At 47.2% G+C, this 144,179-nt stretch overlaps 1 long non-coding RNA gene across 1 annotated transcript; it reads left to right on the top strand.

Moving 5' to 3' along the window:
- The first annotated feature begins 52,837 nt into the window (after window positions 1–52,837).
- On the top strand, window positions 52,838–119,200 carry LOC146859381 (uncharacterized). The gene is made up of 3 exons (XR_014979767.1): window positions 52,838–53,034; window positions 118,728–118,831; window positions 119,133–119,200. It is a non-coding gene; the product is annotated as an uncharacterized LOC146859381 (long non-coding RNA).
- The last annotated feature ends 24,979 nt before the right edge of the window (window positions 119,201–144,179 follow it).

The following is a 144,179-nucleotide window of genomic DNA, read 5'->3' as shown; positions in this document are numbered from 1 at the left end:
ACTGAAGAATCTCCCTTGTGGCCAAGGAGTGGCTACCCTGTGCAAACACGCACCATCAAGAGACTACCCTTTGCTTTGCTAAAGTTCTACGAGGGACCGACTGCAGAGCCCGACCAGAGCCTTGACTTCCAGACTTCTCCGACCCTGATCCACATCCACAGCCGAGCTGAGATCCGTGGAGGCGACGAGAGACGTGGGACCGGCTACCTGGGAAAAGTGGCTAGTATCTTCAAGCGCAGCTTCTGAGGCACCCTCGAAGTTGTGCACCGGGGATTGAGAAGCCCCCACCCCAAGCACCATCTGCACCGAAGATCAGCCCCCCACACTCCACGAGTCCTGCGTGGGGCCCTTCTGCATTTTCCTGCTTGCCGCGTCTGTCCGGTTGCTTGCCCGCTGGCTAGTGGCCTTTGTGACGACGCATCCTGTAATCTTCACCACTGGTTTGGCTCCTCCAGACTGGCTCCTGCTTCTTTGAAAAAGAGAAGCACCCCAGACCTTCCTGGTCTGCACCAGAAGCAAGTCCTCCGTTCTTCGTGGGTTCCGCTTGCCAAGGCTTGGTGAGTCCTAGTCCAACTTCGACGCCGCCGACAGCAAGAGCCTTCGTGGGACAGCTCGCCTCCTGGTCCTGGTCGTCCTCGACGTTCCCTGGTCCTCGTGGCTGCAGTGACAAGCTTCACCTTCACCTGCAATCTTCACGACATTGCCTGGTTCCTTCCTGGTTCCACGTGGTCACTGGCTAGTGACCTTGACTCTGTCCCTTCTGCTTGCAGGTCTCCTCTCTTCTTGATCCCAGCCTTGGGATCCACCGGACACTCTTCACTGACTGCCTGTCAGCAACTTTCCTTCAGGCATCCATAGAAGTCCACGACGAAACCCGACGCAAGTTCACACCTATGCACCCGCAGCCCGTGGGCTAGGTAACTTGGGTACTTCGGTGCTCACAAGGGTAGTGACTATCCTAGGGTCTAGTTTCCGAGTCTCGACTTTCTAGCTATACCAGAAGTGTCCTTAAACTGTTTATTTCTAAACTGTACTATTTCTATCGACTATACGCATTACGCGTGATTGTTTCCACTCTGCACCTGAATCCCGTGGGCCCCCCACTTCCTAACTGTCGCTAGTGTAGTGTAGCCCCAGCGATTCCCTAGGCCTAGGCCTATTCTATTTCCGTGACAGTGGTCCTTATACCACTTACTTAGTATATGGTTTGCGTGGCCCCTAGGGCCTAACTGTATTACTTACCTGTGTGACTTAATGTATGCTTAAATAAGACCGTGTTGTACTTACCTCTAATCTCATAAAGAGTGCTGAGGGTTTGACTAGAATAAATACACTTTATTTTATATATGTATCTGTTGTGGTGTCCTTTCATTTGGTATTCAAGGGATTATATATGGTATCACAGCTGGCTTCACATGCCATTCAGAGTTTAGCCTAAGACTGCTCTTGTCCATGCTACCACTAGGATAGCTGGTCTATAAGGTTGACTTTACAACCAATCACCATAAGGGTATTTGGACTGATATAAGGTGTACACTAGAACTAGTGACATCATACATCAGGCCAACTTCTCACACCGGGTGGCATGGTCCACCAGGACCAAGATAAACCTGTTGCCCATGGCTGTCCTGGGGTCCAGTGGCCCCTCAATGTCAATCCCCACTCGCTGGAATGGGGTACCGACCACAGGGAATGGCTGGAGTGGAGCCTTCTGCTTCCTTCCACTCTTTCCACTTGCCTGGCAAGTCTGACAGGTCCTGCAGTGAGTGTCTGAACTCCTGCGAATTTGAGGCCAATAAAAGTGGGTGACAAGCCTTTCAAAGGTCTTGTCCTGCCCCAAATGTCCTGCCAATGGCACATCGTGAGCCAGCCCCAGTAGGAAGGCTCTGAAGTCCTGGGGTACCACCAGCGCACGGGCTGACCCAGGCTCAGCAACCTTAGGCTCGGTATATAGGAGGTCGTTCTCCCAGTAAATGAAATGTGACCAAGACTGATCACCTGCGGCCTGGTCTGCAGCCTGCTGCCGCATATCCACGAGAGAAGGGCATTCTTTCTGTGCCTTACAAAAGTCCTCCCTGGAGGGGCCTCCTTCCTGCTGCCAATGGGTCAGCTCAGGCAAGTCCCCCAGTTCAGCTATCTGTTCCCTGGTAGGCTCCAGGGCATCCCCCTCAAGGTCTGCTTCATCCTGGGCCGTGGGAACTTCAGGGGCTGGTTTCCCGCGCCCCCTGCCTCTTCTCTCTAAGGCCGATCCCTGGGCCTCCCTCTCAGGCTCCAGGACCTCTTGAGCACCTCTACTTGCTGCAATGGACTGTGTGGTGACACACGCCCAATCCGGCATACCCAACATCTCCAGGTGAGCACTCCGCTCCACCTTAGCCCAAGTTGAGCTCTCCAAGTCGTTCCCTAACAGACAGTCTACAGGCATGGCGGGCCTCACAGCTACCTGAAGAGTACCAGAGACCCCCCCCCCCCACTCAAAGGGAACCTTAGCCACCTTGCAGTGACTCTCTGTGTTGTCAGCGGCAACAACTGGATAGAATGCTCCTGGGACCACCTGCTCTTGAGACACCAGGTGACACTTGACAGCTGTCACACTGGCTCCTGTATCTCTGAGAGCTTCCACCCTACGGCCATTGATGGTCACCCACTGCCTGTATTTCTTAGTGTTATCAGGCAGCTGGGTTTGGGGAACCATCTCACAGTCTCCTAATGAGACGAGGGACATCTCTGTGGGACCCCACCCACCTTGGACAGCCATCTCCTCCCACAAGGCTACACTAGCCACCTGCCGGGGCGGAGCACCAGTGGGTGCTGGTTTACCATACAAAAGACACTTTAAATCAGAGGCAAAATGCCCCATGTTACCACACTTGTAACATTTTATGGGCCCCTTTTGAACAGGTGGACCTGTCGGGCCCCGGTCGGTTTCTGGGGTGGAGGAGGCTGAGAACCTTTCCCTTGGTTCCCTTGGGGATTACTTTGGGGCCTTCTTGGGAACTCCCTCTATTTACCTTTGTCCCCCCCACTCTTCTGCTGGGGACCCTGCCCACCTTTAGCGGAGTCTCCCACTGGACCCTTGTGGACCCTGGTATTGACCCAGCGGTCCGCCTCCTCAGCAAGCTTCCTAGGGTTAGTCAGCCTACTATCAATCAGGTGGTGGCGTAGCTCAGGAAAACAATTACCGGACAAGTGCTCCCATGCCATTAAATCAAGAAGCCCTTGAAAATCATTAACCTTGCTACCCTTCACCCAACCATCCAGTGCTCTGCAAAAAAAAGTCACATACTCCACATACGTACTGTTTGGAATCTTAGTGCAACCCTGAACCTTTGCCTATACAACTCAGGGGTCAACCCATATCTAGTCATCAAAGCTGCCTTCATATGGGGATAAGAATTATAATCATCTGAAGGCAAGTATAGCAGTGTGTCCTGCCCCTCACTCAGGAACCGTCCCCACAACCCCGCTCCCCAATCCTTCTCAGGGACCCAGTGGGAAGACATGGCTACTTCATAGGCTTTGAACCACTGCCCTATGTCATCATTTAAAAAAAATTCTTTTACCACATCTTTGGGTATGTACACCCTTGATTCTACCTGCACTGACGGTGTGCTGCCACCAGAGGGAGCAATTTCTAAACTCTGGGCCTTCAGCTCCAACTCCCTCAAAACCTTTTTATGTTCATACTGTAGCTTTTTTTCTTCTAGGGCTAATTTTCTACTTTGCATTTCAAATTCTAACCGCCCACTTAACTTGAGCTTGGTCAGCTCCAATTTGTGCATCCTACACTCTTTTCTATCTGCCAGCTCCTCTGGAGATAGACTTTTACTAGAAACACTGCTACCGGCAGGGGAAGGGGTTCTCCTTCCTCTTGGACCCACTGGCCCATCCAGCTGCTCCTCTGCATTATCATTATCAGTGGCATTCCTTGCTTCTACCCAGGCCCTCAGCGCCTTGTAGAACTCTGCCTTATGTTTGCATCCAGTTGTAGAAACATTAAATTTCTTGCAGAGGAATTTCAGATGCTTGGCAGTGTAGCTATCCAATTTCTCTTCTTCCCATTCAAATTCAGTATTCACAGAGACTATGGATGCTGCTTTCTCCACCATGGTTAAGCTTGGCAGTACTCAAAAATAGAAAGTCCCAAAAAGAATCTACCAACAAGTATTGGTTGCGTTAAGGTCTGCATTCACTAAGTAGTGTTCACCAATCACTGTACATGAGTCACAAATGCAAGTCCAGGATCCTCACCGCTGACCACCAATGTTAGAATCCGGGTTCTCTGGTTGGCACAGGTAGGTACTTGTGACAAACAGGGAATCTTTCCTCTAGTCAGGATAAGGGGGTACACTCCTAAAATAACCCCTGCTCACCCTCTAGGTAGCTTGGCGCGAGCAGACAAAGCTTATCTCAGAGCGTTATAGGTTAAGCATTTGTGAACACATACAGTAACCAAGTGACAACACTACAAATGGACACCACACAGGTTTTATATTAAAAATAAGGATTCTTTATATAGAGTTACCACAAGACCATTAAACGACAAAAATACACAATACTGTTACTTTAGATGGTAGGATTTTGCTTAGTTCTCTTAAGTTCTTAAATGCGACACTTTAAGTCAATGTACCTTTTAGATGCGACACGCAGGGCAACGAAAGTGTTGCAACGATGTTGATGCGATGAAGTTTTTGGTGCAAAGAAATAAAGACATGAAGATCTTCTAGATGCATTACGCTTCTCCGATGTTGCGAGAAGACTCGACTCGATGCGTCAGCTACAGCGGCGTTACCCTTTACGCAATGCGACGTTTGCAAGACGCTTCCGCTCGATGCGATGTTGCAGCGGTGACACCCCTTTACGCGATGCGACGACAGCAGCTCCGATGGCGGCACGCTTCTCCGTGGATGCGAGGCGCTTTTCTTGATGCGGTGCAATGAGACAGCTACGATGGCTGCGATGGCGACACTCTTCTTCGGCGTTGCGAGACACTTCTTGGATGATGCGAGACGCTTCCGCTCGATGCGATGCTGCAGCGGCGACACACTTTACGAGATGCTCCGACAGCAGCTCCGACGGCGGCACGCTTCTCCTTCTTGAGTCGCGCTTCCAGCTCCTTGCGACACGCAGTCCCTCAGAAGGCCCAACAACAGCAGCAGGCACTTCCAAAGAACTCTGGGGAGTAGGGGGGTGAAGTCTGTTGTTCCTGAGACTTCAGCAGGAGGCAAGCTCTAGTCCAAGCCCTTGGAGATCTTTTTAAGCACAAGTTGAAATAAAGTCTTTGTAGTCTTTCTCCTCTCCTTCATCAGCAAGGCAACCACTGCAGGCCAATCCCCCAGGTCAGGGACAGTACTCCTCCTTACAGCTTTCCCAGTTCCTTCTCCTCAGGCAGAGGTTCTTCTTGTCAAGCAGGATCTAATTTCTTAGGAGCAGGGTACCCCTAATTCCTTTGTTCCTCTGGGGTAGAGGGGCCTTTGCCTAGTCCAAACCAGTTCCTGAGCACTTTGTTGACATGACTCTGACTTTCTATTCAGGGTGCAGGGCAGAGACATCAGTTGCTCCACAGGAGGTGGAGCCAGCATTGTGGTGGCAGAGCACAGCCCTATTCAGAGTCCAGGTGTACTCCTCCCACCCATCTGGATGTCAATCTCTCTATTCACCACCAGGCTACCTAGCCCTGCCCCTCTGGGTTTCCCCAGCCCTGTCACTCACACAAACCAGACAGGCAGATACACATCATAGCAGAGGCGGGCTGAAATGGTCAGGCAAGCAAATACCAGCTTTCTAAAAGTGGTATTTGCAAACCCAGAATATTAAAATAAACTTTCCTAAAAGATGTATTTTATTATTCTGAGTAGAGGCATACTAAACTCGAATTTCTACCATGTTCCCTGGGTCTGTTAGGATCATAGGATGTAACAATTCTGACAGCCCATTCTGGCCTATGGGAACAAGTAGCCTTGCAATAGTGAAAAACGAAAATGGCTGTAATTCACTATTAGGACATGCCACACACATCAGGGCTTGTCCTACCTTATGCTTACAATGCACCCTGCCCTTGGGCCTACCATAGGGGTGACTAATATGAAGTTAAGGGAAGGTTTAGGGACTGGGAAATGGGTGCACTTGCCCAGTCAGCATGACAGTACCAGACTGCACGCAGGTTCTGCAATGGCAGACCTTAGACACATTTTACTAGGCCGCTTCTGTGGGAGGCACAACCAGTGCTGCAAGCCCACCAGCAGCATTTGTATTTACAAGCCCTGGGCACTCCTGGTGCACTTTACTGGGGTCTGACAGTAAATCAAATAGGCCAATCATGGAATCCAACCAACATATACATTTTAAATAGGGAGCACTTGCACTGTGGCACTGGTTGGCAATGGCACAGTGCTCTGAGCGGCCAACACCATAAAAACACATGAGGCACAGCGACAAAAAGTGGAAGGGAGACTCACGCCAAGGTGCCAGGTCTAATAACCTCCCAAGAAAAACCCAACAAATCTGGAATTGCACTTGTCTGTTTGTCCCTTATTGTCATTTGTTTAGTAGATCTTTGCTTATATTTCTTCTTCCCTCATAACTGTATTGTTATAACAACTTTTGTGCTGGAAGCCTATGTGATCAAACTGACAATCAACTCAACATTTAATAGAACAGTGTTGAGAAGCACTCAAGTTTTACTATTTCAAAAAGAGTATTTTATTGCATATTCTGCGCTTTGATTTTGCAATCACACTTTCCTAAATAACTGTCTCTAGCTAAGCAGATGAGGTCAAATCCTTTTTTTATTCACATATTAAAAATTATTTTTTAACTTGTATAATGCAGCTGTGAGGAAATGGAGTGTGATATATGGTGTGATTGTGAGACCCTAATATGTAATACACTACAAACCCCTTAAGGACCAGTCAAACCTTGGCTCCACCCTGGGTAGCTGTGGCTTTGAGCAGTCAGGGTTCAACAAAGGAACACGTGTAAAGCATTCAAACAACACATAAACAATTGAAGAAGAAAGAAACTTGACACTCAAGAAATCTGACACAATATACACCGGAGTGGGGCATATTGGAGTGGAGAAAGAAACAATATTTTTATAAATTTATGGACACCAACACACGATCCACTGGAGGGTCCAGAGATTTAGATTTGAAAAGAAACAATAAATGAAGACTATTCACTAACCACAAACATGCATTGTCAAATTCAAAGAATTTGACACATAAACCTCTTCAAGAAACTTTTGGTCAAAGTGGAATGTGGTTACTCAGAGTTACTTTAGGAGGCCAATTCTGTCAGGGAGCCATTCATGGGCTCCAGCAAGGTCCAAAGAAACAGTTGCCTCAACAATTAAAGCAGTTTTAAGTCAAGTTACAGCATGAGTGGCTCCTTGCTCTTGACTTCTATAGAGTGGTCCTGATACAGGGGATACAGGATGCTGCACATGCTCATGGATGCTGAAGATGCTGTACAGGCGATGGAGGTCTTCCTTGGGCGACTCCTCCATCCAAGGTCCTGGAGGGGTAACTTTACCCACAGAGGTCATTGTGTCTTGAAGTCCTCTTGGGTCCAGCAAAAGTCCAGTCACCACTGAACTACTGGTCACCGGGCGCAAGTAACTCAGCTGTTTCCTTCTCCAGGCAATAACTTTCCTTCTGGGTGACCAAGCTGCACTCCAACGACTCTTCTGGGCCCAGCAGACTCAGGTTCAACTTTTGGGCAGCAGGTCTTGGTTTCGCTGGCTGCACGGCGGCGAGCAGCAGTAATCCAGATATATCGCCTACTGAAAATAACCCCAGCAGTCTCCTTCAGCTTTTGTGTTTTGTGGCCTGTACTGCCAACAGAAAATCAGCTAAATGACTCTTGGAGTCTCTGCTTCTTGCTAGACTCGGTGGCCGACTTCTTCATGAGCAGGACACGGCAGGCACAGTCCTTTCCTTCGCTAGTTCAAGGAGCAGCAGGTCCAGTCAGGGGCGTAACACAGGCCCCCGCAGCCCCTGCGGTGCGGGGGGGCCCCCACGCTCCAGGGGCCCCCTCACACTGGGAGACGGCTGCAAGAGCAAGGCAAGCCTCTGCCTCATAATCGGGAATCCGAATCGGAAATAAATGGTCATGGTGCCGCAGGCACGGTCTGCCTCCTCCTCGGGGCCCCCACCACGCTCCAGGCGGGGCCCCCTCACTCTGGGAGACGGCCCGGGCAAAACTGCACGCACGGTCTGCCTCCTCGGGGCCCCCACGCTCCAGGGGCCCCCGACTCCTCACTCTCTCTGGGCTGGCAAGAGGCAGAGCAAGGCAAGCCTCAACTCAGCAGTGACAGTTCGGAATCGGAAATAAAATAATAAATCAGGTGCTCAAAACTGCGCGCACGCCCGCGCCGCCCACACGCACGGTCTGCCTTCTCCCCAAGTCCCCATAAATTAAACGTTGGTGGTTGCATGCCAACAATGTGTGACGGCCAGGCCTGCCCTCGCGCTTCATTATAATTATGGTGCTAATGTGCGTGCGCACGCCCTGCCTAAGCCTTTTACAATTAATTTAAACATTTTAAAACAATAGTTAGTTGGTGAGCAGTACGTACGCCCGGGCGGGGCCGGCTGTTCATGTTCATAATTAAAATGGTGCATGAATGGATTATGGGCGTGGCGGCGCGCACTCTGTGCAGAAGTTGTTGTCAATACATCTGCGCGGTGCCGCGATCTTCAGGGTGGGGGTGGGGCTTGTGACTACATCCTGCCATTGTTGTCATGCGCATTGTAATTTAAAAGTGCGCGTGACTTTCAGTAGTTGGGTGAGGCCGCCGACGTGCCAGGAGGATAATTAATTTATAGAAGTAGAGACAGACAGAGTACTACTAGCCCCTGCCTGGTGGCGCCCCTGCCTGGTGGCTAGTCTCGCCAAGTTGCCCTGTCTTCTGCTGCCCGCTCGCCTCCCCGAAGCTGCAGGCCAGCCAGGCCTAAGGTGAGAAAGAATATGTCCGAGGACGCAGGTCAGGATATAGTGGGTCGAATTAAAACGGCCTTCCACTGCCCTGGTGCCGCTCAGCCTCAGCTGAAGTCGGATTGAGTGGAGCGCCGCCTCTGCCTCAGAGAGGTGGGTGGTTGGGTGGTGGGGTGGTGGTTAATGGAATCCGGCCGCCGGCCGGGCATGGGGCCCTGCCACTTCACTGCAGATTTATTTTGTTTCTTCTGTTAGTTATACATTTGCGCCAGATTGCGCTTTCCTATGCTCAATTGATTTGAATCATGATTAATTGAAGCCCGTACAGCAGGCCCGGTTCTAGAGGGTGGGCCGGGTGGGCCAGGCTCATCACCCAAAATGAGCCTGGCCCACCCAAACATGAGCCTTGCCCCTCGCAGTGAATCTGCCAACTGTACGATGCACAACAACAATAAAACAAATTCAGATAACTTGTGATTTACGATCCTGCTGCAGAGCAACCATGTGTCTGTTGGTAGTTTTTAAATGCCGATAAACTGAATTTTATGAGAATAGCTCAGTGGATTACTGCCTTTGTCACAGAGATCCCTGTGTTACTCGCTGGTTCAGAAGTTGCAATCCTAAAATAGGACAGTGACCAATGAACTGTCATCAAAGAGCTGCATACAAACTTCGCTTTTTTGTGTTGTGATATAGTTAAAACTTCTCCATTCTTTCATTATTCTAATGTTACTAAAAGGAGTTTGTTTGGGCAGTTATACATTTTTATCAGTAAAGCCAACCCCCAACCACTGGAGTACTCTTTAAATCCTGAGTTTGTACCAAACCCTCGTAAAATATATTGCCCAGCAGTATGGATGACATGCGATTCCTACACCCTGTAATCCTCATTGGCTTATAAAACATTCCCCGTAGACTGATTTATTGTCTCTGTATACCGTGTGCTGTTATGTAAAGTACTGTGACACCCTACACTGATATGAGTAGCGCTATACAACAAATGAAATGGATATGAGAGAGGGGCAACGGAGAGATGAGGGGCACTGGTGGAGGGTGACAGTGAGGGAAGCCGAGGAGGATGTTATGGGGTGGGGGGAGCTATGGAGAGATGAGGGGTGCTGTTAGAAGGTGGCAGTGTGGGAATCTGGGGGAGGCCATGGGGTGGGGGGACTACAGAGAGATGAGGGGCACTGGTAGAGAATGGCAGTGAGGGAAGCCGAGGAGGAGGCCATGAGGGGGAGGGGCTACAGAGAGATGAAGGGCAATGTTGGAGGGTGGTAGTTAAGTTATCTACAGAGAAAGAGGTCATTGGTGGTGAGCCAAAAAAGAGCACTAAAGCCGGCCCTGTCATGGCCTTTATGTTTTCGTTTATTTAATTAACAGTCAGGTGATTAGGACAACTTTGGAGCATACTTTAACATGCGTGCTAATTTACATTCACTGCTATATTCATTTTTTTAAGTTTGAAGGTGATTTTACTATGAGTTTTTACTGGGAATAATGAAAGTGGAACTGGATGGGGCTGATATTGGGCTGGGGCCCGAGGTCAGCTGTGAGATAAGGTGCAATGGAGAGGGGTGGTAGAAAAGTGGATAATCAAGCCTGTAGGGGAGCGCGCTGCAGAATCGGGGGTCAGGTGGAGGTAGTAATGAAGAGGGTTTCTGCCTGAAGGCTCGCACAGAGGGAGCCCCAGTAGTGTCACTTGCCTGATACTCCCACCTTAGAAACCTCCTCTTCCCATCAAAGGGACATTACATGGAAAAAAAACACTTTTTGAGAGTGACAACATTTAGAAAGAGACTTGGAAAAGAGTGCGTTTTACTAGGCCTTGTAAGACTAAGTAGAGATAAAAGAGGGCTCAGAAGCAGGCCTGGCTAGATATATAAGCGATAAATCGGGCCAGCAGTGGCCCACCCGAATGCACCCTTGGCCCACCCAAATAAAAACTCCTGGAGCCGGGCCTGTCGTACAGAGAGATATATAATAACAATGTTAAACATGCAAAGTCAAACCCTAAGGCTATTTCTACTCTACTGAAGGCCAGGGCCCTACCACCACTTGTTGCTCATCAGAACCCATGCAAAGGAAACATGACCTCAGCATTTTACTGTAAGCAATGCTGCGCGCGATGAGCTGCCTGCCGCTGCGCTGCCAGTGAGTAGACAGATGCCTTCAAGTCAGCAACTAGAGCCAAATTTCGGGCGGCGGGGGGGGGGGCGCTAAGAAAAAACAATTGGGAGGGGGGGGGCCTGAATCTTTAAGCAATAGGCAGAGTGGAGGCTGTGGAGCGGATTTCGGGGGGGGTGGGCTGAATCTTTAAGCAATAGGCAGAGTGGAGCTGCAGGGGCTCTTAAAAGGGGTGAAACAACAGCAAGGCATCATTAACATAGAAACAGAAGGCAGCATGAACGGAGAACCAGGGTTCAAATCCCAACGTTCACACAGTTGACCACATTGTGTTATCCTGGGCATTGGGCAAGCAGTTAACCTCCACCTTTCATCACCTGTTGAAAATTGCTGGGAAAGTGACGCGCCAAGATGGCTGATTGCGCCGCCCTCACAGATCTGGGAATTCTCTTTGGCTCAGCTAATGGGATGTTAAATAGTAGAGACTAGTCGGTGAAGAGCTGCCCGCCCAATGCTTCGTTTTACATTGGCTAACAGGCTTGTCTATGGACACCCCCTGGGAAAGACGTCTTACTTACACACACTCACCCCTGACCCCTCATCTCATGTCAGATTTGCACCGAAAAGTGCGCGAAATCCTGCAATTGGTCAAGATGCAAAACTATGCTAAATAAATAAATTAAGTGTAAGGTAACATGGTTCCAAGGATTACAAAGCTGCTGTATTAGGTCCAGTCTACCCTGTTGTAGGACGGGACCATAAGGGCCGGGCCTCCTGCTAGATTTTTAGAATACATGTACAGTTAATATAGTCCGATTTAGACCCTGGCCCAGACAAGTTATGACCTTTCTCGTCCGGGTCAGGGCCCAGGAACCTCTGGCTTATAATGCAGACCTAACAGCAAGCAGCCCTTCAAGGAAAAGTTTGCCAAGAGCCTTTTTACCGTGCTGTTCATAGCCCAAGTGGGCATTCTTCGGAGAGGTCACTCAGCGCCTGCAGCACCCTGGCAGTGGGGGCAGCAAGGGGGCACCCTTCCAGGAAGGCAGGAAGCAGGCCTGCTTTGTGGTAATTGGGATAAGCACCAAATGTTGCGCAATGCTCCTCTCATTAGGAGGTTAATTATAATTTATTCCCCGTGTCCTGACCCACTCCCCTTTCCGAGTGTTTGAAGTACAGTTCCTGCCACAGACTTTCTTTCACATGGTATCGCAAACTTTGCTAAAGTTCACGAAGGTGCAGCGATGTGTGGTTTCTTATTTATGTGACTGTTGTGACTTTTTTTTGTTTTATAAAAGGTACATTTGTAAATGCCGCATAATTTTACAGTATTGGATTTGGCTAGATTAAAGTGCGGGAAAACATATTTTGCATTGGTATAATGTCACACGGGGCTTAAACTGAGAAACTTCGCTAGGTGCGAAAGTCTGAAGTTTGGGCTGCGCATCCCAGCCATTCCGGTTCAGTGTTCCCGTGTCTAGGGATAATTCAGTCTACAGTGTGCCATCCACAGAAAAACTCGTTCATTCTTTGTGGATGAGAAATACATAATTTAAATTAAAACCTGAGGTATTAGACTCTAATCATTAAATGATGCTCCTTGGAGACTTGTGTGGATGTCATTGTAGCTCATTGACATCATGCATTCATTAAGTAGCGCTGCCTTTTTGCCTGGCTGTGCATCAAGCAGTTTAGAGTCATATTTCTTTAAATTGCAGTTGATTTGTGTCAGGGATGTGTCTTACACCTGTCTTTACTTATTGTCTTAAATTCTCTTTGTTATAATTTGACATGAGCCCCATTGCCAGTCTGACAAGTGGCATCAATAAATGAGTTAACAAAGTTGTTAGGGTTTATAAAGCGAGTTAATATTAAAATATTCATTGAGCTGTTAATTACATTTGAGACCATAACAAAACATTGCTAAATGATTTATGAAAAACCCTTAGTTGGTGTCTGCTGCACTTCAGATGAAGCTTGGCCAGACGTACAGCTACGTAACGAGTGGGAGCGAAAATAGAGGGGCCGGAGGCGATTAAGACAGAAAGAGGGGAAAGGAGAGAGCGGAATGGAAGGAAGGAGAGGTGGGGATACAACAGGAAAGCGAGTAGAAGGGAGGGAGGAAGAAAGGAAAAGGGAGTGGTGGAGAGAAGAAAGGAGGGTGGAAGGTAAGTATGGGAGAAAAGCTAGAAGAAAGATGTGGTAAGGCAGAAATGAAGAAAGGAGAGAAGGAAGGAAGCTTGCAAGGAGATGGGGAGAGTGATGGGGTAAAGGAAGAAGAATGGAACAAAGAAAGAACAGAAGAATGGAGCTACAGAAAGGGTTGAGGGAGAAGGAAGAGGGGGGAAGAAATGGAAAGAGTAGAGAGTGAGAAGGGAAGGAAGGGAAGTAGGAAAGAAGAGAATAAAAAAGGAAATAATAAAAGAAAGGTTGGAAAGAATGAACAAAGGTCGGAGGGAGTGAATGTCGCCCATTTTCAGTTGCCCATTTTGTAGCCTTAGTGTGGTGGTAAGGGGTGATCTAAGGGCTCTGTGAGTGTACTTGCATTTTCTAATGCTGATAAAAGAAGATTGAGGGTCCTATAGCCACAATATATGGTGGTCAGCAGGAACCCCCCCCCAGTAGTCAGCAAGGATAGCCTCAGACACTTTAGCCACCCTTAATGTGGTGGAGGTAGTTAGTTTTTTCCTGGCTGGCAGGGCTCAGCATGGTTTCATCTCCTAAGGCTGATAAAGGCAGATAGCAGGTCCTGTCACCACAATGCCAGGGGTCAGCAGGATGGGGCCCACCCAGGAGTCAGCAAAGATAGCCGCAGACATTGTAGCCACCCTTAATGTGGTGGAGGTAGTTAGTTTTTTCCTGGCTGGCAGGGCTCAGCATGGTTTCATCTCCTAAGGCTGATAAAGGCAGATAGCAGGTCCTGTCACCACAATGCCAGGGGTCAGCAGGATGGGGCCCACCCAGGAGTCAGCAAAGATAGCCGCAGACATTGTAGCCACCCTTAATGTGGTGGAGGTAGTTAGATTTTTCTTGGCTGGTAGGCCTCAGAATGTTTTCATCTTCTAATGCTGATAAAGGCGGATACAATAGACTCCATCAACACACTCAGCTGGTGAAGCTGACATTCAGAGTGCTTAACAAACTGAGAACTACCAATTATGTGCCATGCTGCTGTCCTACCAAATCTGTGCCGTGCTGCCCAACTAAATCTGTGCCGTGCTGCCCTACCAAATCTGTGCCATGCTGCTGTCCTACCAAATCTGTGCCATGCTGCTGTCCTACCAGATCTGTGCCATGTCGCTGTCCAACCAAATCTGTGCCATGTTGCTGTCCTAACAAATCTGTGCCAAGCTGCTGGCCTAACCGAAACAGTCAATGCCGGGTAAGCCTCTTTCTTACCCTGAAATGTCATTTGTTACTAATAATGAAAGTGGGAGTTGTTCTGAGAGGAGATTCCAGAAGGCCAGGAAGATGCTAGAAAGAGCAGGGGTCTCGTCTCTGAGATCTATGAAACGTTTTGGGTGGCCTGGATGGAGCCGGGGTGAGGATTGAGGGTTGAGATGAGGCAAGCCGATTCGCTCGTGCGTTGTCAGGGCAGGAACCTACTAAGGCTTTGTCTCTCCCGCTGTCATGTGCAGGGTACCAGTCTGGGTCGGATCTGAGCGACTAGCTGGCCAGGGCTTGCTCTCATTTGAGAGCCATGGAGGTGGGCTTGCGGCATGAGCCGCTGCTCAAATTTAGGATTGCTTTGGCCTACCAAGAGTAGGTGAAATCTAATCCTTTTAAAGTTTATGCAGCTTCTGCCAAGCTCGCCTGCCTTGACTGCTTTCCACTTCTCTTCCTCCTTCATGGGGCATACTTGTTCAGCAGTAATCAGTGTCCCCATGCAAGACGCTCTGGCTTGCTGAAGAAGTGACTGTTTACATTTTTTGTTGTTGTTTCAACTGTTGTCCTGCCTGGCATTAAATCCTCTTGTTCCAGCCTGAACAGCCGCCTCAGTTCACGTCACAGAGCGCTCAGAAATGGAGGTAGACGTGTATTTACAGTCACTCAGGGCAGCTTGTAAAATTCCGAGCCCAGTTTGCTGCTGCTAGGGCGTGCTTGATGGACTCTGGCATTTGTGTCTGTTCCTTCAGGCTGCCGAGATTTCAGCAAGAGTTTGGCCACTTTCCCTTCCTATACACATTCTGCATAAGTCTGACAGGCCAGCCCTTGATGAATTGGGGCATTTAATGTGGTGAGAACAGGGGGCCTCTGCATGCAGACATTCAGGCCAGCGAGGAATCCAGAGTAAGATGGGGTAACACAGGCAAGGTGATACCATGATAGCAGAGAGAGAGGGGGGTGGCGAGAGAGAGAGAGAGAGAGAGATGGGGAGAGAGAGAGGAGGGGTGAGAGAGAGAGAGGGGGAAGAGAGAGAGAGAATAGACATGTTGATTTCTGGGACATATATAGGGTAATGGCGTGGACGAACATGAAAGATACAGTATCTGTACAACCAGGGTAGCCCCCAACAAGTGTAGGTAGGTGGGAATAGGACAGCATAGGCAAGGCATGACTAGAGAATGCAAGCAGCACAAACCATGGGCCTGAGGCAGGATGACACCCGAAAGCCTAGGCATGCTGTGACCAAAAAAAGAGGGCCCCCACTCTGCCTATTCCTTACATTTGAAACTTACATTTACTGCTGTAGAAGTGTGAAAATGCTTTTCATGAAAAGGAATATAAAGTAGGGTTCCCAAAGAAAAATGCCAGCCATGTGTTGTTTAAAGACACTGAAAGACCTCGTCTTGACAGTAAATATAGGGTTATAGATAAAAATGTATGTATTCATTTGAAATGGACTTTTCTGTATTTGTTCCCTTTAATTAGCAGTCATGGATCATTCAGGCAGCCCTAGAACACAATTAAAAGTGTTTTCTATTTTATATTTGCTGTTCGAAGTATGTCCAGATAAGTGCTGAAAATACAGCTTTAGGTGACTGCTTATTTTTGTCCTGTGTGGGGCATCAAAATAATGAACAGGCAACCCTAACCATAGGAGTAGACTGGAAGTTTGCTGCAGGATCAGCACATTATTTCCTTCACCCTCGATCCCTATCAGTGCCAGAATAACAATAGTTTAACTTGTACCTGAAACCTTACGCTGCCGTCAATAACATGCTGAGTTACTTCAAGTGTCCGGGAATGAACCCTGCATTCAGACAACTCACTCCTCATTTTCGCCCTTCATTTTTATGCTCACCTGCACTCACAGCAATCACAATGCACTCACACTGGCCACCATGCACTCGCACCATTCAGCCGCTCACCCTGCACTCGGTCATTACTCTGCACTCGCAATGCACTTGCGCTGTTCACCCTGTACCTCACCCTGCAGTCACACAAGCACACTACTTACCCTGCACTCATGTCACACTTCACTCCCCTGTCCCCCTCACTGCTCAATCAGTAATCTCACTCAAATAAGCCCATTACTAACAATGCATTCTTTCGTCCAAATCTGCACTTGCATATGGTCACCTCACTCACCCTGCAGTCACTCATATTACCCTACTCTCACACTGTTGCATCACTCACCGTGTACTCTTTAATCTATGCCTACTCAGGACCATTAACTTTAAACACTAGGCATAGTATTTTCAGAATGGACCACTCCGTGGAGTAATCACCAAGGTGGGATTATGAACAAAATATATACCAGAAAGGGACCTGCAGAGATGAAAAACAAAATAGTGTGCATATCTCTCACCTCTTAAGCCATTGCTAAGCCCTGCATCCTATTGCACAATAAGGTGCAGGCACCCCAGTCAGTGGTCCTCATGCACCACATGGAATGGGAACACTTCTAACATAGCATCAAATTCAAAACAAATACAACGCCCTTCCAACCACACACCCTACGCACATAGTAGATTGCTACTCATGTAGGCAAGCGCTTCAGTGCTCCTCATGGGGCTAGTAAGCCCTCTATAAATATAACAATACAATACATTCAAGACTGCTCCATCCCCTGTCTTCTTGGCTCTGTCCTTCAGCTCCTGCCTCCTTGCAGCTGTCCATTCAGTTCATGCCTTCTTGCATCTGCCTTCAACTCCTGCATTCTTCGCTCTCACCATCCTCATCCAACTGTTGAGTGATTACCTCCTCAATCCCATCCCTTCTGCTATTTCCTTCTTGGTTTTTGTTCTGTTTTTTTTACGGAGTTTTATATAGCACAAACTTGTTTGCTTATATATAGGCTACCTCAATATTCTGAACATACGTTTATAGAGGCAAGAAGAAATGTATTCAGTTTAACCTGACAAATATACACCCCCTTGAAACTTTCTTTTGCACAGACAAAAGGGCATTATTATTGTTTTGCGGGCCACTTAAATATTTGCGCCTTTATGCACAAACTAAAGGGGCATACTTTGTCGAAACTGGTTTAATGTTTATGCTCCTAAACTTATTGTTTTTATCACTCACGTTGAAATATTTGCACCTTTATGCACAAATAAAAGGGGCATTGTTTGACTGGACGGGTTTGATATTTATGCTGCTAAATTGTTATTACTTTACCAGGCACTTTGAAATATTTATGCCTTCATGCACAAACAAAAGGGGAATTAGTCTGACTAAATAGGTTTAATTTATGTATGCTGCTATCTGCTGTACTTGTTACTGTTTTGCTAGTCACTTTGAAATATTTGACCCTTCAAAAAGGGAATTGTTAGTTTAAACTGGTTTGATTATTGGATGGTGCTGTAGTTATCAGTCACTTTGAAATATGTGTGCCTTTATGCACACACCAAACAGGGAATTGTTTAACTAACCTGGCTTCATTTTTGCATACTGCTAGACTTGTTTTTACCATGCACTTTGAAAATATTTTCACCTTGATGCAAGAAGAAAGTTGAATTGTTTTACAAAACATGCTTGATTTTTGTATATTGTTGGACTGGTGATTGCTTTATTTTGCACTTTGAAAGTATTTGCACTTTTTCTTTTGCTTACCAACTACAGTTTGTATATAGATTGTCATTGGGTACTTGCTGATAGGGTTTGTTTTTATTCTACATGCAGTGTTATTTATGGTGTTGCTTGCACTTGTCTGTAATACGTCTACCTTAAATCTTGTATTTAGCATTGTTTACACTACAGAAATGATAAATCAAAACAGACAAACATCTGCATCAATGTTCTGAAGCATCCAAACAGTTTTCTTCCTCAGCATTGTGTGCCTGCCTGTTTAGCAGTGCTTACTAAAAAAGTCATTATGATTGAAATTGCTTCCTCAGTTCACGTTATTATCATGCACAACCCTTGACAGTCGCTAGTGTGTGGCATGCAGATAATTCACCAGTCTATTTCTCTTGACTTTCGCAGGATACTGAGTTATAGCTTGTGTACTTCTCATGTATAATGTCAGTCGAGTTTTTATGGAATTGCAGGTTTGGGTTGGTCTTTCAAAGTTTCAAGGTATTGTCAATTCTATTTCAGACCCTTCATAGTTGTTCTTTGTTCTTCAGCCATAGTCATTTCCTGAGATAATAGGATCGCTCCTTGGCATTGTTCTGATTGCTGCCTCAGTTAAATAATCTGCTTTTGACAGTATTGTTACAAATGGCGTAGCTTGTATGCAAAGAGTGTTTCCCACTTTCTCATTAGAACTTAGAGAAAGACAATATGGAGGCATTTCATTTAAATGTTGGAGGTTTCAAATCAAAAATGCCCGATTTCTGGGTGGTAGGGCAAAGTGGTAGATGGTGGGCCGCGCCGCGCCGCCGGAGGAGGGGGGGCCCCCTCCATGTGCTTTGCAGGGGGGCCCCCTCAAGTTTCGTTACGCCACTGGGTCCAGTCCAGCTTCAGTGCAGCCTCTACGTTGCATCCCCTGTTCCAAGCGCTTGGACACTGACTGCAGCGCCTAAATTAAGTTCTTCCTAGAAGAAGGCTAAAGAAAACGCGGGTTGTAATGAATTAACAAGAGATACTCTGTAATTGTTCATAAGCCGGACAGTATACTGAGGCAATCATTCATAGCACTGAGTGAGAAAAGATTATGAAACCTAAAATAAATAAGAGGGAATTCCAAAGTCGTGGCCAATTTAGGAACTGTCTCCAGGCCTCCACCTGCAGCGTCCAGGATGATTGCTGCTTGTCACGGGGCTTCCAGGCGCTGCAGGTATTAGGACTGACCCTGACTCACATGCCAGTACAGAGCTAGCCAGCCAGTGTGAGACGGGCCAAAGGCCAGCTGAGCTGCATGATTCATCCATCCTCCCAGCCCCTGCATTATAGATCTGTCGGTACCACCCACAGCTCAGCGCTTCCTGACAGGCTGGGCCTGTGGTCTCTGCGGAAGTGATTAATCCGACCCTCGCAGGCAGAAAACCTTACCTGCTTCACCCACCTTTACAATCTGCTCGCTTTTTCTGTCTTTGTTTCTTGCGTGGCTCTTTCTTTCAAGCCTTGTCCATTTAATTTGTTTTTTCCTTCTTCACACTTGTTTGATTTCTTTCTCTTATGCTTTGATCTTTTCTTTTGACAACCAATATATTTCTTTCTTTCTTTATTTCTTTCTTCTCTCTTATTGTTTCTTTGTTTGGTCACTATTTTACCCACCAATTTCCCTTCTTTAGTTCTTTGGCCCCAATTAAGAGTGGGCCAGTTGGAGGTGTGGTATAACCACACTCTGTAAACACCATTATCCCAGGGTGAAATAATTACTGAATGTGGTAATTATCTCCTTTTCCAAGTGTATCTCTTAGAAATGAGACACAGAGTATTGAATCGGAATGTAAAGCTTCAAATTCAGAATGTTTTACCATCTATTTCCCCCCAGTGAATATCACCAGGAGACCTGTTGATAGGTACCTAGAAAAATTGTAGGGGGGTGCGGACCTAATTGAACCCAGTAATTACGTGCAGCTGTTTACTTTGCACAACTTAGAATTCCTATCCCTGTTAAACAGGGATTGTGCAGCTGTTGGAATCACCCAGCCCACTGGTAATCAGGGCTTGAACGTGGACAAGGGGGAGGGGTATGATAATCATCACACATCATTGCACATCATTGCACATCATTGCACATTATTGCACATCAATGCACAGGGACCTGAATTCAACCCCGAGCTTGTTAACTGGGACATACTGCCATTGTTTATTTTCCTCTTACACATTTTTAGGCGGAGCCTAGACAGCGCTTGTGCTGTCAGGCGATCTGTTGTATGTACTTTGTGGGGTCTGACTCCACCTATCACTTTGGATTGGCTTTTGTCTGTGTCATTGAATAGTTAAATACAATTTTCCCTTTGGATCAATTGAAATATAGTTTTTAGAAGCTATTACAGCTCTTATGTGCCCAAGTCAATCATGCATCTTCATACCAGGACCTTAACTTACATCCACATACACAATAGAAGTGCTCTACTCAGGATGTGAGAACACTTATGCACAAGTTTAATAAATCGAATCATAGTGAGTTGCAATTAAAATACAATAACAGTTGCATAACATCATTAAAAAATATAAAAATCACTAAAACAGTGTCGATTAATACAATGAATACAAATTCATACAAAAACCAAAACCCCTTTAAAGGAAAGGAATAAACAAGACTGAGAGATTTTGTTTTTTAGATCGGTAATTTGAATATACACTTAGCAACAACAAGCCGGGTAAGGACTTCCCTGTCTTAATGGTTGTTGCTACACTTCAAATTTAACATGAAAACTCTGTGTCAACGCGTTTCGGTGGTAAAATATTAATTGGACCACCTTCTTGAGGACAGTTAATATTCTTTCCTCATCTGAATATATCGTGGAACAATTATTGCCTAACATAGAGACACGACAAAAGAATAAAAATGTATATGTCACTATATATATATATGTATATATATATATATATATATATAATACAAACCATCAAATATAACATTCCCGCAGCCTGCAGCTTTATAGCACTGTAAATAACAGTGATGATACTACACTGCAGTGTCTTACATGATTTCCCGTCTTCTATATTGATCTTACCACACGGCATGGTTGCAGGGCGCGAGGCACAGGACGGGCACCTCAGGGGTTAACTGGTCCACTACAGCTCACAGAAATGGTGACAGGAGATGCCTCTGCCTGGCTGCAGTTCCCTTAACATCTCCTTCTGCAGCAGCAGCATGCACAGTTGTGGGAGCACCGGATAATACAGGCAGAGAGCGCACGAGCAGCCTTTGCACAGGAGCAGCTCCTCTGCCGCTAAAATCTGCTCCTCCTTTTATCCTCCTCGTCACAGTAGCCCTCAAAGCTCACAGGAAAATGCTCAGCATCCTATTCGTACCTTCTTTTCTTCTGTCTCTCACAGGTAAGAGATATTTTTAATAACACGCCGTGTGGTCTTGGCATTTTACTGCTATGTGTTTTAGATGACGCTTAAAATCAGCACTCATCTTGGGTGCAGGTGAAACCCACATTTCTAGATAACTGTTGTAGGATAGCAAATGCGTGCTTCGCCCAGGATCACTCAAACTAGTGATGCCGTGATTAAAACTCAGATCATTCTTCTCTCGACTATACATCAAATGCTTGCATACCATGTACTTGTAAACCTGTAATAAATCGCTTTAAAGATTACAAAACACAGTCTGAAATACCATCTAAGAAAAACCCGAGTACTGACACCATGTTGACGGGCTTGAAAATCGATGTGTTGTAAATGTGTCAAAATAGATATAGATATCAAACACCCCATATTGTTGCCAACTTCACCTAATGCTAGCTTCTCAACCAACAATAAATTGCACCCTGGGACTTGTAGTTTTGATTTAACCCTTGTACGTAAAATCTCAATGTTTACAGAAGTTCTCTGCAGACCTGACAGTGCTGAAAAGCTACTGACCCATCTCTCTCCTTCCCTTCGCTGCCAAAGTCACTGAGAAGATCGCCAACGCCCAGCTGACAAACTTCATTGAAGAGAACTACATCCTCGACCCCTCCCAATCCGGATTCTGCAGGGACTACAGCACCGAGACTGCCCTCCTCACCGCCACAGACGACATCCGCATGCTCCTCAACCAAGGCCACACCTCAGTTCTCATCCTACTCGACCTCTCTGCAGCCTTCAACACCGCCTCCCACCGCACTCTTGCAGGAAGAATCCACAACACCAGGATACAGGGAACTGCCCTCGACTGGCTCCACTACTTCCTCATCAGCAGAACCCAAAGGATCAGACTCCTGCCTTTTCTCTCTGAACCCACAGAGATCAACTGCGGAGTACCACAAGGATCATTGTTCAGTCCCACGCTCTTCAACATCTACATGCCCCCCCTCGCCGCCATCGTCAGTCAGCATGGACTCAGCATTCTATCCTACACCAATGACATGCAGCTCATCCTCTCCCTCACGAAGGACCCCAAAACCACCAGACTCAGATTCCAAGAAGGAATGAAAGATGTTGCAGCTTGGATGAGCAGCACCTGTCTGAAACTCAACTCGTAGAAGACAAAAGTCCTCGTCCTTGGACCCATCCCCTCAGCGTGGGACAACTCCTGGTAGCCCCCCGCCATCGGTACCCTCTCACCCTCATGGACCACGCCCAGAACCTCAGCATCAAACTCGACTCCTCCCTCATCATAACCCGGCAGACCAACTCCGTGGCCTTCACTTGTTTCAACACCCTCTGCATCCTCCACAAGACAATCAAGTGGATCATCCCCGAAGCCATAAAGACCGTCACCCATGCACTCATAACATGTAGACTGGACTATGGAAACGCCCTCTATGCTGGAATCAACAAATCCCTGCTACGCAAACTACATACCGTCCAGAACATCGCGGCCAGACTCGTCCTTGGCATCCCTGACATGAGCACATCACCCAACCCCTGCGAGACCTCCACTGGCTCCCCGTAAAGAAGAGAGTAAAGTTCAAGCTACTCACCCACACCTACAAATCCACCCACAACATCGGGCCCAAATACCTCAACGACAGAGTCTCATTCCACGTACCCAAAAGAAACCTACCCTCCACCGACTTCGCCCTAGCAGAAACCCCGCGCATCCACAGAACCAGAGTGGGTAGAAAAGCCTAATCCTACATCAAGGCCAAAGCCTGGAACAAACTCCCAGTCAACATCAGGCGCTGTCCTAAGCTGCATACCTTCAGGAAGAGCCTTAAGACCTGGATCTTTGGCTGAACTGGAGCTGCCCCCCGCCAGCGCCTTGAGACCCTCAGGGGTGAGTAGAGCGCTTTAAACCCCCCGATTGATTGATTGATTGTTTGATTGATGTTCAATGTAATGATTTGTGTACTTGTTCATGGACACCAGCAGTGGACGTGTGACACATTCAGCCAGTCCTTGCAGTTGATTGCATGTTGTGGTTTTTTTTGCGCATTCTAAAAGTAAAACAGCATTCACAAGAGTGCAACTTATTATCAGCTGTTGAACACTCATCTTTACTCCTAAAACATATTCACTGATGGCTGGGTACTTGTTTATATTATTGTGTTAGGTGTTTTCCTCTGTGATGCAGTGGGCTCTCATTCATTTTGGGGCATGTGTCAATTATTTTAAGGTTTTGAGAAGCTCATCGACATTCAGAAATACTATAGCCATGAGCAAAAAGGATTTTCTTTTTAATAACCGAAGAGAAAAGCAGCAAAGCTCACTGACATCTGGCAGATCTCCTGGCAAAACCAGGAGGGCATGCTCACAGCTCGCCTCCTCTTTCCAGCACCGAAGTATCAGTCAGCACCACCTCCGCACCACTCAGCACCACCTCAGCATCACTCAGCACCACCTCCGCACCACTCAGCACCATCTCAGTATCACTCAGCACCACACAAACACCACCTCAGCATCACTCAGCACCACCTCAGCATCACTCAGCACCACCTCAGTATCACTCAGCACCACACAAACACCATCTCAGCATCACTCAGCACCAGCTGATCATCACTCAGCACCACCTGAGCACCACCTCTATCTGGAGTGTATTCCCCACTTCCTGCACAAAATACCTATCCCTCTCTATGTTCCTTTCCATGTATTCTGTGCAGCTCATACCCCTATCTATTCACCATGTCCATAATTCCACTACACAAATAAACTACACACCACACAATTCCAACCCACATGATTTCACAAATGACAATTCCAATTCGACCAACATAATTCCACTCCAAATCACATACATCCACTCAACTCAAAACCAAAATGCATAGATTAGAGACATTGTCATTTATGATGCCAATAACTTTAACTAAAAAACTAAAAAAATGTGAGACTTATTGCATTGCAAATATTTATTTGTTTACATAGTTCCTCCCTCCCTTTTTTTTCCCTCCTTTTTCTCTAGACCACCCACCCTCCCAATTGGACTATTGCAGTGGCAGACCGTTCCTGATTGTCTGGTTTAAAAGTAACCTGACTTTTTAATCATTATTTTAAACGTTTCAGCACTGTAGTATTTTTAATTGCGCGGCACCATAGACAAAACCTGTGATTGAATTTGATGTGTCTGTTACCTGAATCCTCCCCGCTCTCTCGCCGTGTAGCCACAGAGTAACTGCCCGTATTGCTATTGGGCAGAGGAATCTTAGCCAACCAGGTGGGGAGAGGGGGCTGAGTCAGTTCCACTCCAAAGGCTCGAAATGTATGCCCGCAGCGCGGATGCTCTGTCTGGAGACACCGTTCCTGACAGTCTGGTTTAAAAGTAACATTTCTTTTTAATCATTATTTTAAACGTTTCAGCACTGTAGTATTTTTCATAGAGCCGCACCATAGACAAACACTGTGATTGAATTTGATGTGTCTGTTACCTGTATCCTCTCCGCTCTCTCGCCGTGTAGCCAAAGAGTAACAGCCCATATTGCTATTGGGCAGAGGAATCTTCACCAATCAGGTAGGGAGGGGGGCAGAGTCAGTAGCACTCCGAAGGCTTGAAATTGATGCCCTCAGCGCGGAAGCGTTGAAGGCACACCAAAGGCAAGCCCGTCTGTGCCCGTCCACATCCAGACGGGGCCAGGGGCCAGACATTATGGCCAAAAATTAATCTACACGCTGGCAGAGCTTAAAGACATGGCCCCGCCAGACAGGCAACTGCACGACCTGCCTCTTCAACACAAACTGGATGAGCTCGGCCTCCTTCATACAGGTCAAGTGCTAAATTTTCGCAAGCGCAGGGGCACTTGTCTGGCCTCGAGTCAAGTTACCCTGTCCATCCCTGCAAAAAAAAAAAAAAAAAAACACTTTGAAAAGGAACTGAACATAATGTATTTAAACACTCGCTCTGCGGTCAAACACCAACTGGAACTGTTTAACCTTCTAGATACTAATTCGCCCGATATGCTGCTTATGGCAGAAACATGGCTGACAGAAGAATCCACCCCGGATATTCTAGCCACACTCCCAGAAAACTATTATCTATTTCAATCTAATAGATCTACAGGAAAAAAGGGGGGGCGGGGTGGCAATTGCCATCAAAAAAGATCTGTCTTTTACCGCCATCTCCCCACTAGAGATAACACTAGTTGATAGCCTAATAGTCAAACTGGACTCCTCTAATAGTACAATGGTATGTGTACTTTGTATAGACCACCTACAGCAATGGTGGAATTTCCCTAAGCAATTGCAAATAGCTATTCTAAAGTCCCGGTCATTGGAGCCATGAACTATTGGGCTAATGAGGCGGACGGGGGAAAGAATGCTAAGGAACTGACTGAGTCCCTACAAAGTCTGAACCTCACGCAACATATCCAAGTGCCCACGCACATCGAAGGTCACACACTCGACCAAGTTTGGTCTATTAACCTCACACTTCAGAAATTAGCAGTTCACCCTTGTTTATGGTCAGATCAATATACAATTAGCTTCACTTTGAGTGATATTACCCTGCCCAAAACTACGCCCCATCAAAAAGGCTCATCCAGAAAATGGAATCACATAAACATGGAATCCCTATGTGATTCCCTGAACCTTGAGCTGCCTACCAGTCTGGACAAAATAGACAACTTTGAGAGAGAAATCGCCAACTGGCAACTGAATGCCATTAACACCCATGCTCCTCTACAGACTCAAACCTCTCGTATTCAGCGGCATGAAGCATCTAAATGATTTACGGCTGACCTAAAATCTGCTAAACTTAGAACACGTCAGGCCGAAATGAAATGGCAAAATACCTATTCGATAGAATCTAGAGATTAATATAATCTGAGCCTAATGGCCCACAAAAAAGCCATCTTGGAGGCTAAAAAATCGTGTTTAACTAACAAAGTATTAAACTGAAATAATAACACAAAAGACATCTTCAATACAGCACAGGAGCTATCAAACCCTGATTGTGTAACCCACCCCCCTGTCACTGGTACACAGAAACTATGTTATGACTTAACTCCTTTTTTGTAGATAAAACCACAAAAATTTAAGAATCCATAGATTCCAACCAAAAGGATGAGGACGAATTTTCAGGAAACACCAACCCTACCTTTATGGCTACTTTTCCATGCATAATAAAGAACATCTCCTAAATAAAGCAAAATCAGGCTCCCCTGAAGATGCCTGTCCCCCTCATATACAAAAATCCATTTTTACAGCGTTCCCGGAGATTATTCTCTCCCTACTGAATATATCCATGACGCAAGAGACTGTGCCGTCAGCCTTTAAAGAAGCAGTGATTATTCAACTTTAAAAAAAAACAAGGTGTTGAACCTCAGAAGCTGGACAATTATAGGCCTATATCCCTTCTTCCCTTCCCGGACAAACTATTAAGAGACACTTGTAGCCAAACTTTTTAGCACCCTCTTAGAAGGAACCAATTTCTTAGATTCCCATCAGGCAGGCTTTCGACCATCCCACTCCACTGAATCTATTACACTATCCGTCATGGATGACCTAAAAGGAAAGGTCGGCGAGGACTGCACTCAGGCCTTGATTCTCTTGGACCTGTCTGCAGCCTACAATACCATCAACCATGACATTTTGATGGAAAGTATTACTGCAGCAGGTCTCAGAGGTGCTGCACTAAATCGGTTTAAATCCTTTTTAGAGGACCGGAAGCAATCAGTGTGGCTTTCGCCCTACAAATCCGGCATCATCAACATAAGCAGAGTACCTCTTTGTCCCCGTACCTCTTCAATGTCTACATTCACACCCTCATATTCATGCTACGTCAGATGGGGGTAAAGATCTATAACTATGCTGACGATATGCAGCTGATTTTTTCCATTGATGATTCAACAAACTCCAAGGAGTAACACCATGTTGTTCATCAGGAATTGGATGAACAAAAATCAATTAAAACTAAACTCCGGAAAAACTGAAATTATCACCCCTAACAATAAATTATCGCACTGGACTCCTGCCCAGTGGCCCTCGGAGCTAGGCCCTGCACCTTTTCCTAAGAACACGATTAAGAGCCTAGGCATACAAATCGATTTGGATCTTTCCATGAGCTTGCAGATTGGCTCGGTTACCTCTACCTGCTTTTTCCAACTATGGAAATTGCAAAAAATCTGAAGGTTTTTCAGCAGAGGCCAGCATTCAACTCATTTTTCATTACACACAAAAACTCAAGCAGAAGCTAGCCAGAAATGTATATGCACATCCACTATATCATCTATATTCCTCAATAATTCACCATTAACTAGTATTTTAGGTGCTCTCAAACAAAAAATCCTCCTCTGCCTCTGGAGGACATACCAGACCCCAAAAGAGACAGAAAGGCCCTTTGGAATCTACAAACTTTTCACACACTTGTCGAGGCACACATGAGAAATAATAAAACCAGTAAAGCTGGTTTCCACTATTTGTTTGTGTATAGCAAATTGAAGTCCACAGAATACTTCAGGATTTCCTTTCCATATTTCTTTATTGTTTCTTCTTTTAACAACCACATGTGTGTACAAAACAGCCGACACGTGTTTCGTCCAAACGTACGTTATCTCCTTTCCTAAGAGCCGAGATGCCAACTCTGTAACAGGTTTATTATGACCTGAACAAGGCCATCCCAAAAACGGAAGGCATATGATCCGTGGAACGCCAATACCAATCCAAATAAGGGGTTATATACTGCCCGGTTGGCTTAACTATCCTAAATGTTCGATTGATTATGGATTCTATCAGTGGACTTCTGAATACGTATTAGCCTTGAAAAAGTCCTTTTGGACGAACAAACAAATAGTGGAAACCAGCTTTACTGGTTTTATTAATTCTCATGTGTGCCTCGACAAGTGTGTGAAAAATTAAAATCATTTTTGCCTTGATCTTATAAAAAATTGATTATGCAAATGCAATTTATTTATGCCTCCCATGCAACCAGAAATACCGTCTGCCGCTGATATAAAATCAAGCCGCCAGAATCATCTATCAACAAGCCAGACGATTTCACGTCAGGCCGCTGCTGAAGGAGCTCCACCGGCTTCCAGTGGAGCAGCGGTCCATGTTCAAAGCAGGATCCATCCTGTTTAAAGCTATACGTTGCACAAGTCCCACGTAAATATCCTCTAGAATTCACAGATACTCCCCACAGCGCACCCTAAGATCTATGCATATGAATCTAGCAATGAAGTGGGGGGTGGCAGAAGGGCCTTCGACGGGGATGTGGGCTCACGACCTAGATAAATGTATTATTGCAGAAAAAGAGGTCTTTAAATCTAGAGGGTGTCCCAAGAAGTGGGATAAAAAATGGAACAATTGGAACACGTACCGAGGAGAATTGTGTATCTCCCCGACTAAAGAAATGGAAATGCTAAGGAATTGTGCGCATTCTCTTGAAACTAATGATTGAATACCTATATCATGTCCTGTATTTCTATACCTGATGTAACATGGCTGTGATGTATATTATCAATGATTGTGATTTTAAGTTTTGAAATCAATAAAAGAAATATATAAAAAAATATATATATATCTACCTCAAATAGAATTGAACAATGGAGGCTTGAGTTTTGTAAAAGGGATTTGAGGGGCGTCTCCTTCAGAGAAAACATTGCAGAAACCAGTGACTAATGACAAATTGTACAGCATAGTTTTCAGATAATTTGTCTAGAAATCCACTAATTCTGATGGGGCACTAATGAAATATTCCAATGGTTTTCTTGTGTGGCAGGCTAATCTTACAGTCTCCAGGGTTGCTCAGGCCTACCCTGCTGAAGAAGTCTTTGAAAAAACTGTGGTAAAATAGTATAATTTTTAGCACATTTTTACTACAAATTGGCTATGAGCTTAATTTTATTACAAGCAGTTAAAAAAAGCTGATTGTGCAATTTTGCACAACCTATCATTTATGAAAGTATATCTTGCATTTTTCACTTCATTTTTCTATTCTAACATTCAAAACCGATTCTACTGGAGTGGGAAAGTTTTAGACACACATCTAAGAACCTCATACATTGGACAGGAAGTCCCACCTGCTGCTATCAAGACAAATAATTGTGACTTTGTCTTTTTATTAAGTACATGAGTTTGCAGTATTCACCGCTAAGAGCATGTCTTAAACGGGTCTCAAGGTCCCAGGAGCGTTGAGGCAACCAGGCCAAAATGCGTGGAAGACACCTGACCCATCAACGCCGTCCAGCGGCGCACCACAGTCTGGCCGGCCCACACTACCCCAGTCCCTCTCGCAGAGCACCGAACAAATGACTAACTTTTCTCCATTCATGAACTCTCTTATACAAGCTATGGAGCCTTCATGCCCTACAGCACCGAGCAACCCCCCTTCCCACAGCTCGAGCCCAGCACGAGCTCAAGAACAGCCCGGGATCCAGCACGCTGCCATCGCCCACCACCACCTGGCCTTCTACCACTACAGCCATCACCAGCTCAGGGATTCCTCCAGGCCCTAGATCACCACCCGTGAGTGCAACAACACTCTGAAGGCCTGGCTGAACGAGTACGGCAAGAACCCCAGCAATGGCGAGAAGATCATGCTCTGTAAACATGTAAGATATATTTGTCCAACTCTAATCGCTTCAACTTTTCTTAAAATGCAATCTTGAGTAAATTTGCAACTTGTATATATGTAACTCTAACCACAAGTATCTGTAGTAGACATATGTACCTACTACCATTCTTTGTGAGTTTAGAGTTTATCCTTTGTGTATCGTTTATGTAATCCATGTACTCTGAACTCCTTATGTAATGTAACGGGTTGTACCGTAAAGCGCTCTGACACCTTCGGGTAAAGTTCGTGCCATATAAAAACGTAGAAATAAATCGCTATCACAGGCAGTTACATAATTCCCCATTAATGACCGTGGATCAGTCATAATCTGATTGGTTACCTGTACACCATGTGTAACTGTGGTGCCAGCAAACCTGGGATCTGAATCTGGTTCCCTCTCTTCACCAGCCCCCTGCGCCCTCGAGCCCCCATCGCTTCATGTCTCCACAAGCACAAACTGTGCTCAGTATCCATCATCTCCAATGGTGCCTCCAACATCAACACTGGTGGCATCATGTGTGATCATCACATCGGGGGTCGAGGAATCCATACCAAGAAATACAAACCATGTTATGAAACGCGTCAGCGAGGAAGCGCTTTTCCTCAATAGTTCATCAAGATTGCAGCGTTTCTAAAGCAGGCGATGGTGGCTCTTGGAAGTCCACTGGCGTCCGCTGCGATATCTTTACAATCTAGAACCTCTTGGGTCATTCACACCTGTGATAGTGCAGGCAGCATTCAACATCAGTCCTTGTTTTCTTAAAATGCATTCATATCAATATTATACAATTGATTACACATGCATTTAAAAAAAATGTGTTTTCTTAATAAAGGGCACATTTTACTTATTAGACCTGTGCTCACAAGGCAATCAATTGCCACCTGCTTTCACCAAGATCTCCGCCTGCAAATGGATCAGGCTGTCCTGTCAGCTCTCACCACTAGGACGCGCCATTTTCTCTAAGCAGATGCACATTGATAGGGAGTGATTTCCTGAGGGTCTGGCCTGAGGGATGCATATGACAGCTCTGATTCTCCAAACCTAGGCTTGAGAAGGCCAGTTGCTATCTGTGGGCAGGGTAGGTGTATAGATATCTGGGCTGCTCGATTAGCTGTCAGACCACCGTAAACCTTACCGGTAAGCCTGCGGCGTGGCCTTGCAGAGGCGATGTGAAGCCGCTCCACTGTCCCTTACTTCTTACCGGTATATAGACTAGTCAAAGAAGAAAAGTTAGGGCATGGGGGAATGGTCCTGGGTGTCCGGCAAAGAAGTCCCTCTATAAGGACAGCTGATGACCCCTGAAGAAGGGAGGGGCAACATCAGTAACGATACGTGCAAGCAGGCCTCCCAGTGTAAAAGCCCCCCAGTAGCAACCCCGGTTGTCTACCTGAGGGTGAATGGGGGCACATACAGGCTCATCCGCTGGTTCCTTGTGAGTGGATTGGGGTGATGGGAAACAGCTGGCCCTGAAGAGACCCACGACAGAGTGTTCCACATTACAACACAGATGCACAGGTTAAGCATCAAACATCTGCAAACATGCAACTCTTATGGGTAAATATACACACGCAAACAATGACCCTGTGCTAAGAGGTTCGTCAGAGGGCTTCACGTGCCCAAGAGTGTTGATATCAGTTAGAGCTTCACTGATATTAAGTATCTTCAACATAGCTCTCTTGGTATGTGTACATATAGACAAACGATCACACATGTGCTGGCACAAACATAGGCAACACCTCTGGCATGCGCTAGATAACCTCAGTTATGCTTTCACTGAAGGTTAACTCGTCGATGAGGCGCAGTCTACGCGTGTTCGGAGTCACTTGTCAAGGCATGCGCTAAAAGGCAACGAAAGAGCAAGATCTGGCATGCGACATACAGGAAAGTAACATCAGCTCGTATCTCACTGCGGCATAACCATGCACTGTGAGGCAATAAGGAGTACGTTTTACAAGCGCTAAACTGGAAGATGGCAGGACAGCAAGCGGAGAATAGTGAATGCCACGCTCGGTGCATGTGAAAGGACAGTCTGCTGCAGCAATACCTTTAGTGTATGGCAGGCTGGATACCAATTCTGAGGCTGTGATAATGGCTGAGCAGGGAGGTTTGGGGGCAGCCGAACATAGTGAAGTCAGCCCCCCGGGCAGTTTGGGAGGGGTTTGGGCTGGCCGGATCAGACATTTTGTGGTTTTCGACTTTTTTAGGATGTAGCCCAATTATAACCCAAGTAGCCCAATACTTATATAATCCTATGAGGGGCTATGCCAGCCACCATTTTAGGTTTTGGTGACCTGGTGGCTGGCAGCAGGGGAGCTAGTAATAGTTTTCTTGGCTGTTTAATTATCTGTTTTCTTGGCTGTTTAATTAGCTGTGTTTAGTGAGTTAGATATAGTTATGCAGGATTATAAGGTTTTGGAGGCAGTGCGCCTGCTGAGCTAGGCAGGCCGCCTTTATTTATTGATTCCTTCAGCTGCTGAGATTTCCCGCCCTTCTAGGTGAGCTTCTGCGGAGGTGGCGGCTGCCGTCGCGGCCTGTACGTCCCCTAAGCGGGCGAGATGTAAAGAGGTGAGTCTTAGGGGCCGCTCTTGTGCTTGTTGATGGCCCCGTTGTCCCCAGATGTGCCGGATCCTCATGCGTGTTACGAGGCTCCGGATAGAGTGCGCGAGGGCGGGGCCCATGGGTGGAGGAGCACGTCTGTTGCTCGATCCGCTAGGGCCTGGAAGGAGGTCTTGCCTGCTCGGGGCCTGGGGTGAACGAGGCCGAGGCTGGGCAGAGTTAGTAAAGGACGGGCTGGAGGCGGGGGAAGGAGGGAACGGGGAGGGTGGGATGGGGAGGGACAGAAGTATTTCGGGGGCGGGATGAGGGGGCTGCACACAAACATGAGCCCGGAGACTCTCAGGGACATAGGGAGGTGGCAGGCCAGGGCGGTTTTGGTGTTTGGGAGGAGGAAGGGGTATCCCCAGGGTCGGATTGGCGGGGTGAGGGCCTGAGGGAATTAGAAAGGGACCTTGGGCTTGGGGAGTGGAGCTGTGAGGAAGATATAGGGATTCTGGGCAAGGCCAGGACTCAAATGGATTTTGGGGGGGTGTAGGAGGGGATCCCTGGGGATTGGTATCCGGATGGGATTAACAATGCCTGGGAAGGGCTAGATATTTTCACCTCATGGAATGAGGAGGTGAGGGGCCTGGGTAGATTGGGTAAAGTGGATGCTTATCTAGCACAGGGAGGGTCAGCTGGTTTGGAGGGCAAGGGTTCAGATTTGAAAAGAGGGGCCGACGGAGGGAGCATCAAAAAGCTTAGTGGGAAGGCTCGGGGGACAGGTCTTGACCAGGACCAGCCAGGGTTAGACACAGCTGGACTGGAATGGAGTGAGGGTGAGGAGGGGGGGTTGAGTGACAGGGAAGTAGGTGATTTGTTCAAGGTAGGGCATCAGTGGGTAGAGAAGACTTTGGGCTTAAATAAGTAAAGGAGAAGGGAGACAGGGGATGATTATCAGAGGCCCGGCTCACCAGACCAATCATTTATATTGCAGGACGAGGACTCACGTCCGAGTGCGGACTTGGCAGAGGTAGGAGTGGCTTGCTGGCACCGAGGAGAAGGGAGGATGGAGCCTCACGTAGCATACCCGTTTCCATCGGGGGATCCCGGCGGGGCCAGCACACGTAGGCCCCGAGCGGTCTCTCTGGCCCCAACACCCAACGGACCTCAGCGGTCTGCAGGATGGAAAACCAGCAGTAGGACGCAGTCGAATGATTCAATGGTGTACGGTAGGGTGCAATCCGCGGCCCCGGAGGGGCAGAGTTATGGGCCCATGATGGCCACCATGTGGGGTCGTGCGAAGGCGCAGAGTTAGATTACGATGAGGAGAGCCTTGAGGAAGGCAAGCTAAGAGATGATTTAGATGGGGTGGGGGGACAAGAGTAATGTCTCTCAGAGTGTTTTTAAGGTTTCCAGAAGGGAGCCAGAACCTATGGCTAGGCCAACCAAGTGGAGGTCAACCACGGGGCCACTGGCAAGGTGGACTGCAGCAACACGGGCACCCTCCTTAGATCCAGGTAAAACATATGGAAAGAGGGAGGGGCCGGTAATGGTCTCCGTGGGGATGGGAGGAGAGGGGCTTTTGGGGCAGGAAGAGGTTAGGTTGCGCAAGGGCAAGTATGTTTTAGACATAGGGGTGGGTACCGAGGAAGAAAGTAAGAAGGATCCGGCTAAGCCCGTGATTAGCAAAGGCACAGAGAAATCTGAGATAAGGGAAGAACCCAGTGAAGATAATAAAGATGAACTTGAAAGTAAAGAGTTGAAGATTAAGAAATTCCCTTATATGGGAGTAACTAAGCCATTGGGGGCACATTTGATGCTGGCGACTGAAGAATGCATATGGAAAGGTGAATATGTCAAAATGCTAAAGTTATTGCACAAGGAAGTGCGCTCAAAAGAAGGGTCTAAAGAAGATTAATACGAGCTGGCCAAGCGGCCAAGGGTTCCTCTAACCATAGAAAACTGGACAGGGCTTTCTTGATTTATACGATGTTTACTGTGAGAAATTCCCATAGCGCTGCGTAGCACTATTCGAGTATATGGATGTCATTTGCAAAGCGCAGATCACAAGTGGTGGTTATGCGTGGGTACAATACGATAAGGAATTCCGGGCCCATATGGCCTGGGATACCGAGGAAAAATGGGGGGAACTTGACACAGAACTATGGCAGCACACGATGGGGGCTTCCAGAGCGGGTAAGACTATTTTTACAGCCAGCGGACTCACAATTGTATACTGGCCCTTTCAGGGGAAGCCCACCAGGGTAGGAGTGGGTAATACCGGAAGGGGACAGACAGGGGCAAGGGGGTCCCGCTGGGATTTCAATAAAGGGCTGTGCACCCACAAATTTTAAGATTTCGCCATGAGTGCTCAAAATGCGGGGGTAAACATCCCTTGGTCAACTGTTTCAGGCCAGGGGAGGGGTTTCAGCAAGGGGGGGCAGCATTGGCAGCAGGGGGGGGGCAATACAGGGGGACAGCAGCAGCATTTTTCATGGACAAGGGATGCTAAGGGTTTTCAGGGGTCTGGGCCAAAAGGATTATATGCCAGTTAGGGCAGACAAATTGGAGGCAGCCTTACAGAGTTATGATGACAAGAGGGCTACAGAAGTACTAAGGGAAGGTTTCAAAGTGGTTTTTCCTTTGGGTTATGCAGGCACTAGACATAGGCGTTGGTCAGAACATTTGAAGTCAGCAAAAGAACATTCACAGGTTGTACAAGAGAAATTAGACAAAGAGGTGAGGGAAGGGAGAATGGCGGGCCCTTTCTCAGATTGGCCTCTGGACAACTTGATTGTGTCACCAATTGAGGTGGTGCCCATGAAAGAACCTGGTAAAGATAACAGGAGTAGACCCGTTAACCCAGGTGAGACCTTCACTCATCCTCCGGCCTTAACGGACAGGATTTACAGCCGATTCATCAGCTCGCTCGTAACTGAGCCTAGACGCATCCCGTGTCCCATTACCCCGGTTTGATTCCGGTTGCCTCCACAGCCTCACCCAGAGATTGGCCATACTAGATCCTGCAACTGGATACCTCCTAGATCCCCCTTGAACAATCTCCTCCTGCCCTCGTGCTCCACTCACCAGATTTGCAGCTGTTCCATGATTGACTTCCGCGCTGGCAGCCCTTCCTTGACTCTTGCAATACTCTGGAGACTACCCTTACCTCCTTTCTACTTTTGGACCCCTGGCCGCCTTTATTCATTTGTTTTCTTGCGGTCCCCAGCAGTATTATTAGAAATAAGTGACCATATGTCCTGATGATGACCAGAAATCATTCTGGTTGAAACGCAGTCGACAACCCAGCACAGAACTTTGGCACTCTAGTGGTCAATTGACTTCACCCAATTTACAAACCCTCATTGTATAAAGGTTTTTTTGACCACAACTTGCTATACTTTATCACCGTTCACGCTGTTTTCTCACCTTGTGTCACTGCGCTGTCACTTGTCACTAGCACGCCCAGTGCCCACTTGTGTGTTATGGTCGACATACACTTTAATTGTACAGTAGTGCTGTTATAACTACCTACAATAACAACAACTTTACCCCAATTCTCCCGTTGTGATCTCCCTCCTTTTTTCCCCTTCTCTACCGGTGCTTACGATGTGTACGACCTATTTAACTGCCTTTGCCAAATGATCCCCAGTTGAGACATTGTTGCATTGTTACATGAAAGAACCTGGACAATTCTGGCTTATTCAGTAAAAAAACTTTTTTTTCAGTAAATTTTTTATTTGATCCAGACCTCAACTGAGATCAACAAATACAGAATTAAAATTATTATTAATACTCATAAAAATGATTAGATGAAAAACTTTTGCTTTTTAGACTCACTATAAGATGGTACAATAGCAATATTCTACGACCTACCCATACAACATTCGAAAAGAATAAGATAAGATAAAATCTTCAGATTGTGCTTATAACTTAAAACAGCTTCAAAAAGCTTTTTAAAAACTTAAACAAGTTATGGCAAATAAATTCATTAACAGGAGAGTTATACAATGTAATTAAATCTTGGGCCGAGAATGCATCATACTTTAATTGAATTGGGGTTATATAACGTCGTCGAGGAGCTACTATACTCACATTGGGACATATTAGTAAAACGTGAAGCAAATCTTGTTGGCCACCTTTGCATAATTCACATAAACCTTTGGGGTTATTATTAGTACCTTACCAACTAGCTAAAAAAGTTGCTAAAGGGAGTATACCCAAACGTAAGAGTAGAATACAGCGCCTTACTCCGTGCTCTAATTGAAAACGCAAATAGGGAGCATAGGTTTTAAATTCGATTTGTTTTGCAAACCCTTTATAAGGCTTCAATTGACTACAATGTTCTTTATCAGATTCATAACTGATTCTAGAGGCCAGATGTTTTAAAAACAATTTCAAGTGTGCTGCGGACCACTCCTGTAAAAGTGCAACCGTACATTGAGAAACCTCAAAGGCTTTCACCATATTCTTATTAAAAGTATACCCAGATGCTTCCTCTCTAAAAGTCTCCAATTTTAACATATGTCAGTCAGTCAGTCAAATAATCTTTATTTCGGTTGAAGACCATCAAAGATACAAAATTTGAAACACATGAATATTAAATACACAGGAATAAAAACTGAGTTAAAATGAAATTGAGCAAGTTAATTGGAATTAAAAATATAAAAGAGGTTAAAATATCCTGGGTGTCAACGAAGGGAAAAAAATCACATAGATTTATAGAAAACTTTTCCTCCTACGTCACATAGCATTAAAAAAGCGTGAGACCGAGAAGACTATGGGCGTGGAAGTGTTGGTATGTAGTATACTGAGTATCTGTTTATGATTGCTAACCCCAAGATTTCTGCAGGGTGGGACAAGCCAGCGATGTCGTATCAGTTTGTACCCTTTGCAAAAGAAGAATACGTGGGCGACAGACTCTTCCTTGTCGCCACAGGCCGGACACACCATGGATTTATCGTTCGACCATTTGTGGGAAAAAGCCCTTAGTGGGAGTGTGCCGTATCTAAACTGTAGATACAGTTTTCTCGCAGAGTACGGCACAATCTCGTCAAGAAATGGCTCTACCGTATAACAGGTTTTTTGATTAAGGTAATCAAGTGTAAGTAAACCCAGCCCGGAATTACAGAGAATGATCGAAATACTATAGGTACGATGTAGGTTGACCAAATCGGCACGAGACATCTCGGCACAAAATAAGGCAGGATTGGACCAAAGACCAGGAATGCCCAGTTTCACACTCACATTCTTGATGTAAGCAAACCAGGGCAATTTATGAATTCCCACGAGTGACAACAACTCTTGGGTTTCTAGTCTGAAATGCAGCAATTTGGGGGTTACTCAGAGTCTTCGCCAGTACAGTAAAGGTCATAAGGAGGCAAGTTCATCAATAGATCTAATGCCCAAGTCCATTCTGATGGGGATAAGAGGGGTACTAGAGGGTAAAGCCAGCAGCGATCTGAAGAATGCATTTTCCGTCCTACAGATGTCATGAATCGTGGAATGGCCCCACAGTTCGGCGCCATACAAGGTAGCACCGCGTGCTTGGCAGCTGTAAATTTCCACGATAGGAGCGACTGGCTTGATAGAGGACTCTCTATGGAGCCTTAGTATGCCGCCTATTGTTTGTGCCAGTCTTAGTTTGGCTTTGGCCAGTTGGGGACCCCATTCCATTCTGTCATTCAAAGTGATGCCCAGGTATTCAAACACAGTTACCCTGTCTAATACTGTACCATTCAGAGAGGGATTGGAGCACCTGGTTTTAGGAGGATTACAGACCATAAATTTAGTTTTATGTTTATTAATCTCCAAACCCCTTGTGTGGCAAAAGTTGGCAAAACTATCCAGAGCACGTTGGATACCCATAGGTGATTTGGATAGCAGGAGGGTATCGTCTGCAAACATTAGTGCAACCACCTGGTCGTTAAGTAGTTTTGGGGCATCAATATCTTTGACCTCTTTAAGGTGGGTGATGAGTGCATTCACAAAAAGACAGAACAGAGTGGGGGCCAGAACACAACCCTGTCTTACTCCTCTCGAGACTGGGAATCTAGGTGTTAAAGCACCCCTTTTGCCACTCCTGACTTGAGCGAAATTGTCCGAGTGAAAACGTCTGATGATGTTAAGAAGATAAGCAGGCACCCCCATGTCCTCCATCACTGCCCATAAAATATGGCGGGGTACCAGGTCAAAGGCAGATTTAAGATCTACGAAAATTAGGTAGAGGCTGCCACCCTCTACTCTAACTGTTTTCCAATATAGGAGTAGAAGCCTGAGTAGCTGATCTAACGTAGATATCTTATCCCTAAAACCTGCCTGATAACGGCTAAGGATCGAATGGTCAGCCATCCAGGACTGTAGCTGATCGAGTAATATACGTGAGAATAGTTTCTGACTAACATCAATCAAGCTAATCGGGCGGTAATTAGCCGGTAGTAAGGGAGAACCCTTTTTGAAAACTGGAATGATCTCAGCTCCCGCCCAGGTATCCGGAATTTTGGCTCCCATAATGATAGCATTGAATAGATAACAGAGGTATGGGACCCAGATGGCCACTTGGTCCTTGCAAAGGTCACCAGGGATATTATCGAGCCCTCGGGCCTTACCAGCAGGAAGCCTTTTTATAGCAGATTCAACCTCAAGTAGAGTGACTCTGAGGTGAAAATCATCAGTAAGTGTGTAAGTGGGGCTGGGTAAGGATATAGGATAGGAAGAGGATTTGGGAATGGAGTTAGGGACGGTAGGAAGGGAATACAAGAGTTGGGAATGCTCAATCCATTTCTCTGGGGCGATATTAGGATCGTCTGCTTTGCGGCCGTCCCCACTTCCATTTCTAACTATTAACCAGAATTCCCTCATGTCCCGATTCCCAAGTGCAGATTTTATGGCAACCCATTTACACTTGTCCCAATTCTGCTTGGCCTCATTTAACACTGATTTAATAGCAGCCAGCAGTGCCCCCTTTGCGATCTTACAATTATGGTCAAACCAGGTAAAGGGTTGCTTAGACTTGCCCTGTTTGACCAATGGAGGATTTAATGTGTCAGCAAGGGCGGACACTAAACACAGGTGGATATGATATATCTGCTGGGTAAACAGATCTTTGGATTGGTGTAAATGGGAAGTTAGTTCTGAGAGTGCCTGGTAGACAGCTTGATATAAAATAGTCATTTTGTCGGGAGATCTTTTGACCGTTGGCCATTTAAGCCTTCTTCTGTCATTTGAGAGAAGAGGAATGCCACGAGTGAGAGCTCTTTCCTCAATATTTAGACCAGTCATGGGGATACTTAGATCAAGAGCAAGGGCATCATGGTCACTGTCATGGCGGGGGAGGACCTTGAAGTCTATTACCCTGGGCCAGGTCCTGGTCTCTACCAGAACATAATCGATACGAGAGGACTGGCCAGGGCGATTGAAAGTTGGTCTACCCTCCATATCGGATAGAGAACGGCCATTACAAGCTCTCAGGGAGTGTGTGAGGGTAATAGAATTCAGCTGGAGGGCAAGAGGGGACCAGGACTTGGTCGGTGGAACTTGGAGGTCAGGAATAGACCAGAGTGAATCCTCCTCTGAGGTAATAGACTCTACAAGACCCGGCAAAGGTTCGTACTGGCAGTTAAAGTCACCAGCAATAATCAGAGTAGTCTTGCCCTGAACTGTTGAAATAAATTTGTCTAGAGTGTCCAGTAACGGCGACTCTTTACCAGACTGAGTAGGCCGAGAATAAACGTTGATAAGAGTCAGGGTGGTTTTAGAGGGAAACAAGAGTCTAACACACTGTATGTCAGGGGAGAAAATATCTACCTGAGACACTGTACAACCTAGATGTGAGCCAATTAGGATAGACATACCCCCAAAAGGTCTACCCCTCACGGCAGAAGAAGCCAGGTTGTTAATAGATTAAAAGCCCAACCTGGGGAAGTGCTCCCTGAGCCAAGTCTCCTGGAACAGACAAACGTCAAACTGGTCGATGAAAGAACCCCAGTCTGGTGAATCCATCTTGTTACGGAGCCCCGCCACATTCCATGACAAAAAAGAGAGTTTGTTGGCAATGCCCGAGGATTCAAGACCATTAATGTTTAGGGAACTAGGGTCCACAGATACGAGGAGAGGAGGAGTGCTGGCCTTGTCATTCGCTAATTTAGTAATGCCCTTAGCCAATTGGAAGCCTGCAGGGGATGGAGGGAAAAAATAAGAGTGACCCCAAGAAGGATCAGGCCTACTTATATCTGAATTTGGAGCAATAGTGATGGAATCCCTATCATAAGCCAGTGGACCTAGGTGATAACTATCTAGAAGCAGGTCGACTGGACTAATGAGTCAATCTACATCTTCCAGTGAAGCGTAACGGTTTGATACTGGTAGGTTACAAAGAGTAGTATAGTGTGGCAGATTAACAGATAAAGGCTGTGGGGGTGGAACGGGACCTTCAAGATTGAGTAGAGAAAGGGGAGCATCCGTCCTCCGGGGTCAGGGATAAAAGAAATCAAGAGTAAGAGCACAAATTGTCGAGAGAGAGTCCCGTGTTAATTGGTGTTGCGTTAATATACTTCGAATAATTGCTGGAGTTCTGAAGTTTATGATCACACAGTCCCCAGAAAGAGACTTGTGTGTGGGACCCACCCAAGCAACCCGCCTGACCAGCAAAATATCGTCAGCCTTGCTGTATGGGAATTGCTTGTTTTTGGCCAACCAGAATAGACTCTTGTTACGAAGTTCCAGCTGAGATTCTCTATTGCCATGCTTCAGTTCGGGCAACCCTGCAAGTATTAGTACATAAGGAGCAGCTTCCGGGGGTAGGTTGATTGTGGGAAGACAGGTTTGTGGATGCAGATGGCTGACCCCCCCTGCAATCTCTGAAGTAGATGGCAAGAGACTATTCGAATTGACAGCGGGAGGTCTAGTTGGAATTACGTTTTGCCTTGCTCTTTGGAGTGCATTAGGGTAAGTGGTATTGTGTGGGTTATAGGAAGAGAGGCCAACCATATCCTGGCCCTCAGCTGGTATACCAACATGTTTATTACTAGGGACTACAGAATTTGGAGAAGGTCGATCATGAGTCGAATTGGAGGCTGCAAGAGGCTGGGGGATCGGGGTGGAAATTTGGTTCTGTGTAGGCAAGGGCCCAGGATTTGGGATGGAGACTGAGTGGGTTGACATAGGTTCATGGTTCGAATGTACCTGTGGTGTGTTATTAGTGAGCGTGCAATTATGAAGTTTGAGTAGAACAGGAGCGATCTCTTCCCTCACCATCAGTCGACACTGGGCAAGTAGATCCGTAAGGAGGGCTTGAGCCCAGGCGGGGTAGGACCGGGATTGGGGAGATTTAGAGAGGGTAAGCGTAGAACCTTGATCAGTTCTCACTCTGTGTTTCTTTCCCTTAGACCCCCCCGGGTAGCTGGTTTTCCTTCTTAGTTTTAATAGTAGGACCCTCAGTTGTAGATACTGGAGTTGGAGATGTGGGGGAAACAGGGACAGTAAGTACCTCATTTTGGCCACAGTTCAAGTCAGTGAGGGTAGGAGAGGCATTCGGGGGAGGACTGATTAGCATGAAAGCAATCCGGAGTGATAGAAAGACGCCTCTCAGTCAGTTCAATTTCGGAGGTAACAACTCCAATCGCCTTCTGGAGCATTAAATCAATGGAAGTAGGGAGGACCGGAGCGGGAGAATGCAATTTTGGGCCAGAACGCTTTGCTGCACATGCACGTTTTCCCTGTATACGGGAGGGAGGGGCTTTGGCGGCCATAACTACCACAATACAACAGAACCTGATCGTGGAGGGAAACAGTACCTTGGGCGTGGGCAGCAGAAGTAGGTCCAGAGGTGCGCAGATCAGAGGGGTAGCCCAGCCCAGGCTTCTCCGGGCAGTGACAGGCAAGGACGGACCCGCCCTTGGCCCGGGCTTCGCCCGGGCGAGCCCGCACGCGTCCCATGCTGCGGGAGACGCTCCTCGGTTTTGTGAGCCTCTGACGCCCCCTGATGACGTTTCGGCGGGTTTCACGCACAGCCCCCTGGGATGTGAAGTTCGTTTGCGAGCCGTTTCCCTCACGGCAGTGGCACGGGGTGTGCGAGGATTTCAGCAGCCCAGCAGGGGAAATAAGTTTTGCAGGAGCAGAGGAAATGTGCAGCCGTTCCCCTCACAGCATGTACAGGTGCTAGTGTGGCGCGTCCCGCACTGTGGGAGACGCTCCTCGCTTTTGTGAGCCTCTGACGCTCCCTGATGACATTTCAGCGGGTTTCACGCACAGCCCCCTGGTAGGTGAAGTTCGTTTGCGAGCCGTTTCCCTCACGGCAGTGGCACGGGGTGTGCGAGGATTTCAGCAGCCCAGCAGGGGAAATAAGTTTTGCAGGAGCAGAGGAAAAGTGCAGCCGTTCCCCTCACGGCGTGTACAGGTGCTAGTGTGGCGCGTCCCGCACTGCGGGAGACGCTCCTCGCTTTTGTGAGCCTCTGACGCCCCCTGATGACGTTTCGGCGGGTTTCACACACAGCCCCCTGGGAGGTGAAGTTCGTTTGTGAGCCGTTTCCCTCACGGCAGTGGCACGGGGTGTGCGAGGATTTCAGCAGCCCAGCAGGGGAAATAAGTTTTGCAGGAGCAGAGGAAATGTGCAGCCGTTCCCCTCACAGCATGTACAGGTGCTAGTGTGGCGCGTCCCGCACTGTGGGAGACGCTCCTCGCTTTTGTGAGCCTCTGACGCTCCCTGATGACGTTTCAGCGGGTTTCACGCACAGCCCCCTGGTAGGTGAAGTTCGTTTGCGAGCCGTTTCCCTCACGGCAGTGGCACGGGGTGTGCGAGGATTTCAGCAGCCCAGCAGGGGAAATAAGTTTTGCAGGAGCAGAGGAAAAGTGCAGCCGTTCCCCTCACGGCGTGTACAGGTGCTAGTGTGGCGCGTCCCGCACTGCGGGAGACGCTCCTCGCTTTTGTGAGCCTCTGACGCCCCCTGATGACATTTCGGCGGGTCTCACGCACAACCCCCTGGGAGGTGAAGTTCGTTTGCAAGCTGTTTCCCTCACGGCAGTGGCACGGGGTGTGCGAGGATTTCAGCAGCCCAGCAGGGGAAATAAGTTTTGCAGGAGCAGAGGAAAAGTGCAGCCGTTCCCCTCACGGCGTGTACAGGTGCTAGTGTGGCACGTTTAACATATGTCTTAAGGTGTCTGGCGCTGCATGTAATAAATTGTACGCCCACCTAATAATATTTGAAATTACTCTGGCTGAGATTCCCATTACCGATAGCTCAAGATGTAGGGCTTCAACTGGTAACGACTGTGATACTCTTAACAGTTTTCGGAGTATGGTCCCTTCCTTTACTTTTATAGATTGCCATGTTTTAATTTGTGAATATTCCATGGCATATGATAAAATTGGAGGGATTTTCATACCGTAGACGGTGTAAAGTGTCTATTTCCCGTGGAGAGGTACAGTCTCTGTAAAGCCCCAAAATGAGAATCTGCCTTCCGGCTCAGGTGGCGAAGGAGGGCTGTATCTAGCAGATTGGAAGTAAAAATACGACCCAAATAAACATACTCTCTTACAGTCTCTATTGGTTCGTCTCCTAAAGACAAAATATAAGGTAAGGGCTTCCTTCTGCCACTGAAGGGGAGTGCTTTAGTTTTGTTAATGTTTGGTACCAGAAAGGTTTAATTCATTTAAGGATCTCTGTAGGCCTATCGGGGTCTGGTCGAGTATAACGATGTCATCGGCATACATTAAACAAAGTATGTCAACTTGAGCTAATTTAGGAGGGTAATTTTTAATTTGAGAGAGACGCCCCGGGAGATCGCTAATGTAGATGGAAAATAATAGGGGAGCTAATAAGCATCCCTGTTTCAGCCCATTCCGCGTAGGGATGGGTTTGGTTAGGCCTTTTTCTCCCCCCATTTGGACTCTGCACCATGTTGATGTATGAAGTGAGATTATTATTGTTGAGAGATCTTTGGGAATCCCCATATTAGCCAATTTTCTCCATAGTGTCAATCTATCTACACTATCGAACACCGTTGAAGAATCAATAAAAGCACAATATAAAATGCGGTCATTTAACTTAACAAACTTATCGAGCACTGTTTGGAACACAGCAATATTGTCCAATTTAGAATGCTTTGGGCGAAACCCAGCCTGATACATGGGGATTACTTTTCTCAAAAAGGCCCAGTCTTTTAAGTGTTCCAAAACAGAAGCAGCAAAAATCTTGCCGGAGGCGTCGAGAAGAGCTATTTGTCTATAGTTTGCAGGATTCGTTCTTACGCCTTTTTTTAAAAGGGGAACCACCACACTCCCTCGCCAAGATTCTGGAATTTCTCCACTTTTCAAGCAATGTTGGAAGAGAGGGGCTAAGAATTTTCCCCAGACATCAGCGTTTTTTTGTAAAACGCTGATAGGTATCTTGTCTGGACCCATCGCTGCTGAGGACCTGGCAGAGGAAATCAGAGTAGAGATTTGGTTCCTGTTCGGGTTGTTTCTTCAGTGCTTGATCCAGCCTGGGGGAAAAAAGGTCATGATGATTAGATTTATAGAGCCTTAGAATATGCTTTTCCCAGTCAGATGATGATACAGGAGTCTCTTGAGCAGATTTTCGTATCCCCATCTGTGCAGGGATTAAATTCCAGAATGATTTTTTATTTTTGTGTTTTACTGCTAATTGGATGTCGACCCAGACACGATCTCTCAGAGCTTGCCTTTCTTTCTCCGTTTTCCGTTGGTGGAGTTTTTTCAGTTTCCTTATTTCATCTTGTCTTAGCACACAGAAAGAGCGGAATTGCATTCTAGTCAATTTTTTTAATTGTCGAGAATTATTCTCCACAGATTTTCCCATATGACATGTTTTAACAAATTCTCGTCTCGAGGTACTTCCTTGAAGAGAGGCGACTACCGACTGTAAAGTTACTTCAAATCTGTTTATTGGATTGCCAATTTTACTCACTGATGTTAGCAGATCTTGATAAATCATATGATTTATCTTACTAATTGCTTTGGAATTCCAATGAATCCTTCCTGTTTTGTGATCTACAACTGCCTGGCCTTCGAAGGAATGGAGTGACCGCGGGGAGGTGTGCTGGGTATAGACTTCAACTTCAACTGTGAGTAATACAGGATCGCTTACATGAGAATATCTAGTAGAAAGCGATTGGACCTTTGGAAATAAATCTAAACTGCAGATAAAATAGTCTATGATTGAAGACTTAGTTGGACTCAGTCTGGTAAATGCCGCCGGAATATCACCATCTTTTCTCCCATTTATTATTACGCCATTGATTGCTTCGATGGATGACAAAAGCATTTTCCCCCTTATATCTGCTTTTAATTTATCGGGGAGGACGGGAGTTGGTATTGAGCAGGCTTCTTCCTGTGGAGATTTCCCCCTTTTATAGATTAAGGGTGGGCTTAGTGGGCATAGTGGGGCTACGTGAAGCAGCACGTAGTGTGCCCAAATCTACGCACACTACGCGCTTCGCGTAGCCCCACTACGCACCATCTGCCTCCCGCCCACCCTCCTTTTAAAAGATAACATTAATTTATAATAAAGAAAATTAAAAGGCACTTACCTGAAGCGCGGCGTCTCCGGAGCTCCCTCTTCCTGGTTTCCAACTTTTCTGACAAATGCGCATGCGCGGACGCCCGCGCATGCGCATTTCTCGCAAGAAAGATATGGAGTTTTGGCTAGCATTCCCCTTATCTCTTCCTGGACCAGGTTCTTTGAATAATTTTCGAAGGAAATACATTTCATCACCATTTAGGGGATTAGATTTTTGATTTTTTTGTATTTGGTATTTTTCCATTTGAATCCCCTTCTGCTTTGCCCCATTTTCTTGCGATGGTGAGGTGCTGGGGAGTGATGTATTTACATGGCCAGAAGGGTGCTCAGGGAATGATTGTATCAATGAAAAGGAAGCTACTGTTTCTTACCTGTCAGTTAACATGGCAATGTCACAGGTAGTGACGGTGGGCACAACAGCGGAAATGGCAAAATGCGACATAAAATCGGCTTTCCGTTTGCTTCCAGTCCATCCAGATGATTGGGATCTTATGGTTATCCATTTCAAGGGTAAATGGTACATGGAAAAAGCATTACCGATGGGCTGTTCTATCTCATGGGCATTGTTTGAGTGTTTTAGCACCTTTCTGCAGTGATTGTTTTAAAAAAGGACAGGGCACATATGAGTGACCCATTACTTGGAGGATTTTTTCTTTGTGGGACCCTCTGGCTCCACAGAGTGCCAGGTGGCCCTGGAAAACTGGGGGCCACAGGATCTTCTGGTATTTACTGCTCGAAAACTCCATCTCTCTCCTGGGCCATCATGCTACTGCGCCACGCATCCTGGAGTTGCTGCTCTGTATGCGGAGTTCTCATCATAAGGCCTGGCAGGTAAGTGGTTTATTAAATGTTCAAGGGTGAGTGTGTGTGTGTGTGTGTGTGTGTGTGTGCGTGCCTGCGTGCGTATGTGTGTGTGTGTGTGTATGAAGCATGTCCCCAAGTGTGTATATGAATGGGTGGTTTGAGTGTGTGTGTGTCTGTCCTTGTGCAGGGGTGTGCGTATGCATCAGTCTGTTGTAAGAACCACTAATGCTTTACACCTTAACAGTACAGCCAGCTGCCTCTGGTCACCTGTGAAAATGATGTGCGTGAGTACAGGACCTGCACTGACCGTGCACATACGTATGTACATGTGCTTTAAATAGGCAGGTACGGGGCGGTAGGGAGTACGGGCACTTCTTCAATTTGAAAGTGATAGTCCCTGCACTTCTAAGCAGTGTGGCCATGCATTTAATGGGAGAGAACGGCACTTCTCAGGAGCAAACATATACTCTAATAAAAAGTAAGTATCAGCACTTCTATACCTCCACCTAAAGTACTGGTATGTACCCATTTGCAGAGGGTGCCCTGTCTCAGCCTCTGCGTGAAGATGTGCACGAGGACAGCGCTGATGGCAGCACTGCTCCTCCGTGGTCATGGCTCCCGTCACAATAATTCAGCAGCTGTGAGCCCAGATTCCAAAGCCCAGCGGACTAGGATAAGTACAGCTGTTCTGGCAGGCAGTTCACCGCTGCTGTGCCTGATGATTGTGGGACAGCAGCCACCTGTGGAGAGCCATCCGGGCTCTCTCATACAATGTTGCCATGTGCATGCACGCCTCGGGGCGGGCTCGTCCCGAGGGGATAAATAAATGACAGGAGACTGCTCGTGGTCTTTCACGCCGCACCCAAGACTTAGTGGTGCCACATCTTTTGAGTGCTGTGCGTAGGCCCTGTAATATCGTGTGTCGTGGGGCCCACAAGATTAATAAACACGCAATACAGAGGTGTAGTGTTTACAGTTAGTCAGGAACTAACTCCCGCCCAGAACCCTGGGCTTTTTATTACTTTTACTCACGTGGTCTCGACCTCTGTCGAGCCCACTTACACTGAACTATATTGGGGGGTGTTTTTTTCCAAACCTTCCCCCTATCGTAGCGAGAGGCGTGGGCTACCCCATCGTCTCTCGCGATATTACATTCCTCTTCAACCAGGAAACAACAATGAAATGAACATAAACATTGTAAACATTCGCTTCCAGTCCTGACCGTTGACTACCGGTCGAGATACAGTAATATGAAACAGTCTTACTTGGAATCTGGCGGTCACTGCTTACTCTGGCTGCGATCCGATGCCTGATCGCTGACTAGCCACTGGTCACATAGTCCTTGTACTTCTGGGAGAGCTTGGGGCAGGGCCGGAGGTTGTACCGGCCTTGGCTGTTTCGCAGTTGGGAGTCTGGAGGCTGGCTCGCTGAACCGTCAAAGTAAACTCCACTCTGCTCTCGTTCCGACTCCTGGACTGATGGCGGTGAAGACTGCAGATCAGGTAAGTAAACGGTGGAGGCTGGTTGTCCCGTTTCAGCCCTTTTGCTCCTTGGACTTGCAGGTCTCCCTTGGGGCGTTTCGCGTAGATCAGGGGTACTCGCTGGGTCACATTCTTCTGTTGGAGGGACCTTTTTAAAGAATGACACATTGCGGGTCACAGTCTCAGAACCTCTCAGAGCGGTCACCATGGTACCCTTGACGGCAGTGACCGTCCACGGATTTCGTTCGAACGGTGTCCGGAACTTTCCTCCGGGGTGTCGGTCTTGCACAAGTACTTGATCGCCCACGGCGATGGGGCTCTCTATTGCGCGTCTCCTCTGAGATGCCGCCTCGTTAGTCTTTGTTCGCCTCAGATCCAATAGATCCAGAGGGTTGGCCGCTCGCTCCCATGTAGAGTGATGGGAATGGTGTCGGTGACTGTTCGGCCAAAACACAGGCGGCTCGGGGATATGCCTGTGGTGCAGTGAGGGGTGAGTCGGTACTGACGGAGGAATTGATATACAGCTCGCTCCAGGTTAAGTCCCTCTGACAACGCGATCTGTATGGTTTTGTTTAATGTTTGCATCAGGCGTTCCTCTTCGCCGTTGGCCTGGGGCCAACGAGGCGTGATCTTGCGGTGTTTTATCCGATGGGATGCTAGGTACTCAGCGATTTCCATGCTGGTAAACGGCGGTCCGTTGTCAGTTCGGAGTTCTCCAAACTGTCCGTGAGTGGCTATCACCTTCTCGAGTTTAGGGATGACTTCTGCTGCGGACGTGGAGGAGACGAACTCTACCTCAGGGTATCTAGAGAAATCGTCCACAATTACTAGCATGTGTTGCCCGCCTGGAAGGCTGCCGAAATCTGCGCTGACTCTCTCCCATGGGCCACTGGGACTCGCTTCGGTGACTACCGGCGCTGGTCTATTTGGGAGACTGGTGGCGAGGCATGCAGGGCAGTGCTGTATGAGAGACTCATTTTGATGGTCTAGGCCTGGAAACCACACTTTGCTCCGAAGTCGGTTCTTGTATTTGACGATCCCTTGATGCGCTCCATGGGCAAGGAGTACCGCTTGTTTGGTGAGGCTCGCCGGCAGGACTAATCGCGGGCCACGCAGGAGATATCCTTCAGCTGATACTGACAGCTCGTGACGGACCTGGTGTAGCGATTTCAATGTGGCTTGGGCTGTTGCAGTGCGCATGGGTGACGGGTTTTGGAGCAGCTGCCAGTCTCCGGAGCCGACCGCTTGTATCGCCATTTGAAGGCAGTCGTTGTCTTGGGTAGCCGTTATGACTTTGTGCAATGTCATCGGGAGGGGTCGAGATCGTTCGACTACCATCCGTACGTAGTCTTCGGTGGCGGCTGCCTCTTCGGCTTCAGGAGGGGTGAATGGCCGGGCATGTCGCGATAGGAAGTCTGCGGGGTTCCGCGTGCCGGGGCGATATTCTACTTTCAGCTGGAATTTCTGTAGCTGCAGTATCCACTTCTCTATTCGGGGAGGGGGCCGGGATGATGAGCCCAGGAACAGCAGAATTAGCGGCTTGTGGTCAGTTATGACCATGAACGGGTGCCCGTATAGATAGATGTGGAAATGGCGGCACCACCACAGGATAGCTATTGCCTCTCTCTCAATTTGTGAGTAGCGCTGTTCAGTGGGTGTTAGAGTTCTGCTTGCATAAGCCACTGGCACCCAGTCTCCGCAACTCTGACGTTGCGCCAACACGGCCCCCAGACCAGTGGGGCTAGCGTCCACGACTAGTTGGGAGTCATGACGCGGGTCGAAGTATGCGAGGGTTGTTTCAGCGGATAGCGCAGCTTTGGTTTGCTGGAACGCTTGCTCTTGTGTTGGGCCCCAGGTCCAGTGGCAGTGGTTTTTGTGAGCTCTCGCAGCGGGCCCGTCAGATCTGATAGGTTCTTGATGAACCGGCCACAGTACTTGACCATTCCCAGAAAACTGCGGACTCCGGTCACCGACGTGGGGGCTGGCGCTTCTTAAACATCCTTGACTTTGGCGGGATCCGGCCCGATGCCTCTGTCCGAAAACCGATACCCAAAAAAACGTATGTCTCTGCGTAGGAACTCGCATTTCTCCTTGTGGAGTGGGAGGCAGCGGTCTCTCAGGCATGTGAACACCGTGTTGAGGTGGATAATGTGCTCTTCTAAGGAGGGGGCGTGGACCAGAATGTCATCGCTCACATTGAGCACCCCATCTAGCCCCTGCAGGACAGTTTTGATTATATTTTGGAACACTTCGGCTGCGCTGGAGATTCCGAAGTTCAGGCGTTTATAACGCCACAGGCCGGCATGAGTGGAGAAGGTCGTGATCGGACGCGACTCTGGGTGGAGCGGGACCTGATAATATCCCGACCGCAGGTCCATCTTCGAGAACCACTTTGACCCTGCAAGCTCGCCTATGATGTCATCCACCGTGGGCGTCAAATGGCGTTTCCGCTTGATGGCGAGGTTCAGGATTCACATGTCAATGCATATGCGGACAGCGTCCGGCTGCTTCGGTTTCTTCGCAACCACGATGGGGGACACCCATGGGGTAGGGCCGCTCACTCGTTAGATGATGCCAGCCGCTTTCAGCATGCGGAGCTCTGATTCCACCTTTGGTCGGAGGTGGAAGGCGATCCTCCTGTGTCTAAGAGCCACCGGGGCTACTGACTTATCGATATGTAGCCGCACTGCTGGGCCTTTGAGGCCCCCGATCCCGTCGAAGAGGGGTGCAAACTCTGATATTAACCTGTCCAGATCATGTGCTTGCACCGCAAAGGCAAACTGGATTAGCCGCAGTTCTTGGGCTGAGCGACAGCCGAGGAGGAATCCTGACCCTTCCCTGGACACGTAAATTTTGGCTGACTGGCGGAACTCGTTGTGCGAAATCTCCGCTTGAAATACCCCGCACATTCGGAGTGGGGTTTGGGTCCCAAAAGCGCACACCTGGACGTTTGTATTGCGGAGTGCCGGTGGGTTGGGCAGCAGCCGGTAGGCACCGATGGCCATGAGGTTGATTGTGGCGCCGGTGTCGATGAGTGTCGTCACTGGGTGCCCTTGCACGTTAACAGTGCACATGGGTGTGGCTTGTGGTGATGCCGAGAGGGCATGTAGCATGTGCACTTCGTGTACCGTGGCAGCTTCATCATCGTCCATGTCTCCGCTCGAGGAATCGCCTGGGGCGGGCTCCAGCGCGCGCACTGGTCTAGTTGGGCCTTGCGACCGCCTCGAGGGTCTTGAGCGACAGACTTTGGAGAAGTGATTGACTTTTCCACAGGCACTGCATGTTTTCCCTTGAGCCGGGCACGCGCCATCATGTGGGAGCGGGCCTCCGCACCATTCGCAGAGGCGGATTTTCGGGTTCTGTCCGAGTCACTGGGCTGATGGTTTTCTGGGCCTCTGCCGTTGGCCTCGCGGACTGGGTTGAATCGCGCACACTGGTTCCTCTTTGATCGCTGCCAGGGCTTTCAGTTCCATGTGAGCCGCTCTGGCCTTGGACAGTTCTTTGGAGCGTCCCAGGGTCAGTATGTCCTTCATCGGCATGTTGTGCTCCTCCAGGACGTGTTCATGCAGTTTCGAGGACGTGCATCCTTGGATGAACTGTGCTCGCACCTTATCGTCTTCATCAGGCAGGGTGCACGTGCTTGCTAACTCCTTGAGTCAAGCGTAGAATACGTCAACCGATTCTTCTGGGAGCTGTTTCGCTTGGCGGAGAAGGAACCTTTCGTAGTCTGGGTTTGCATACGGATTGAAGTGCGCAGTGATGGCATCCCGCAGTGTGGCGTAGGTCTTCGGGGGTCCAGCCTCATGGACAGTCTTTGCTATTTTATGGATGTCCGCGCCACCCAGGTGAAGGAGCATGGACCGCTGCTGTCGCTCTTTAATTTCCGCAGCTTCAAAGAACGTCTCCAGCCGTTCTACCCATTCCTTCCAACGCGCAGCCTGGGAAGGGGGCGGACCTGTGACGGCGAACGGCTCCAGGGGAGGGACGGTGGTCATGGTGGCACCGCTGTAAACGACTTCAAAAGCGCAGTGGGGCTAGCCTGCAGCAACTGTGCGTCACCAAGCGTCGACGGCAGGAGGGTGCCTTTTCCACACGTCAGGCAGCAGTAGTAGCACCGGCGGCTGAGAAGCAGGAGGAGGCGTCTGGGGCCTCGACGGGAATGCACTCTCAGTCGGCTGGGCTTGTCCCTCAGCCGGGGCACATGAGTGTGGGGTGTGCAGCAAGTTCCTGTGCCAGAGAGGGGGACAGGGCCCGAGGTGTGGCAGCGTGGCACCGTGTAGCACTGGTGGGCAGAAATACTGTGAGGGGTGGGCTCCCTTGATGTGCTTTTAACATAAACTCCTGGCCTTATTGATGGAGCTGGCGGCTGGAGAAGCAGGGCAGGAAGCTCTACACATGCGCTTGCAGCGTGCGTTTCCTAGGCAGGGAAACTCCCGTTGAGATCGTGCCACTGTTTAATTTGGGAGCGCGGTGACACCAGACGGCCAGAGGGGGCAGCAGAGAGCACGCGAGCACTCACCGCATCCCAAGCGTCTCGCGGGGCATCGGCACACACGCTTTTGCTTCCGTGGGCGTGCGTCGCTGCAGGCGCTCCTCGATGTTGCAGCGGGGCCACTGCGAGTTTCTCCGCCCAGACTCCAGCGCACACTCGCGCTGATCGCGGCAGACCAGCGGGGGCTTGTACCGCAACAGGTGTGTGTGCAGCGTCAGCGGGTAGGAGGCACGGTGGGTCAAAGGCACACCACTCTCGTCGCCAGTGTAATATCGTGGGTCGCGGGGCCCACGAGATACATAAACACGCAGTATACAGGTGTAGTTTTCACAGTTAGTCAGGAACTAACTCCCGCCCAGAGCCCTGGGCTTTTTATTACTTTTACTCACGTGGTCTGGACCTCCGTCGAGCCCACTTACACTGAACTATATCGGGGGTGTTTTCTTCCAAACCTTCCCCCTATCGTAGCGAGAGGCGTGGGCTGCCCCATCGTCTCTCGCGATATTACAGGCCCCATCCACCGCATACGAAAGCGCTACACCACCCCCACCCAAAAAGGCCAGCCACAAGGTAAACAAACCCACGTGGACTCTAGAAGCACTGGGAAGGCTGACTGAATCAGCTGATTCCTTTAGGTGGCAGCAGAGCTCCATTATTTTACTGAGGAGCATTTGTTTCATTCCTTGAAAAGATGCTAAATCTTGTTTCCACCCTGTGGCTGAGCGACATTGTGTATCTTTTCATGCTCCACGCACTACGACAGGACAGAAGAGCACACAGACAGACACAGCAATACACACAGGCATACATGTATTCCAAAAATATCCCGTATATAGGTACCCACGCTCACAGGAACAGGACCACACGGACACACAGACCCCTCACAGACAGACTGTCAGGGTAAACATGCCTCTCTGCACACTGGTGGACAGATGGATGCCGGCTCGTGTGAGAGGCTGTGAGGAACAGGTGGTATGTGGGTGTGTTGCAAGGTATGATTGTAGATCCAGGATCTGCGACATATGACCTTTGGTAAGGTAACATAGCATCAGTTTATTGGACCATTGTCTTATATTATGAAAGCTTGTATGTGAACATGTAGGATTGTGTTGAAGTATGCTTGTGTATTTTTATAATACGTGGGATTCTGTAATCCCTTTTTAAACTGCAGACACTAATTTCTTTACAATCGGCAACGTGTGATGGACCCAGTTGCCGATTATAAAGAAAAGACGCCAGAACTCGACGATTAAATCTTTCTGCATGTTTCCACACGTTCTGAGACACTGCAGACGTTTTTTTGTTTTAAAACTGACTTGTATTGAACCGTTTCTAATATCTGTTTGCAACAAATATGTAACAGGTTTTGGATGTGTTTCATTTTGCACTAGAGGTTTTACTTTTATTCTTCATGTTTGGAAAAAGGCGTGCTCTTTCACATTAAAGAGCTACGCACCAAGGTTTTTAGTGGTTTGTGGGAAAGATGATGGGTAATCGTATATTTTATGGGATAAAGGACCCCCTGCTGTACATGATTAGGATATTGCAAGTCACCTCAGACTTCCATAACTTCATAAAGGAACTCGGCCATTGGCCTTGTTCCTCTACATGGTTATGGAACTCCTCTGTGACTTGCAGTATCTTGTGTAGTGTAGTGTAGTCAGGGGGACTTTATCTCTTATATATTTTGATTAAATGGCAATTGAAAAAGTACATTTTGCCGTACTAGTGTTGCGCTTTTGACGTGTACAATTCTCACAAGCATCTAGGGAAGCAAGTATTGCCTGATCACATGTTTTGTACTTACACTGGCTCTTCACACATGTTCTATTCATTGTAACACAGTATAAACAGCTGTACTTGAAGTATGCCCTCAAAGTGGCAAGGAACACCTGTGCTTTTTATTGGACAATCATCTCATTCACATTTTCTACTTAACCTATTCCAATGCGTGAAAAGAAACAAATGTGTGAAGCATCCAAAACCCAATAATGGGGATTTGTGCAATATTGCTCCAGCATAAAATACACTTCAGCCTAATCTGTTGCTAATGCTCTAATTAGTCTTGCCCTACTGGAGTAGTGCATAATAAAAACATATTAGAAACTATAATGTTATATTTCTTGACTTCCCAGTACCAAAGAAGGTGCCTATCATGGAGATCTTGGGCAGGAAATATCAGTGGTTCTGGATGCTACTATGATGCGGTGTCCCTATGGCGGATGAGCTGACTATCACCGGACGTTCTGACATCAGACACCTGGTGGTCCCTCTACCTACAAGCAAGGGATGGGAACCATCAGCTGCTACAGGCTAGGTCTCCAAGTAGACTCCTGTGGTGCCCCCTGGTGATGTCACGTTTTCTAGACCTATCAAAGACAGGGTTTTCCACTTTCCACCCCAGCCCACAACAATGCTAAAATTGCTGAATTCTGTAAGAATCTTTGAGCAGGTGTCTTGAAAATAAAATATAACGTGTTGCCAGTGACAAGGTAAATACAACTGATTGTCAGCTTTGTGTCTGGGAGACAACGTTCACAAAGGTGCAGAGACCCACAGGTTGAGAATTCCCAGAGGTGGCAACGTATAAAAGAGGATGGCCACACCACCTTTCTTGCATCTCTTGCGCCATGTTGATGACGAGTCCAATGCAGCTCTTCTGATTTCCAAATCCCACCAAGGAGAGACAGCTTTCTTGCAACAGTTCGAAATTCAGAGCTGTGGTACTCAAGTAACTGGTCTTCTTCCACTCAATGTAAGACAAGATGTCATTCACATTGAGGGAGATGGCTGAAAGAGATTTGAGGTGCATCAGGTGTGAGGTAGCACATCCCGCAAGGGATGCGTTAGGGGTCATCTATATAATGGTGGAAGTTTAGGGAAGTGTATCAGAGTGAGCGCATACCAGCGTGTATCTATCATACGCCTATAACTGCTATAGCGGCTGTAGCAGACAGTCATGCACACATTAGATACTCTCCATGCCATTGTGAGAGAACAGCATTATGGCCGAACATCAAGAACCATATGGACCCGCGAACAGTTACATTATTATTTGCGTTGCCCACCATTTTCCACCGTGGGGAACTGGTCTAGTCATGTCTTCTGGTTCAGCACCCTCAGCATCCCTATCCTCCTCATCCCAGTGTCTGGGGGGGCATTCGCCAGCTCCCCCTCCCTTTGCCGTGTCGCAGCAATTGTTCTGCAGTGGGACATCCTTTAGTCGGTCTCATGTGGTCACACCAAAGAAGGTGTCCATTTTACAGACCTTAATTGAGCCCAAATAGTGCCACAGGTCAGCGAATTGAAATACAATGAAATGAAAATTTTTTTTATAAAGCGCAAGACATTCACCCGAGGGTGTCAAGGTGCTAGCTCAACAGACAAGATAGACCGGACCATTAAACCACATGAGAGATTAAAAAGCCACGTCTTCGTCTGGTCTTCCAATGTCCAGAGCTCCTTCAAGCAGGTGGAAGTAAAGGTTCCACTCTCTGAGGACCCGTCATTTTACATGGACCGTCTTTGTTCTGAGGTTTGTAGTTTGGGAAACCTGCTGCAATATGAATCTATTGTTTCTTACACAGATATGGGCCATATTTCTTTGTGACACGAATGACCAGTCTGGCTTCTTTTTGACGTAGGCAGCAGGTGATAATGAGACACTGTGAGTTCTTTCCAGGGTTGTGGGAGTGGATCTGTTGCACTTTCTGGAATTCAAGGAGTTCTGAAATTCAAGGAGTGATGACATTGTATTTCCAGTAGGTGTGGCTGAAGGTGTGCATGAAAATGACTTGTGCCATTCTCTGCCCAATGTACTGCCGATTGTCACAACAACTCCCCTTCCAACGTAGCATTATCCTGCAGGGAGCCCGCATCCCCTTTCCACAGTCCGTGGTGTGATTTAGATATTTCTTCTCTGCTATAAATCATTCTCCATTGAGTCAACTCTCTTCTGGGATGTTGAGACGTGCTTCCACGACAATCCGAAGTATTGCATCTTTGAAGGATCCTTTTAGAGCTTCTATTTCCCTGAGTTCACTCATCAGGGTGTCCAGAGTGAATGTCTCCCTAATAGCAGAAGGTCGAGTGTAAGACTTCCTCTTGCCTACAGCAGACTCAGAAAAAAGTAGGGGCATATTAACAAGGGCTTTATCTCCGCTTTTTGGGCTTTAAAAGCCAAAAAAGCGGAGATAAAACTATCGCCCTATGTACAAGAGGGTGCTAATATGCATAATCGCATGTTAGCACCCTTTTTCCCGACGCCTCCCTTTGCATCTCTAATGAGATGCAAAGTGGGCATCACTGGGCAGTACAGCCTTGCAAATATCGCTGATGTGCACATCGCGATATTTACATGGCTGCCCCAGCATTTTAACAGACGTTAGTTTTTGGAGAAAACCGCTGTTTTCTCCAAAAACTAATGTCTGCTAAAATCCTGACTTACCCATCCCTAACATAGGGGATGGATTATGCTGCTACGACCACAGGGACGAATCAGCAAGGTTATCGCCCTTTTGCAGGGAACATTGCTGGAAAACCAGCGATGTTCCCTGCAAAACGGCGATTTCCCCCGCCATCTCCCGAATTTTTATCGCCCTGGAGCAACACGTTGTTGATAACGCGCTACCAGGGCAATAAATTCCAAAGATAGACGGCGATGAATAACAAAGCGCTAAGCGCGCTTTGCGTTATTCATCTCCGTTCCTTGCTGATATGCCCCGTAGTTATCTAGAGGTGTTCTTCATAGACATGAGGCATGAGGTGATGGTCAAAGAGGCCATATGTTAGGCAGAAACACAATTGAAACAGATGCCTCATGGTCGTGGTGACACCTCAGCCAGAAATGAGTGCATGCCTCTCTCTGCTTGTCTTGGTAGGTCAAGACGCAAAGCAGTGGAAGTGAGACTCACTGATGAGCGCAGGCAGGATATCCTTCAAGGAGATGGCCAGAGCAGAGGGTGATCTGACAGGCATGAAGGCGTAGCAGGTATTTCATGAGACAGATGAAGCCACGGCAGCCATGTAGTAGTCATGTGAGTTTTGGGCCAGGCATACAACAATCAAGTACCATATTCTGGAGCATGAAGTACTGCAGCCGAGTAGTAAGGCACAAAAATCAACTCGAGGTAATAGGTGGCCAGATCAGAGTCAAATGGATCAGATGCAGGTGTGGCAAGTGCTGGCCTGCAGAAATACAGTCATTTAATGTCCAGAAAGTATATTCTAGACATCCACATGCAAGAAGCACTGCAGGCAGAGAGGACTGCTCATGTCAAATTCAGTGAAGAGAGGCTCTCAAATAAATGATCATATCTAGAAGGCTGCAGACACTTAGCAGGGTGATGTTGAACAGGGCACAGACTCCTTCAGCAGGCTTCTTCAGCTGTCGTGACCCTGTGCTGCGAACAGGATCTCAACCACATCCACTAGTATGCCTAAGAGGGACAACACATGGGGGGCCATATTCACAAGGCAATATTGCCGCTTTGGCGACACTTTTCTGCCGATAAAGCGGCGATATTTTTATCACACCAATCACAAGCTGTCACTAACAGCCGTTAGCGACAGCTTTTAGGCAAAATAGACCATTTCACACATTGCAACTTCTGTCAGCGATAATTATCGCTAATGATATGCAAGGGAGGCGTTCCCCTGCAAAATCTGACGTTAACTCAACATCACCCTATTCACAAGGGGACTCCTTAATTTAAGATGACAAAAAAAGTGTCTCTAACTGCAACTTGAAAATATAGATTATACCCAGATCAGTTGACTGGGGATGAGTGCTTGCATTGTACAACACTCCGTTCATTATTCCCTTTGGTTTTGCTTAAAATGTAGATAACCATTGTGGCCTCATATTAGCATGTTTTGCTGCTGGACCGCGCTGCCCTGCTACAAAATTACAGGGCAGGACTGGGCACCATCAGTAAGATAGTGAGCATTCCTGTACCCCACAAATGAAAAGTGTTGCACTGTTTACCACTCCCTTCTTGCGACACATGGATGCGCTTAACTCACCGGACAGTGCTCCATGATGCAAGTAATGACAATTACGTCAGAAATCCTGACGTATCTGTCTGCGCTAAAGTCATGCATTGCTGCAATTGTGTCACAACCATGACCCAACTCCAGCAATGCATGGGGCCAGCCTATCCCTGTGGCACAGTGTCACCCTCATGCCAGCCATCAGGCAGACGGACGGTACTGACACAGTGCCGTTCATGGGGGCAGCCCGAATGTCTGCGCTGTTGGAGATCCATCGTTGTTGGTTGTGCGCTGCGTTGTCATCGTTTGGAAGCAGTGGCGGAGTGTTGATGCTGAGAGAGTCCAACGGTGGCCTTGATCCAGCTGCGAGGGGATTGGCATCTGGTGGGCAAGGGCAAGGTGAAGACCTGATGTATCCAATGATATTTGGTCCAGGAGAGTCTGGTGTTGTTGCTGAAGTTGAAGCTCCCGACTGCGGCGGTGACGTGCTTGACCGTTTGTCCTGCTTTGTGGCCTGTTGATGTGAGTTGCTGCTTGTGTCTGATGTTGGTGACCTTCCCCAGAAGGCGGGGGTGTCCTGGTCACTGGGGTTGTCCAGGTGGAATTTGAGATTACATAGCAGGATGTCATCGGTGGATGGGAGATCCTGAGGTACAATGAGGTCAACAATGGTATTTGAGAATGGAGGGCCAATGTCCGGGGATCCTGCAAATGAGTGCGCCGCAGTGGATGTGTTGGGCTTTGTCTGGATGTGAGAGTTGAGATGGTCCAAGGTCACCCATGGGTCATTAGAGTGCGTGGTCAATCGGAGTGTGCCTCTTTAGGTGATGGCAATGCCTTGTCCATGAAGGTCATGCTGCTCCTTGCGGGTGATACTGCAGCCGTCAGTGATGGCGATGGCGATGTCCGGTCTGGAGCAGAGGTTGGTCCTGGCCGGCGAGGTGGCGTCCAGGGTTAATGGCGAGGAGGGTGCTGGTGTCGTAGTGGTGGAGTGTCTAAGAGGAAGGCTCCTTGGTGCTGAGCGTGGTCCAGGGTCAGACGGACGCAGACAGGCCAGCCTATGGTTTGCCTTTGGCATGGGAGACATCCAGTACAATGCATGCATTACATCATTAACTATGAAACTCCAACAACGCAGGTGCCTTTTCATCGCATTTGAGTACAACACATTGTGAGGTCAGTAATGGGGTCATTTTAAGTATTTTGTGTGTGAATGGGTTTTGTATGTTGGATATGAAAATTGGGGTGTGATTTGGGGTAAAATATGAAATTCTGGGTGTGCAATTGGGGTAAAATATGATTTTTGGGGTGTGATTTGGGGTAAAATATGAAAATAGGGGTGTGCAATTGGGGTAAAATATGATTTTTTAGGTGTGCAAATGGGTCGATTTAGAGTTTTGGGTGTGTATTGGGGGCTCAAAAAGAAAAAACAGGGTTCACGGTTGGGATCGGGGTGAAAATGTTAGTTTAGGGTTGCACTCACTGGAGTGTGAATAGTGATGTTCATGTCTCCACAATGCAACGCCTAACCTACTGTTGCAATGTACCTAGTATCAGTATGCATTGAAATGGAATGCAATGTCATGTTATGCGTTGTAACTACGTATGTGCCTTTGGCACACGAGTGTTAATCCTGCTGTGCATGTGCGCACATCGGCCACCATTGAGAAGTTCGGGAAGGGTGCTTGACAGCTGTGAGGCGGTAAACAACGGAAATAGTACTGGATGGTGCTGGACGCGGGTATGTGTGTGAGTGGGTGTCATTAATATTGTAATAAGGGAAGTCTTACCTCGAAGCCGTGTCACTTTTCATCGTAGCTCCTGCTCCCCTGCGTCTGCTTCCAGGAACAGGAATTCGGCAGCCAGGATCCCTACCTTGAGTCAATCACAATGCTGCGATGTGGCAGTGTGAGTGCTAATTTGCAACGGGACAAGTCATGCAGCCAGGGGCCGGAGGGGTGGGCATTTTCTACACGCAAGCTGTAGTGCAGCCTGCACTGTGAACAGGAAAGTGCGCATGACTGCTTTTTGTGGCCTGAGTGGTCCGAGCAAACAGTCATTGCACACTTTAGTGGGCATGCCACTCCGCCCCAGCCCTACTCTGTGAGTGGAGCAGTACTACCCACCCTCCCACCCCCTAAGGATACATAGCATGATAACATCAGTAAATTATCTTCATGTCCCTCTTCTGCACTGCTTGAAGGCAGTGGGGCAACGCTCTTCCGCCATAGCGGATGAGCTGCCACTGGGGGTGCGTCATCTACGTGTGATATGGCTGAGCGACTCGCCCCCCAGCAATTCCTGCTCCTTGCTCCCAACTGTGCCTCCCTCCCCCTCCCCTATTCAATGGCGTCCGCTGTGCGTCCATGCAGCGTATATGTGCAGCGGGTTCGCCGCAGGTGCGCCAAAGGCAAGACCGTCTGAACCTCTCCGTGACCCGACTGCCAACAGCACCAGAAACCCTGGATATACAACCTTCCACCGTTACAACTCCACTAACCTCCTCGCACTCAACACCTGAAGAAACTACAACTGCCATAGATTTACACAAAACAACACCCTCCTTGACAAACTCGGACAACCTTGGACTGAATCAGCTCTTCACCACCCCTACCCACAGAGCCGAACACACCCTCGATCCCATTTTGCAGGAGGGACAAACATCCACTTCAGCCACACCACAGAGCCCCTCTGGACAGACCACCATTGGGTACACTCCACACAAACACGCCCAGCACCCACCTCAAAGGAACATGAGCAAGATCACAGAGGAACACCTCAACACCACCCTCCTACACGACCCCCCTCTGCCACGACTGACGCCAACTCTGCAGACCAAGAACGACACAACTGAATCTCCAGCTGCGCTGAGAAGCTCGTACACCTCCACCACCCCATCATACAATGCCTCACCTTCCCAGTACCTCTGCAGAAAGCTCAGCTCCTACTTCCACATAAAAATCTGTGCCCTCCCTGAAAACTACAGCTAACAGACTCCGGTCAACAACCCCCTCCCCACCACTGACAAGCAACTGACCATCACCACATGGAAAACCGCAACTACCAAAGACACCTCCACAACCATGAAGAACACCCACTCAGGACCCGCCATGGACCCCTGCCCACCGCACATCTACTGCAGAGCCGCCACCGCCATAGCACCGAAAGTAGGCCAGACCATAAATACCTCACCCAAATCCAGCATCTTCCCCGACGATTGGAAGTGGGCAGAGGTCAAGCCCCTCCTCAAGAGAGCCTCGTCCGACACAACAGACCTGAAACACTGCCGGCCCATCTCTCTCCTTCCCTTTTCAGCCAAAGTCACCAAGAGATTCATCAACACACAGCTGACATCCTTCATCGGAGAGAACGCCTTCCTCGACTCCACACAGTCCGTATTTCGCCGCAACCACAGAACCGTGACGGGCCTCCTCGCCGCCAACAATTACATACGCATGCTGCTTGACCAGGGCAACACTGTGGCCCTCATCCTGCTAGGCCTCTCCGTAGCCTATGACACTGTATCACACCACACTCTCGCAAACTGACTCCACAACGCCGGTATACGAGGAACCACCCTCGACTGGATCCGCTCCTTCATCTCCGACAGTACCCAAAGGATCAGACTCCCCTTCTTCCTCTACGAATATACAGAGATCAACTGTGGAGTACCCCAAGGATCCTTGATCAGCCAAACGCTCTTCAAAATATACATAGCCCCCCTCGCCACCATATTCAGACAGCTTGGGCTCAGCATAGTATCTTTCGCTGACGACACACAGCTCATCCTCTCTCTCACGGAGAAGCCAGAATACACCAGACTCAGCTTCTAAGAGGAATGGAAGATGTCGCAGCATGGATGAACAACAGCTGCCTCAAAATGAACTCTGAGAGGACTGAGCTCCTCGTCCTCGGACACTCCCCCACTGCATGGAACATCTCCTGGTGTGCCCCTGCGCTCAGAAACCCACCCACACCGATGGACCACGGACAGAACCTCGGCATCATTCAAGACTTCTCCCTCACCATAACCCGCAAGACCTATGCCGTTGCATCCACCTGCTTCAACTGCCTCTGCATCCTCCACATGACCATCAAGTGTATCCCCCCGAAATCAGAAAGACCGTCAACCACGCAAACATGACCAGCAGACTGCACTACGGTGATGCCCTCTATGCAGTAATCCACAATACGCTGCTAACCAGCCTCAAAATCATCCAGAACAACGCCGCCAGACTAATCCTCGGAACCCCATGACACGAGCATATGGCCCAGCACCTACGACACCTACACTGGCTCTCCATCAAGAAGAGAGTGACATTCTAGCTACTCACCCACGCCTACAAATCCCTCAACAACCTCAGACACAAATACCTCAACAAAGGAAGAGTCTCATTCCACATACACAAAAGGAAACTCCGCTCCTCCGACCTGGCCCTGGCAGAAACCCCACGCATCCTCAGAACCAGAGCAGGTGGAGGGCCTTCTCCTACCTCGCAGCTAATATCTGGAACACGCTCACAGTTAACATCAGATGCTCACCTACAGTGCACACCTTCAGGAATAGCCTCAAGACCTGGCTCTTCAAATGACCCGGGACTGAACCCACACCCTCCCCAGCGCATTGAGACCCCCACTGGTAAGTAGCGCGCTCCATAAACACCTGATTAATCGATTGATTGATGGACATTTACACCATGGTGCAATCCACTGCACTCTCTCAACATCTGTGAATCAGCCAGCAGAAGTCTCAGTGTACCAACGCAATACCAGCAGGGCCAAGAGAGATGCACAATGTGGCAGAGTGTGCCAACACCATACCGGCAAACCCTACAGATAACCACATATTTAAACTACAACCACCCCTAACAATAGCAGTTACGAGCATGCAGTGCCCCTCTACTCTATCGTTTATGCATTTACAACATTTTTGGCAGGACAGTGAAAGACACAAATGAGTATCATTTGCCCAGGATCACACCATGGGGGCAAGTAAAGATTAGAACGCGCAATATCTGAAGCCGCAATGAGCAACTTAATTACTCGACTTCCAGCTCTGCAAAATCAATGTACTTTTGCCACAGTGTGACCTACATCTCAAACAAAGATGTCAGCAGCATATACATTAACCCATTGGGCTAGCCTACCTCTACTGCATCATGCATTCTGTTACACTAGGGGTGGCCGAAATTGCAACTTTGTTTGTGCATTATATGCATAATTTAGTGTGAATTACAGGTGTTACTCAAATTTCGCTGAGGCAGGGGTGAAAACTGTAAAAGAGATATGCCTTCATATACAAAAGGTAAGCAATATCAGTGCAATGTCTGTAAAGTTTCTAAAGTTTGTAAAGTCGCATCGGGAACGTTGCTAGCAGAGTGCATGTGGCTTTGGCACATCTCCAGTTTCACATTTCCCATTAGAGGCTTTCCGCTCGAGCCAAGTTTCTAATGGGTAAAAATTATGAAAGCAGAATAAGTTAAAACATTGCAGAAATTACACAAAATCCATATTGGCCCAAGACCATGATTTACACAAGTTTTTGATTGCCTCATAAATAGGGGTGGGCGGAATTTGTGAAATTCACTTTCGCAAATTATCGCCAAAAAGTTTAAAAATCTCCGCAAACACGCGGAAATATCGCGAAGATGCGGAAGTTTTTTTCCCGTCCGTTCGCGGTATTTTCTGCGTGGTCGCGGCTCGCCAACTTACCCATGCGGTTGCTCGTGGGCGCGGCCATATTGTTTTCACTTGGCTCGCGGTGCATGATCGCGAGAAGAAAGACGTGATCGCGCGACGCATGCCGTTACTGCGGGCGCGACCTGTCGCGAGACAGCGCAAATGGCTACCAACAATCCAACATCTCGTGGAGAACGTGACCGGATTGGGAAAACTTGTCGGCGAACGCGGGGATTCAGGTAAGGCGATCGCGCGCACGCGAGAATGTATTATTTTACAGCGCGAGCAAGAAACAAATTATCGCTAAGCTGCGGAATGCGGAAATTTTGACATTTCCGCGCATTCCGCGGAACGCGAAAATGCCAAATTATCGCAATTTCCGCGAACGGAACGGAATTTTGGCCCAGGCCTACTCATAAACATTTTCATACCCAGATACAATACATTGAGTGGAGTATAGAATGTTCATGCGGGCCGGATTTGCAGGAACAGTGCCAGGTTTTCACCATATGTCTCCCAGCAAAATTCAATAAATGTAGCCAATGTTCCTTTTTCAAAGAGGATTGACTGAACACAGAGGGAAGCAAGGTTGCTAGGTCTGGAGCTAATGTGCCGATCCACAGGTATCGCCAGCCAACGCCGGAATAACTATCGCCATAGCGATAATGTTATCAGCTGTTTTCTCCGCTGTTCCCTGTTATTATCGCCATGCAGTGTGGGCTTGATAATACCCCACTAACATGGCGATAATAATCAATATTAGGTGGTGTTCACTTTTCTTCCAATGACTGACGTTGGCGATAGTTATCGCCCATCATTGTGAATATCCCATGGGAAGTCTTGCCCTGCAGAACTTAGTTGAATGAAATCAGTCCCTAGCTGCTGCCAGAATGGCCAGTGGTAATGCTAACAGACAACTACTACTTACGGAGGTAGTGGGAGGGTGCTAGCCGCTTCCCGCTCTGCCCAGCCACAAGGCATCCATGGAGCTCATCATGAAGGAAATATCTGCTGTAGGATCCCAGCTAGGATCCATGGATGCAAGTATTCCGGATCTCACGCTGGACATGAAGATGCTACGTGCGGATGAAGGCTCCTTCTACAGTAATGTGAATGGCCTGGATTCCAGGATGACAGCACTTGAGGACAGGCTAGATAATGCTGATGAATGAGGACCCAATATCTGCCACCTATAAAACAGAAAGTTATTGACTTGAAGGATGAGTCCAGATGGAGTAATGTCAGATTCTATGGAATTCCGGAAAAGATGTAGGGCAATGCTGAGTATGGTTTCTTGATCCAGCTCCTCTCTCACATTCTGAATGTGACTTTCTTCTGCCATGAACAGTTTAGGAAGGTCCTCACTAACCCTGGGCGTTACACTACGCTTTGCCCACGTAGTGTACGTAGCGCTGCCTGCTTCGCAGTTTTCGAAGTAGGCGAAGCAGGCAGCGCTATGCACACGCCAGGGCGAAACGTAGCTGCCTGCCGCCCGCCACCCGCCTCCCGCCCGCCCTCCTTTTAAATCATATCTTGCATGTTAAATAATTAAAAGTAAAGAGACTTACCTGAAGCGCGGCGTCTCCGGGGCTCCCTCTTCCTCGTTTTCAACTTCTTGTGACAAATGCGCATGCCCAGACGCCCGCGCATGCGCATTTCTTGCGAGAAATGCGCATGCGCGGGGGTCCGCGCATGCGCATGTTTGAATTTGAACTTACGAGCGCAGCAGCGTGCTCACAGCCACGATCGAGATCGAGATCACCACCTGAGATTAATTCAGGTTGCGTGTTTTTAAACAGCAGTCCCGCTCCTGTTTGCCGACGGTAGCTTGCTCCTAGCAACAGAAGCTCAGCGTACTGTATTTTAATCGTTATCACTGTATCTGATTTTAAAATATATCTGCACTTAGTATTGAACCTCATTGTGTCACCATTTAATTCGCTGTATCACTCACCTAATTGTACCAGGCGTGTTCTACTTCTCCACCACCAAAAGTTTGGCAGTGTGGAGGGAACGAGCGCCACACCCGGAAGACTCCCCCTTCCACTTCCGGTGTGCCACCACCTCCTGCAAGGTTAGCTGTGTAGCCCTCCGCCTCCCCCCCGGTACATAAGACCTGAAGGGTGCTTCTGCCAGGTAGTTTGAATTTGAACTTACGAGCGCAGCAGCGTGCTCACAGCCACGATCGAGAACACCACCTGAGATTAATTCAGGTTGCGTGTTTTTAAACAGCAGTCCCGCTCCTGTTTGCCGACGGTAGCTTGCTCCAAGCAACAGAAGCGCAGCGTAATGTATTTTAATCGTTATCACTGTATCTGATTTTAAAAGATATCTGCACTTAGTATTGAACCTCATTGTGTCACCATTTAATTCGCTGTATCACTCACCTAATTGTACCAGGCGTGTTCTACTTCTCCACCACCAAAAGTTTGGCAGTGTGGAGGGAACGAGCGCCACACCCGGAAGACTCCCCCTTCCACTTCCGGTGTGCCACCACCCCCTGCAAGGTTAGCTGTGTAGCTCTCCGCCTCCCCCCCGGTACATAAGGCGATGCACTCAGTCAAGCGCAGCAGACGTGCGCAGCGGGCGCGCCGTCAGCACGCCGGAGTCGCTCCAGAGTCATGCCCGTCTGCGCCCGTCCGCGCCTGGGCCGTGCCGCGTGCCATCCCCCCTGGCCCAACCTCTCCCCACCATATCTACAGCTCCGCGCAATTGCATGCACTTAGACCCTCTCTACTGCTACCACACACTCCCCCTCAATTTTTTCTGCCAGAACACATTTGTGGACCATTCATCTGTAAACTCTGTACACGTCCTCCCCCCAAGCAAAGAGTATCTAAACCATTACAGGCGGCTCTCATAAATGCACGCTCTCTCCCAAAACACCATCTTGACATTTTGGAACTTATTTCAGCACACTCTCTGGACATACTGTTTGTCACAGAGACGTGGGGAGACGCGGCAGCTGACCCTGAATTCACGGCGGCTCTTCCACCTGGCTTCTGTTTCAATCGGTTCGACAGACCACTAAAAAAGGGAGGCGGTTTGGCCATTATATACAGAGAACACCTCCGCACTAATGCCTCCCCCCTCCCCAACATGGAATGCGAAGCACTCTCGTTTACGATCACCCTCTCTGTCAACCAGTCACTCACAGGGATTTTAGTCTACCGTCCTCCAGGTTCTCGCCCCAAATTCCTAGCTAACATTAACAGCCTCTTAGAGAATGCTGCTGGGAAATTTAATTTCACTATTCTAGGCGATTTTAATTTCCACCTAGAGGCCAAAACTGACACTGACACGACCTTACTCCTGGAAGATATGGCAGCCGCAGGACTTATCCAACTAGTCAGGCACCACTGAAAACAACCTATCCAAACCGTACCTCCCCGTCAGCACCTTGGTTCTCCGAAAACCTGCGCCTGCAGAGACAATTCTGCATGAATTTAGAAAGAAACTGGTGCAAACATTACAACCCCACTGACCAAATCACATACAAAAACGCGCTTACTAAATACAAACAGCAGCTAGCCACTGAGAAAAGCAGTTATTATGTTACCCAGATCACCTCAGCAGTAAATTCCACCAGAAAGCTCTTTCAGGTGGTTAACCATCTGGCCAACCCTCCCGCCCCACCTGAAAACACCTCAGAAGAACTTTGTAATTCTCTGGCAGACTTTTTTACTGATAAAGTCACCTCCATATTCTCTGCATTCACCCCTCAAACCATACCCATGGTAAAGACCTCTGTCTCTACCCCTTCCTCCATCACCCGATCTTTTCCACTTTTCCATCCTGTCACACTTGAACAAATCACCCATCTTATTACAACCATCAAATCAGGCTCACCACTAGACCCATGCCCTCCCTCCATCCTTAACCTCATTCCGGAGGCAATCTCACCAGCCTTAGCCAACATATGCAACAACATGTTCCAAACAGGTATCTACCCAGCAGTGTGGAAAAAAGCAGTTATCAGACCCCTGTTAAAAAAACCTTCCCTTGACCCCACTGATCCGGCTAGTTACAGACCTATTGCCTGCCTACCCTTCCCAGCTAAATCTTCGAGAACCTCATGAACCAACAACTATCACATTACATTGACACCCACAACCTTCTGGACGATACACAATTTGGCTTTAGGAAAGGCCATGGAACAGAGACGGCACTCATCAAGGCAGCGGATGAGATTAAGACACACCATGGACAAGGGAGGAGCGGCAGTCCTGGTGTTGTTGGACTTATCCGCGACCACAACATCCTAATCGACCGTGTCGCAGCCATGGGTGTGGTACATAAAGCTAAGGATCTCATCGCCTTATTCCTACACAACCGTTCCCACAATGTCAAACTAGGTTCCTTTCTATCACTTCCCCTTTCCTGCGGTGTACCACAGGGTTCCTCGCTAAGTCCGACCCTCTTTAACATCTATGTGTCGGACTTGGCGAGGGTGATCAAGGAACATGGCATCAGCCTCACTACCTGTGCTGATGACACTCAGTTAGTCCTTTCAATACACCAGGACGGAGACAGGGTGGCCGCCAACTTTCAAGAGGGAATGTTGGCCATCAGTTCTTGGATGGCGGCCAACTGTCTCAAATTGAATTCCAACAAGACTGGAGCCCTGTTGGTCCCCTCAGTGGTGGCCAAACAATTTAGGCACTCCTCCCACACCTGTCACTAAAGTGAGAAACCTCGCAGTCATCTTTGATGATCGGCTTCTTTTTAACCATCATGCTAATAATGTTGTCTCGGCCTCTTTCTTCATCCTGAGGAAAATTAAAAAGCTCCTACCCTTCATCCCAACCTCAGCTGCAAAGACCCTAATCACCTCCCTGGTATTTTCAAAAACCGACTACTGTAACTCCCTATTCCTCAACGCCCAGGAAAAGGTGCTTAAAAACTTCAGTTGGTACAGAATGCCACAGCCAGGCTTCTGCTTAACATCCCTAAACACAATTCTATCTCCTACTCCATTCGCAAACTCCACTGGCTCCCTGTGAGGTGCCGCATTAAGTTCAAGGCCCTCTGCATAGCATACAAGGCCATTTCCAACTCTGGTCCTCTTTTCCTGAAACACGCTTTTAGACCTTTAGAAGCATCTAGAACACTTCGTTCTTCATCAGCCCGCCTCTTCAACGTGCCACGCACAAAAAAGGTCACTTGGGGTGATAGAAGCTTCACAGTTGCCACTGCCAAACTGTGGAACTAACTCCCCCTCAGTATCAAGACATGCCCTACACTGCTTAGCTTCAGAAAACAACTCAAAACGTGGCTGTTTGCACAATAATTGCCTTACCTGTTCAGTTTGATCATCAAAGTGCCGAGACACCCCTGGGTATTTGCGCGCTGTAAAAATCGCAAAAATAAATAAATAAATACATTTAAAAGGAGGGTGGGTGGGAGGCGGGCGGCGCGTAGTGGGGCTACGCGGAGCGCATGAGTGTGCGTAGATTTGGGCACACTACGCGCTGCTACACGTAGCCCCCCTAACGCCCACTACGCCCACCCTTGGTCCTCACAAAAGCTCGATAACAGGGCCCATTCACACTGGAAGGCCACAACATTCAAACTGCTGCAGATGTTTGGGTGGAAACAAATGACAAAAGGAAGGCCTTCTTTTAAGAGCTTGGCTCTGAAAATGCGACATTAAATACTGCATCCTGGAAACAGCAATGAAATAGATCACTATTGATTGGAACGTTTGGGACTATTCTGATCCAGCTGATCTGGCCAGGTTTCTCAACAGGTTAGACGAACAACGGATGGGGATTCCACCACCACAACGAATAGGTTGGACAACATCTTCAAAACCAAGGCAGCAGCAGGACTGTATCTTCAATAAACATTAGGAAAGAGAAAAGATAATTCGGAGCTTACACAGGACTCATCCACAGACAAATCTAGGTCCCCTCTGAAGCCGACCCCGGGATCCGGGCCAGAGACTGTCTCTGCAGGAACTGGTGCAGGACTCAGATGAGTAAACAAACTACCTCTGTTTGTTGTATCCTCCCCTTTGTTTGATGGTTCTTCTCGGATTGTTTACTGCTGTCCACCTGATGATTTTCAAATGTTGAACCCTCCTTAGCTGTCACTTATGCCCAAGCAGTGGACTCTCAGTGGCCCACTCTCCTCAAACCCTTTCAGACCTCCCAGTTTGTTATGCATACATGGATTCTTGCCTTGATGTTTTGTACTCCTGCACACAACTGTCCTGCCCACTACAGACTCAAGCCCGACACATCGAGACTTCTTTCTTGGGGATGCCGATCCTCTCTTTCCATAGACCTCTGGATAACCAAGACAAACCTGCCAAGTCAATCCGACAAAGGAGTACTGCTGATGAGTCAAAGATTCCTTTTGCTCCTGCTCGGAGCTTTTCCACAGCAACAAATCTATTTCAGCGGAACATCGTAGAGTATTCGGCCTCGTGGAGCCCTGTTCAGCTCCAGCTTGAAACCATATGCCGAAGGAAGAATCAGAGCTCAAAAAAGTGACTGAGTAATCTTCTTCATTAAATTTCACTCTGTTTTTATCCACTGCAATTATTTTATTGTCTCAACATAAATGAGTTGCTGGCCTGCTCTGTTAGTGTAGCTTTAAGTTGAATAACTTCGAATGAGACCTTACATAGACCCAACTGAGTCACTCCTCAGTCACTCCTACACTTCCATGCATCTTTCGGAAGGCAGTAAGGACACTCAGTGTAACAACAAGAGTTCCCAAAATGATGGCAGTTACTTTTCCAGTCACACGAGCAAGATATTAGTGATCAATATCACAGTCATAATAATGATTGAAAACATTATAATTCAAAATAAGATAAATAGCCAGAAGGCCCATGTTAATTTCAACCTCAGTCTTTGGTTCAGCTGCAGAACCTCAAAGACTTGCTGCTTGCAGCCAGGGATGAGCATAGGGGTGTAAGGGAGATGTTACTTCGCGGCTTGGGACAGGAGACCAGTTTAAAGGTTCACCTCACATACCATGGTGTCAACAAGGGTGGCCCTGCAGAAAACCAGAAGTGCACTTTGGAGAATCATTTGATTTAGGGCCCATAAAACCTAATCACACATGAAAAATATAGAGGAGCGTCAAGTAAGTCACAAAGAATACAATAATGTAATTGGACTGTTCTCATTGCCTACCATAAGCATATTGGGTTTGTATGCTTAGTAACTGGATGCCACACCTCACATACAAAGGCATGTTGGACATCTGCAAGTCTAAACTACCAGACTGCCATACTTTTGGGACCATCCAACAATGTGTGTTGGTCACAGAAGCACTGAGTTCATCAACAAGAGCTTGGGCCTGTGGCTAGATCATGACCTAGATGTGAAACCCAACATAGAACCGCTGTTGAGAGAAAAGTCTTATCTTTCTTCCTGCAAAGACTGTGGGATGAGATAGACTTGGTGTTCTGTAATGTTCAGGCTTAGCCGATGGGAGCCTGACTGCCCACTGGCCTCTGATGTGAGGAGGAGGTACCCAGACTCCGCTGCCATTGAGCCGGAGGAGAATCTGGTTCCAGCTTCAAACACAAATAGGGGGAGAAGGGAATGAATGGTTCCAGTTAGAGCTTCAAATTCACGTCACATCGGTAAGGTGAGCTGGTGAATCCCGAGGAACCTACAGGTCAATGCCTGGGGGGTCCGAAAAGAATCAAGTGAGTGACATATTCTGGCTCCCTTTGGATCAAAGAGAAAAGAACCACTCTAAATTCATGATTTATTACACAGTGCTGTTGAATCCTACCTCCAGGCCTCTCTGCACTTTTGAGGTTTTCTCTCATGTCTTCTTTTTTCACCCTTTTGTGGACACTTCTTTTTTGGCAGAGCAGATCTCAGTGTCACCTGAAGACAGCCATGCCCCTCTTCCAGGATCTCTGCAATGTGGCTGATAAAAGCATTAAGAGTTCTTCTGCACTTCTCGTCGCTCACTGTAGAGGGCGCCCACTGGTCTCTGCAGGGTCACTTTACACTGCCCCTGCTTTATCCGGGCTCTGGAATAAACCCCCAGATCCACTGGTGTGGGCTCTCTGTGGTAGAGCGAATGATGCCTTACTATGTTAATGCTTCTAGACCATCAAATAATAATGAAAATATAACATTGTAACAACTGCTCTCTGTAGGAGAGTAGGATCTGCTTCTTATGGTTACCCCCACTTTTTGCTGATGTTTCACTGTTTTTCGACTGTAGTCTGGCTGGGGCCCTGCTATTCAGGACCCCAGCCTAGCTGCTTCCTCTCTAAAATGATTCCATGTACCTTAGGTACACCATAGATTGGATTCTGGGGTGCCCTTATAAGTCCCTAGTATATGGTATACTATGTACAAAGGGCATAGGGACCCCAGAGGCCTACCAGGGGCTGCAGCAGGTATTATGCCACCCCTGGGAAGCCCTCCAAAATGACACCACAGGTCTGCTGCTGCAGCCTGAGTGAGATGGTGCATGCACCCCTTACTGAGATATAGGTTCACTATATCTCACCCTATCACTGCACATATAAACCTTATCAGCCACCCCTATGGCAGGCCTTATCAATCCTGAAGGCAGGGTGCTTGGTTTTATGTGAGAGGGTGCCCATGCATGAGCAGAGTCCCTCTGCAGCCTTCGGAATCTCTTCTCCGGGGTTGTCTGTGATGCAGCCTGACCATATACTCTTGAGTGCATTATACCTAAACGGTAAATGCTAACTTTGGGATGGCTGCACGGAAACATGTTGTGTTTGGTGTCAAACACCTTGGAATCATACCCCCACACCAGTAACTGGTGTGGGAGTATGATCCCACCCTTCTAGAGGGAGTGACATGACAGCACCACTATACCCGGTCCCAGCTAACAGAGCCCTGGCATCACAAAATGGATGCTGCCAGTCACAGACACGGGTCTGGCCTCCTGCTGCTGACCGGGGAGGCCTGGACAATAGGTTTCCTGTCACAGGGAGGTGTTACTACCTCCCAGACAGTCCTTAGTAGATTAGGGCTGGGTGGGTGCACTCCAGGAGTGCTTTGAGGTCTGCACTGGGGCACATTTGGTGTCCCTGTGCATAGTCCAGCTCAAACCGGTTGCAGGGGCTACCAGCCCCTGCTCTGGCATGAAACTGGACAAAGGAAATGGGTGTAGCCACCCCTCTTTCCTGACCCTCCCATTGGTGGGTGCCCAGAGTATGTCCAACCCCTTCCTTGGGTATAAGAAAGGAACCCCTGGCTACAAGATTTTAGATTACACCTGGACAAAACTCTGATACAGAAATCCTGGAGCTTCGATGATCTACACGACTAGATGACTGAAGAATCTCCCTTGGAGTAAAGGAGTTACTCCCCTGCACATCTGTCCGGTCTGCATCTCTGAAGCTCCCGCCAGACGCCGAAGAATTTGCAACACAGGAGGTGGGTTTCCAGACTTCCCAGAGGCTGACCCGAGTCCCCAGCAAAGCTGAGACATGTAGCCCTTGTGGGTGCCGTGGAACCGGAACCCCTGGACACCGAGCGCTTTTGCAAGTGCATCAGCTTCTTGACATCCCTTGAGGCTGTGCATTGGGTTACTTGTAGCCCAGACCCCGGGCACCTTTTACATCGAAGATTGCTGGTCTACACTCCACGAGAGTTCCATGAGCCCGCTCTTTGTGTTTTTGCTCGAGGCTCCTTCGCGATCCCTGGTGCGTTGATTGGTGGGTCCCTGTGAAGGCAACTATTACTTTAATTGGGCTTCCCTGGTTGCTCCAGAAGTGCCCCGACTCTCCATCGCTTGGGGAGTCCCCAGGACCTTGCTGGTCCTCACCGAAGTATCTTTTCTCTTCCTGCGTGGGTTGCTGTTGCCAAGGCTTGTTGTGTCCACTCCGGGCACCAACGCTGCAGCACTCGACATTCTTCGTGGGACAACTTGAACCCAGCTCCTGGTCATCCTCGACGCCTCCTGGTCCTCGTGGCTGAAGAGTCAAGCTTCCATTCTTTGCACCTGAAGCACCCAACATCGGTGGGCATTCGTCTATCGTGCCCCTGGTCACTGGCAAGTGACCCAGACTCTGCCCCCTCTGCTTTCAGGTACTTCACATCTTCGATCCAGGCTTGGATCTCTTCAGACACTTCTCCTCTTCCAGGTATCAGCACTTTTCAGTCTCCTGCCATTGAAACGACGACGCGACCCGACACCATTTGACACCTATGCACCTGGCTTCCCTGGGTGAGGTAACACGAGTACTCCGGTGCTCCCGTGGGTGTTGGCCGTAGATCCATCTAAGTCCAAAAGGGTTTGTTCCTAGTCCACTCCTAAGTGTCCTTATACTTTAAAATCTAACTGCGACTTTCCCCATAGAAGCTTACGGGAGCTCGTGGCTGTGTTCTCACACTGCACACGTCCCCCGTGGGTCCCCTGTGTCACTACGTTGGATGGTTCCTTGGGGTCCCTGCGATTCTACAGGCTCTAGGCCTTGTGTTTAGTCAAGTCGTGGCTCTTATACCACTTTCTTAATATATGGTTTGGTTCACCCCTAGGGCCTATCATATATTGTGCTAATTTACTGTGATATTTGAAGTGTAACATATGTGCCTTTACCTCTAGCCTCATAAAGAGACTTGTAGGGTGTGTTTAGAAATAAATACATATATTTCATATATATACCTTGTGTGGTTCTCCTTTCATTTGGTGACACAAGAGATTATAGACTGGTAAAACAAGCTGCTTTACATTTTTTCAAGACTTAGCCTGAAGGCTGCTCTCCATAGCTAACACTAGGATAGCTTTCCAATAAGGTTGTCTTTAACCTATCATCAGTAAGGGGTTGTTTGGACTGGTGCAAGGTGCCCACTATAACTAGTGGACAACATATGCCAGGCCAACTTTTCACACTCTCCTCTGGTCCTGGTTAATAACCCGACCTCTTCCTATTCCCACCACCCTCCCTCTAAGGTGTCACTTATAAACCATAGACAGATATCCATGCAATGCGCCTGGCCATACGTCCGGACCTGTTCTGTGACACTGGTCTCCATGGCACTAGATACTACTCTTCATAGGCACTACACATTGGTGTCCATAGGCACTGTGCTAGGCAATACACACTGGTCTCCATAGACACTACACACTGGTCTCCATAGGCACTACACACTGGTCTCCATAGGCACTACACACTGGTCTCCATTAGGCCTGGGCAAAAATTTCGTTCCGTTCGCGGAAATTGCGATAATTTGACATTTTTGCGTTCCGCGGAGAGCGCGAAAATGTCAAAAATTCCGGTTTCCGCAGCTTGGCGATAATTTGTTTCTTGCTCGCGCTGTAAAATGATACATTCTCGCGCGCGCGCGATCGCCTTACCTGAATCCCTGCGTTCGCCGACAAGTTTTCTTGATCCGGTCGCGTTCTCCATGAGATGTTGTATTGTTTTTAGCCATTTGCGCTGTCTCGCGACAGTTCGCGCCCGCAGTGACGTCATGCGTCGCGCGATCACGTCTTTCTTCTCGCGATCATGCACCGCGAGAACAACTCAAAACAAGATGGCCGCGCCCGCAAGCAACCACATGGGTAAGTTGGCGACCCGCAACCATGCAGAAAATCTCGCGAACATGCCGGAAAAAAACTTCCGCATCTTTGCGATATTTCTGCTTGTTTGCGATAATTTTAAACATTCTCGCGATAATTTGCGAAGGTTAATTCCGCAAATTCCGCCCACCCCTAGTCTCCATAGGCACTACATGCTGGTCTCCATAGGCACTACACACTTGTCTCCATAGGCACTACACACTGGTCTCCATAGACACTACATGCTGGTCTCCATAGGCACTACACACTGGTCTCCATATGCACTTCATGCTGGTCTCCATAGGCACTACACACTGGTCCCCATAGGCACCACACACTGGTCTCCATAGGCATTGCACACTGGTCCCCATAGACACTACACACTTGTCTCCTGTCTCCAAGGGCACTACATGCTGGTCTCCATAGGCATTGTGCTAGGCACTACACACTGGTCTCCATAGGTACTACACACTGGTCTCCATAGGCAATAGGCACTACATGCTGGTCTCCACAGGTACAACACACTGGTCTCCATAGGAATTGCACACTGGTCTCCATAGTCTCCATAGGCACTACACACTGGTCTCCATAGGCACTACATGCTGGTCTCCATAGGCACTACACGCTGGTCTCCAAGGGCACTTTGCGAGCCACTACACACTGGTCTCCATAGGCACTACATGCTAGTCTCTATAGACACCACACACTGGTCTCCATAGACACTACATGCTGGTCTCCATAGACACTACATGCTGGTCTCCATAGGCACTACACACTGGTCTACATAGGCACTGCATGCTGGTCTCCATAGGCACTACACACTGGTTTCCATAGGCACTACACGCTGATCTTCATAGGTGCTAAAGACTGGTCTCCATAGGCACTACACACTGGTCTCCATAAGCACTACACAGTGGTCTTCACAGGCACTACCGACTGGACTCCCAGGCACTACACACTGTTCTTCATACGCGCTATACACTGGCGTCCATAGGCACTACACATTGGTCTCCATAGGCACTACACACTTCTCCTCATAGGCACTATACACTGCTTTTCATAGGCATTGTACAGTCATCTCCATAGGCACTAAACACGTCTATTCGGTCTCCATAGGCACTGTGCTAGGCACTACACACTAGTCTCCATAGGCACTACACACTGGTCTCCATAGGCACTACACGCTGGTCTCCATAGGCACTACACACTCATCTGCATAGACACTGCACGCTGGTCTCCATAGGTACTACACACTGGTCTCCATAGGCACTACATGCTGGTCTTCATAGGCACTACACACTGGTCTTCATAGACACTACATGCTGGTCTCCATAGGCACTACACACTGGTCTCCATAGGCACTTCACGCTCGTCTCCATAGGCACTACACACTGGTCCCCATAGGCACTACACACTGGTCTCCATAGGCACTGCACACTGGTCTCAATAGGCACTGCACACTGGTCTCCATAGGCACTGCACACTGGTCTCAATAGGCACTGCACACTGGTCTCCATAGGCACTACACACCGGTCTCCATAGGCACTACACACGTGTTTCCATAGACACTACATGCTGGTCCCCATAGGCACTATCAAAAACAACAGCTGATGGACAGAATGCAGAACAATGTCATACATTCACCCCAGTACAGAGATCTGGGCCTAAATCCATCATTTTTTTGCTCACCATGCTGTTCCAGTTTGAACCCAGCCATATGCAAATCAGTCTTGACCCTGTGCCTCATGGGAACAGTCCAGCCCGAACTGCCAAGCCAGGTCCTCCCTGGACTGGAAACAAGCATCCTAGGACAGGTTTCGGGGTTTCACCCCTCTTCAGCCAGGATTGCTTGATTCCAGTGGCATGGAGGGCACGGGTCCCACGTCTGGGCATACCCTTCCCACTCGGGGTGACAAATGCAAAAACAACAGTTGATGGACAGAATGCAGAACAATGTCATACATTCACCCCGGTACAGAGATCTGGGCCTAAATCCATCTTTTTTTTGCTCACCATGCCGTTCCAGTTTGAACCCAGCCATAGCAAATCAGTCTTGACCCTGTGCCTCATGGGAACTATACACTGGTCTCCATAGGCACTACAAACTGGTCCCCATATGCACTACACACCGGTCTCCATAGGCACTACACACTGGTCTCCATAGACACTACAAGCTGGTCCCCATAGGCACTATCAAAATCAACAGTTGATGGACAGAATGCAGAACAATGTCATACATTCACCCCAGTACAGAGATCTGGGCCTAAATCCATCGTTTTTTTGCTCACCATGCCGTTCCAGTTTGAACCCAGCCATATGCAAATCAGTCTTGACCCTGTGCCTCATGGGAACAGTCCAGCCCGAACTGCCAAGCCGGGTTCTCCCTGGACTGGAAACAAGCATCCTAGGACCAGTTTCGGGGTTTCACCCCTCTTCAGCCAGGATAGCTTGATTCCAGTGGCATGGAGAGCACGGGACTCACGTCTGAGCATACCCGTCCCACTCGGGGTGACAAATGCAAAAACAACAGTTGATGGAGAGAATGCAGAACAATGTCATACATTCACCCCAGTACAGAGATCTGGGCCTAAATCCATCGTTTTTTTGCTCACCATGCCGTTGCAGTTTGAACCCAGCCATATGTAAATCAGTCTTGACCCTGTGCCTCATGGGAACTATACACTGGTCTCCAATGGGCACTACACACTGGAACCCATAGGCACTACACACTGGTCTCCATAGGCACTGTGCTAGGCACTACACACTGGTCTCCATAGGCACTACATGCTGGTCTCCATAGGCACTGCACGCTGGTCTTTACAGGCACTACAGACTGGTCTCCAAGGCACTACACACTGTTCTTTTTACTTCCAAACAAAAAGAGAATAAGGAAAAATAGAAAGGCTGTTCCCTGTCCTGTTTGCTGATAAATCACTGAATAAACAAATTGGACAAGTCGTTGGTAAGTGTAAAGGTTGTAGTTCGTGACCTGTACCTACACAAAAGGAGCGCATACAACTGTTTGTTGTTTAACGAAACCCCTCACCCACCTACCTAATAGGTGGCATGCTTCATCATTGAGTGTAATCCAGCTGTGCCAACGCCTGAACTACAGCGGAACGGCTTCTTGTGTGGAAAGTGTACAGTGCTATGTGAGGTGAAGTTATGTGCTAAAAATGTCTCTAGGAAATGCCCTTATGAAAGTTTTAATAAAAGGGTCCTAGGACATAGATACAAATGTCGTCAGGATATACTGGAGGTTTTGAAATGAACCTCCATATCTCTTTTTAAAAAAGGTGTAGGTCTACTAGTTTCAGCCTTCAGAAATGTTCAAGAGGCCTTCGTAAGGACCATATGAGTGCGTGACCCAAAATAGGGGGCACGTTGGTGTGAGTATCAGCGCACACCCTACAGTGTGCTGTGAGTGTTGTGGGATCTTGTTACTTACAGATCCTATGCAGCGTATACTTTGGTTCTGTAAGCTAGCTGCCTCATGGATCCAGTTTACAATGTTGCACCCGTTTTAGACCGTTTGTCTCTGGGCTGTAATGCATTTTCACCTACGTTGCAGTCCGGATCCCGTACGTAAGGAGAGAGGGTAAAGGAGAACCCCAGTAGGTGAAGAGTGGGTATTAGCGCGTGTATGGAAGTGGACCGATCAATGCGCAAGCGGCGTGTATTGTGGATGAATGCCTGGGAGAACAAACCACGGGTCCACAGCGGCGTGGGACCGGGATGGCTACAACGGTCACATGAGAAGACCGGAGAATATGTGGAGAAAGTTTGAGGCTGAGTATAGTGTGTCCTCGATGAGCTCGTAGGGAGAAAGGTAAAAGAAGGTGAAGAATTAAATGGGTCCGACGCGGTGTAACACCGGGATGGCTACAACAGTCTAGGGAGAAGGAATTGAAAGGGCTCAGTCTAGTGTGTCCTTGAAGAGCTCATAAGGAGAGGGGGTAATGAAGGAACCCCTGTGATGTCATGGGGAAACTTGTGTAGGGAGGGTCAGCGCACACGCGGCGAGGATGAATACCTGGGAGAGTAATGGAAAAACACGGGTCCACAGTGGCGTGTGACCAGGATGTCTGCAACGGTCTCGGGGATGACCAGAGAACCTGCGGGGGAAGGGAGAAACGCTGAGTGAGAGATCCTCAGTGTGCGGGCGCAGCAAAAGGGCGCGTATGAAATCCAGGGTTACCTGTATGTAGCGAACTTCGAGTACAGATGAGATGCAATGTGCCGTACAAGTGATCAGCGGGAGAGACAATTGCGGCTCTTTGGTGTCCCTGGAGAAGGGCACTGTGGAAGGGGCACCTGTGTGAGAAAGGGCGGGAGTGAAATGGCGGAAACTGATTGTCGTCGGAGGTGAAGGAAGCGGGACTCAGCAGGGCTTACCTTGAGATGTGGATTCAATCCAACGGAGGGGAAATCAATTACGGACTCGCCACATTCGTGTGCAGAGTACCGAGGCTGTGAAATGAAGTGTTGAATTAAAGGAGTTGAGAAACGCTTCCGGGTGTTTACGTCACGATGACAAGTGTACGTGCCGGGCGGGAGCGGAGTGTCTGGAGTGACGCGGGCAGGGGAGGCGGGGATAGGGAAACAGGGGAGGGGAATGCACATACTGGTTGGTAGTAGCCAGAGTAATATTAGTAAACGCAGATTGGGTAAGTATTACTGCATGAATACACAAAAGCAGTAAACACGTGCGTATGTAAATAATCACATGTTGGAGCAGGTTTTGGTTTGCAATAAAGATCAGTAATCATGAGAGCAACAAAAGAACAACAAAGGAGGAAAAGCAATAAATAAACGTAACGTTGCATAAAATAATTAATACGACCCAGTAGAAGGGAAGAGTTCGAAGGTTCTGCTCTTGTACCTTCGAACTCTTCCCTTCTACTTTTCCAGCGATGTTCCATGGAAAACGGCGATACCCTTAATGAAAGGGGCCTGTGGTCTTAACCACACAATCCACCCCCCATGTTACGTATGCCTTAGTCAGGAATTTAACAGAAATTAAATTCCTGCGTTAAGGCACACTTAACGCGATTTAGAAAATCGCTACCCTTCCTTGATAATATCGCGAAGGTGCCTTCGCAATATTTTCCCTGGTTGGTTTCACACCCACGCCTACTTTGCATCTCATTAGTGATGCAAAGTTAATCTTGCTGGAAACAGGGGCTAAGTCAGCAAAACACGCGCTAGCGTGTCCTTGCTGATTAGGCGATAAAGTTATCGCCACTTTACGCCCGAAAAAGGCCACTAAAGCAGCGATAGGTTTATCGCCTGGTCTTAATAATATGCCACCAAGTGAGTTACACCCACCCCTTGTTTTACAGTAAAAAGAAATCTGATCTGGCATAAAAGGTGTGCCACCACCTGCAGATGGGGGTCGGCATACCTGGCACCTGCGAAAGGTGATGTCGTACACCTGAGCAGAAACAACAGGCTCCCCCGCAGGGGTATGATCCCTGTGATGTCACCGTAGGCATATCCTGCATCACTCACAGGGGGTCAGACGCAGAGGCAGCAGTGACCACACATACTTCCTGCAGGATCCCTGGACCCTGCCCTGTGATATCACCGCGCTAAGTCAAAACATCTGCTCTGCCCCCCCACATTTGCTGCTTTACCCTGGTCAGTGCTTCACTCTCCCCTCTCCCTTCCCCCCACTTCCCTATGCTTCCCCAGTCTCCCATCGGTGCACTTTTCATAATGCTTGCACTGACATGTTCATTGTTAATATATTGTGGTCATTCCTGGCATTAGTCTTTGTGTGCTGCTGGCACTTCCATTTCAGTTTCATGCACTCACTCTCCTCCTAATTATCCACACACTCAGTCACTCTTTCCTTCTCAAATTCACCCATTCACACAGCCACCTACAAATTTGCTAGTCAATGAAGAAGCGCAATACCATATTGACTTTGCCAATGTTTGTTTTTGTTTGTGTTTCCTTGTATGCCATTAGTGGGTTCAGTAGGTTCTTCTTGGGTATCCCAGAGCACGCCTCTAGTTCAATGAGGGAATTCTGCATCACAGGGGGCGCCTGAGGCCGAGGCATTAGCATTCTGCAGGGCAGCGAGCTCTTCTGCCCAGGAGGGAAGGATTCTGAGAAATGTACCAGCATCTGACAAGAGCGTGCATCAGACGGAGGACAGGCGGCTCTGCTCTGCCATTTGTTTTACATCTGTTTGCAAGTTACACATATTAGAGGGTATTGAGTCTGGGAGAGGGGCAGAGCACCTGTCCACTCACTGCCTGGCTTCTCAGCGCTTGACTGGTGAGGGGAGGGAGGCAGAGCGCCTGTCCACTCACTGCCTGGCTTCTCAGCGCTTGACTGGTGAGGGGAGGGAGGCAGAGCGCCTGTCCACTCACTGCCTGGCTTCTCAGCACTTGACTGGTGAGGGGAGAGAGGCAGAGCGCCTGTCCACTCACTGCCTGGCGTCTCAGCCCTTGACTGGTGAGGGGAGAGAGGCAGAGCGCCTGTCCACTCACTGCCTGGCGTCTCAGCGCTTGACTGGTGAGCGGAGAGAGGCAGAGCGCCTGTCCACTCACTGCCTGACGTCTCAGCACTTGACTGGTGAGGGGAGGGAGGCAGAGCGCCTGTCCACTCACTGCCTGGCGTCTCAGCACTTGACTGGAGAGGGGAGGGAGGCTGACGCTGAGGGGAGGGACTCAGAGCGCCTGTCCACTCACTGCCTGGCGTCTCGGTGCTTGACTTTTGAGGCGAGGGAGGCAGAGCGCCTGTCCACTCACTGCCTGGCATCTCAGCGCTTGACTGGTGAGGGGAGGGAGGCAGACGCTGAGTGGAGGGAGGCAGAGCGCCTGTCCACTCACTGCCTGGCCTCTCGGCGCTTGACTGGTGAGGGGAGGGAGGCAGAGCGCCTGTCCACTCATTGCCTGGCGTCTCAGCACTTGACTGCTGAGGGGAGGGAGGCAGAGCGCCTGTCCACTCACTGATTGGCGTCTCAGCGCTTGACTGGTGAGGGGAGTGAGGCAGATGCTGAGGGGACGGAGGCAGAGCACCTGTCCACTCACTGCCTGGTGTCTCAGCATTTGCCTGGTGAGGGGAGGGAGGCAGACGCTGAGGGGAGGGAGGCAGAGCGCCTGTCCACCCGCTGCCTGGCATCTCAGCGCTTGACTGGTGAGGGGAGGGAGGCAGAGCGCCTGTCCACTCACTGCCTGGCGTCTCAGCACTTGACTGGTGAGGGGAGGGAGGCAGACGCTGAGGGGACGGAGGCAGAGCGCCTCTCCACCCGCTGCCTGGCGTCTCAGCGCTTGACTGGTGAGGGGAGGGAGGCAGAGCACCTGTTCACTCACTGCCTGGCATCTCAGCACTTGACTGGTGAGGGGAGGGAGGCAGAGCGCCTGTCCACTTGCTGCCTGATGTCTCAGCGCTTGACTGGTGAGGGGAGAGAAGCAGAGCGCCTGTCCACTCACTGCCTGGCGTCTCAGCACTTGACTGGTTGGCCCTAAGGACTGGCACCGTTCTCAGAAGAACAACTCACAGGATCATTACTGATCCTTTATTCAGCACACATCCACACTGCTTCCAGGCGCTTCAACCATAGGAGTTACTATTGTAAACTCAATGACTGAACCCCAGCCCCCCTGCCCCCACCCCCCTCTGCGCCTTGAGACCCTCACGGGTAAGTCGTTGCGCTTCATAAGATCACTGATTGATTGACTGATGTCTATGAGCTTGTTTATTTTAGTCACTGCACCTCAATGATACTATAATAAACAATCTTCTTCCCAATTTCTCGCCCATGCCCCAGGCCTGGAAGTAGAGGTTCAGAGGGTGCTGAAGTGAGAGGATTTACGTGCCAATCTTGCCGGGTACTGGGGTGCAAAAGGAAATGCTGTAGGATGTTATTTGTTTCTTGCACACAGCACAATTTAGATGTCAGTAAATTAATTCTGTAAATACTTCAGTATATATCAGATATAGGAAAGTACCAATGAAGCACATCTTTTTGTAATTCTAAGTTGCAGTAGAAACAAATATTTTAATAGGATTAAAACAAATCAATACACTAGGTGATGCCAATTTCTACACCATTCGTTTTTGCACTGTATAGTTTTATAAGCACAACTGTATGTCTGTGCACATGTAATGGTCATTGCAATTGAACATGTATTGTCTGTAATAACGGAGTGCTACCGTGTAATGCATACTCCACTGTATGAAGCTCTACTCCACTCTGAGCCAATCTACCCCCTCTACTCTATGACACTCTATGCTACTCCACTCCATACCATGCCACTTCACATCATTCCACTCCACTCCACTCTACGACACTACTCCACTCTATGAGACACTCTAATCCACGCTAAGGCAATCTACCCAATCTACTCTGACACTCTATGCTACTCCACTCCATACCATGCCACTTCACATCATTCCACTCCACTCCACTCTACAACACTACTCCACTCTATGCCACTCCACTCTATGAGACACTCTAATCCACTCTAAGCCAATCTACCCAGTCTACTCTATGACACTCTATGCTACTCCACTCCATACCATGCCACTTCACATCATTCCACTCCACTCCACTCCACTCTACGACACTACTCCACTCTATGAGACACTCTAATCCACGCTAAGGCAATCTACCCAGTCTACTCTGACACTCTATGCTACTCCACTCCATACCATGCCACTTCACATCATTCCACTCCACTCCACTCTACAACACTACTCCACTCTATGCCACTCCACTCTATGAGACACTCTAATCCACTCTAAGCCAATCTACCCAGTCTACTCTATGACACTCTATGCTACTCCACTCCATACCATGCCACTTTACATCATTCCACTCCACTCCACTCTACAACACTACTCCACTCTATGCCACTCCACTCTATGAGACACTCTAATCCACTCTAAGCCAATCTACCCAGTCTACTCTATGACACTCTATGCTACTCCACTCCATACCATGCCACTTTACATCATTCCACTCCACTCCACTCTACAACACTACTCCACTCTATGCCACTCCACTCTATGAGACACTCTAATCCACTCTAAGCCAATCTACCCACTATACTCTATGACACTCAATGCTACTCCACTCCATACCATGCCACTCCACATCATTCCACTCCACTCTACAACACTCTACTCCACTCTATGCCACTCCACTCTATGCCACTCCACTCTATGATCTACTCCACTCTGAGCCAATCTACCCCCTCTACTCTATGACACTCTATGCTACTCCACTCCATACCATGCCACTTCACATCATTCCACTCCACTCCACTCTACAACACTACTCCACTCTATGCCACTCCACTCTATGAGACACTCTAATCCACTCTAAGCCAATCTACCCCCTCTACTCTATGACACTCTATGCAACTCCACTCCATACCATGCCACTTCACATCATTCCACTCCACTCCACTCTACAACACTACTCCACTCTATGCCACTCCACTCTATGAGACACTCTAATCCACTCTATGCCACTCCACTCCATGAGACACTCTAATCCACTCTAAGCCAATCTACCCACTATACTCTATGACACTCAATGCTACTCCACTCCATACCATGCCACTCCACATCATTCCACTCCACTCTACAACACTCTACTCCACTCTATGCCACTCCACTCTATGCCACTCCACTCTATGATCTACTCCACTCTGAGCCAATCTACCCCCTCTACTCTATGACACTCTATGCTACTCCACTCCATACCATGCCACTTCACATCATTCCACTCCACTCCACTCTACAACACTACTCCACTCTATGCCACTCCACTCTATGAGACACTCTAATCCACTCTAAGCCAATCTACCCCCTCTACTCTATGACACTCTATGCAACTCCACTCCATACCATGCCACTTCACATCATTCCACTCCACTCCACTCTACAACACTACTCCACTCTATGCCACTCCACTCTATGAGACACTCTAATCCACTCTATGCCACTCCACTCTATGAGACACTCTAATCCACTCTAAGCCAATCTAGCCCCTCTACTCTATGACACTCTATGCTACTCCACTCCATACCGTGCCATTCCACATCATTCCACTCCACTCTATGACACTACTCCACTCTATGAGACACTCTAATCCACGCTAAGCCAATCTACCCCCTCTACTCTATAACACTCTATGCTACTCCACACCATGCCACTTCACATCATTCCACTCCACTCTACGACACTACTCCACTCTATGCCACTCCACTCTATGAGACACTCTAAGACAATCTACCCAGTCTACTCTATGACACTCTATGCTACTCCACTCCATACCGTGCCATTCCACTCCACTCTACGACACTACTCCACTCTATGAGACACTCTAATCCACGCTAAGCCAATCTACCCAGTCTACTCTATGACACTCTATGCTACTCCACTCCATACCATGCCACTCCACATCATTCCACTCCACTCTACAACGCTCTACTCAACTCTATGCCAGTCTATGCCCCTCCACTCTACAACACTCTATGCAACACCACTTCACTCCATTCTACGCTCCTTCATGCAAATGCACTCCATTACGCACTACTCTACTGTATTCAACTCTACGCCTCTCCACTATATGACACTCTACACCACTCCACTCCATGCCACTCTACTCCATACCATACCACTCCACATCATTCCACTCCACTCTACAACACTCTACTCCACTCTATGCCACTCCACTCTATGGCACTCTACACCACTCCACTCCATGCCACTCTACTCCATACCATACCACTTCATATCATTCCACTCCACTCTACGACACTCTACTCCACTCTATGCCACTCCACTGTCACTCTACACCCCTCCACTCCATTCCACTCTACTCCATACCATACCACTCCACATCATTCCACTCTACGACATTCTACTCCACTCTAAGCCACTCCACTCTATGAGACACTCTAATCCACTCTAAGCCAATCTACCCCTCTACTTAATGACACTCTATGTTACTCCACTCTATACAATGCCACTCCACCTCATTCCACTCCACTCCACTCTACGACACTTAACTCCACTCTATGCCACTCCACACTATGAGACACTCTAATCCACTCTAAGCCAATCTACCCCTCTACTCTATGACACTCTATGCTATTCCACTCCATACCGTGCCATTCCACATCATTCCACTCCACTCTACTCTACAACGCACAACGCTCTCCTTCACTCTATGCCAGTCTACGCCCATCCACTCTATGACACTTTATGCAACTCCACTTCACTCCATTATATGCTTCTTTACGCAACTCCACTCTATGGCGCTCTACTCTACTGAATTCAACTCTATGCCCCTCCACTCTATGACACTCTACACCACTTCTCATGCCACACAGTGCAGGGATGTTAAGAGGGGCACCATAGGTGCCCCCCAGATCCTATACCGGAGGTCCAGAGGGCAAAAGGTGGTTAGCTAGGGGTCCCCAAAGTCCCTTTCTGTCTGCCTTTTCATGGCGGGTTAACTGCCATGAAATGGCCGGCAGAAAAGGACATTGTAATCCCTATGGCAGTGCTTGATTAGGCACCGCCACTGTTGTAAGGATTGCAGTCCCTACTTGAGCTCATCAGATGGGTGGAGGTCAGTCTCTTCGCCTACCCTCCACCTGCCCAACATCATAATGCGGTGGGTGGTCCTGCAGGGTCCGATGGCGGTGAGACCGCCACCGACGGCCTGACGGGGGCGGTCTCACCGCCATCATAAATGGGTCCTAAGTTATCGATGTTATGCCACAGAAATTACCTGGTACACAAAGATCTCTGCAGCAGGTGCCTTAACCCCATAACATACTTTGAATTAAAACCTTTTTGTCATACCTATCTTAATTTCTTTGGGGTATTTATTTTTTTATTTTAATTTTTCAGGGTTTTATATAGCATGAACATGACCAAAAGGATATCAGAGCGCTTAAAATATATGCAGGTGAGTGAACCAGTAAATCAGAACAATGATTAACCGTACAACAATCACAATAAAAGTACAGGAGGCTGTGGGAAGTAGGCGGGAATGGAGAGCTACCAGGAGCCCATCCATACGGTGTAAACAAAGAAAAAGGTGAGGGAGAGCGGTAGGCAGGCCATAATAAACAATACATTTGATCACAACGATAGTTACAGATGAGGTTGTACCCAGGCGGGGTAAAGAAATCCTTCTAGCCCACTAGGGAAATCAGCAAAGTAGGCACAGTGCAGGAGGCATATTACCAGTGAATCCTGAGTGATTTATCAGTGTGGGAGAGTCAAGATAATGGGAGCTAATGCAAGAATTTGTTCTTCAATAGCATTTTCACTCGTTTTTTAGGTCTCGCCTAGCAACACGCATGCACTGCATAGGAAAAAGACCTTAAGCTATCGCTTAGGTTTTTGTCCTAAAAACGTGCACGCATTCCATTGCCTTCAATGGCAACGCGTGCACGTTTGGCGATTCCCCTGCGGGATCGAGCTTGACACCATATGTTTGTAATTAACTTACAAACACATGGTGCCCCTGGCTCGCTCCCGCAAGGGAAACGCTTTGTGTGCTCTGGGCCGCACTCCCCCAACCCCTCCCACTTTCAGCGGGAGGCGTGCGCGCTTTTTTACCTTGAGGAGGTATGTGGGGATATTACTGAAATCCACTGGCAACTTCAAAAGGAACCGAGCCGAGAACTCGCCAGTCTGAGGAAAAAAGACAGATAACAATGAGCTTGAGGAACGGGAGACCGCAGCCAGATGCCTGGTCGGGCCGGACCCCTTTACACCAGCACTTTGTAAACACTTTGCACGGGTTCAAAGGCACAGCACTAGCAAACATGTCTGCCTGCGAGTGTCTCTGTAATAAGTCACTCTGCAAAGCAGACAGTGTCGATGGAATCTGTCTGCAACATGACTTAATGCAGTAACTTAAAGAGAAAGCAGGCTTTTTCGTATTAAATCACTTTGTTATGTCACTGAAGCGTGAAGTGTGGAGAGGAAACGTTAATCACTGGTCCCCTAATTACAGGAAAAGGTTGTCAGGAAAGAAATAACCTTCATTCGCTCTCCCATTACATATACAGTGACCAATGCTGCCACCACATGGTGACTCCGCACATAACAGTAAAACAACGCTTTAACCCCTTGCGTGCGGGTTTATTTCTCCCGCTACGCGGGAGAAATAAACGGCGTTCGGGAACACGACATCTCCCGGCCGTCGTGCGTACACGCCCACCGTAATGCACGACGGCCGGGAGACGTCGTGCGCACGCAAGGGGTTAATAACTGTTACAACTGCAATGTCGCCCTTTCGTAGTGCTGTAAATTGAAGATGTTTCTGTTACCACATTTATTAGTAGTTAGTTTATAAACCCCAGGTGGGGTGGGTGAAAGCGTGAGTTTGCCGTGCCTGGATTTGGGCTTGTGAACTGCAGGCCACACACAGACGTCAGAGGTGAGAGTTTTACCTACAGAGGTGTCCGGCCATGAAAATGCTTTTCCGAGGGTGTTACGATACAAAACTGCATCAACACATGTGGGTGCACGAGGTGAAAGCACCACAGGACTTGTCACAAGCTTGGTCCGTCATTAAATCTCAGTGTTTGTGAGCCATGTAAATAAAAAAATGAAACAAGTAAAAACAACTTTGTTAAACAACTTGTTGCAATGTTTCAGTGCTGCGAATACATTACACATGATTTAATATAAACTTCCCCTCTGTGCTTCTCACGAGCGATGGTGGGTTACACGAGCTCATAAATCAAAATGGGGCATATTATCAAGAAACAGCGTTAAAATTATCGCCGCTTTTCTGCCGCTAATGCGGCGATAATGGCCTTGATAATCTGCCCTTGAGAATTCCCATAGAAGCCCATCTTCTGGTGTCAATCTGGGCTTCTATTGGAATTCTCAAGGGCAGATTATCAAGCCCATTATCGCCGCTTTAGTGGCAGTTTTCTGCCGCTAAAGTGGCGATAATGTTAACGCCGTCCTTGATAATATGCCCCAATGTACTTAACAACAAGGAATAACGTAACCCAATAGCACGGTTTAAATTCAGTTCATGGAGGCCGATTTACAAAAATAGTAGTAACACTGCACTCTTATTTTTAAACATACATTCGAGTGAAATTTTACTACTGGTTGGATTTACAAAAACTGGCTGGGATAATCATGGAAAGCTGTGCTTGGCAAAGGTTTCCTTGCGGATTTTATAGGAGATCGCAAGATTCCCAAGTTTGGAATCCATTTCCTCTGTGCAGAGGTGTCTATGATAGAGAACTCCACATAGCTGGAGTGGATTTCTCTCTGTAAATGCACTTTGCACCCAGCCAACCCTGCAGCAAAATGTGACCCTTTCCAGGCTGGAAAAACGAATTGTAGGAGTTTGTGAATGCAAGAAGCTCGTAAATGCCCAAAATGTGTGGGCGCTTACAAACGTCAAGGCAAACCACGCCTTGAACCACACAGGACGCCCCGTTTATCCTCCCACCCCACTTTTACATGGAAAGAGATAGTGTGTCGGAATCTGCGATCCCGCCAAAGGGCTTAGGTCTGCCTGGAATCCTTTTGTGAATTCCTGGCATGCATAAGTGAGGTAAATGCACTCGTAAACTTACATTTACAAATTAACTTAGCTTTGTGAATAGGTCGTGGTCAATATCAATTAATTCAGTTGAATATAACAATTTTTGAATTTTTTTTTGTCTGTCCCTATGATTTGTCAATATATTTCTCATTGAAAGATAAACTACTGGCACCATTGCATCATGACAGTTTGTGGGATACATAATTACATTTCATAACGTGGATCTGCGGATTGTGGCGCTGCCACCTTCTCATCAAAAGAACACATATTTCCTATGCGACAAAATAGGAAAGAGCCAGGCTCCCTTTGCGTATCATCATGTCAGCACCCGTGTTAAAACATAGTGCCACCTCTGCGCCTGTTTAGGCAAACGCTAAAGGCACGAGGGGGTGGAATCCCGCTTTGACTTTTGTGCCTCTTTTTTGACTCACCTGATAATTTCAACTGGGATGAAAACTGGCTTCACGAACGACCACGTCAACTTCAGGAAAGTGACCGGTAACGAGCTTTTGACATGAACCGCAACTTCAAGTGGGCCGATGAGGTGTCTTGATGTGCCTGACGATATAAAGCTTCACCTTCGGTCCCTGATGAACTTGGGGTTCATCAAGGCGCAGTCGCAGCAGTCCTTGGAGACGTGACTCAACCCCAGACATTACAGGCGCAACTGCAGGGGACCTGTCACAGACATTTGTTTGCGACAGTCCCTACAGGACATAAAACCTGTCGTTTTTGGGGTTGACATCCCTTGCAGACTTGAAGAAAATTTCGAGGTGACTATCTCTGGAACATATGAAGGGATCTCAGAATCCGCGTCTGGTGGTACAGAAAGAAAACAAGCATTGGCATAGCCAATAGGTCTTGCCTTTGGGACCTTGTAAGTGATTAGCCATGCAACAGTTGATGTTGTTGGCCAAGGATATTGTGCTGGATAACTAAACACTCATAAGGTCCCAAAGGCGATTTCTATTAGCTATGTCAAAGCTTGTTTAATGATGCAGATGACGGGTTGATTATGATTTCCGATGGTAGGGAATTTCAAATTCTCTGCTCAATACCAGAGAAGGCACGATTGTATGTTTCTTTCTTCTTGAATTTCTGTGGTTTCTGCAGTAATGATGAAGCATTTCTGGAGGTTCTATAGCCACCCGACAACTCCAATGTTTGTGCAATGTATTTCGGGGTGTTGAAGTAAATGGCTTTGTGTGTTAAACAAGCAATTTTTAGATGGATTCTTGCCTCGGAGCGGAGCCAGTTTAGAGATTTCAATCAGGTGTGATGTGGGTGTTGCGTTTAGATCCCGTAATGTGTCTTGCATCTGCAATAAGTGCGGCTCTTAGGGGGGGCAACTTAGTTCTGGGTAGGCCACAAAGAGTTGCATTTCCATAGTCCAGTCTGTAAATCACTAGGGCTTGGACAACTGATTCGATGTAATCCGCAGGGAGGAAGGGTTTGATTTTCCTTAGGATGTTCAGTTGAAAGTTAGCTCCTTTGGTGGCTGAGCTGATGTGATCCTGCATGTTCAGGTTTTTATCAAGTGTAATTCCCAGAGATTTCTTGGAATCGATGACTTGCAGAATGCAATTGAGGACAGTTAAATGTTTCAACCAGTCATCAATGTCTAGAGATTGTTTGGGGGGTGAAATTAAAAGGAATTCGGTTTTGTGAGTGTGTAGTTTGAGATGGTTGCCGGTCAGCCACGTCTGGGTTTTTTGTAGAGTTGCGTTGAGGGATTTAATATTCTCCAAGGAGGTGATTTTTAGGTAAAGTAGGGTGTCGTCGGCGCACATGTGATAATTGGTGCTTGAAGCTTTCAGGATTTCAGATAACGGTTCTATGAACGGATTAAAGACAGAGGGTGAGAGAGAAAAACCCTGCGGAGCCCCTAATGGGACCGGTGTAGAGTTGGACAGGGAGTGATTTATCTTTATTCTTTGGTATTTATTGTGGAAGAAGGAGGCAAGCCAACCTAGGACGGGACTGGAAAGCCCCATCCTGTTTTCAAGTAAATCCAGGAGGCTTCATGTTTGACCGTACCAAATGCTGAGGAGAGAATGAGAAGGATTAGCAGACAGGGTTCATTTTGATCAAGCATTTGTAAAACGTCATCAACTAAGTGTGTGAGGGCCAATTCAGCGCTGTTTCCCTGACAGAATCCAGATTGATTCTGGTCCAGGAGTTGAAATGTTGTCAATGTGATTGCAAAGCTGGTTATGGATGCATTTCTCAATGATCTTAGAAAGAGTCGGGATGCAGGAGATAGGGCGGAAGTTATTTGGATCCTTGAGGTCTGCCGTCGGTTTTTAAGAATGGGAGTAACCTGTCCTGACATGAGGGATTCTGGTACAATGCCTTTGACATAGCAAAGCATTTACTATTTAGGTCCAGAGTGGGAGTAGTGAAATTTCAATCTCATTGAAAAGATTCAAGGGTAGCGGATCATCGAAGTGGTTTCGAGGGTTTGAGAGTAGACAGTATTTTTAGTATGGTAGCTTCATCGTAGGTTGTGAATGAGCACCACGAGGCATTGTTTTTGGGGGAGTGAGTAGGACGCTCAGGCCAAATGGGCAGATGGGCGGGTGGGGGTTGCAGAGTGCAAGAGTGGGAAGGAGATCCAATGTCGTCCGTAAGTCATTTTCAATCTTTTTTGTCTTACCCAGGAGGAAGGCGGAAAGTTTTTCACAGTTAGGCTGCAGATTAGACCCAGGGAGAGGGATGGGTTGCCTGTCGGACTGCGATTTGATGATTTCGAATAGATTTTTTGTGTTATTTAGCTGTTTCCTAAAGAAGTCTACTTTGGAGCTATGTATACATTTATTGTAAATACTTCTTAAAGATCTCAGGTGTTTGAGGCGATCTAGAGAGAGGGAAAGTCTCCATGACCGTTCAGCCAATCACCGATTGCGTCTTTCACCATTTTGGCTACCACTTTACCAGGGCTTGGAGCTTTTGGTGGACATTCTTTTACGTTGGAGGGGTGCCATAGCATCAAGGAAGGTTGTCATTGAGCTATTGTAATGATCAGTAAGGACCTGGTCATCTGACATGTCCTCAGGAGGGGGATGGATGCAACTGCTGATAGATGACAGATCATTCGGGTTAATGTTACAAGTGCTCCTTATCCAATGTCTGTTTTTTAGGTCTCGCAGACCTAGCGCTGTAGCGCGCATGCGATCCTTGCTCTGCGAGGCTTGTTGTCATCAGTATGCTTTCAGAAGGGGACTTGAAGCCCTGCCCATCTTTCTGATTCACTGGCGTCATCCTCCATGCTAAACGCTGGCTCACGATTGAAAAGGAGGCGTCTTAGTCCCTCCTGGTTACTGCCGTGTCTCCTTTTAGGACCGCCCATCCCGACTTGATCTTTTACTTGTGGCCTGACATGGTCTCCTTCATAAGTGTGCAAGCACTCTTTTATTTTTGTTTTTAGCGCGGTCCACTGCGGCCGCGCTTGTTAATTTATTTATTTATTTTGCCACGCTTTTATTTTCTGTGCACTCTTTTTCCTTGTTATAAATGTTGCTTTCCGCTGGCCACTGTTTGCTTAGTTTGGCTTCTCCGTTCTGCTTTGCGTTATAAGCCCTTCCCCCTCATCCGCCTCATACTACAGAGGCCAGCTTAAAAACAACCCCCTCTCCTTTCGCTGCTTCAGCTGTGGCGTTTTTTGCCAGCTTTGCTTTGTCTATGGACACACAGCCGGGACACTCTTGTCTATTTTTGAGTATTCCGGTTAAACAACTAAGAGGCCGGGAAATGCGTGGTGTTCATCTAATGAAACAAAGGTGCCTCACCATGGCGGCCAGTGACATCTACAGCCTGAATATGTGATGCAAGTATATAGTATAAACACTGTTGTTATATAGTTCCTCATTACTAATAGAGTCTCTTGGGAGTTGAGGCACCTTATGCGCATACTAAATCGCGCCACGTTTCTATTGATTCTTAGACAGCTGCTGTACAGGGTAGAAGACCTTATCATACTTTGGAATAAAAACGGAATTAATCTGTCTGCCTCCTTTCCTCCTCATGTCTACCTCCGGAGACAATAAAAGTCCTACCAGAGACAGAATGTAGCCCAAAAATATCCCAGTTTATTCACAGCCTGCAAATATTTAATGTCAAAATCACCGTTTCTTTCCTGTGTCCAGTTCTGTACAATATAATATATCTGTACAATATAATTTTAATGCATTTGATTCTGAAATGCAAACCTGTTGTATATAACTGAAGGAGAGTGGTGAATGTGCATGTATTGTTAGTTTTATTATATGGCACATGGATTTACAAGAATTGTTGTTGATTGTTTCAAAAATATGGTTCACAGTGTATAAATTCGTTTTAATCGAGTTTGAAGATTTTTGTAAAAAGGTAATCTGTTTTCTATTTGTTTCTGCAATGATAGAAATGTGGACACTAGATTTTAATTTCTATTGATTTGAAGATGCAGGCATTACAACTGAGCATCGCATTCTACCAGTGCACTTCACCCTCCGTAGTGCACATTTTAAAGGCAAAGGTGCATATTATCAAGAACGGTGTTAAAATTATCGCCGCTTTAGCGGCAGAAAACTGCCGCTAAAGCGGCGATAATGGGCTTGATAATATGCCCTTGAGAATTCCAATAGAAGCCCATGTTCTGGTGTCAACATGGGCTTCTATGGGAATTCTCTGCGGAATATTATCAAGCCCATTTTCGCCGCTTTAGCGGCAGTTTCCTGCCTTTAAAGAGGCGATAATTTTAACACCATTCTTGATAATATGCCCCTTTGCCTTTAACCCCTTGTGTGCCACGCCCTTTCCCCGCCCTGTGCCGGGCGTTGCATTAGCGGGCGGGGTTCATGACGAGCTGGACTCGTCATGGGCACAGCGCAACCGCGGCCCATGACGAGTCCAGCTCGTCATGGGCACACAAGGGGTTAAAATGTGCACTACGGAGGGAGATGCTCTCTGGTAGAATGTGATGCTCTGTTGTAATGCCTGCATCTTCAAATCAATAGAAATTAAAATCTAGTGTCCACATTTCTATCATTGCAGAAACAAATAGAAAACAGATTACCTTTTAACGCCGTTCTTGATAATATGCCCCAAAAAGCGCTATCTGCGGGATGGCGCCTTATCATGTTTTTACAGGACGTGATGTATCATTCATATTCCAAATGTTTTCATGGCTCGGCTCGTATTTTGCTATTAGAGCCAAGCCAGGCCCCTGTAGACTTTCCCAGTAAACCCCCTCCCTTCTACACCTTTCTTCCCTCGTCCATCGTCTGCTTTTCTTCTCTTTTCTGCAATCATTCCACCCATCCCCGATCATTCAACCCCTCTCCACCCTGTCCACATTCCTCTCTCATCTTAACTGTCTCGCATTTACTGTCTTCACTCCCCTTCATTTTGTCTTCTCCATCTGCCCTCTACGCTACTCCCCTGCTTTACACTCCTTCCCTTTCTGCCGCGCTCTCCCTCTCTATTTCCCCCTTCGCTTCTCTCTCCCTTTGTTATCTCCTCGTGTCCACACCCTCTTTTCTCTCACTGCCTCTCGTATTCAGCCCTCCATACCGCCTCACTCCCGTCCGTACACGCCCCATTTTCCATTTTCTTCTCGTTTCTGGCCCTGCCTTCCTCCCTCTTTCACTCACCCTTCCTTTTACCTCTCTCCTTCCTCCACTTTTTCTCCACCCCTTCTCCTCCCATTCTTCTTATTTCACCCATTCAATGCCCCGCTTCTTGTCTTTTGCTATCCACCTCTCACCTGATAATTTCCTCTCCCCTCAAATCCTGCTTGCCCTTTTACCCCTCCACCATAACTCTTCCCAGGCTTCATTCTCTCTTCTTTCCCATCGCTCTTTTCTACACTTCTCCTCTCCCACTTCCTTCAGTGTTGTCTCCCCACCTTCCTTCTCTTTTCCCTTTTCTTCTTCATTCCTTAGCTCTCATTTTTCTCCTCTGCCAACTCTTTCCACTCCTCTTTAATTGTCTCTCTTCACTTCTTCTTATACAATTCTATCAGCTTTGCCTCTCCACCCACCCTCTCTCACTGACACTTTAGCTTCTCGCTTTTCCTGCCCAAGATCTCCGCCTCCCTCCATCATGCCTTCTCTAACCCATGCTCTGCTTTCCATCTTCTCCCCCTTCTAAGTCGCCCCGCATCTGTTCCTCGCTTTTTTTCTAATCCCTTATAAATTTGCTAATTTGTGCTGCAGGGGCTCCCGTCAGTCATATATATTTTAGGTATGTTGCAAAGCGCCTGATGGCTACTTCCGGTAGCTTCCGAGCGCTCATATCTACACATTTATTTCTACGTGTCCAGTAAACAGTGGTGTAGCAAGGAAAACTCCTCCCACTGCAACTATTTTAATCACGAAACAGGCCTCATTGGGGTTCTGTGGGCTCCTCACGTGCCATTGCCCGGGGGCCATTGCACCTGCGGTCCCGATGAAAGCCGCGAATCCGTTCAGTATTCGCGTTGGTGCGGTTTCGTGATCTGGGGCTTGACCGGTCGTGGGTACAGGAGACTCTGCCCACTTCAGGGACACCGTGTTTTATGTTTCACCTTTTTTTTTTTTACCTCTTTCGTAGCTTACAAAAAATAACACATTAAAATAATAAGTAACAGACAGTCTTGTTGTTTCAAACATAATATCTGAAACTACGAGAAAAGGCATCCCCAAAGTAAACTTATCCCGTGCTTCGTTTACAACGCCAATAGCTCTAACACAAGCAAACGCGAGACCTATTGCATTTCCAATGCTTGTTTTATTTGCACCTTTTTTGAAGGCAGCAAATGTGTGATGAGGAACGTAATGCGGTGGTGGTCTGTCCAGTCACATGGAGCGATATACACAAGTGTAGTGTAGCTGGCATCAGAGATGACCAGATCCAAGGTCGCTCCAAGGTTGTGGGTAGGGCTGTCACAGACTTAGATACGGTTGAGTTCAGCAAAGAATGTTTTAAGGCTGATCACTTCTTGGTCATTTGGGTCGTTCCCGTGGAGGATGAAGTCGCAAAGGAAGATTTGGGGGCAGTGTAGACCAGCGTTAGTTGTGATAATTTCCATAATATGTTCAATGAATGGTAGGTCATCTCCAGGAGGGTGATAAAAAGTACGTAGTTTGCTTCTAGGTCCATCTTTAGTCCAAAGTACGCTGCCTAGATATTCACTAGATGTGAGAGAGACAATTAATTGCTGCTTGCTTCACCACAAGAGTGTTGCGATGAATACAAGCTATACCACCACCAGTTCTGAGAGGTCTATCTAATCTAATGATGTTGTAGGTAGGCAGTAATAGCATGTCGAGAGTAGGGGTGGAGGAGTCATTTAACCAAGTTCTGTCAGGACTATGAGGTCGTGATTGTGAGAAAGGATGAGGTCCGCAATATCCGCTGCGTGTTTAGCTGCTGATCTGCAGTTGAGAGGCATACATTTCTGGTGGGTGTATTGTCAACAGATGGAGTTTGGGTGAAGAGAATGTACTTGAGGTTAGAGATGTTAACTGAGCTTATAATGGGTGTGGGTTCTCTGTGTGGATTCATCTGAATTATTGGGATTTGGCCCTGGTTGTCTGGGGTTTTGCAGTGTATAGGATGGTAAGAGAGCAGGAGAGAGTGGATATCATTCCCCGATAGTGAGCTTTTCCATCTGATGGGCCGGGAGACTGCGATGGGGTAGGGAATAGTTCTCCAGGTGACTGGGGCAACGGCTCAGTAGCTGATGACCCATTGAAAGTGGTGGGTGAAATCTGTCTCACCTGCTTATTGTTGGTTTGTGAAAGTAAATATCTATTGCTAGCCAGCAATTTAGTGGGACAGCAATAAATCGCCAGCTCTGTAGTAATGTAAATAAGGCTATGTATATCTGCCTAGAGATGACGAAGCTCCAGAGAGATCTCTCTGAGTTTGGAATCAAGACTGGTGTGGGGGCAGGTGGTTGAGATGGAGTTAAGGGGCCAGGAGAGAGGGAGCTCCTGTTCATAGAGTTCGGGAGTGCCTGAGTGAGGGAGCCAGGGGAGGGGAGGGGGGATGGAGATGGAACTCTGATTGAGGTGTGAGGCTTAAGAACTCGTTGACGTGAAGTGGTGAGGAGAGAGGGGCCATGCTATGGGCCAGGTAAGGGGGTTCAGAGTTTGTAAGAGTCATGGGTTGATCATAGGTGGAGTTTTTAAAAAGATAAATAAATAATCGGCTTCACCTCTTATGACTCCATCTCTTGTAACTCCACACCCTTTCTGCTAACACACCTTGACCCCAAATGTATGTGATCCTGGATTCCTTTTTTCCTTTTTCACCACGGCTCAGCCTCCCCACAACCATCACACTGAGGGTTCTTTAATACCAGCCGGTGCTGCACACCGTGACTCCATATGGTAAGCGAGGGTGAGTTATGCGGGCGGGGGGCATTGTGAGGATCCTAATGGACAGATGAGGCATGACTTTTGCATTCAGAACATTTTCTTTAAGGAATGTAGTTTAATATTTTTAGGTCTCACCTACCAGTCACTTATGGCTCATACTAAAAAGGTATAGTAGGTGTAGCTCCCGCTCCATTGGTAGAATTTATTGTGATTGTCATTTGATCGCATCTTATTTGATGGCTCGCCTTGGCAAGGCTATCCTTTAAGTGTCCTCATTCTTTATAAACTTGGCCTCAGCAAGTGTTTTCCTTTTAACTTCCTTATTCTTAGACTATTGCTCAAAAGATAAAATATGGTTACAATTAATACTTCAATCAAAATTCCCTTTCCTAATCAGTATCAGAAAAAAACACTAAGGCATCCTGGTCCCACGACAATGGGCACACTGTTGTGCGTCCAACAAGGAGCTTCACAAATTTCAGGCCAATTAGGAGCCGCAAAGAATTCCCTGCCATCTCAACGTTGTTTCATACTCCAGCCAATCAGCAGTGGGAAATGATTGAGGAGTCTGGTCACATGACTAATCGGGAACCAAAGAAGATTCACCTTCCTCTTTTGTGAAGGTCTACAAATGGGTTCCTTGGCGAAGCCGTCTTCAACTGAGGGAAACAAAGCATCTTGTGTTTGGACCTGTTACAGTTTGAGAAGGATATAGGTCCAATAACTTCTCCATATCACATCTCACTCAGCAAAGGAGGATATTTCCCATGCCTCTTGGACACATCCTGCTCCCTATGGGGAACTCCTCACCATGATAATCTTCACCCCCTCACTCTGCCCCATAGCTGAACTTCTCACAATAGGCATCTTTACAAACCCAGTCACCACACAGCAAGAGATTCCTCAGCCTGAGTTTCTTCTCAACTTTACCGTGCCGCGTGGTGGGACACTTCACCACGAGCATCTTAGCAACCTGACCGTGCTCCATAGTAGGACTCGTCATGAGGACCATCATTGTAACCTCACCCTGCCCCATAGCAGGACTCCCCACCAAGAGCATCATTACAACCTCACCCTGTCCCACAGGAGGACCACTCACTGTGAGCATCTTTGGAACCTCACCCTGCCCCATAGCAGGACTCCCCACCAGGAGCATCATTACAATCTCACCCTGTCCCACAGGAGGACTACTCACTGTGAGCATCTTTGGAACCTCACCCTGCCCCATAGCAGGACTCCCCACCAGGAGCATCATTACAAACTCACCCTGCCCCACAGGAGGACCACTCACTGTGAGCATCTTTGGAACCTCACCCTGCCCCACAGCGGGACTCCCCTCCAGGAGCATCATTACAACCTCACCCTGTCCCACAGGAGGACCACTCACTGTGAGCATCTTTGGAACCTCACCCTGCCCCATAGCAGGACTCCCCACCAGGAGCATCATTACAATCTCACCCTGTCCCACAGGAGGACTACTCACTGTGAGCATCTTTGGAACCTCACCCTGCCCCATAGCAGGACTCCCCACCAGGAGCATCATTACAAACTCACCCTGTCTCACAGGAGGACCACTCACTGTGAGCATCTTTGGAACCTCACCCTGCCCCACAGCAGGACTCCCCACCAGGAGCATCATTACAACCTCACCCTGTCCCACAGGAGGACCACTCACTGTGAGCATCTTTGGAACCTCACCCTGCCCCACAGCAGGACTCCCCACCAGGAGCATCATTACAACCCCACCCTGTCCCACAGGAGGACTACTCACTGTGAGCATCGTTGGAACCTCACCCTCCCCATAGCAGGACTCCCCACCAGGAGCATCATTACAACCTCACTCTGTCCCACAAGAGGACCACTCACTGTGAGCATCGTTGGAACCTCACCCTGCCCCATAGCAGGACTCCCCACCAGGAGCATCATTACAACCTCACCCTGTCCCACAGGAGGACCACTCACTGTGAGCATCGTTGGAACCTCACCCTCCCCATAGCAGGACTCCCCACCAGGAGCATCATTACATCCTCATCCTTAGCATCTTTCCCTCACATGGTCCCGAAGAAAGTTCCGGCCCCAGTCTCCTTATAAAACAGATTCCTTTCCATCAGTATTTATTTACAAAGATCAAAATAACTGAAAAGAGGGAGACGTTTGTCTAGTTGTACAACGTTCAGCATTGTGTTTACTTTTTAAAGAAAGTTTGTGGGATTTGTATTCATATTTCCTAGAAAGATCGATGTGCAGCATTTGTTCCCCTGCAAAACCTACTTTACTGACTATTCTTCCACATTAAAAAAAGGAAATGTGATGGAATTTAAATGTTTTTCATACAATATGACGAAATATGCTGAATCAAATGTATCAGCTGTGTTTCCCGGCTTGCCACCTGGCTGCTAACTTAGGGGCTCATTAGGATGGTGGACAGACTCAAGTCCGTCCGCCATCCTGGTGTAAACCGGGACCGTCTACCGTGCATGCGGCAGTCCCACACACCAGATCAGGGTGCGACTGCCACCATGGCGGTCGGATCTTGATATTTAACAGTGCGGCGGTGCTACTGAGAGCAGCACCCGCCGCAATGCTAAAACAGCATGTCGTGAATTTCACAGCACTACTTGGCAGGCACCATGTGGTGCCTGCCACATTGTGCTGTGAAATGTTGGGGGGTACCATGGGTACCTCCCAAGTGCACCCTTGCCTCCCCCAACACAAGGGAGGCCCGCAACGGGCCCACAAACCCAATCCCTGCCTGCCTTTCCTTGGCAGCTCCACCACCATGGAAAGGCTGTCTACAGCCAACATCATAATTTGGCGGACGGTGCCTGCTAGGCACCGCCGCCATATTACTGATGAAGACCGCTCTGCCAGCGGTATAGCGGCGGACGTTCTTTGCGACCACCACAGTCACTGTGGGATTGCCCCGCCATCCTAATTTGGCGGGGGGAAATTCGCGGTCGGAGTACGGAAGGAACGCCACCGCATGGCTGGCGGCGGCGGTCCTTCCACAATCCTAATGAGCCCCTTAATTCGCTTGATGAGGCATAACTCCAGTTGCTCAGTCACTAGCGCTAAGAGGTCACACTTTGATGCACATATGCTGTACAAAACATTAAAATCAATGATCTTTTTCTAATTGGTGCCTTTCAATTTTTCATTGGCAACACAGTAAGGGACTATTAGTTTGCACATAAGTCGTTGCCGATTTGGGACCTTGAGCCACATCTTGAGTGTGACATAGCGGAACCGCCATAAATTGGAGGTGATAGTGCTGGCTGTGACAGAGTCACCTGGGCATCGTGATGGGAGCCACTGGAATTCTGCGATTCTGCGGGAAAGGCTTTTTTCCCATGATTGGTTATTTGCCGCATTTGCCACATAATCATTCATGTGCTGCCCAACCTGAAGATTTTAACAAAAAAAGTTTGTTTCTAGCTCAAAAGGATCAAAAGTTACTAAAATTCAGCCAAGTGTTTGCTTCTAGTGGAAGGACGTACGCAAAGGTTGACGGGTCATTTTTCATTTTCTTATTTCTATATTTAGTTGTTAAACTGACACTAATGAAGTAAAATCGTTGTCCAGACAGTATTACCATGTGTAAAAATGACAAAATAATGAATTCATATTACCAAAAAATGTGCCGCAATACACCACATAATTTGCCTTTTCCTGCCACATAATTTAGTCAACCCGCTGCATTATTTGGTGGTCCCCAGCTTCATAGGCATGACGGTCGCAGATAGGTAAAATGTACTCTGACTGCATACAAAGTGAGTAAGTGTCCTGAACACCATGAATGATGCTTTTTGTTTTTTCAGAAACAAACCTTTGCTTTCAGAGATTCTTCAAACAAAAAAACTTCAGTGAGTGTACATACAACATGGCAGCCGCACGACAAAGCTTCTGTGCCTTCAGCAGAGCCCTTGTAGTGGCAGCTCCGGTGCAGACGCAGAGACCCCACCAGTCCACCGAGTAGGCTTCCTTCCACCACATTGAGAGATCTGAGCCCTAGATAATCTCCTCAGGAAGGAGATATTTGCTCAGGTCCGTCCAGGGCAATAGTCAAGGGTACACACGGGTAGAGGGCATCTACCCACTCTTTTCATAGGGTGGGCACCATCTCTCCTGTCAAGAGGTTGTGCCCATCAGAACTGTGATAATCTTGGCACGGTGAGATTTTCAGACACCGCAACGCATTCAAAAGCGCAACTACAACATCTGCTTTCCTACCAAGAAGCAACGTGCAGGTGGCGCAGGAATTTTGTTATTTTAAATTCGAGCTGGGCCCATAACAAAGGCCGAAGTTAAGGGGCCATCAACCCTCCTTTTTGTTGGAGTATCCTGGCTGAGAGCTATCTGGAGCCTCACACCTGCACGTAAATGCAATGGCGGGGAAACCAAGGCACACAGCTTGTTATCACTTCACAAATACTTAAGAGAGGCAGCTTTTGCCTTTGTTCAGTCCCTGTATACAGGAGATATGCACATTTCACTGTAAGAATGTCAGATGTGTTGACCTGTCCAAGTGTTTACATATATAATAATTTAAATTCCAATGCTTTGTTTTGTTCCTTTTATAGCACCATAGTCCTGCTTCTCCCATTGCAGGGTGTCAGAGCGCTTTACATCACGTGTACCCTTATACACTGACAGTTAATCATATGTGTGTAAATCAATGTATAGGATTATTATTATCACCAACTTGCGCACAGTTACCCCGAAGGGTTTCCCGGGGCAAGGCAGCCGTAGATCTGCACCCCGCAAAGCAGGTTCAGAATAGCCGAGCCTTCAGCATCTTACGGGAAGTGAGAAATGGCTACAGCTCCTTCAATGGTCCGGCAAAGAGTTCCAAAGCTTAGGACCCAGATAGGCAAAGGAATGGCCTTTCATGCGGGTTAAACGAAACCTAGGAACACTGAACAGAGCCTGGGTCGAAGATCTTAGTAGCCAACTAGGCTGAGAGAGAGATACTAGTTCCTGAATATGGCGTGGTCCCAGGCCAAATTTGGCCTTAAACTCATAGTACAGTGCTTGAAATTCAATACGCTTGGCCACCTTAAGTCAATGAAGTTCCTTGAGCAAATAAGAAACAGAAACATATCTGGGTGAGGGGAAAGCCGCCTGGCAGCAGCGTTCTGAACAATGTGCAGGCGATGTATGGATGACTTATCTGCGCCTAAATGCAGCACATTGCCGTCGTCCAAGCAGGAAATGACCGGTACCTGTGTAACAGTCCTCTGAGCCGCTAAAGGAGTAAGCTATAAAATCTTTTTCTGCCATTTAAGGACTGTGAAGCAAGTGGCAGTTCCCTTAGCTACATGCGGCTTCATAGAGAGCATATCATCAATAAGAAAGCCAAGGTTTTTTTTACCTGAGAAGCCAGAGTGGGGGGAGTCCCTAGCAATTCTGGCCAGTGTTTAGCTCCCCAGAGGGAGCAGTTGTTGCCTAGAACCAGAACCTCGGTCTTATCACTGTTAAGTTTGAGTGAGTTTTGATTCGGCTAATATGCAATTTTTGTCATACCCAGATGCAGCAAGAACGGTTTATGGCTCCGTGCCGAGGACAAGGAGATGATCTGGGTATCATCGGCATATGAGAAAAGGGTGAGTCCATAGCTCTCTATTAGGATCGTCAAGGGGCGTACATAGATTTTGAACAGTAAGGGGCTTAGAATAGATCCCTGCGGGATTCCAGAAGTCAAGACCTGTATTAGGGATATAACATTGGATGAAAGAACATGTGGTCCTGTAAGAAAGAGATAAGCCATCCAAGGGCTGAACCTGTCATGCCTTTTCACTCCTACCTATGAACCAGGATAGAGTGAGACACGGTACCAAAGGCCACGCTCAAGTCCAGCAAGACAAGAGTGGCGGTGCTCCCCTCATCCAGGGATTGTCTGAGGTGTTCTGTCACACCAAGAAGGGCAGACTCAGTGCTGTGCCCAGCCCAGCCCAGAAACTCGACTGGGAAGGGTAGAGAGGATAATGAACATGCAAAAACGCTGTGAGTTGGGCGTTAACATGCTTTTCCAGCACTTTGGAGCCAACAGATAGTTAGTATTGGCGAATCCAACGGTCAAAGCTTATCTGGAGGAAGAGAGTCCAGTGGACAGCCAGCTTTAATCGTTCGCAAGCAGGCACGGCCGTTTCAGGTAAGAGCGGTGCATGGGGCGGGGGCAGGGTTGGGCAAGGGGGGGAGTAAACAGATGACAGAATATGGGAAAAAAAATTAAAAAAGAAATAAAAACCACTTACCTTGTGCTCGGAGGTAATAGGAAGGGTAGTTGGCCTCCAAGGACCCTCATTAGCCAAGGGGACTTTTCCCCCTTACTAGTAGTGCCCCATGAGGTGCGTTTGCAGAGTGGTGGACAAAGGGGACATGACCTGCTATCAGATCTCACCTATCCTGTTGCATGGGACATACAGGAGGTAATAGGAGAGGGAGTTAGCCCCAAAGGACGTCGTTAGGGGCCAACTACCTCTCCTGTTACCTCCAGTACGTCCCACACAGCAGGATTGCTGAGAAGTTGTCAGAGGCACGCCCCCTTTCTCCTCCACTCTACAAACATGCCGTCTGGCACACTACTAGTTGGAGGATGAAGTCCCCTTGGCTCCAGAGGGACCTTGGGGGCCAAGAAGCCCTCCTGGTAACTCCTGTAAGTCCTACACAGCGGAATTCCTGAGAGCTGGTTGGAGACCCGTCTCCTTTCTCCACTACTCTGCAAAAGTGACTACTACTTTAAGAAACATAAAAATTCACTGAAAAAACAAAGGTTACAGGGACATCATTGTTAGGAATTAGCATTTAAAAAACTTGAGAAATTCACAGAAAAAAACAAAGGTTACACGGACGCTACAATTAGGCTGACATTTCACTCATACAAAACCAGGGAAATTGTGCAAAGTTAGCTGAGCTAACTTTAAGTCTCACCACCACAATGCACTGCTTGTGACTTCACATATTACATCACTCATGATATGGTCAGTGACATCACTCATGACATCTCAAATTACATCATTGATGACATCACTGATTACATCATCCGGTGACTGTGAGTGTTTCTAAAATGTTTATGAGTGTTAAATATATATAACAAGGTGTATTGATGAATCAATGGGTGAATGAGTGCCTGTATGGATGATTCAGTGGGTATGTGACTGACTGTATAAGTGAGTGATTAGGAGTCTCAGTAAATGTATGGGTGAGTGACTAGGTTGTGTTAATGTCTGTATCAGTCTGTTAGTAAGTGTCTAAGTGGCTCTATGGATTGGTGAGTGGGTACGTGAGTGGCTGTATGGGTGAATGATTGGTTGTCTGAGAGTGGGTGCGTCAGAGAATCTGTGGATGGTTGTGGTAAGGGATTTTTTGGGTTTTGGGTGGGTATGGGTTTTTGGGTGACAAAGGAATTTTTAGGGTTTAGGGTGGGTATGGATTTTTGGGTGGTTAGGGATTTCTTAGGGTTTATGGTTGGTATGGATTTTGGGTGGTAATAAATCTTTTAGGGTTTAGCGATTGTATGGGTTTTTGGGTGGCAAGGGATGTTTTAGGGTTTAGGGTGGGAATGGGTTTTTAGGTGGCAAAGGGAATTTTTAGGGTTAGGGGTGGGTTTAGGTTTTGGGCGGTAAGGAGTTTTTTAGGGTTTAGGGTTTGTATGGGTTGTTGGGTGGCAAGGGAATTTTCATCATTTCGAGTGGGTGTGGCTTTTTCGCTGACAAAGGATTTTTTTAGGGTTTAGGTGTGTATGGGTTTTTGGGTGATAAGGGATTTTTTAGGGTTTAGAGTGCGTGTGGATTTTTGGGTGGTAAGGTTTTTTATTGAGGTTAGGTTAGATATGGGTTTTTGGGTGGCAAGGGATTTTTTAAGGTTAGGGTGGGTATGGGTTTTTGGGTGGTAATGGATTTGTTTGGGGTTAGGGTGTCAAAGGAATTTTTAGGGTTTATTGTGGGTATGTGGGATAGCCTGTCCATCTTTTCGGTGGCAAAGGAATTTTTAGGGTTTAGGGTGGGTATGGGTCTTTGGGTGGCAAGGGATATGTTAGGGTTTAGGATGGCAAGATAATTTTTAAGGTTTCGGGTGGCAAGGGAATTTTAAGGGTTTATTGTGTGTATGGGTTTCTGACTGCCAAGGGAATTTTTAGGGTTTAGGATGGGTATGTATTATTGGATGGCAAGGATATTTTTAGTGTTTGTTGACTTGCTATTATTTTTTGTGTCGGTTGATGAATCTTCGCAAAATTGTCCCAAAAAAAATGTGCCGGTGATTCTAGCTGTGCATGGAAAGTTTCAGGGGCAAAGAAAAAGGTGGAGGTCAAAAAAAGTTTGTTTCCCAAGTTAATTACCGAGAGTCTTTAGACAATCATGCAGACCGAACCGCTGGACAGAATTACATAATATTTGGAAGAAAGGTAGATCCTGTTCCGGATAACACGCCTTATCTTATTTGGTGTGAATCCAATCAGTAGTTTTCCCGATATTATAGGAAATCAAATTTGTATATCTGGGCGTATGTGATACTTTTGTAGTACCTTAGTATTTAAGTTTAAAATTCATAAATGTTTAGGAAACACTAACAATCACTGGATGATATCATCAGTGATGTCATTTGAGATGTTATCAGTGATGTCATGAGTAATGTCACTGATGAGTGAAGTCTGAGCTCAACTATAACGTTCCTGTAACCTTTGGTTTTTTCAGTGAATTTCTAAGTTTTTTTTAACATTAAGTAAGATGCCCAAAGCACTGCAGAGTTGGGGGTTAAACACAGGCCTGGCATTGTGCTGCCCCCACCTGAGGTTGCTGCTCCTACCCCCCTTCTCCTTGCCATCCATTGTCCAAGTCCATGACCCTGCTGCCTCATTACAGCCATTTGTGGCTATTGTTCTGCCACTGCCATTCCTGCATGCCCTAAACAGTTAGCTTGCTGCCCCATCCACCTTCTCCCTACCCTCTGTTGTCGAAGTCCATGCATGAGCCCCCTCCCTCCAGCCCTGTATGGTCTGATGTGCTGGTACTGCCCTGCATTAAGCTTGATGTCCCTGCCCACTCCTCCTGCCCTCCGTTGCCCAATTCTATGCCTGATCATTGCCCTTCTACTTAACCTCTGCCCTTAGCTTGCTGCCCCTACTCTCCTTCCACTTGTCCTCCGATGTATGTGTGCATGCCCCTGCTGCCTCCTTTCTGCCCACCATATTCCATAGACCTGCCATACTCCTATCTACTCTGAGTGTTATGTTAAGCTGCCACTGCCCCTAACTCCTGCCTAGCATGGTCTCACAGCTGCCGCCTGTCCCTGCCACTTCCATCTTGCCTGTCCAAGTTATATGTCCCATCCCCTCTCTCCTGTCCTTCATGGTCCATTTGATGCCACTCCCTTCTGCCCTCCATGCTCTGTTTTGCTGCAACTTCTCCTCCTGCCTGCCCTTTGTGGTCTTTTTTGAAGCCCCTTCCCCTGCCCTCTTTTGTGTGTGTCCAGCCACTCTCCCTTCCCTCTTGCCCACCATGGACATTGTGCTGCCCTAATCCTCCTGCTTGCCATGCATGGTTTTCTTGCTTCCACATCCCCTCCCACCTGCCCTGTATAGTCAGTTTGCTGCCCCTGACACCACTCCCTCCTTTCCTCCAATGTCCGTGTGCATACCATTATAGTCTCACTGTTGCCCTCCATGGTGCGTTGTGCTTCCATTGCCAATCCCTCCTGCCCTCCATGGTCAGCTTGCTGCTCCTGTCCTGCCTCCATGCCCGGCCTCCGTTTTCCATTTGCAGGCCCCCATCCCCTCCCCCTGCCTTGTCTGGTCCTTAGTCATGACCCTGCCCCCTTCCTCCTGCCCTTCATGGACCATTATACTGCAACTGTGCCTCCTGTCTGATGGTACGGTCAGTTTGCTGCCCTTGCCTCTTTCCCCTCTGCTCTCTGTTGTCACTGTGCATGGCTCTGTGTCCTCCCTATTGCTTTCCATGGTCTGTTGTGCTGCAATGCCATCACACTTTCCCTGTGTGGTGTATTGTGCTGCTACAACCCCTAATGCCTGCTATGTAAGGTCAGTTTGGTGCACATACCCATCTTCCTCCTGTACTCTCTTATCCGAATCCAAGTCCCTACCCCATTCCTCCTGCCCTCCATGATCCAATGTACCTTATTTGCCAACATCTTGAATGTGGTAAGAGGGAGATTTTGGAAAAGAATACCTGGGAAATTGATTTTCCCCATTGACTCACATTGAAAAAGAGGAGCTTTTGGACAGGAGACAGATAAAATAAAGCGCTTTTGGGCTTAAAAACATTGGAAGTCTCCTGCCGGAACCGGGTCTGTTGGCTTGTATTGTTGTACTGCCACTGCCTCTTCCTTCTGCCCTCAATGGTCTTTCATGTCGCCACAGCCTCTTTCGCCTGTACTGCATGATTGGTTTGCTGCCCTTGCCCCGTTTCCTCTGCCGCCCATGGTCCGTTGTGCTACCACTGACCCTCCCGCATGCCCAGTGTGGTCAACTTATTGCCTCTCCACCCTCCTCCGGGAGAGAGTCTTATTCCCAGAGAAGTTATAGTTAGTGCTCTAAACAACTAAAATAAGGACATTTTTTCTGAGTTCTCAAATAGCGACAAAGCACTTTCGAAATAATTTGCTATCTTTATTATTTTTATATAGTTGATCACTTGGTTATTGGTTACACTTAAGGGAGAGGATGTAACTTTACGGCCAGAGCTACAGACTTTGCAACTGGGAGACCAGGTTCGAGTTTCGCGTCAGCTCAACATCCTGTGATTCTGGACAAATCACTCAATCTCCCCATGGCTAAAAACAGAATTATTGTGTCCTTGATAAATGATGCTCATGTAATACACTCCAATACTTCCGGGTCAAGTCTTATATAATACTGCAAAAAATACAAAATTAGGGGCATATTTACAACAGACGGCGATAAATATCTCAAATCGCACTTAGCACTTTGATATTTATCACTGTCTATTGCTGGAATTCATCGCCATGCTTGCGCTGTATTTACAACGCATAGCGCAATGGCGATATGAATTCCAGCGATAGTGGGGTAATCGCTGTTTTGCAGGGAACATCGCTGGTTTTCCAGCGATGTTCCCTGCAAAACGGCGATATGCTTGTTGATACGACCATATGATCGTAACACAAGAATCCACCCACCATGTTAGGTATGGGTTAGTCATGATTTTAGCAGACGTTAGTTTTTGGCGAAAACAGCGGTTTTCGTCCCAAACTAATGTATGCTAAAATGCGTGGGCCACCTAGTAAATATCGCAATATGCACATCAGCGATATTTACAAGGTTGTACTGCCCAGTGACGTCCACTTTTCATCTCATTAGAGATGCAAACCGAGGCGTCAGAAAAAAGGGTGCTAACATGCGCTAATGCATGTTAGCGCATGTTTTGCACACTTCTGACATTTGGCTATACATGGGCTACATTTGGGTCATATTTCTGCTATATTTGGGTTCTTTTTTCTCTAGTGTCTATCTGGAAGACTTATCTGTTATGTAGCTCCCTAATTTCCTCATTTACTGCAGTATTCTCAGTAGAAAATGTGTTCAGTTTTCTACTTCCATTCGATCAAGATGGCGTTCAGATGTGCCACACTTTTGGCATAAATTTAGAATGTTAGCACTCTAGTTGCTCATAGGAACACTATAGTAAAGCTGCTGATCACCAGGGAGTTAACTGGCAATCTGCTGCTGGCCTTGAAAGTGCATGTTTCAGTCTGCATGTCAAAATGTTTTCATAAAATAGAAGAGTAAGATATTTGAGAACTCACTGAAAATGTGTCCTAATTTTTCTTTTTACAGCACTAGCCATAATTTCTATGACAAACTGAACCCCCTCATTTTGTTCCTTACTAAATTAATTGTTTTAAGTTCTACTAGTTTGATTCAATCGACATGGCTTCAAGTGTGCCATAGTTTTGTCATAAATAATACAGTTATTGCTCTCATTGTTCTTCAGCACACTCTGGGAGGCTGCAGTAGAACACAAGGGTATCAACTGACAGGCTGCTCCTGTTGGAAGTGCATAATTTACTGAGAATGTCAGACTTCATTCTCATATGGCTGAGAAAGATGGTGGGAATTTACATAAAATATGCTCTGCATTTTAGCTTCAGGAGCACCTTCCATACATGAAACAAATATCTTCTTCAAACCGGTTGGTTCAATTCAAGGTGAGTTTATTTCAACACGCATGGTACACGACGCTGCACGTCCTATCCATTCCGATCCCAGCAGAGTAGCTGGTCTAAGAGAACACTTGCGTAGGCAAGAATCAAATATACACAACAAGACCTATTAATATGACATGCGTGCTGAGCACTAAGGCATTAAACAAACACGTGCGCATGGTGCTTAAGAATTCTTTACAACGCCTGCCCCCTTTTTTATCTGAACAACAAAGTATCATAATACACATTGACTTTAATCACATACATTATCATCATATTTTTGGGGGAATTCTCCTGATTCAAGAACCAAACAAATTCATGAGAGTACTACCAGAAGCTTTACCCGAGATCCCAGATGACATATTACCAGTAGCACCTGTGGCTCACTGAAGATGTGTATCCCCGTAAGATTGTGGATTGTGAATGAGACTGTGTGCCCAATCAGAATCTGCAAGTTGTGCCATTTCTCTCTCGTTGTTCATAATAGCCACTTGATCAGAGGTCCTTTTCCCAATATATATATGTTAAGTCTTAGGGGATTTTTCATTTTTTTAACATGACTACAGCCCGGACCGCTGAACGGAATTACACCAAATTTGACAGAAAGCTGGATGTTGGTCCAGAAAGCATGCTTTTGTAATTTTGTGTAAATCCATTCAGCAGTTTCAGAGATATTTAAGTTTCAAAATATAGTTATATGGTAGCCCAAAACCTACACACTATTCACTGGGTTTTTCCACAAGGAAATTAGCTTCAGCCCAAGCCTTTTGCTACGGCGGGCAACACGGCAGGGTAGCCACCCCTCGATATCCACAAATACCCAGTGAATAGGGTGATCAATGCAGCCTTTGCCAAAACGCGTCGCAGCGAAATTGTGGATTATAAACGTAATTACTGAAAATTTCCCCCGTGGCGATGTCCGGTTTCATTTCCAAAGGAGTCGGACGTGCTGTTATATATATATACATATGTAACCAAATCCTGATCCTCCAAATATAAGGAGGGGATAAGCCACTGGTCCAGACCACAGACAGGCACACCTTCCAACAAAATCCAAGTAAGCGGGCTCACGGATGCATAGCAGACCTTATTGTTCCATGGTTAATGCAGACAAGTGTCCCCCCCAGACGCGTTTCGATCGCCTCTGCGATCTTGTTCACTATATATATATATGTCCAAGATTCCTTCGCTTCTCTGCAAGCCTCTTCGTACGGCAAAGGATCACAGCCCCATGTCAGAAGGTTTGTCAATCCAAAAATTGCTTTATTCAACCATAGTGCAGAATACAAACGATAGAGGACAGTCTATGCCTTTCAGCTCCCAGTCTTCTAATGGACCATGGAGTCCTAGGGCCTAGAATGTCTTTTTAAAGTGCTCAGTGCTAATTCCCTCACTACTTTCTACTGTCAAAAATAGACTAGACTGTGTTAATCCTCACGAAAAGTATATATACATTTCAGTCTACCATTATGACTTAACAGTTGTAAAAAAACATTCTTTAATATACAAAGTGCGAGCACAAAAGAAATATATGTATATGTGTATCCTTTAAAACCAATTTTTCCAAACGTTTTTCTTTCCTGATTTTTTCTTTTAAAAAAAAGGGGAGAGGAAGGTATCTTAAGATTTCAAGGGAGATAAAGTTGATTTAGGCACATTTTGGGCAGTGGTCTCCAAGTTGCTATAAGTCACTAGTGTGCAATACTGGTATCTGATTCTTATGTTCCCATAATTTTATGCATGGTTTATTATTGTGCTCCCCACATATGCACACTATGTTATAAGGTTTAACCATTGGATAAAGTGACTAGTGCATCAATCAATCAATGTAAAGTAAATTTTGAATTTAATCCCAGTCCTTCCATCCTTTTTTAAAGAGACCATTAGTGTATGTGTAGTGTATCTAAAATACTGTATTATAAATGTGTCAATTATAACTATCTAATGGAGTATCAATTGATATGCCATTATTGTCAGTTTCCCTAATATTTGAAACACTACACTTTAAAATATCCAACCATGCAGAAGATTTCATAAGATGATTGAATAAAGTGACTAGTGCCTCTGTTATTGCATCGGTTAAGGACTGATTCGTTATAAAGTATAAATCAAAGTGGGTCCCAATGAGAGTTAGACGTATGATCATAAAGTGACTAGTGCATCCATTCTGGCATTGGTCAACGCTAATTAAATGTAAAGTACTATCTGCATTATTAGCCAATACAAAATATCAATTCTCAATTAACGTGCAGTTTAAGGTGCATGTGTGAGCCAGATGATTCATCCAAATATACCATGTGTTAAGAAAATAAGAGGAATAAGTAAAATCAACATATGGAGGAACTATTTCACACTATCTATACTTTTTAGATGAAAGGACCTTAGCCCGTGTGTTCAAATCAACTCATACCCTTTCTAATCTAAGGGAAAAAGGATTGTCAATATATTAACAATTTGATCAATTGTCTAAAGGGTATACAAATATTGTACTTGTCTTAATTTGTCCCATGTATCTGCTTTTTCATTCAGTAATTTCTCATAATTTAATTACCATTTCTTCTTTATGGTGTTAGTATCAGCAGGGACAGACTTCCATTCATCATTTATTATCCTTCTCTTCTGTTTCCTACAGATGAATGTGTAATTCTGCATCTAAATTGTGGCCATATGGTCTTTCAGTGCCAATTGCTAGAATTGATCTTGATTCTGTTCTTCGTAGGTTTAAGATTCTGTCCCCACCCCGATCTTTTGATTTCACAATTTTAATCCCTGAGTATTTCAGTTGCTGGCAGTCACTTGAGTGAAAATCGTGAAAATGTTTGGCTATATGGTAGGTAAAATCCTTATTCTTAATAGCTCGTAAGTGCTGTAGGATTCTCAGTTTTAACTTGTTGATTGTACTTCCTATATATTGTTTCCTGCAGGGACATTCTAATAAGTATACCACATATTTGGATTCACATGTAATATGATCCCCGATGTGTTCAATTTGGCCATTTTGGAGTTAATATGTTGTCAAGTTTAGACCATGTTCCCAGGCTCTACATTTAGAGCATTTCCAGAAACCTGGAGTGTTCAGCCAGGTTTTTTCAATTCTTGATGGCTTTGCATTAAAATGTCCCCCAGAGAGGCTGCTTTTCTACACATGATGTTTGGGTAAGGTGACAATGTTCTTTGTAATGTTTCATCCAACATCAGTATTCCCCAATTTTTGTGGATGATGCTTTTTAATTCTCTGCTCTGGTTATTAAAATCTATGATGAGTCGAAAAGTAGTGTCTTCTTTATTACATCTTTCTTGATTTTCTCTATGTGATCTTAATAGATCTCCTCTTGTTTCCAATGTGATTCTGACTTTTGCAGTTTCAATTACTCCCAACGTATAACCTCTTTCTAAGAAGTGATTACTCATTTCATCTATTTGAGAATTCTTGTCAGATGTTTCATAGCAGTTTCTATTCGCTCGTAACATTTCTCCGTAGGATATGTTCCATTTTAAATTTTGCAGAAGCCCACTATTGGCATGCAGAATGTTGTTGCATGAAGTGGGTTTTCTATGCATTTTGGTGCATAACCTTTGGTTTTTGATGAAGACTTCCACATCTAAGAAGATGATGTTTGGTGCGCTAATCGTAAATGTGAAAGACAGGTTATATTTGTTCACGTTGAGTGAGTTTATGAATTCTTAAAGGTCAGTATGGTCTCTCTTCCATATTATTAAGAGGTCATCAATAAATCTTGACCAAAATTTGATGTTTTGAGATTTTTGGGTTTTCAAGACTTCTGTTTCCCATACTGCCATCAGTAGGTTGGCATACGTGGGTGCAAAAGATGCCCCATAGCGGTTCCCTGTTTTTGCAGGAAAAGATTGCCTTTAAATAGAAAGATGTTATGTTGTAGACAATATGTGAGCATTTCTATTAGCATTTCCGAATGCTCTAAGTAACTTATCGATCTCGTCTGTAAGAACTGTCTTACAGCAGCTATTCCATCAGTGTGGCGAATCGATGTGTACAATGATGAAACAGCAATTGTGGCCATCATGTGACCATCTTCCCATGGGATTTCCTGGATTTTATTAAGGAAGTCCATCGTATCTCTCAGATACGATGGTAAGGATGTCACATAATTAATCAGGAAGATGTCTATGAATCGAGATGTTGATAAAAAACCAATAGAACTGACTATCGGTCTTCCTGGTGGGTTCATGATTGACTTATGAACTTTTGGAAGAAAGTAGATTGTTGCAATTATGGAGTGGTCTGTTCTTAAGTACATATTTTCCTCAAAATCAATAAGGTTTTTATCTTTCCATCCATGCAACATTTGATGGTATTCTTTGGTCCATGTTTCTATTGGGTTTTCCATAAGTTTTTTGTAATGATCTTTATTGCCCAATTGTCTATTTGCTTCATTTATGTAATCATTAAGATTTTGAACAACAATGTTTCCACCTTTGTCAGAGGCTTTAATTATAATTTCTGGGTCGTCTCTCAGTTCCTTTAGAGCTTTGTATTCAGCAGGTGTTATATTCCATGATTTCTTGTTGTTTCTGTTCTTCTTTTTATTTTTTCCAGCTTTGTTTTCTGCCATTTTATTGCTTTCCTCCACCATTATCTCATTAAATAAATAAATCTTATTGCCTGGTGGGAGTTGTGGGCAAAAGGTCGATTGTGTTCTTAATCCACTGTTGCCACATTTATTTGTGTCAATCCCCATTCTCTGACAAAGTTCCTTATCTGATTCTGAGGGTCGTTCATCTTGCCCAATTGTCATTTCTTCCCTATCCTCCAAGGATGATAATGCTCTTAAAGTTGGTATGTCATTCTGGTTTAGGGGTGAAGTGTCCCAACTTATAGTTGTTGATTGTCTCGAGCTTGGTGTCTTCTCTTCAAAGTATTTTTTAAGTTTGGTTTTTCAACAAAACTGGTAGAGGTCAATGAGGAGGTTTGGTGTGTTGATATTTTCGTTGGGGCAGAATGTGAGATCTTTATTGAGCAGTTGTGTTTGTGCAATACTTAATGTTTTATTAGAGATGTTTATCACTAAGTTGTTTTAAGAGAGGTTCTTCTTTAGTTTTGCTTTTTGTTTCCTCTTCCTTTTTTGGTTTTTACATTGTCTTCTGTTTTTATCTGGTTGTGTTCTGGTTTGGCCTCTTCCCCATGTCGTACTCTTCCTCTCCCTCTTTGTCGCGTTATCATCTGGACTAATCGCATTTCCCCGAAAAAATCCAGATTTGATGCATTCGTCTCTTCATCTGCAGAGCTTAAGTCAGAACTATCCACAGTTCCTGAAGTTTCATACCCAGCACATTTATCCATCACTGCCCTGTTCCTATATATCATACTTCCTGGCGAAATTGTATCCGCAATCACTTGCATAGTCCAGTCTGTCTCTAATGAATTTACTGGCTTTTCTTTTTTCCACATCCGCTTCATGTTAATTGATTTTCTTTTCCATTGTTTCAATCAGTTCTTTATTCTCCTCATTTGTGAGGTATTGATTTAGCTCTTCCTCTAGTTCTTTGATCATGTTAACTAGTTTTTCCAGTTTCCTTTCGGCATGCATGAACAATGTTTTCATTAATTTCAAGGAGCAATAATTTGTGTCAGATTGCCACTGTTTTATCAAGTCCACATCCAGATCATTTAAGATAGGCATATTGAGGATTCTCAATCCTCTCGGTACCCTCTTAAACTCAATATATTTTTCTAGAGTTGCTTTTTCCCACCATTTGTTCACTTCTAGGATGCGGTTTTGTTGCAGTTCCCTAATGACACTAGTGATTGTCCTCTTTTTCCTCTCTCCCAAAGTTTCCCTAAGATTAGTGCTGGTAGATGGTATTGCGTCATCATTCATAATTCACTCACTCTTTGGGTTGTGTTCTTGCTTCTAATATATATATATATATATATATATATATATATATATATATATATATATATATATATTCTATGTTATATTCACTGTCTTGATGCTTGTTATAATTCATCTGCTTCTGTATATTGATGATAATTGCAGCTCACATAGTCTATACAAGGATAATGTTGGTTCAATAAAAATTGAAAAAGTCTGTCACCATGATTCCTGAGGGGTCAAGGTTGTCGTGTTCAGTAGTTGCCTGAACCATTCGCCCCCCTGTCTATATTAGGGGTGCTTAAAGTGGCACTGTGAGCTAGCTGGTCTATAGGACAACATATTTTGCGGGGTTGCCTGGAATCAGTCTGACACCATCCCAAAAATGTATGATGTCCACAAACTCATGATTCCTACTGATTAGTGGAAACTTATCAACACCTGGCCAACGGAATTCAATGAGTTGTGTGTCACGTCTGATCTAGTCCACCAGTGGTTCGATGACCAGGGTAAAAAGGAGATGTGACAGTGGCAGCATGGTCTCGTTCACCATTCTATATTGATGACTAGGGATATTTCTCCATTTACTCTGACCCAGGACTGTGGTTTACATTAGAGCACCATGATACATCTGCAGATGAGGGGGCCGAAGTTCATGTGTTCCAAAGGCCCGTACATGAACCACCATCGAACAGAGTCAAAGGCTAGGGCATTATTGATGCATAGAAGACAGTGGCGGGTGCTGTGTCCAGGCAGGAAGCCATTTGGTCTGGATTTATCAAAGTCCTATTCATCTTCAATACAAATGAAAAGAGGGTAGAGGCTAAGGAGAACCGCACCTGACAAGTGAAAAAAGTGTCCTGAGGTATCATATAGTGCAAAGAACCAAGGAGCACTCCCCTCTATGCTCCTTATTTAGGAACAAGTCCTATTACAACATTAGACACAAGAGGGTTCAGCACTATTTAAAAGATTATAACAATTCAACATTAAGCATTCAAGAACCAGTGAGCACACAAGATGATGTCCAGATCATCGATGTACGTTTCTTAAAAGACTTTTCTCTTTATTTCATATTTTCATAAGAGCGGAAGATCATAGCCGACGCGTTTCGTCTCTAGGAGAGACTTCTTCAGGGCTATTGAAAAAACATACAAGTGCAATTTTTAAAAGGTGTTTTCATACATACAATGAAACACAATCAATACATTTAAAAGAAAACACGCCTATTTACATTCAATTCTGTGAAGATAACACCCTAATACTGATAAATATGTAGCCAATAAGTTGGCTGCATATGAATGTCTAACTTTATCCTGTGTTGGCGCTCACTCGAATAATTAGCTGTTGTTACAGATTCATTTTTCAATAAATATTTTATGTAGGTCATGTCACTAGTTCGTGGACCAAGTGAACATATATGAGAACCTAAAAAGTATGGTTTCTGCTGCTGAGTATATTGTTAATAATGTATCCTATATCTTGTTCGTTGAGACCAGTAGTTTTTCTTGTAAATAGCATGACGTAACTACTGGTTGACTGTATAATGCTTCACAGCAGTTTATAATGTCCTTTTTAGACTTTGCTCTCATTTGCTTGAATTTCTTATTTATTTCCTCGTATGTGTTCCATTGAAAAAGTAAATTGAATTTCTCCCCTTGATCGTTAAATGAAAAATGATAAAATATGGAAACTGTATAGATGAAAGACCATGTGACTGTGTAATAGACATTGTCTCATTAGCTATAACTCCATTATTTTAGACAATGTCGACTATTTAAGAAGTCTTCCGAATATTGGATTCTCAGCTGTCTGGATTGAATTATACATACGCCAATGTGAATACCCTCTTTATTACTTTGTGGAGGTACGATACCAATCCCTATTGTTCATGAATTACAATGATATTGTTTGAAATAACTTGTGAGTTTCTTACTGTGGTGTTAACTGAACTGGAGTTTCTTTTTTATATAAACTGTCTTTGATGCAGTTCATTATGTATAGGCCTTTTTCTAATTCAAATGAGATACTTTATTTATCAGTATTAGGGTGTTATCTTCACAGAATTTGATGTAAATAGGCGTGTTTTCTTTTAAATGTATTGATTGTGTTTCATTGTATGTATGAAAACACCTTTTTAAAATTGCACTTGTATGTTTTTTCCATAGCCCTGAAGAAGTCTCTTCTAGAGACGAAACGCGTCGACTATGATCTTCCGCTCTTATGAAAATATGAAATAAAGAAAAAAGTATTTTAAGAAACTTACATCGATGATCTGGACATCTTCTTGTGTGCTCACTGGTTCTTGAATGTTTAATGTTGAATTGTTATAATCTTTTAAATAGTGCTGAACCCTCTTGTGTCCTACTCATCTTCACCAGCCTATTCACAAGCACCTTCACCAGGAATTTAGTCCATCTATTGAGTATTGACATAGGCCTGTACTATTCACTTTTGTCTGGCAATTTTTGAGGTTTTCGTCTAACTGAAATTGTGGCTCCTCGCAGATCGTGTAAGGGCTCCATAATTCTTAGAGCTTCATTGTACATGTCAAGTAGTGGCAGAGCCAGTCATAATGCGTGTTTCTTGTACATTTAGAGTGAGAAGCCATTGAGGTTGTGAGGTTTTCCAGTCAGTTGCAATTGGATAGCCGCTAGGATTTTTTTAGCTATGAGTGGTTCCTCCAAGTCTCAAATGTCAGCGTCAGAGAGCGTGGGCACGGTCAGATTGAACGATTTGATGTTCCTGTTTAGCTGAGGGTATGGCCTGCTCAACATAAAGGTGGGCATAGTAGGCCACACATTTTCGAGCTATATGATGGGAGGCCATTAGAGTGACGCTGGGTAATATTTTTTTTCACCAGCATGAGTCGATAGCGCTCACATATCAGAATAGGTGGTTTGTACGCCTAACTCATTGTGGTTACTCATTGTACCTTTGCTGTTCATTTTTTAATAGATTTTCCCCTGATTAAGGGCATTTCACTGCCCAAAATACATTGGGACAATTGAAATGCTTTATGACAAGTGAAACGCACCATATGGATTCATTCAAGTTGAATTCATTGGAATTATGATATGGTGTATTAAATATTGTTGCTTCAATAAAAATCCATCAACCTATACCCAAGTTGGATTTTACATTTTTTTTAAACTCTTGAAGCCAGAATCAACATATCGCCTGCTGCGATAATATACCGCTGTGCTCAGGGGGACATTGCCTAACTAGGGAACGCTACGTAGTGTTAAGGCCATTAGAGTCTGACATGTGCTAGTAATTAGGCTTGGACCAAGCTGAAGGCCCAGTTCCCTACTTGCCAGACACGGCAATAACTTCCCAGCCTTGCCCCCCAATTTGTACAGTTTATATTGCGTTGCCTAGTGTGCTGAGAATGCTGATTCCAGCATCTTCTGTCCAAGTGCCATCCTCTTGAGTTCAGTTTTGTGTCTGGTGGTCATCCAATGTTGCTGACTCGTCTCCTTCTACCCTGTGTATGGCACGCTCTAGGTCTATAATGTCTCTGTGTTTCGGCTTCTTTGTCACAGTCTGGTTTGACATTATCTGTCCATGTAGGACTGCCTTTAGGGCCTCCCAAAGTACGGCAGGGGAGTCAACCATGTCTTTATTGGTTTCAAAATAGTAATTTGTTGTCGAATAAAGTTGTCAAATGAGGCTTCTAGGTGTTCAGTCTCCTGTGCCCGACCTACCGTCGTTTAGGTCACCTAAGTGAAAGGGTTATCAGGGAATGATCAGAAAGGGTGCATGGAAAGATCTGAAAGCCAGCCAGGCCTATCCTGTCCACGAACTGCACAAAGAAGTGATCTATTCTGGAGGAGAACATATGTGAGGAAGAATGTTTGCTTTGCAGCCTGCAGTTGCAGTAGTCGCCCGGCCTTTGTCAGGGTCAGCAAAGTGGCCCATGACTTTACATTGATAAATGTAGGTGTTTGAGGTTACTTGTGTCAACTCCGTGGTCCATGACTGAGTTGGTCACCTCCTACCAGAGTATGTCCTGGGGGGAATGCAGCAGTACTTTTTTGGTTGCTTGTAGTGTGTCTACCATCAGTGTCGGGTGTAGATTGAGGTGAGCATCCAATGTGCTCACTCTATTGTCCCTTCAATTGCAATAAATCTACGCTAGATTGTCATAGTGGGTCTTTGTGACTTACATGCTGAAGTGTTTCTGGAGTAGTATTGCAAGCAGCCCCTCTGGAGATATTTGTACAACAAGAAACACTCTGGTGTAACCACCCTGCTGTAAGAAGGGGCAGCTGTTACCCAATAGATGCATTTCTTGTAGCAGCACCACCAGAGGAGAATAGCATTTAAAGTACTGGAACACTGAGCATCCCTTAATGTTATTGTTCAGACCATTGATGTTCCAGGAGAGTGTGGTAAATGTGTTGTGTACTTCTGTCATGAGGATTTATTCCAGCGTATAGATGTCAGGCAGGTGCTCAAACGGTGCAGCTTGCCATGCGATCTAAGTGTCAAAACAACTAAACTAAAATAATCTCAGCTTCCCCCTCCCTACACTTCTCAACCTGAAGCATCCATCACCCATACCCAACCAAGTGAACAATTGTTAGGGGGCCCTGCCATTTCTCAGAGAAGACATGTGTATATATACGTTGGGAGTTCTGTACAGCAAACACAGCTAAATTCGAGTGCAAGTAGCTTATGTGTAAAGGTCAAAAAGACAATATGCTTCAATTCTCCCCCAAGCCCCACCCAGCCCAGTGCAGACTGTCCAGTTACTGAGGAAACGTAAAAAGATATGGTTTGGGCGTAATTAGCGTTGTTCCTTGCTGCCCCGGTGGTCCTCCGGATGGGGGGGCTCCTTCTGCTGTACACACTTGCTTGCTGCCGCTGTCCCCATCCTCTGTGTTGTGGGGGTGGTTCCATTTTTCTGAGCCATCATCTCTCCGGGGTCACAGTCGCTTCCCTCCTTGGACCTCATGATCTCCCCTGCAAGGTACTCCAGATTTATCAGCGGTGTTCCTTTTGCTGGGGTTTTACATCTGGGTCCCGGTGTCCAAATGTCTAGCCAGTCCCAGGCTGCCTGGGGTGTTTCGAAGAAGTGTACCTTTCCATCATCGAGGACCCTGAGCTTGGCCGGAAAAAAAAGCACGTAAGTCAGCTACATCATGAACAGTTAAGTGAAAAATGCCGGCAATGCAGCCGACTTATATGCATAGGACTGTTTCTGCTTTTGTATTTTTAGAGTAAGGTCCGAGTAGAAGCTAAATTTTGTGAACTGTAATTCTTATTCGGAAAGGAATTTATTGATAATTCATGGCTGCAATTGCTGTCACAAACCATCGATGAGCTAACAACCCAAGTTGGAGTGGTAACTAATTTGCAAAGGGAGAGGGGTTCCCTTAGGAGCCCTTTTCCTACGGGAATCATGTTGGCAGCCTCGGGGGTGGGAGAAGTTTTGCCACATTATATCTTTTTTTCTTTTCAAAGCAGCACTGATTCCTTTAAGAAACATGGGCTGCTTTAAAAATAAAGGATTTCCATTTTAGAATGCAGTCATAGGGATGGTGGTGTGCTGTTACCTGGAGGCCACTATACCTGTGATTACAGATATTCTCAGATGGTCGCAAATTGGCACCTGCATAATGAATGTTAATTTGGCAGGTCATTCTGCAACCCCTGCGATTCAGTACTCTGTGAATCACCTTAAAAGAATATAGGTTGCTTTTTAAATACTAGTAATTTCTCAAAACGTATGTGTTCAATTTGTGACCACACTCTGTGAATGAAATAGTAAAACAGCAGGACCCTAACTCTCATAAGGCAGTGGATGCCAATTATATTCAGTCCTTGTTTGCTGTTAAACCTGATGGTAACTACCTGTTGCAATCCGCACAAGGCATGATAGCACAAAATGTTAGCTGGTACAACAGCATCCGGGTAAATATGAAGTCCCACGGCTATTCGCATGGCTACTGGACAAGTTCAGTCTGCTATTTAGTGAGCTAATAGTTGAATAATGAAGTTTATTTCCTGGTACAATACATATTTTGTGCTATTTAGCCGGCAGCAGGGTAAATATATATAATATTTTCTATTTACCAGGCTACCAGTGAAGTAGTATATAATTCCTGCTATTTAACAGCAGCCAGGAAAAACATTTATTTATTTGCTATATGCTTGGCTGAGGGCCAGATTGTAAGTAATGCCTGCTGCTTCACCAGCAGTCAGGTAATGAGTGAAGTTTCTTTGCTGCTTGCTTGACTGCTGGCCATGTTGTACATAACGTGTGTTCTTCAGCCAGTGGGCAGGTAAATAGTGACGTTTCCTCAATATTTGTATAGCTGCCGGTCAAAGAGTGCAGAATCTCTGCAATTTAGCCAGCAGCTGGGTAAATAGTGAAGTTTGTTGTTATCTGCATGGCCGCTGGCCAAACAGTGCAAAATATCTATTATTTAGCCAGCGGCCGGGAAAATAGTGACGTTTTTCTTCTATTTGTCCGCCTGTTGGCCAAACAGTACAGAATCTCTATTATTGAGCCATCGTATGAGTAAATAGTGAAGTTTCTCTGCTATTTTTAAGGCCCTTGGCCAAATAGTAAATAATTTCTACTATTTAGCCAGCAGACAATTAAAATAGCAGAGGAAAAGTTACTATTTATCAAGCGGCCGGATTGGTATCAGCTACCAAGTTTTAAACAATACACATGATCTGATTGGTCAGTCTTTGAATAATGACTGTGAGTTGACCTGCTCAATGTGACAGGAGTTCATTGAGTGAAGAGGAACCACACACTGCGTGATCAGGAAGATTGCTCTTTCCAAAGCTAGCGCTCTTGCCATGTTAGGATCAGAGGCAGTGTTGTCTGCCTTGTGGAAAGGAGTAGGAGTAGAGAAGAAGAAGGGTTGTTGGGGGATGCTGCTGCCGAGGCGAGCCCTTCCTAAAAGAGGATCCATCAGCCTACTTCTTGAGAACCAATGGGAAGCCGCATGAGGGTCAGGGCCGGACTGGACTCAATGGGCATCAGGCGTTTCTCCGGGAAAATGGAAGGGCAGAGGCCGGTTTTGTAGCGTGGATGCCGGTTTTGTTACTGAGACCGGTTTTGCAACAGTGCTACAATATCAGCCCCCACTAACAATGGTGGGGGGGGGGGGGGCGGTGTGACAAAATTGCCAGGGCTGATTTGGGTTTCCCATTTGGCCCTGATGCGGTTGTCCCAGGAAGCAGAGGTCTCCCAAGAGCCGTGCAGGACAGCAAGCATCATCTTTGCTGTGGGAGACCCAGGGGAAGGACTAGAGCCTGCAAGTAATTGTGGCGACCTCCACTGTACCCCTAATTGCCCCAGCTGAACCTCTATAACCCATTGGTCAACGCTTCTAGCCTGGAGAAATATTGGTAAGGTAGCTGGGCAAGGTGACCCTACGCCAAACAGCAAAAACTGCTTTCCAATCCGCACACCAGTTGTAAAGTTATCATCTGTTGAAATGTTCCTTGTGTGAGGCTATGCTTCCCACAGATTTGCGGGCGCTCACACAGAACAAAACAAAAGTAGGATAAGCACCTCTTTGGTCCTTGGTGCCGAAACATCTGTAGACGGTTGAGCGGTGTCAAACGTATACCGCAGTTTCCCTTTCAGCACCTGCAGGTCTGGACTCCCAATTTAAGTGATCCATGGACTAACTTTCATTCCCGCTACAGTGCCCTTTCTGTCTGCCCCACACCCCCCTCTCTCACCAAGAATCAATGCCTCAGTGCGGTGGGCGCTACTGTCCATTTGGGGGACAGACCTTGTGCTGGTGGAGCAGGAGCTAAAGATCGCTCAGTGCGCCCAGACTGTGCTTAGAGTGCGGCGCTCCCAATCAGCACCATGGACAGAGGCAGTCATACCCTTTTCAATCAGCACCATGGACAGCGGCAGCTCCCCCTCCCTCCAATCAGCACCATGGACAGAGGCAGCCGTCTTCCCCTCCAATCGGCACCATGGACAGCGGTAGCCCCCCCTCCCTCCAACCAGCACCATGGATAGAGGCAGTCATCTCCCCCCCACCCCCTTCGATCAGCACCATGGACAGCGGCAGCTCTCCTCCCCTCTAATCAGCACCATGGACAGAGGCAGCCATCTCCCCATCCACTCCAATCAGCACCACGGAGGAGCGGCAGCATCCCCCCTCTCCAATGGACAGAGGCAGCCCCCCCCCCCCGCCCCCCTCCAATCAGCACCACGGACAGGGGCAGCCCCCACTCCCCCAATCAGCACCATGGACAGAGGCCGCCCACCCGAATCAACACCGTATTCAGAGGCAGAACACCCCCCCCCCACACCCCGCCCCCCCTCCAATCAGCACCATGGACAGGGGCAGCTCCCACCGCAATCAAAACCGTGGACAGAGGCAGCCCCCCCCCCCCTCTCCAATCAGCACCGCGGACAGAGGCAGCCCCCTCTCAAATCAGCACCATGGAAAAAGGCACTTTAATGACGGGTCGGTCATCAGTGAGGTACCAGCCAGAGCCGCAGCAGTAGGTAGTGTAATCACTCGCACCAGTGAAAGATGGCGCCGACGAGCCACACCACATCAGAAGGGGGTTTACATTCTGAAGTGTTTATTAAATCCAAAACACAAGGGTTCTACATTGAGGCTCTGACAAATACAATAGGCAGGGGCATTACATTTTAATTTCTCTGACAAATAGAAGATAAAAAGGAATGTGCATTGAGTAGGCTTGTGACAAAGCCCTTAGGATGGCTGTTTGGAATATTAACACTGCCAAAGGCACCACAAATCTTTCAGGAGTGAAGAGCGGGCAGGTTTTCATTAGGGGTGGGCGGAATTTGCAAAATCCACTTTCGCAAATTATCGCGAAAATGTTAAAAATCATAGCAAACACGCGGAAATATCGCGAAGATGCAGAAGATTTTTTCCCGCATGTTCGCGAGATTTTCTGCATGGTTGCGGCTCGCCAACTTACCCATGTGGTTGCTCGCGGGCGCGGCCATCTTGTTTTCAGTTGTCTCGCAGTGCATGATCGAGAGAAGAAAGACGTGATCACGCGACGCATGACGTCACTGCGGGCGCGAACTGTCGCGAGATAGCGCAAATGGCTAAAAACAATACAACATCTCATGGAGAACGCGACCGGATAAGAAAACTTGTCAGCGAACGCAGGGATTCAGGTAAGGCGATCGCGCGCGCGCGAGAATGTATTATTTAACAGCGCGAGCAAGAAACAAATTATCGCCAAGCTGCGGAATGCGGAAATTTTGACATTTTCGCGCTTTCCTCGGAATGTGAAAATGTCAAATTATCGCAATTTCCGCGAACGGAACGAAATTTTAGCCCAGGCCTAGTTTTCATTGTATGTGTGTTTTGTATGTAGCGTTTAGTAGGCCTGGACGAATAATAATTTACATTTTTGTAATTTCCATAATTTGGGGAATTTTGCATTATACTTGTTTAGTGAAATTCTCCAAATTTCGCTATTATATCACTTTTTGTAATTGTGTGTTATCCGCAGTCAAAAGTGACTGCAAAAAGCGCCACCTGTGGTAAAAATCGACTATAAACAAACAAGAACAACAGATGATTTCATCAACTGGCTCCCAAAAGATGCCTCTTTATCTACTGAGGCTGCTGACAGGTCGAGCGTCACTTGTTCTGCATCCACAGTGTGTTGAAATCAAGACTGGGTCCTGCTGCATGGTACAGGCAGAAACCTGGCAGTGCCCAGTAAAATCAGACCTAGTGCAATACGGAAAATAGGACCATCTGGCCTGCAGGGGCATTGATAGACAGCCTTGTTCTGGCTCTCGTATCTCTTATCCAAAATGCAACCGAACAGCAGCACACGCAGTCACTTGCGCTCGCTAAATGTGCTCTTGCAGTAGGATTGTTCCTCCAAATTACTCTTAATTATGCATGTAGGTGTAATTTTGTTATTACCAGTAATTCTGCTTCAAAGAGTAACGCAGAATTACCAAAATTACTCCAATTACTCCATCGTAATTGAAATTCCAGCCAGTCCGAGTTAGAACTGTGTGAAGGGGAGGGCATGATATGTGGTATGGGAAAACATGGTCTGAGCAAAGATGGCTTCAGTAGCCAGATTCAGGGGCTCCACACTGACCCTCTGCACGAACCACAGCCGAACCGAATTGGGAGTGAGGAGAAAGATGGAAAGAGGAACTCCTCTCACTCGCCTTTCTTCCTGCCTCCTGCTCCGCCCGGACGCTGCCCACTGCTGCCCACTGCCCTGCGTGGCAACCGAGAGGTGGGGCATCTTGGATTACCATGTCTTACCCATCCATTACTTGGGGCCCGAGTGCACGGTTGTCCCATGGTAGCTGACATCCGCGAGAGCCAGCTTTGACATAGAAGTGCCCTGCCTCAGCACACATGATTACCCAGCATACTGGGACTGTCTGATCTGTACCCACCGCTGCCCAGCGGAGCACCCAACAGAGCAACAAACCTCACGGAGTCGTGGTGGTGAGGGGCACCTGGGTCCTGAGTCACCACTCCTTTCTACCAACCTATTTGCCCATACTCAGTGCAAGGGAGCGCTACATGAGACACCCTCCCAGCACATGAACCCAGCGGGATTGTGCCCCTCGACAGGTGGCGGAGGAGCTATTTGTCCGAGTCCCCCTGGCAGTGGACACTCTTTGGAGGGGCCATAAAGAGTAGGTGATTCACCCATGAGGGTGTTGCAGCTCACTTCTGCCAGTGGCCTATGTGGTGTGTGACAGGAATCTAAACCCCTACATGGTTGACCGGATTGGCTGGCTAGGGGGCTGAGACTGGACCTCAGTAGTGGGATGCCTCCGCTTGGTACGGGGGGACTTGGACACTGCTGGCTGGTTGTGTCCTGTTGGACGGAATGGATCGGTCAAAGCATGGCCTCACCTCTGCCCCACCCCATGTCCCTCTACCGCCCACAGCTGCTAGACACCAGCGAGAAGTCTTCTTGCTTCTTTCCCCTTATCATCCCCCCCTCTCCGTGGACTGCAGTAAGCTGAGGGTGTGCACATTTCGACAGGTGAGCCCCACTGCTCTCACCGAGTCCCCCCTATTTTTGCAGCCTGGCACCCGTCCCTAAGTTCTGGAGCCACACCAGCGCTGTCGCCTATCTAACCTAGACCTTCCTCCCAGGGACCACCACGGTCCACCTATGTCAGCAGCCACACTCTATGCACTCGGCCATCTACGGGCCTGACACGCCATGTGGCATGGCATCTAGAAAGCCAAGGAGACAACTACTCTTTTGGAGGAGGCCACGCAGTCCAAGTCTCCGCGCCCCCATCCAGAGGGCTCCCCAGAAGCCACCATTGACCTGGTTTTTAAAGAAATAATGGCTGCACAGACTTGATGTCATTAACGCAAAGAATCAGACATCGCGTTGGAGACGAACTGCATCCTAGTGGAAATCACTGGCTTCCATGACAAGGTGGAGGGCCTGGATAATCATCTTTCCTCCCTGGAAACCAGAGTCAACCTCCCCCCTAACTGGGATCAGGAACTCAAAGCTCACCGACCTCGAAGACCGGAGCCGCATAGAAAACGTTTGCTTCTTTGGAATACCAGAGAGGGCCGATGGTGTCAATGTCCAGCGCCTCCTCTGTGATTTCATACTTACCCTCCCTAATCAGGGTTGGGTTCATGCCCCCCACCCAGAAATGGCCACAGGATTTGGCTGCGCTGACTTAAAACACCTGCGGGTACCAGTCTCATCATCACCTGTTTCCTCCATCACAAACAGGCTAGGCAGATACTCACAATGGTGCAGGCCCACAGTCCCTTTGACTTCGAAGGACATAAGATGCAAATAGTGGCTGATTTTTCCAGGAACACAAACAAGAAAAGGAGGGCCTTCAGACCACAACTGCGCAAGTGCAGCATCAAATTTGGCCTTTTTGAGCATGCCCATATGTGGGTCACTATGGACATCCGATCCAAAGCCTTCCACAAACCAGAGGCGCTGCAGCTCTTCCTGGACAGCCTACAGGATGGGGCTATGGATGCAGCCCGAGCACCTCGGACCTTTCCACCGCGGGTCAAGGACAGCCACCTCCGGAGCATGCTGCCGGGCTGCCGTGGGGTCCCAGGGCACTGGACAGACTGAACCACATGCAGAGTGGTGGGGAGAAAGCAATTAAAGCAGTGGTGGAATTGAAGCAGGACAGGGGTGGCGACAAGTCTTAATCGCAGCTGAAGCTGGGCCGCCTGTGATTGAGGGCCAGGTATAGGTCACTGTGAATGAACTCTCTTTGCCACCTGGCTTGCAGGCTGAAAGTTTGGCTCTTTCCTCTCTGTGTTTCTGATGTGCTATGTCCACTTCTCAGCTTTGCCACGCCCTCCTCCACTCCTGCTTGCCCATCTTTGAGTATGCCCCTCTCCCTCCTTGTTTTGCCTCTTCCTTCTAGGAACCCCCCTACCTGGGTCAACCCAAGTCCACATCTTTGCTCATGCCTCTCCTAAAAGGGGGCCCCACGCCTATACACTCTCCGCCGTATCGGACTCTTGGTCATTGACTCTATTAGGCCTGGGCTAAATTTCCGTTCCGCTCGCGGAAATTGCGATAATTTGACATTTTCGCGTTCCGCGGAGAGCGCAAAACTGTCAAAATTTCCGCATTCCGCAGCTTAGCGATAATTTGTTTCTTGCTCGCGCTGTAAAATAATACATTCTCACGCGCGTGCGATCGCCTTACCTGAATCCCTGCGTTTGCCGACAAGTTTTCCCGATCCGGTCGCGTTCTCCACGAGATGTTGGATTGTTGGTAGCCATTTGCGCTGTCTCGCGACAGTTCGCGCCCGCAGTAATGTCATTGGTAGCGCGATCACGTCTTTCTTCTCGCGATCATGCACCGCGAGAAGAGTGAAAACAAGATGGCCGCGCCCGCGAGCAACCGCATGGGTAAGTTGGCAAGCCGCGACCATGCAGAAAATACCACAAACGGGCGGGAAAAAAACTTCCGCATCTTCGCGATATTTCCGCGTGTTTGCGGAGATTTTTAACATTTTCGCGATAATTTGCGAAAGTCACTTTCGCAAATTCCGCCCACCCCTAGACTCTATCCAGGCTCTCCCGTTCTTTCCTGTCCCATATTGAAATGAGAGGGGGACACCCCTTTTATTTCTCTGCTCTCCTGGGAAGGGGGCTATTTTACTCCTCCACTCCTCCCCCCCTCTCCTTGGCCCATTGGGCTGTCTCACCCCCATGGCCTATTGACCCACCTCCTCTCCTCCTCCCCCACGTTTGCCCCTCCACTGAGGCTGGCATCGTCCCCGTGCTATCTTGTTATGTCCTATGTTGCTATGTTGCTATATTGTTATTTTGCTATTTTGCTATTCTCCCCTTGCCTGTGACTGGTTGCGTCTGTTCACCCCTCTCCCTTGTTCCCTGAGCCTCTCTGGCTCGGTGGCTCTCAAAGCTTGGCCCCCAGACCACAGTTTTTGGGTGAAAAACAAGTGTTCTTGGTTTGTCTCGTAGTGCCTACTGCTGCTTTGACTGTTTCCCATCCCGCCCCCTCCTCACCCTCTTACCTTTTCGCTCCCCTAATCTTATCCCATCTCCGCCCCTCTCTCTCAGCCCATGTTTATTTTCACCATTCACCCTCTCCCTCCTACTCCCCGCAGGTGGGCCCTTTTTTAATAGTGTTTATTGATTTTCAATTTAGTTTACACAGTCCAGAAACAGTAGGAGTTGTGCACAATATTGTACGACATCATCTTCCAATAGAACAACGGATGCATTGGGCACAGTCATAGGATCAACAGCGATGCCACCGCGATCTTCTGTAGTTCCATATAACACTATTAGCATAACTTTTAACACATTAGCGTCTGTCGTGCGCCAGGAGGAACGCCTTGATGAACTAATGAGGCTGGCCGTGGCATTTGCATTAGTGTAATTAGGCACTTTGTGGGCGGTGGGTTCCGAACTGATTGTACCTGCATGTGGGTGGGGGGGGGAATTACAAGTCAATCTGACCTCGCCAGTTCATGGTTGTGACTAGGTTGTGAGTGCTTCCTGGGAGGGCGAGTCCGTGGCGAGGGGATGGAAGAAGGGGAAAATAATTAGCTGGTGTTGGCATGGGTGAAGCGAAGGGGGGAAACGACTGTCATTAAGTATTAAGGGGCATATTATCAAGGACGGCGTTAAAAATTATCGCCGGTTTAGCGGCAGAAAACGTTATTTATTTTATTTATTTATTTATTTAGCAGATTTGTAGCGCGCATAGCTGCCCCAGCAATGGGGCGTCCCAGCGCGATCAGAGACACGGGAGAGTGGTATGTCAGAAGGGCGTTTATACAACAGGAGGGTAAAGCCAGGTCTTAATCGCCTTGCAGAAGGTTAAATGAGTCTGGATCTCTCTAGTAGGAAGAGGAAGCCGGTTCCAAAGTAGCGCCGCAAGACAACGAAATGAGCGCCCACCGGCTTTTGCTCTCACAGCCTGGGGGACAATAGCCAGCAGCTGATTGGGCGATCTAAGGGACCGCTGAGGTATGTACGGTTGAAGTAGCTTAGTCAATCCCAAAGGAGCCTGTTGATTAAGAATTTTATGGGCAACACATAGAGTTTTAAATAGAATTCGTTTCTCAACAGGCAACCAGTGTAGTTTGGGTAAGATGTGGGCAACCGACGTGGATCTCAGGAGTGCCACTAGCAAACGCGCTGCGGCATTCTGGGTCCTCTGCAAACGCATGATACAAGATTTATTAGCCCCGAGATATAATACATTTCCATAATCCAGTCTAGATAGTATTGTTGTCTGGATGATGGTCTGACGAGCTCTAGGGGGAAAGAAGCCCAATATTGGCTTCAGGCCACGCAGTAGGCCAAAACAGGACCCAGCCACAGCTTTGGCCTGCCTATCGAAAGTCAGCCCACTATCAATCCAGAAGCCCAGGTTTTTAACTGCTTCTTTGGGCACAGGGGCTGGCTTAAGACTGTCAGGCCAGCAGTGATCGGACCATAAGTCCCGATCTTTTCCGAATAGCAATACCTCAGATTTGCTGGCGTTTAGTTGTAGGCAGTTGCTAGCCATCCAGTCTGCCACCTCTACCAGATCTTCAATGAAACTGCCTAAATTGGCGTTGTTCTTTTTGGAGTAGGCAATCACTAATTGGGTGTCATCGGCATAAGACACCATTGACAGTCCCTTCTTCCGAGCCACCTGGGCCAGAGGTTGCATATAGATATTAAACAAGAGAGGGCTCAAGATAGAACCTTGAGGCCCTCCCCGTTGTAAGGCACACCGCTGGGATTGAAATGGTGGCATCCAAATCTGGAAAGATCTTCCCGTCAGAAAAGCTCGGCACCAGTCAAGGGCCAGATCCCTCACTCCAATGGCGTATAGACGCTTCAGTAAGATTTTGTGGGAGACCGTATCAAAGGCACCACTTAGATCGAGAAGAACTAAGGCCGCCGAGTCCCCAACATCCAATATCCCTCGGATTTCCTCCGTCACTGCCAGCAAGGCAGACTCTGTGCCATGTCGGGCTCTGAAATTGTTCTGCGACGGGTCGAGGATTGCGTTCTGTTCAATGAACTCCGTTAGAATAGTATGTACATGTAGTTCTACAATTTTTGCTAGAAAAGGAAGTTGCGAAATAGGGCGGTAGTTACCTAGCTCAGCTGGGTCCAAAGATGGTTTTTTCAGCAGAGGGATGACTTTTTGCATGTTTCCATGTTGCTGGAACTGTAGCTGATTCCAGAGAAAGATTCACCAATTCCAGATAGACTGGTAAGATAGATGGCATGACTTGACAGAAAGATTTTGGGGCTAGTGGGTCAATTGGTGATCCAGATTTAATTTTATTAAACAGGATCTCCAACCTAGCTAAAGACAACCCTGGAAAAAATAGCAAACTATTTAGGCCTTGGGAGGCCGAGACAGTGGGACAGATCTTCGTATCGGAATTGGCCGTTACAGGGAAATTTTGATATATTTTTTCCACTTTATTAATAAAGTAGTTGGCCAGCTCATCACATTGGCTGTTAGAGGAAATAGAAGAGGTCTTGGCCACATCACCGTTCTTCATAGTCTTAAGCAAGTTAAATATTGTTTTAGATGGATTAGAGCTCGCTAAGATTTTGTTTCCCACATACTCAGCCCTAGCTCTCCGGATTTGCTTATGATAATGATTAATGGCTGCTCGATAATTAAATTTCCCAGCTGCATCGTACGAGCGTCTCCACATACGTTCCAGCTGTTTGCAATGCTTTTTTGCCCTGGATAGCAGCTCGTTGAACCAGGGTTTGGATTGGTCCCGTTTTATCCTCGACAACTTAGCTGGGATGCAATTATCCAGACCTGCTGTTACCCAGTCGTGGACTAACATATCCGCTGCCTCCAGATCTTGCGGTAATTGAGGCCTATGGCTCGACCAATATGCCGACAGCTTACTGCTATCTAGCTTGTGCCACGGTCGTTTTAGGGCAGAGGTCAAACAACGCTCTCTCGACTGGCCCTGCCAACGTAATATAAAGGTCACCAGAAAGTGATCTGTCCAACACTGTGGGGCTGGAGGATCCGTCATCAACCAGGTAAGATTCGAGAATAAAGGGTCCAGTAAGTGTCCAGCAGCATGTGTATGCTCCTGTACCCACTGGACCAATTGGAGTGCTTCTAAATCGGCCAGAAAACTCGTGATTTCGGCCTTTTGGACATCATCACAGTGGAGGTTCAAGTCTCCTATAATGCTGAAGTTCGCCGCTTGACTGGCATACAGCGCGGTCTTATTTACCAGGTCTTCCCGAAAAGCCCCCGAAGGCCCGGGCGGGCGGTAAATAAGGAAACCGGAAATAGTGAGGTTGGCATTCAGCCTGATTTTAAATAAGGCACTTTCACAACCCATCACATTCTCCCTAGTGAGAACACAAGAATAGGTGTTCTTTGTGATAATCGCAATACCACCTCCTCGCTTCCCCGGTCTATTTAGGTTCTTCATACAAAAACCTGGGGGAAGAGCCAGCCAAGATTCAGAAGTAGAGTCTTGGGTCAGCCAAGTTTCTGTAAGGAAGAGGACATCGGGGGATTCATCCTCCAAGAGATCGAAAACTTCAGCGTGCTGTTTTGACAAGGACCGGCAGTTTAAATTCATGAACTTAAAGTCCTTATGGCCAGGGGGGCAGAGTTTTTGCAGCACCCCGGGGAGTTGGAAAGCACAGCCTTTACATTTAATAGGGCCTGCAAGGGGATTCCAAGAAAAAGGAGAGCATTTGGGTTGTAATCTCAACAACTCGGCGCGTGAGTAGCAAAGGAATGTAACGGGAGACAGCACAGGGGGACTGGCACCTGACGACGGCCAGGCGCGGACGGGCGCAGACGGGCTTGCCTTTGGCGCGCGGCCAGCCCGCCTCTGGCGCGCCCGCTGCACGCGTCCGCTGCGCGGTCGGATCAGTGCCCCCTGAAGTATCATTACCTCCAGAATCACAAGAGCGCTGTCTGCAGTTACCCCCAAGATGGTGGTCGCAGTTCCGCCTCCCAATTCCTCAGCAGCTTCGTTTTCCTACCAGCACCCCTGCGCAAGCGGAAGCAGCCCTTCAACCCTTCAGAGCGAGCAGCAATGGAGATTTCAAGTAAGACGCGAAATTAAATGAAAATTAAATGCTGTAAGTGCTTTTAAAATGAGGACACGAAAGAAATGCTTAAGATCCTTTAAAATGATGAATTCGGCATAGTTTAAAAAAATAAGCAGCTCGGTATACAAATATGGCAGTAATTCGCGCACCAAGTAACACACTACCTGTCTCCCGGCTCACGCCTCAGGAATCTCTAATCTGAAACTGCCTCTAAAGCGGCGATAATGGGCTTGATAATATGCCCGTGAGAATTCCAATAGAAATCTATGTTCTGGTGTGAACATGGGCTTCTATTGGAATTCTCCAGGGCATATTATCAAGCGCAATATCGCTGCTTTAGTGGCAGTTTTCTGCCTCTAAACCGGAGATAATTTTAATGCTGTCATTGATAATATGCCCCTCTGTTAGGCCTGCGGAGGCTCCGGGTCAGAGGGAGCACGGTTCAATTTCGATTCTATGAACGTTAGATACTTTTGCCAGTGTGTGGGATCGATGGCAGTGGGGTGATTTATGACATTGCCATGTGTCAGCTCTTGTTCGGCCACTAGGGCACCAGGATGTGGTACTGTGTTTGACTTCCAGGACATAGCCAGCTTTCGCTTGGCAAGGTCAAGTGCCAGGTCTGGGAATTTTTGAATGGTTTTGCGTTGTGCATTGCGTTTGGTTAGGCAGGTGATCCCTTTTCTACCCCCCACCCATAGAGAGGATCTACCCCTTCGAGCCCGACGCGTCACAGCGGCTCCCGATCATCCGCTATCAGTCTCTGCACTCCTCAGGACGTTGACATGTGAAATGTCACAGCATGCAGCGCTGACCGTCATCTCCTGGAACATGCCTTGGCTCACGCATTTTATCAAATGCAAAAAGGTATTGCCATATCAGAACTCCAAACACACAGCTATAGCCCAGGAGACCCACCTCATGGAGGCGGAGAAGCTTTGGCGGGACTGGGTGTGGAAAGAGTTCCACAGCTGCATCGGAAGTGTCCCAGAAATGTGGCGTGGCCATTCTGATCCACAAGACCCTCCCACATACGGTGCTTGGGACTTAGTTGGACAAGGAGGGGCGTCACACATTCGCCAAACTGAAAATTGATAACAAGGTACTCGGCGTGGGCCTTATCTATGCTCTGACTGGGACAAAACACTCGTTTCTGCACCAGCTTACTCGTATACTGACAGAGATTAGCATCACAAACCTCCTTCTGTGGGATGACTGGAACCTTGCCTGGGACACCATCCAGGACCATAAGGGCCCAGTTGAAGTGGCCAATAGTGCAGACCAAGCCTTTCTGGGGGATATCAGGACTGATCACGGTCTCATAGATGTGTGGTGCCTCTTACACCCCAAGGACAAAGAGTATACCTACTTGTCCTCCGGTGCACAACTGGACTCCTTTCCGGTGTCCCAGCCCTTGTGAAAGACCGCCATCTTGGAGGGTGCACCTTTCCAACCACTCACCAATCCGCCTACTGGCTCACCTTGATCTCACCCAACCATACCGCAAACCCTTGCGTCTCAACATTCCACGCTTCAACCACCCTAAGGGTAAGGAATAACTCAACTCCTGCACGTACGGCGACCAAAATAAGGGGTCAGTGTGTTCGGCCCTGACACTCTAGAATGTAGCTAAGATTCCCATCAGGGGACAACTGATGAGGGATGCTGCCATCTCCAATAGACAGAGGGAGGAACACAATAGCCACGCTCATGCACTCATACACTGCCCGCCCCTCTGCTAGCACTCGGTTCAGTCTTGAGAAAGCATGCGTTGAGTAGAACTCTTTCTTTACCTCCAAAGCCAAGTATGCACTCCAGAAGCTGAGATATAGGCACTGTGACCAAGGAGAGAAGGCCATTAGGCTTCTAGCAGTGCAGCTCAGGCAGAGGGAATTAGGGATGGCTAGTCCTGTCATCACCATCACCTCCAGGACCCCACCACCCACCCACAAGAGGTCAGAGAAACATAAGACTCCCATTACCGGACCCTCTACTCCCACAACACGGTCCCAGATGAAACCCAGATCACCTCCTTTTTGACTCTGTCTGCCTGCCCAGCTTCACGATGAGGACAGGGAACTACTACAGTGCGAAATCTCAAAGGAGGAGATTTCTCAAGCCATCTCTCATCTACCTATCACCCTATCACAAGGTCCCTGGGGAAAATGGCTTTCCAGCTGAGTTTTACATATGAACTAAGACAGAGACGGTACACCTCCTATTCAAAGCCTTTGGGGAAGCCAACCAGTTCTCCAAATAAGCCCACAGTCCTTCCCAAGTCAGGCAAGGACCCACTCTTTTGTGGTAGCTATCGCCCCATTTCCCCCCTCAATGGCAATGTTAAGCTCTTGTCTAGCATACTGGCAGCCCACCTCAAGCATGTTCTCCCCTCTCTGATTCACCATACTCAGGTGGGGATCGTCCTGGCATGCTCATCCCGCAAACATATGTGCACACTTGCCCATATGCTGTGGCACGTGGTGGACCTGCCAGCAAAGGATATAGCCTTGTCATTGGATGCTGAAAAGGCCTTTGACAGGATTGAGTGGAATTACTTGTTTCCGGCACTCTGAAAAAGCGGTCTATGCACGAATTTCATCTCCAAACTAAGTTGACTCCATGACTCCCCATCAGCGCAGGTCAATTGAAGCATCTTTCTCTCTGATCTGACAGGGCACTCAACAGGGGTGCCCACTCTACCCTCAGCTCTTTCTCCTTGCTATGGAGCCTCAACCGGTGGCCATACCCCAGTAGGACAGGATCAAGGGAATTTGCATGCCTGGTGGACCCTCAACGCTCTACTTATATGCAGATGCCAGCCTCCTCACATTGTCTGCACTGCCCTCATTCCACCCAGCACTGCTAGAGCCCATTACCACTTTGGCTGACCTCTCTGGTTACAAGGTTAACTGGGGGAAGATCAAGGTGCTACTATTCTCAAGGGCGATCACCTGCGCAGTTATCGAGGGGTTTCCGCTTCAGTGGAGACCATCCCGTCTGCGGTACCTGGGCATCTGAGTGAACAGGGCTCTGGAGCGCTTGGTAGCAGACAACTTAGACCTGCTTTTAGACCAGATGTGGCTTGATTTTGAGACATGGTCCCACCTGAACTTGTCGCTGTGGGGTCGTAGAACCCATACAGTGAAGGTAGTGACTGTCCCACGGTTCACCTATCTGCTAGGTATTCTCCCGATATTGACACCACTTTGAGTGCTAAGGCAGCTGGACAAGGGTATTAAATCTTTCATTTGTAGACCGAAGAGGCCCCGCCTGACCATTGGGAACTCATTGCCCATAGGTCAGCGGATCTCCCTTCTGTGGACACTACAGCTTAGCCTTCACCTAGCACAGTTGACATATATGCATCCCCAGGTCCGGGACCCTCCAATGTGGGTCACAATAGAGAGCTGACTCTTGGACAGCCATAGAGGTTTGCTCTCCCTCTAAACATCGTCCGCCCTCAGGCAGAACTGTTAAATCCTATGTTGCGAACGATTTGTCTTGGTCACAGGCACAGGCTCACATCACCTCTGTATTTGCCCATCTCCATGATAAAGTGCCCATCTGAGGCAATGCTGGAGTCTGCATGGGGGGCACGCTCAACTGGGGTTCCTGGTGCAGCATGGGAATCCACATCCTGATCTACCTGCTTATGTGGGGTGTTCTCAAACCCTTTGCAGCATAGCGGGTCAAATATGGCCTCCAAGCCAATCAGCTGTGGCACTATACCCAATTATGGCATTGACTTGTGCATAGGTTGACATCCACTCCCTGGACTCCCCTCACCTGTACTCTTCTACCTCAATAGGGTGCGCAGTTCAAGGTCGTGGTGTCTGAGATGTACAATCTCCTGATCTGCCATTTGTACTCCCAGCCAAAGGTGGCATGGGAAGTCTGGCAGGCTCGCGTCCATGTTGAATATGAGCAGGAAGACTGGACAGAGCTCCTGGGGAATCTCAGTAGGGGTGCAAGGCAGCCCTGATTAAATTCAACAGCTTTTTAAAAATCCTACAGGAATTGCACTGGACGCGGACAAGGCTCTGTTCTGTGGGTCTCCTGCCCCATTCCTCCTGCTGGTGCTGTACCCATGGTCCCTGCGACATTGTCCACTTGCACTCTGAATGCCCGGCCATCTGTTCTTTCTAGCCTGAAGTGGGGTCAACAATAAGGGAATTCATAGCAGTATCTGCCCAAAAATTGATCATACTCCACGACTTGGCAGGCCTTCCCCAACTTCCCCACCACGCCCATCGACTGCTCACTACTGCCCTCAAAGCAGCCAAGATCTGCATTTTGCACCATTGGCAATCCCCTCAGCTGCCGACACATGAGGAGCTTCTAGCTGAAATGTATAAAACTGCCTCTTACAAGAGCATAATTTACAACCTCCTGGGCAAGGCTGACATGTGGAGAACAACCTTTACAACGCAACTTTTACAACGCACTACCATTACAACAAAACTGTTACAACGTGAGTGCATTGACAACGCAGGACATTACAACGCAAGTCTTTACATCGACTTGCACTAGATGGCGTGCTAACATTAAAAATAGTGTAGTTTACTATCCCAACACCTTCCCTACTGTTACGTGGACTGGAGTTGGAATAGTAAATTACACTTTTTTAATGTTAGCACGCCATCTAGTGCAAGTCGATGTAAAGACTTGCGTTGTAATATCCTGCGATGTCAATGCACTCGCGTTGTAAAACTTTCATTGTAACAGCATGCGTTGTAACAGCATGCGTTGTAACGTCATACATCCCTGACATGTATACCTTTCCTACTGGAGGACTGATACTGAGCTGTGCTGGCCACCCCGGGTTGGTCTTGCGGCCCTGTCCTCCTTTTAGCCTGTTGTCTGGTGGGTTCAGGGTCCTAGCATTCCTCCATTCCTGTATTCTCTCATTACTGCATGACCTCTCCCAACTATTTCTTGTCCCTCTTTCCCCTCATCTCTACCCCCACACTCTACATCGTCTCCTCTCTGCGGTGTCATTCACCCCATCCACCTTTATTGCTCCCCACTATAGCATCTTCCCCAGCCTGGGTAGCTGTAGATGACTACGCCACACACGGAGCTTAGTATCACATATCTTTATTCTACTGCTTGTAGCTGCAAACTCAACATTCTAAATTAGTCTTCATTGCATTCCGCTGAGTCATAGCTCTACGGAGTCCATCAGGAGCCAAAAGGGTTCTGTCATTGCTAACTTGCAATACACTTCATCTGCCCCTCTGTTAAATGACAAATTGCTAATTGTTTACAAAATATTTACAGATACACTATTAAATCTCTTCAATTAAACTTTTTGGCACTTCAATTGTTTGACACTATCTTGAAACCTGAAACTGGGACCTGCCACCATCAATGTCCAGGATCTGCTTTGATGGTGAAGAGGCAACAGCAGTCAGTGGTGCGTCAGACCCAGTCTCTCCTTCAACATGTGGATCTGTTGAACAAGCAGTTAAAAGCCTAAAGTGTGATGAGTCTCTGATAATAGTCTTCCCAAGGCACTAGGCAGTCACCATGTGTCCTTCTGCAGACACTACTTGAAAAGGTTCTGCAGCAAATGGAGCATCAGATTTTCTTTTCCAAATCAGGCATGCGAGCACTCAATCTCCTCTCCTAAAGACAATGTTCTTCACATGTCCTCTTTTATCGGCATACACTTTCATCTTTTGTTTCTGAACCAAGTCCTTCTCATGAGTTCATTCTTGTTTTTCTCTCCCTGCACTCTCTGGTTTGTCCACTGAGGTACACTGGTGAAATGAAAGTTGAGGGGGCCCCCCGTCAGGGTACATAAAGGGGCCCCCACTACATATTTACAATGGAGCTCTCAGGACTGTACGGTGCGGAGGGGGCTCCCTGCAGCTCGGGGCCCCCCTGCACCGCAGGGGCTGGGGGCGCCTGTGTTACGCACCTGGTGAGGTATCGTTATTGTCATTGCTCTCCCGAACATCAATGCTGCAGGACTTTCCCCTGTAGTAAAGTAAGGTGTTGAATGATGAGCTGTCAAGGTGAAATTTAACACAGTCTTCAAATCGAGCACACTACTCTGTTTTCCTTAGCGTACTTATAAAATGCTCAACCAGTCCGTTGGCCCGCGGTCACAGCGGTGTGCTCTTTGGATGCTTTATATTAAAATGCTCTAAGAAATATTTAACCTCACGACTGTCAAATGGCTGGCCTTGACACGTTTCAACACAAAGATGCCATTTAGTCTCTCAATGACTCAGTCTTGAGTAGTAGATGAAAGATCCTCAATTAACGGAAATCGTGAGTATTCTTCCACTATCAGCAAAAAGTGATGTCCATTGTCAAGTGGACTGGAAAGGTCAATGGCTCCTCTCTCCCAAGCATGCTTGGGAAGTTTTGAAAGGTTCTAGAAAGGCACTTGAACAGATGGCAGAGCTATAGTTTTGGTTCCTTCTTAACCTGCTCATCAAGTAAGGAAAAGTAGTCAGCAGGGTTCTGGTCCATCCCTGGATGATGTACAGTGTTATAATTGTACTTCTGTAAATGTAGTTCCCATCCTTCAATGCAAGAATGTATCTTGGCCTTTGGATTGCCAAATATAGGTAGTAAAACTAGATGATCAGTTACCAGCGTAAAAGGCTTTCCATACAGGAATACATAAAAATGTTCACAAGCCCACACCATGACTAAAATTTCTTTTTCTGGTTGTGAATAAGCATGTTCTGTTTGGGACAAACTCCTACTTGCATGTGCCACAATGGCTTTCAAGCATTTTTCTGTTTCCACTGTGCTGTGCAAGGATGGTGCCTAACCCGACTTGGCTAGTGTCGACAATAAATTCTGTATGAAGCTTTGGATTGAAATATGCCATTTCAGTAGTATTCTCAATAGCTTGTTTGATTTTCTTAAAACTTTTCTCGCATTCATGTGACCAATGAAATGAAACATTCTTTCTTGTCAGCTCTCTAAATGGAGCAATTACAGTGACAAAGTCTTGTATATATCTGAAACAGAAGCTGGCCATGCCAAGAAATTAACGCACCATGGAAACATCTATTGGGGCTAAGGGTGGGCGGAATTTGCGAAAGTACCTTTCGCAAAATATCGCGAAACGACAAAAAATCTCCGCAATCACGCAAAATTTCACGTGATCGCGGAGATTTTGTGCTGATTAATGCGTCACTGAATTTGACCTTCAACTTGGGCACCTGCTTTATTTATATCTGTAAGTGCTTCCTGTTGAGGTTTAATTTTTGTGACAGGAGCATCATACCAGAATTAATCCTGCCCTGCATATTTATCCAAGAAGATGCCACTGTTTTGTACAATACTTTTACTCAACTGGAGTACTTTCTACTGGCTAATCAGTAAGTGCGACCTCGTTGGATAAATGTATAGTGCTTTTCCTACATTAAAGCTGCGTAAAGGGCCAGAAGAGTTGTCTTCAGCGACCATGTGTGTCTGTAACTTTACCACCGCGCCTATGGGCGCCGGGGTCCATCGAGTGAGCTGTCCATCATAGTGGGGAAAGGGCGGGAAGATGTTGCACACCGCCAGTGTGTGGGGCGGGGCTTCTATGCAGTTCAAATGCCTCTTGTTTATGAAGGGTCAGAGACCGACCAGAGCAGCAGATGAGGAGACAGAACCTCCTGGTGTCAGGAACTACACGGGGATTGTGCTCGAGAAACCCATGGATGCACAGACCTCCATCAATTATTACAGCAAATTGCTGATGGTAGATATGGGGAGAAAGCACACCTGCCTAGCCTCCACTGTGCTCACGAATCTTTTGTGCTGATTAATGTGTTACTGAAAGTGACCTTGAACTCGGGCACCTACTTTAAATCTGTTTGTGCTCCTGATAGGAGAGGTAGTCCCTTAACCCCTTCGATGCTCATGACGGAACGGTTCCGTCATGAGCATCGGTTGAGCTGTGCTCATGACGGAACCGTTCCGTCATGACCACGCCCGCGCTAGAACCCTTCATCACTGCGGGGGAATCCGCGCAGCGCTGAAGGGGTTAAAGTTATATACAGGCAGTGGATGACACTGGTATTTTGACTAAGGGTGGGCGACAATTTCCATTCCCTCGTGGATCGCGGAAGTTTTGACATTTTCGCGCTCAGCGCGTTCCACGAAAATGTCGAAATTGTCGCCCACCCTTAATTGGGGCATCAGCATCTGACAGCACTTGTACTTTATCAGGATCGGATGTCATACCTCCATCAGAAAAGATGTGGCCAAAGAATTTTAACTTTGTCTTGTGAGCTTACAATTATCTGCATTCAAAGTCAAACCTGTGCAGCTTCAAATCTCAGATATCATCGCTATAACTGAACGCATTTGTGACAAAAAATATGATACACCTTGACATCTTGAAAAAGTTCTGCAGCCGATGGCACACCAAAACATAGTCTTTCATACCGAAACAGACCAACAGATGCAGAAAAGGTTGTAATGTACCTGCAAATTACTTTGAGTTCCAACTGATGGTAACCTTTGATTAATTCAATGCGAAAGAAGACCTTGGAACCATAAAATTGTGTTATCACATCAGCAATGAGTGGACTTGGATGTCGCTCTCTTTCAATTGCCTTGTTTGCCTGATGCATGTCAACGTATATGCATATAGCTCCTTCACTAACCTTTTTGGGCACTACCACTATGGTAGAAACACATGGTGTGGGACCAGTAGATCGCTCAATGATTTCATGCCTAAGTAACAATTCAATTTCTTTTTCAACAGCATCTTGTAAATGAAAAGCAACTTGTTTATGTCTTTGAGAAACAAGACAGATATTTTTTTAATATGCAGCTTTACGTTTATAGTCTTAAGCTTTCCTAAACCATGAAACAATTAAGGAAATTGACTTACTATTTCAGGGTGAGCATTCATGTTGTAGTTTACTGAAATCAGTCCCATACCATCAGCTGTTCCGAAACTGAGTAGATAGGCACTTGACGCTGTACCTTGAAGCACATACATGCCTGCTTGCACCTTTGTTTTCTTGTGTTTCATCATCCCTACAAATGGATTTGGACTTTTTAAGGGCGTCGATGCAGCCCATGTATTCACTTTGGTTTTCAATAGCGTCAGTCGCAGTCAAGGAGGCATAATGTTTATCGAAGCACTACTGTCGAGGATAAAAGGTATTGAACAGCCATTTATTTTCAGTGTAATCTTTGGACATTGATTGAATGACTTTTGTGCTTTAGCATGCTGACATTTCTTTGACTGACATTTTTGTTCACATGCGGCCAGCCTGAGGTAAACATCAACATGGCGCAGCCATCTTCTTCACTTTCACATGATAATGATCTAGAAGAACCAATTGCTGATGATTTAGATGACAATCAACTTCATTCAGTGTCGATTTGTCTTAACTGATGTCGCCACTTGGTCTCGAGGGCGCGCATCCAATGTTGCTTCTAGAACGTTCCGGCGGCCATTTTGTCTTCACGCCGTGACACCTTTGCTTTATCCTTTGCTCTGCAGACCATCACAAAATGGTACTCCTTCCCACAGCGTTTACATATCTGTTGTGTAGAAATGAAGATCCACATATAAAAGACAACTTCTTTTTACGTCTGGGCACCTCTGACCTCCATGTCACCAGCTTGTCAATTGTCATGCTCTTCAGCTCTGGCAGCTATTAACATGCACTCCAGACT

The sequence above is a fragment of the Triturus cristatus genome, chromosome 3_2 (assembly GCF_964204655.1).
Source record: "Triturus cristatus chromosome 3_2, aTriCri1.1, whole genome shotgun sequence".
In the NCBI taxonomy this organism is placed as follows: domain Eukaryota; kingdom Metazoa; phylum Chordata; class Amphibia; order Caudata; family Salamandridae; genus Triturus; species Triturus cristatus.
The sequence above is the reverse complement of the archived record's forward strand: the minus strand, read 5'-3'. Positions and strand labels throughout refer to the sequence as shown.